This window comes from Lissotriton vulgaris, chromosome 3_1 (assembly GCF_964263255.1).
Source record: "Lissotriton vulgaris chromosome 3_1, aLisVul1.2, whole genome shotgun sequence".
Taxonomy (NCBI): Eukaryota; Metazoa; Chordata; class Amphibia; order Caudata; family Salamandridae; genus Lissotriton; species Lissotriton vulgaris.
This window is the reverse complement of record NC_141689.1, coordinates 1463831603-1463975781: the sequence shown is the minus strand read 5'-3', so window position 1 is coordinate 1463975781 and position 144179 is coordinate 1463831603.

Sequence of the window (144179 nt, the reverse complement as noted above, 5' to 3'; positions counted from 1 at the left end):
CTGCAGCCAATGGGAACCGCGATCGCAGTAGTGCAATCCAATTTTAAAACCAGCGGTATACGTGCTCCGCTAATGCGGGCCCGGTCGTTGGATAGAATTGAAAGATGCAGGATAGCAGTACTGATCGCCTGGCCCCCACTGTGTGCCACCGCCTATGCCAATGCCATTGCAGCCAATGGGAACCGCAAACACTGTAGGGCAATACATTTGGAACTTGTAGTAGGTGTGCTCCCTACCGCGTTCCTTGTTATTGGATACAATTGAAAAATGATAACCAGACAGACCAATTGCAGCAGCAGAGTACCACTGAAACAACCCCAGGGGCCTATAAATGTCTGGGAGAGAGCCACACATTTTACTTGCATTCAGACACTGCTGCCTGCCATTCTTCACCAACAACTGCTGCTGTTCCTGTATTCTGGACCCAGTGATGGCGAGACCTGAGAACACCAGGGCCCGTCCCTTCACCACAGAGGAAATGGAGGTCCCAGTGGATGAGGTCCTTTGACAGTATGGGAGGCTATATGGTGCACCAGCTGTACTGGTTTGTATCTGAGTAAAAGTTTGAGAGTGCTCAGAATGCTCACATAATGTTGCTCTGCAGTAGTATGTGCCTCTTAGTGCAAGTCAATATGCATGCATCTATATTTTGCCTATAGCATGCTCCATACATGGCCTAGTAAGAATTGCATTTGAGCATGTGGGGAGGATGGCAACATGGACACTTCTACAGCTCTTCTTAAGCAAAAATAAACACACGTTGGTCTGAGACAGGGTAATGTAAATGTGTGATATATTGCCTAGCATGCTGACTTCATGTCAATGGGGTGTGTAGCCTTATTTCCACAGATCCATGACTGCATTGAAGGATGGGAGTGACAGGCAGTAGTTTTGCAGCCATACTGTTACACTACTAATTTGAGACAGTGAAAGTCTGAACAAATATTGCCTGTGCTAGGTGATGTCATAGTCCATTAAGTCTTCACATGCTCATTTGTGGCATTACAAATATATTTTGTCCAGAGGGTACTGAATGATGTGGGTTCATGTTTCAAATTGCTCCTATGGTGATGTGTACATTATGCACAAGGGTACAATGCCTGAGTATAACACTCTTGGTGGTAATTCACCTATGATACATCAGATAAATGCGAGTTTGAGATGTCATCCTTCTATTGATTCCAGAATGTGTTCAGTCTTGCATGTGCAGGCACTGTTTACCCTCTCATATTGCACATGTATGTCATTTTCCTGATGGCCGACTTTTAACCTCAGTGTGAGTCCCTCTGGCCTGCACAGAAACTGCCAAATGTTACAATGACTAATCACTAGATGGGCTGAGTGAAACATATGCGTTGTCCACCACCCTATTTCTCAATGAGCTATCTTAGGCCTGAAGATTGCACAAGACAGGACTACACCTTGTGAGAAGTGTGTGAGAATGTATGATCATTGCCCTAAATGTGACCACCATGACACATGTAGTCATGCACTGGTCAAGGACATTGAGGGGTGTGTAGTATTGGACACAGTGAGTCTGCCATGAAACATCATTTCCAATGTATTGTATGCCATGCTCACTCACATACTGCATAACAGATGAGGGCCATTTTCACATTGGTTGCTGTGCTGGCACTCTGCATGTGTTTGAGATGGCCATGTACTGTGTCCATCATCATACATGTATATATTTCTATGAGATTATCAACGTGTACTAAGTGTCATGCTGTTTGGCCTCTGCTCAACATTTATGTATTAGTGTGCTATGTATGTTCATGCTCCTGTACTGACTCAGTGGTACACAACACAGTGTCACTGAAACTTTCGCTTTTTGTCTCCCATGCCTACAGTATAAGGTACATCAGCTTCAGGCAAAATGGAGGGCCATTGCACGCAAGGTGCGGGCTCTGGGTGTCTACAACAGACGGCATACAAACCGTCACAAGAGGTGGGATGGCATCTGCTGGCTGAGCAAAAACATAGCAGAGATGACGCTGGGGGAGCTCCCTCGGAGTGACAGGTTGGTGCATAGGAGCATGGCACCACTGATGGCCTGCATCATGGCAGTGACATAGCCATAGCTGGATGGATGCTTGAGAGCACATCAGCAGCAAGTTGGGGGTGAGTATTGTGCAAAGTATGACTTTGGGTGTGAGTGACTGCGTGAATCCCAACTGCGAGCCAGTGTAAAGCTCTGAGAAGTCTCTAGTTTGATGCAATGGCTTCTAAGTGGCCTCAGTGTGCAGCTGTCCTGCATTTATACAAGATGTGGTTTATCATGAGTTTAAAACCATGACCCTTGTCATTGACAGATAAGATGTGGCCTTGTGACATATGCTGCAGTATGAATGTCATAGACATCACCTGGCAGTGAACAGAAGTGAACATCATGTTAGCGTGCATTCATAGATTTGTGCTGTGCACAACAAATAAATTGTGACATCTTCACAGCTGACACCTTCGTAGCACAACATGGTGGATATCAGGAGCTCGTAGCCATTGCAAAAGGACATTTTGGTGTTTGTTTCACAATTAGTTATTTGATATTTTCTTCTACTTGATTGCAGTCATGGTTTCTCATGTAAATGTTTATGTTTGAGCTGCACAGTCCTCTATTCAAGTTGTATGCATCTGGGTTTTCCTGAGTTGTGCAGCTGTGGGTGATGGCTAAGCTGTATCTCTGTTTGCTGAGGTACTGCTACCCTTTCTGAGTGTGATGTGGTCTGTGGCCTGTGATGATTTGTGGTGTGGAAGTTCATGGTGGAGCACTCAGATATGTGTAATACTGGTTTCGCTGGTGTTTACAAACTGCTTACTCTGCATGCACTGCTGTCAGTATGTGTTGCCTTGTACTTGCCTGGTGTGCATCCCCCTGATGTCCAGCTGAGATGGCTATGTGATGAATTGGTATGTGCATATGTTGTGTTTTTGTTGTTTATGGAAGCAGTGTTTGGCCTGTGTTGGCTCTTTCTACTGACAGGTGTATGTGTATGTGATGTTCAATTTGCATGACATTGTGTTCGAGTAGTTTGTTCATTGTAATACATTCTGTTGTGTGTTGAATTTGTAGTGTGCATTTCTTGTGTGAATGTCACATGTAGCAATGTTGATTCTTGTTCATGAGCTTCTTTTGTGTGCACATTTATGCTCTGTCCACCTATATTTGACAAGTCACTTGTCAGGAATGTGAATGCTTTTGCTACACATTGTCGCCTTGCTCACTTGATGTGGTGTCTATGCCTGTGTTGGCTGATTTGTCCTATTGATAACAGTTAGTGTTCATGATTGCCATTTGATAATGTCAGTTTTTTATTTGGGTTGAGGTATGGTGTCTGTGCATTTGTCCAGAGTCAAAATGTTGTCTATTCCTGTTCTGTCTAAGCTCACATTGCCTATCCACTGTTTGCCTACAGATCGCCGAGCTTGTTGGTCTTCTTTGGATGTTGTTTGTGTGATTTATGTTTGGCAATTGGTTTTTGATCAGCATTGGTCCAGACATCCCTGAGTGGGATTCTGACATTTGTAGATACACACCAGGGTGTATCATTGGTTGTCAGGAAATTCACAGGACCTGATTTGCACTTTTATATGTGCTTCTCACAGGTGTTGAGTGTTGCAGGTTTGAGATGGGTAGACGAGGAGTATGTGTGAAGGTCCTACTTGTGTTGGGGTGTGTGACAATGAGCCATGTGTGTTGTGCTGGTGGCATACAGATGCCAAGGCAGTTGACATTGATGTGGGGCTGGTCACTGTATGGCTTCTTTAACTTCCGGTCATTCCCGTGCCTATGCAAAGCTTGCATTGCTGTATCCCAGAGATATTACACAGATGTCACTTTAGTAAAATTTCAATCACTGTTTCACCCATGTCTGAATTGATGGCCTAAAGGTAGTGTGATATGTCATGTACAAATGCTATGGGGCCTGCTCCATGTTTTTCAAGCACTGCGCACTACACTTTCGGCTAGTCAATTTATTGTAATGCATTGCTGCTGTCCTAAGGTATGTGGTAAAGTTTCAGTATGGGATCTGTCGGAGGGACTTGACATGCATTGTGAACAGTTCGGTTGTTGTCAATATGCAGAGTGACTCTTCATTACTTAATTTACTCAGTTTGATTCACATGAGTGCAAGGCAGTTGTGAGGAGTAGGGTTGTCCAGCCATATTCAACCCCACCTTCCCAGTCAATCTACCTTGCCCTTTGAAGAGTGAGGTGTGAGGTGTGGGTATGGTGAAGGTGGGGCCCTGGGCAGCTGCCCACACTGCCCATGCCTGGCGCCGGTCCTGCCTACTAAATTGTTTGCAGGTTTTCCCGCGTCTTCGCCGCTGCAGTGACATGACCGGGACATTGCAATGATATCTATGGTGATGGGTGACCCTGATGCGGAGGTTTCAATTTCTAGCAAGCAGGACACATGTGAGTACACTGGGGTATATATGCATGGCTCTACCAAAGTGTCTGATGTAGACTGGAACCATATTTCAGCACAACAGTTGTGTGTTGTGCTTGCATGCGGAGATGTGTTATTTTCGTACCTACGATGTTGACCGCGGCGACGTCTTATATGCTGGTAGTGCATCAGGTACATCAGCGGAAGGGCTTGAAGAGCTGGATCCTTAGCGGTCAGGAACGTGTGGGAGTAGCCAGGATTCGAGTTTCGCTCTCCGCAGTAGTGCTTCCGCCATCTCCCAGTGGCTGGTTTCTAGGCTGTGTTCTGATAGGCTGTGTGAGGCATCCTGATTTATCTGACTGTTGTAACGTTCATTTCGCACGGTTGTCTTTCTCTATTGGCTACTGTTTCAGAAGGAAATTTCTGGCCGGTCCTGAAACTCGGCAGCGGATGGGAAATTGGCTATTTTTGTCCATTGTAATAAGGCAGACGGGAGGACCGCCACAGGATTGTGGAAAAGGACATTTTCCACCATCGCCAACACCGCAGATATGCCAGACACTGCCATCCTAATGAGACCCTAAGTCTCCAAAGCACAAAACGATAAGTAAAAGTAGCATGTAAAAATGTGTTCCCAGGGCTTCTCAATATTTGTGTAATATCCTGTTAGCGTAATGATGCTTTGCATCAAACTGAGTGATTTTGCGCGCACAATGTCACACAATCAGTAGATGTATGACAATGTGTCGGTAAAAGTGATGCATCATCATGCAAACAAGTCAAAAAGAATGCAAAGTTTGTAAACAACATCTTAAATGGTAATACATCACAATATGTGAACATTTTTCAACAAAAGATGTTCTATATGTCTAAACAAATTATATGAAATCAGAAATAATGTACAATAATTAAATATATTATAAAATATTTTGACGTATAATACTTAAAAACAAAACGTACATTTTTGTTAGATGTTTTCTAAAGTTAAAAAAATAAATTAGCAAACAAAAAGTATTTTTGGTAAGTAAAGAACGTTAATTTGAAAATCAAATGAAATTAATTTTTACATTTAGAAATTAATCAAAAGTTAAAGAAAAAAGAAAATAATTTTAATTTTCAATATATTAAAAATTAAAATGCATATATCTAACGTTTTACAGACAATACCATTTGATATGATGTAGCATTGATGCAAGTGTGTCAATATTATGTGTACAAAATATGTATTTGCTTACATGTGTGAAAACCATGAAATACATATATGTAAACTGTGAAAAGTAATAAAATAAAACAATGCAATTTTGAAACAAACATATTACATTTAACAAAATGTTTTTTAAACAACATTATGAAAATCTATGAATGTATTATAGGTAGGTGGAACTGTATAATTTCTATTTATATATATAAACATAATACTCCAATGTGTGTTTATGACTACTTTAAAATAATTTTTTTGAAGTTGTGCTTGACAGTATTAATACATTATATATGCACAGTAATTGTCTATGGTATACATTTAAAAGAAAAACATTTAAAAGTAAAAACAGTGAGCTACGAGGGCAGATGCTGTCCACAGGCACAACAAAACACTGTGCTAAAACTCACAGAAAGAGCTACAGCAACTATTGTTTGAACATCAATGCACCGTTGTTGGACTCATTATGCAGGCAGCTGTTAATCCTCCATCCATTTTTGAAGCTCACATTATTTAAATACTAATATTTGTTGATATGTTATGATTATTTTACTTTAAGGCCAGAGAGCGGTTATGGGCCTTGTGACCAAAACTTTCCTAAACCATCAATTAAGCAGACTGCTGTACCAGGGTCAAAGCACAGTGGAGTACTAAAGAGGTCATCGTGAAATTATTAGTTATGAATATTTTAATTGTGTTAAGCACAGTAGCTAGATTGGAAGGTACTATTGTTACTTCATTAGACAAAGGGACACAGATACAATGGCTAATCATACATTTTCTTCAGAGATGCCATAAATCTTGAATATTGCGTTCCATGTTATTGCAAAGTTCCTTAACTGTTGTTTTTAGTGTATTGTCAGTAACAGAATTATGTACACAAACAGCCTGTGTGTGTGTTGAAGGTCTGAACACACCATAAGCAATGTGAAGAGATTTTGATTGGGTCAACAGACACTCTAATCCTGTTGTTCCTGTGTGCTATGCTTAAACAATCATGCAGAATCCTGCACAAACAAATCCAACAATCTGCAAACATTGTGTTATCTTTTTAGACCTACTGTACACATATAAATTATTGTACAGCAGATTAACTAAACAATTTTTGAATGTGGAACATGTAATCAAGCAGTAAAAGGTGCATATTCAGCCAATGGGTGTAACGCCGCGGAATCTCACAGAGCTTTTATCTAGCTCTGTCTGATTCTTTGGTGTGAAATTCTGAGTGTTTTTCCCAGTCCAAGTCATTTCCCAGTCACACTGTGAATGGTCAGAGCCAAATGGACACAGTCTCAGGCATTATTAAATCCTAGGTATGACAGTGTAACATTGTAGGAATCTTGTTTCAGTATAGGAATTTAGTAAGGTTTTTCATGCATTCATCCATCCTGACAGGGGAGAAGCAACACCTACTCACAAGGACAACACTTTGAAACTGTTCTGTGATTAGTAATTGTCAGCAAGAGGCTTTATTTGTGAATAATTCAGGTTTACATTTAAATGATATAATTTATAAATATAGAAACATTTAATATATGAAATAAATACATAAGGGCCAGATGTGTAAGAGTCAGATAAGGATTTTGGAATACATACAAATAACAATGGAACATTATCGTACATAATGAAGATATTACATCCATTATTTTAGACATATTGACATGTTTACTAAGAAAAAAGTACATGTAGGAAATGGAAATCCATAAAAAACTGCATGAAGAACAATAAAATGTATTTAGGCCTGACTAAAAATGTTTTAAAAATTATGTTTGTAACTGTCACATGAGCAGAATCACACTGTTACAAACATGGTGACAAAAATAGCAATGACTCCTACTGTGGTAGGGAATGATATATGTTTTAGGTTCACCTCATGTGGCTTCCACAAACTCTATTACTGAATAATGCAGATAGTTAATTTATATGTCCAACCAAACAATTGACAAATATATGTTTGATGTTCAGATCCTTCACCAATATCAATCATTCATTTATTACTGTGCAAATTATTAAAAGTGTAGCACAAGATTTTACTGATTAGCATTAATAAACTATATTCAAAATATGTTAAATCATAATGAGAGGTTCAATAGGATTCATAATATGTAATTCAGAATCAAAGCGATTTTTAAATTAGATATTTGCTATATTAGAAACTTCAGCACATGTGTGTATATGTGAAAATATTATTGTTGTAATGTGTATGTAATTAATGAATATTAATGTGCCTTAACCAAATAAAGTTATTGTACTTTTTGGAGAATCATTGACACATTACCCTACATGCCTTTTAGCAATAAAGATTTGCTTCACATTTGTGAATGTTGTTCCCACAAAAGAAGTAGGTTTATAAATCTATTAAGGACTGCCCTAAACACACCCCTGGAACTTTGTCAGCCAGGAGAACATATTGGTTAGATATAAAGACACAGAAATACTATGGCCCGAATTAGGATGTCAGTCTGTAAACCTCCGAACGTTTGGGGGTGGCTTACCGACCGACATCCTTGGTTTGGTTTCCTACCGGCATTTTATGATTACGGCGGTCGGATATCCAAACCAGCCCGTCAATCCAGCTGGCTTCTGATGGGCTCAAAGAGCCCATTGGTCAGTCAGAAACTGAACATATTCCCTTACGGACGGTGTTTCAGGATTATGATGTAGGTTTCCGTCAGGCTTTGCATGGTGTGCTTTCCGGTATGAAAAGCATGTCGGAAAGTGACTTTGGGGTCCCCCAGCAGGGCCCCCTTCTCTCCGCAGCCTATGGGTGTGGGTCGGGTGGCTTTTATGGACCTCCCTGTAAATCCCTGCACCGTGTGGCAGGCTTCGTGAGGTGGCTGCCACATGGTGCAGGGCTTTACAGAAACTCCCATTTCTCTATGGGAGCTTGTGCTGCAGCCGGTTTCCGACACCCTCACAAGCTAGCTTCCTTAGGGTAATGGGAGCTTGGAACTGCAACATGTGCGGTTACATCATAATTGCGGTTTTGGATCGCCAACCCTAGGTCAGTCGATTTCGAAATTGCAGGGATGTCGGTCGGAGGCAACTGTATCCATCTGTACTAGTCTTCTACCATCATGGATCCCATCGGACAAGTCCTGCCGCTGCTTTACCTGCTGAACAACATTCAAAACCTGCTCCTTCATGGACAAAATCTGCAGTAAGTAATACAACTACCACTTTCCATTTACTCCTCTACAAAATGATGATGTCCCTAACCATGGACCAAGCAAGGGAGTTTGGGTCCCTAAGTAAGTTGCAGGTATACAGGGACCCTCTCTGGGATTGTTTCATAACAATAGTCAAAAATACATCTGTAGGATGCCCTCCTAGGCCAATACTCTGTTACTACACAGGCACACTGTACCCAAATGGCCATGTGTTGGGAAAGATGTGTGCATTATTTTGTGTTGCAAAACAACACTTCCTCATCAATATCACATCTATTAATGACTGTCACACACTTCTGTTGCCCTTTCTCACTTATCTGCCATGTAACTACTTATCTTCACTGTTGTTGCAGCTTACCATTTCTCAAGCGTTGCAAAATTGAGATTGAAGTAACTACAAGTGCCATGAGGCCTTCACACTCCAACTCTAACCAAGATGTTAGACTCTTTTTGCCCCATAACACTTTTCTGCCATGTTACTAGCCTTGTTACTATTGAGCTTCACACATCATGCAGCTTACCATTTCTAAAGTGTTGGTAAACTGAGATTGAAGAGAATACATCTACCAGGATGCCACCTCCCTCCAACTTTTGCCAAGATGCTAGACTCCTTTTGCCTCTTCTCACTTGTCTGTCAAGTTACTACTGATCTTCACACATCATGCAGTTTACCATTTCACAAGTGTGTGTAAAGTGAGATTGAAGTGACTACAACTACCCTGATGCCCCCTCACTCCAACTCTAACAAAGATGCTATACTGAAAGTGACACACTCACATTGCACACACCTCAGGTCCTGTTTTGATGTCAAAGAAACATTTGTATGGATGTGTCATTAAAGTGAAACATGCCTTCTCTGCTACAACTCTGTTTTGGACTCTCACACATCACCCACATGAAAAGGCAATGTCAGTCAATGGGAATACATAGAATCAGTGTGATAAGCATTCAAAGGGCACAATGGAGACACTCCCTGCAGGATAACTATGACTCTATCAGGGGGAACCCTGAAATTCTGGGGCCTGGGGAACTGTACATTATGCCCATGTCTGACAAACTCCATGAGCACTGGACCTGGGAACTGAAGTATATCAGGGGCAACCAATAGCATAGCCAAGTGCCATGCATGTGTAGGTAATGTGTAAATGCAACTTATGAAAGCAAACACAATACTACCAGCATGTGCCACACATCTGGATGAAGTAGCTGTAAGGTGAACACTTGTGAACAAAACTTCCCTAAACCAACAATGAAGCGTTGAGACTCTAAAACTACCAGATTTGTTATGACGTATGTAGTAAGGGAGATCATTTGGTTCTAGTTGCCGGCCATTAAGGACAATTATAAAATTGGTGCAAAAATACGTGCACATTTGTGACCATTTTTTGCGTCGGAGTGAGAAGCCCTGACTACTTGTCACAGTAAGGAGGGGTTGGGATTTCGTTTTTATAAATGAGCGACTTACAGCAGATTTATCTTCTATCCTTTTTCAAATATGTTTATAATGTACATGAAGGGGGCTTAATGTAGACTTAAGATTAAATTATTTCCATCATCTTGTGTTAAACATCGGCTCGGGTTTTAGACATTGTATGGCACAAATTCAGCCAATGGGTTTAAGTTTTTGCTTAGTGTTACTAGGTAATGGGAATTGATATTCCTTCTGAAAAAAGTTTACTGTGCAGCCGATCATTGTGGTTTAACTACTTAAGCCTCAATTTTTTTTAATTTGGTCGCGGTGATGACAACAAGTATTACCATACCAGCGCATTGGTTATCCTTCTTCTAATTTAAGGATTATTGTAGAATAAGTACCCAAGTGGTGGGTGATTTATGCAACTACTATGTGGTGGACATATAATTATTCATTTTGTGTCTTACCTTTTTTTGAACACTTAGAAGATTGGAATTTCTGTATTAAACTGTATGAAATGCCTTGTCATTTTTGGCACTTTCTACGTAGGATCTTTTCTGATATCAATTAACTACCCCATCTTAATATTTATTATTCACTGTGCATCTTACGCACTTAGGTGGTCGCATCCTTTGATATTGGAAAACAACCCTAAACCTTTGGGACAAGTTCAAAACATTGATTAACTGTATACTTATCTGGCTTTGTACTGCTAAAGGCGGGATGTGGTTGTACCTGCCCTAAAAAAATGAATTGGAGTTTAATATAAACAGTGAGACTTTGTTTGTTACAATATTGACAACCCAAAAAACTGTTTTTGTTTGTTTGTTTTGTTTTTCTGCCTTTTCTGTGGTTTTGAGCATTGATATAGCTGAAGTCCAGGTTAATTTCATTTGTGAACGGCTAGTAACATTATTATCTAAGCTCTACCAAATTGGTTGAAAAAATTATCAGTTAGGTGAAAATTACCGGCATTTCTAACTGTTATCACATATTACCGTTATTTATTATCTTATTAGTGTTTATCTCATTAGTATTACTTTTTCTGCTCAGGACTGTTTTTAAACAATGTCTGGAGACAAATTTTGAACTTTGTTAATCACTGAGTGAAATTGATTTTTTCTCTAATTTCTAATTGAGGTGAGGAATTACTCTTGATGGGCTACTATTTGTATGTGTTGGGCACAGAGGTTTTCAACAAAATGTGTGCAATTACTCTCTTTTCTTCACATATTATAGTTGGTGTATAGGCTTTGCTTTGAGTCTCCATGATCGTCCTTTTTCTAATGCGCTTTAACTTAGTGTTTTCCTCTCTAACGCAGATTATCTTAACTTTTCTAAAATAGAATCTTTGTTATGACTTAAAAATAGTATAATTTTTTTATTCATATAAATATCAATATATGTATATATATGTTATGTGTTGACCTGTATTGTTTATTTAATTGTTTTAATGTAAGTGTTACCTGTGTGTTACACCTGTTTTGTATATTGTTGTTCTTCTTGTGTTGTAAACAGATGGATCTTCTTTTTTAGGCTTTTTAACAATGTTTGTAATATTGATTTGAGCTGAGTCCATCATTTTGTACTGTCTTATATATGTTTTTCTATGTGACTTACAGCCCTGATGAAGTTCCAAGAAATGTAGTGTTTCAATGAACTAAACCAGTTGGCTGTCTTTATGCATCATTATTGATTCTGCAATAAATGACAAACAGAAAAGAAAACTATTTGGACTTTTTTCATTAAGTTTGGTGCACCTCCATTTGTTTAAACCATTTTAAGAATCTGTAACCAGAGGCACCAAAAGGTGACAGGTGCCAGAGAATTGTGCACAACAAGCCAGATAAGGCAGCAGTGTGAAAGTGAAGTGCAAACCGATTTGTACGTCACCTTGTAACTATTTTGTTTATAACTATACAATAACATCAAATAGTCAGAAAAGTAATAGCAGGATCAACGTCTTCAAAAGTTATGTAAATGTATTTGAGCTTATATAGCGCACAGCTACCCGCAGTGGGTTTCCCGGCGCTTGCTTAGGGAACCCGTCCTGGTATTCCCCTGTGAGATAACCCCGGCAGGGTATCCACAAGGTGACAGCCAGGCATCCCGCCGCGAGGGGCAGTTGTAGGAAAGGTTTCATTGAATGGATGAAAAGCATCCTTTAAAACAAAGGCCAATGGTCAGACCATATAAGCACTGCACACTGGGCCACAGCACAAGGCTGTTACACCAAACTTGCCCTTACTGACACAGGCAGGCAACGTCTTCACAAAGGGGCATCTTTTGGGCATAGCAGGCACTTCAAAGATGGTTTTATTTTGGTAGGGGTCTTCTCAGGTTTGGGGGATTTTGGGCTAGTTTTAGGGGGCTGGGGATGCTTTCATTCAACGGTGGAGTGGGAAGTCGAAGGGAAGAGTGTGTGTGTGGGTGTGAGGGATGTTTTTGAGACTTAACGAGGAGGGTCAGGGTTCCGAGGGTAAGGGCAAACATGGCATCCTCACAGGGAAAATAGGTAGGGTGTTTGGGATGGAGTTTGGGTTGGGAGGAAGAGGAAGTGAGTGGGTCTGCTATCTACAATGTGGTATTGGTGTTTGTTGGGGGGGTGACTGAGTATTTGTGTTCTTTTTTGTGAGTATGATGTGAATGTGTTGGGTACTGTGTAGGGGTCAGTGTGTGTTCTTGTGGTGCCTGGGTGTCTGCTGGGGTGGAGGGAGTAGTGAGGAAGGGGAGTGCCTGCTGTGTGCAGGTATGTTTGAGTTTTTTTGATGTCTTCTGTTTGTGTGTGGTGCTTATGTTTGATGAAGTGTGTGCATGCTTAGGAGTGCATGTGCTTGGAATAGGAATGGGAATAGGGAACTTGGATGGGGAATGGGTAGGAGGGGGCTGGAAGGTTAGGATGGGCGGAGGACAACTGTAAGAGAGGAGACCAAAACCTGAAAATATCTCTGTAGGCCAGACATGGCATTGTAAATGACTCCTAGGTAGGCAACCATCTGGGTCAGCTGACTGCTTTGCCCCTGGCTTGCATCCAGGACTGCAGTCTGACCCACATAGTTGGTCCTCAGCAGGTCAATAGCCTTATCACTCGGGGCATTGGGGCTAACAGGGCCCCTGGCTGAGGTAGCTGGAGTGAAGGAGATAGCTCCCCTCTTAGGGGAGTGGGAACATCCAACCTTTCGAGGCAACAGGGAGGTTAGTGATGAACTGGGATTGGGGGACAAGGATGAATGTCGAACTAATGCTTTTTGGTTCATGACCACTCCGGAGCATCCACTGGAGGAGGACTCATATAATAACAAACTTGATCTGCTGTCCTCTAGGGAACTCCCAACACCCTCCTGGTCTCTGGGTCCCTCTGTATCTCACACCGGGAACCACAGTGGGTTTATTGCAACTGCTTTTCCATACCTAACCATCACAAATCAACAGAAAACATTGGAGAAGTCAACATATCACCCCACCTTCATGGTTCCTTCCATAGGCTTCAAATTAAGGAGGAGCACATGCATGCATGCTACATAACCTGCAAACAGTTGGGTCCACTCATGTCATAACCCCAGACAAGACCAAATGCATTGATGGGATTGTGTGCACTCCATCCTTATGTCCATTCTAGGATAGTCAATCACCTTGCATACTTTGGCACTTTTTATATACCATCGCAAAAAGATGTAACCAAATAGGATGGATCCAAGTGTGAGATTTACACAATGCTCGCACAAGACCCAGAGTCAAACACATCTAAATATTACTCAGAACACATCATGATTCAGAGTCAAACACATCTAAATATTACTCAGAACACATCATGATTTCTGTTTACAGCGCCGTGATATCCCTGGGATGAGTGTCACGCTTTATAAATACCAGAAATAAAAATAAATAAATGAAGGTCAAGTTGAACACCAATGTGCCATCAATTAGTGTTGTACAACATGTGTCCACTACCTGAAAATTCAAAGGAAAGTTGTACTCATGTTGTTAAGCTATGTATCACATTTAGATGATAACGTTACCCGAAAAGATTGCGGTCCCAGTATTTGGGAGATAGATACTCTGAATTTGGACAGTACAACATTCCATCTAGCCATATGAACATCCCCAGTTCTGCTTGGTACAGGTGATTACTCCAGTCATAGATTGTATATCCACAAGTCAATATACCTTTAAAGGTTTTGGGTGTCTCTGAAAATCTATGACATGAAAATATGGGGTCACTCGAGTCTCAATGGGCAGGCACATCACACCACTCTTTGATATTGCATACTCAGATTGCCTTGTAAGGATTAGTGTTGACACTCACATATGATCCGCACATTTCTCTATCTCACTCCCTCATGCATGTCACCAGTCAGTGAATGAGTGTTTTTAAACTCTATTGCATATGAAACATTAATTAGCAAATGCACACTGGCCAACACGCAGGCACTACTTCAGATGGCACAAGTGATGTTTGCACTCTCATTTCACTGTATGACCAGTACGTATCAATGGGAATTGTTTTACAATCGCCACATGTGCTATGCTCTCTATGTCATGTCACATGCAATAGGGCCACCGTCACATGAGAGACAGTAGTGAGGGAACATCACCCCTACTTCTGTAGGTTTTGAACCCTAGCTCTGCCAGAACCTAGGTAAACCTAGCAAACCTATATATTGTTAAAACCTAGACAGTCAGGGGAATCCAGGATGGGGTCACCCAGAATCCCTTGCAAACCTCAAAATCTGAAAAAGAAAAAAACACATTTTCCTAACATTTCTGAGGTGGAAAGTTCTGTAATCTGCGTGGATCCACAAATTCCCATGCACTCTTCATTCCCCAAAGTCTTCCGAGAAAAATGGTACCTCACTTGTGTGTGTAGGCCTAGTGCCCGCAACAGGAAACGGCCCAAAACGCAACGTGAACACACCACAGTTTCACAGTGAAAGCGGATCCCTTTTTTCGCAAAGTACCTAGTTATAGATTTTGAGCCCTAGCTCTGCCAGCATCAAGGGAAACCTAGCACACCTATACATGTTTGAAAACTAGATTCCCAGTGGAATCCATGATAGGGTGACTTTGCTGGCTCTCTCCAGGTTCTGTTACCCAGAATCCCTTGCAAACCTCAAAATTTGAAAAATGGAAAAAAAAATCCTCATATTTCTGTGCTGGAAAGTTCTGGAATCTGTGTGTATCCACAAAATTCCAACCACCCGGCATTCCCCAATTTCTTCCAAGAAAAATGGTACCTCACTGTGACGGTAGCCTAGTGTCCACGATAAAAATGGCCCAAAACGCAATGTAGACACACCACATTTTCACAGTGAAAACAGATTTTTTTTTTAAAAGTGCCTTGTTGTAGATTTTGAACCCTAGCTCTGCCGGCACCTAGGGAAACCTAGCAAATCTATACATTTGTTAAAACTAGACACCCAGTGTAATCCAGAATGTTAAGATTTGTCTGGCTATTGCCAGGTTCTGTTACCCAGAATCACTTGCAAACCTCAACATTTGTTAAAAGAAAACACATTTTCCTCATATTTCTGTGGCGGAAAGTTCTGGGATCCTCGTGGATCCACAATATTCTACCCACCTCACATTCCCCAAAGTCTTCTGAGAAAAAATGTACCTTACTTGTGTGGGTAGGCCTAGTGCCCACGACAGGCAACAACCCAAAACGCAACATGGAAACAAAACATTTTCACAGTGAAAACTGACCCTTTTTTTACAAAGTACCAATCTGTAGATTTTGAACCGTAGCTCTGCCAGCACCTAGTGAACCCCAGCAAACCTATACATTTTTGAAAACTAGACACCAGGGAATTCCAGGATGGAGTGACTTGTCTGGCTCTCACCAGGTTCAGTTACCTAGAATCTCTTGAAAACCTCAGAATTTGTAAAAAGAAAACATATATTCCTCACATTTCTGTGGTGGGAAGTTCTGGAATCTGCTTGGATCCACAAAATTACAACCACCCCCATTCCCCAAAGTCTTCAGAGAAAAATGGTACCTCACTTGTGTGGGTAGGCCTAGTATCCATGACAGGAAACAGCCCAAAACGCAACATGGACACACCACATTTTCACAGTGAAAACAGACCATTTTCTTGCAAAGTGCCTAGCTGTGGATTTTGAACTCTAGCTCTGCCGGCATCTCGGAAAACCTAGCAAACCCATACATTTATGAAAACTAGATACCATGGGTAATCCAGGATGGGGTGACTTGTCTGGCTCCCACCAGGATCTGTTACCCAGAATCCCTTGCAAACCTCAAAATGTGTCAAAAAAACATGTTCCTCACATTTCTGTGGTGGAAAGTTCTAGAATCTGCGTGGATCCACAAAATTCTACACTCCCCGCATTCCCCAAAGTCTTCTGAGAAAAATGGTACCTCACTTGTGGGGGTAAGGTAAGACTTTATTTGCATAGTTATTTAAAACCATTGCAATAGATACAAAAAATAAAGCCATATTTAAAATGTGTGTGCTCCTTCATGAGCGTCACAGCGTGAACAACTAAAAACACTTTTGTGTCAATACAGTTATAACGTCCAGAATGATTGTGTCTTTGCAACCTATAAAAAAAATGCGATCCACTGTGACAATTAGTCATCCATTTAGTAAAATTACCCCCGTAATCCGATACCCTGCAGATTAAGAGTCAGTTTGGTATTTTTGCCTGAGCTGCTTCAAGGAATCTAACTAGCCTTGTGTTCAATTGTGGCGATGAGGGATCAAAGCATGCCAAAACTGCTTGTCTCCTTGTCCTGATCCCTCTTTGATTAAAGGGAGTTTCTAGCAGCTGCCTCCTTTCTTGATGCATCTCTGTGCAAGTACAGATGATATGTGTAATGTCGCCCTGATCGTTTTTTGCACAGGCTGCATAGAGTGAAAGCCTGCACCCTTTTCCAGGGAGGGACCTGCTGCGTGGTTGGTAACACTCCCAGCCGGAACTTAGAGAATTTTAATTTCAGTACTTTTGAGTATCCCAAGTTAAAATAATGTTGTGGGGCTAGGGTCTTATATGTGAACAGAGTCATCCAGGTGTGCACTTTAACAGAAAAGGTTGCCTTGTCCTCTAGCAATGAGTCTATCTTCAGCTTCTTCCACACCGTCTTTTTTAAACGCTGAATGGAGTTAGTGTGTGTCCCATAAGGGGGAAAGGCCTGTGGTTGTCCGTGCCTCCTGAAGATATTGACCTGCTCGTGAGTTCTGCCTCTGTTGGATCTCTTGCCAGAGGAGGTGGTTTAATGTGTTAGAGTTTGCTGACCTGATCTTGCACCAGCAATTGATGAAAGCTCCGTAGCTGGCCCAGGTTTGCTTTATCAGACCACACTCCAGTCGGATTTGTGCCTGTGAGGTGTAGATCGGGAGGCTAAACATTGTTCTATATGCTTTGACAAGTGTTTTATCCAGGAGGTTGCTAACTCTTAAAAACAGTGCCTCAGTACCGTAAGTAATAGAAAGTAGTATTTTAGCCCGGGCTACCATCAAGAGTGGACACAGAGTGGGGCCAAGCAGTTTAGCTGATAATCCTTTTGGGGGGTAGGCCTCATGCCTGCGACAGTAAAAAGACCAAAACGCAACGTGGACACGCCACATTTTCACATCGAAACCAGACCCATTATTTACAAAGTGCCTAGCTGTCCACTACCTGGAAATTCAAAAGAAAGCTGTACTCATGTTGTCAAGCTATGTATCACATTTAGCAGATAAAGTTCCTTGAAAAGATTGCGGTCCCAGTATTTGGGAGATAGATACTCTGAATTCGCACAGCACAACATTCCATCTAGCCATATGAACATCCCCAGTTCTACGTGGCACAGGTGATGACTCCATTCATATATTGTATATCCACAAGCCAATACACCTTTGAATGTTTTGGGTGTCTATGAACATCTATGACAGGAAATATGGGGTCATTACAGTCCCAATGAGCAGGCACATCACACCACTCTTTGATATTGCATACTCAGATTGCCTTGTAAGGATCAGTGTGGACACTCACATATGATCTGCACATTTCTCTATCTCACTCCCTCATGTATGTCACCAGTCAGTAAATGAGTGTTTTGAAACTCTATTGCATATGAAACATTAACTAGCAAATGCACACTGGCCAACATGCAGGCACTAATTCAGATGGCACAAGTGATGTTTGCACTCTCATTTCACTGTATGACCTGTACTTACCAATGGGAACTGTTGTACAGTCACCACATGTGCTATGCTCTCTTTGTCATGCCACATGCAAAAGGGCCACCGTCACATGAGAGACAGTAGTGAGGGAACATCACTCCTACTTCTGTAGATTTTGAACCCTAGCTCTGCCAGATCCTTGGGAAACCTAGCAAATCTATATATTTTTGAAAACTAGACACCCAGGGAAATACAGGATTGGATGACTTGTCTGACTCTCCAGGTTTTGGGACCCAGAATCCCTTGCGAACCTCAACATTTGTAAAAGATAAAAACAGATTTTCCTCACATTTCTGTGGTGGAAAGTTCTGTAATCCACAAAATTCCACCCGCCCTTTATTCCCCAAAGCCTTCTGAGAAAAAATGTACCTCACTTGTGTGGGTAGGCCTAGTGCTCGCAACAGGAAACAGCCTTTTTTGCAAAGGGCCTAGCTGTAAATTTTCAGCCCTAGCTCCGCCGGCACCAAGGGAAACCTAGCAAACCTATACATTTTTGAAAACTAGACACCCGGAAAAATCAAGGATTGGGTGACTTGTCTGGCTCCCACCAGGTTTTGTGACCCAGAATCTCTTGCAAAATTAAAATTTGTCCAAAAAACAAATTTTCATTACATTTCTGTGGTGGAAAGTTCTGTAATCTGCGTGGATCCACAAAAATCCAGAAAACTGCATTTCCCAAAGTCTTCTGAGAAAAATGGTACCTCACTTCTGTTGGTAGGCCTAGTTCACATAACAGGAATCACCCAAAACGCAACGTGGACACACCCATTTTCACAGTGAAAACTGACCCTTTTTTTGCAAAGTGCCTAGCTGTAGATAAGACACCCAGGGAAATACCGGATGGGGTGACTTGTCTGACTCTCACCAGTTTCTGTTACCCAGAATCCCTTGCAAACTTAGTAAAATAAAAAACACATTTTCCTCACAATTTTGTGCTGGAAAGTTCTTGAACCTGCGTGGGTCCATAAATATCCACCCACTCCGCATTTCCCCAAGTCTTCTGAGAAAAATGGTACCTCACTTATGTTGGTAGACTAAGTGCCCGCAACAGGAAATGGCCCAAAACGCAACGTGGACACACCATATTTTCACAGTGAAAACTGACCCTTGCTACAGATTCTGAACCCTAGTTCTGCCGGCACCTAGGGAGACCTAGCAAACCTATTCATTTTTTAAAACTAGACTCGCAGGGAAATCCATGATGGGGTGACTTGTCTGGCAACCACAAGGTTCTGTTACCCAGAATCCCTTGCAAACCTCAAACTTTGTTAAAAAAACAACACATTTTCCTCACATTTCTGTGGTGGAAAAAATCTGGAATCTGCATGGATCCACAAATTCCCCTGGGAGTGTTGCCCGATATGCCCCCAAGGGGGGCAGAAGACTGTGGCTATCTTTTTTGGCATTGGTATGCCCATTCTGGGCAGCCCCCAGGCATGAAAAAGCCGGCGTAATCGCTGGGACCTAGTGGGCTTTCTGCGGGCCGGGGGCAGATAAGTGGCCTCTGCCCCATCTGGCCCCCGGGGGGCAGAAAGACTGGCATTTTTTGTTGAGGTGTGGGGATTGCATGCCCATTCTGGCCTGACCTCAACCCTGAATTAACAAAAATATTGTTCCTGAGTCCTAGTGGGCTTTCTGCTCCCTGGGTGGCAGATAAGGGGCTATTGCCCTAATATGCCTCGGGGGGCAGAAAGACGCTGGTAATTGTTTTTGGGGTGGTGGCATTATCATGCTCATGCAGGGCAGCCCCTACCCCTACATCATAAAAAATCCCTCCTGGTGCCTATTGGGCTTTCTGTTCCCCCAGGGGCAGATCAGGGGCTGCTGCCCCCATCTGCCCCGAGGGGGGGGGGGGCAGAAAGACTATAGCATTTTTTGGGGAGGTGTGGGCATTGACATGCCCATTCTGGGCTGACCTCACCCCTGAATTAAATCAATTGTATTTCCTGAGTCATTGTAGGCTTTCTGCCCCCCCCCCCGGGAACAGATAAGGAGCTATTGCCCCCTATGTGCCTCTGGGGGGCATAAAGACTGTGGTAATTGTTTTTGGTGTTGGGGCATTATCATGCCCATTCTGGGCAGCCCCCTCCCTTACATCATAAGAAAATGAAGTCCCTGGTGCCGAGTGGGCTTTCTGTTCCCTGGGGGCAGATCAGGGGCTATTATCCCATCTGTTCCCCAGGGGGGAGAAAGACTGACATTTCACTGGGGGTGGGGGCATTGTCATGCCCATTTTGGGCAGCCCCCACTCCAACATCAATAAAAAAATATGGTTTCTAGTGGGCTTTCTGCCTCCCCTGGGGACAGATTGGGGGCTACTGCCCCATAAGTCTACGGGGGCAGAAAGACTGGAATTGCACTGAGGTGGGAACATTTTCATTCATATTTGGGTCAGCCCCCACCTGAACATCAATCAAAAAGAAAATCCCTGTTATGCCCAGTAAAATATGGGGGGAGCAAAGGCCCTTGCCCAAGGGGCTGCTCCCCCCTCCCTGGCGCTAGTGGGTGGATCCCTGCTTGGGGATCACTCTCCTTGGTTGAAACCCAAGCAGGGATACACTAGAGAAGGGTTCCATTGGAAAGCTGGAGATACTCCCTTTTCCAACGATGCCCCTCCCATCTGTTTCAGTGCGGAGATAGCCCCACAAGCACCGAAACGGAGAAACTGAAACTAAGTTTCAGTTTCGTTTTCATTGCAATGACGATTGTGCACCATGACCGTGATCGTCATTGCAAGGAATTACAAAAATAGGCCTGGGGAGGTTAGGAAAATTCTTCCCCACCTCCCCAGTCAAAAAAAGGGGAAATCCCTCTGCAGTCTACAGCAGACGGAATTTCTGAGCATGTGCTCATGAAGGAATGGTTCCGTCATAAGCACAAGAGCACTGGTGCTCATGACGGAACCATTCTGTAATGAGCACCCAAAGGGTTAAGGATATCTCTATGGGTAATCAACAGTTTCTTTACACTTAGCACAAACATACATCGAGTCAACACAATACGTGTGTCTATGTCACATGCAAAGCACAACTAAAGCATGGAGATACACTTTTGTGGCCATCTGATGACTAACTTCAACGTTGTGACCTACACTGACCGAGGCAGCCCACTAACATCATGTAGTCCACAGCCAAGCTACATGGAATGTGATGTGAGGTACATGACACACAGCACATTATTTGGGCTTTCTGAAGAGTAAAATACCTGTGAATGACTGTCCAGATACCTTTACTGCCAGGCCCATTGCATTGATGCATATGGTACACAGAGGCAAGTACCATAGTATACACAACATCCTAAGGCTAAGGTCACAAGGTAAGGACTGCTATTTGTGACACTCAGAGCTACCTCTCAGGGGGTTGTGTGGACATGTGGGCTACTTATATGAATAGCCTAATACGTCATAATGAGTTTGTGTTGTTTGTACTGCCATCTCAGGATACCTCTTTTGCCATGTGTGGGAGTGTAACAGAAATGACAGTCAACATGCCATGGTATGTGTAGTGTGATAGGGAATATTGTAGCCAAGCAGTTAACTAACATTTTCACATCTATTCCAAAGCAATCCAGTATCTACACTGTTCTTGTCTCAGATGTGCAATAAGCCTGTACAGTGGAAGTAATACTATTAGAAAAGTGTCAACAGACCTGTGGGAGTAAGGGGACAGTCACTAGTGACAAACACATATTGACACCGTAAGCCAATGGAAAGAAGTACAAGATCAGCGGATCACCTCAGTCACCATGTCTCGTTTTGTCAAAGTAACAGCTATCAGGGCTACTAGTGATACAGATAACACTTCCTAGGAAAATTCATGAATCAGCAGGCCTACAGGGACATTACTCTGTGCTTCAGTTCTCCTGCCACAGTAAGACCTTGCTCTCTGCAAGCTGAGGCTACTTATCCCACATGAACCTCACATTTCCACCAATTCAGTAGAGAAAAGTGAAACGTCTGCCCATTTCATATGTGAACGTATGGTTGTGTGGCGCTCTGCAGGGGTCTGTGAGGTATAGCTACCTCCTAGACAACGTTTTACAAAGTCTGATGTGGGCTGATTAATCAGTGGAATGGTACACTTGGCTAACATCATCCTCAAATGCTTATAACAGTATACAGATATGGTTCATGGTGCGAAGCCTATACAAAACAATGCACATATACCAAGATGTGTTTTGAGAACTAATTGTAGCTACTATTAACTTGAACCCTACATAGAGCTACACATGTAACACAAGTAGAAATCACCCTTATAACACATTCCAATGGTAGCCTTCTCTCCACAAATTTCAAGGACCCATAATCCATTACTTGCATGCCCTATGTATGGGCTATACAAAGCATGCAATCAATATAATGCTTACACTCTGACACCCAGAGACACATTGTAACCTATGGGATTAGGAAACAAGGCTGCCCTCAGGACCTTCAGGCCTACTCCTTAAAAAACGTTGGAGCCCCAAACTTATATAAAAAGACCTCACCACCTCCACCTCCCTCAGCTCTCACCATTTCTCCCAACAAACTTCCCCAGGCGAACTCCTCTGGTTTCACAAGTAGCATCCGAATAATTTTAAACTAAAATGCTACTGCATACCAACTAATATCGGGAAGGGCCAACCCCCCTTTATTGAGTCTACATCTGAGTTTCTCCCATGCCATCCGGACCCCCTTGTCCCCCCATATAAATCTCCCAATCTTGCTCTGCACCTTGCTAATACTCTTGTTTCGAAAGGTTAGAGGTATAGTGGTAAATAGGTAGAAAAGCTTAGGGAGAATGACCATCTTTACTAGGTTAACTTTCCCATAGATGGTTAAAGGGATATTCCTCCATCTACTAAAGAGGCGATCTATTTCTTTATTAACTCTGTTAAGAAAAATCTGGGGGATTTTTTCCAGATCTTTAACAATGTAAATCCCTAAGTATCTAAACTCTGTGCTGGCTGTTCCCGTGTATTGATCCAGATTCCAGCACATTACCTCTGTCTTTGGTTTGTTGATAGAGTAACCTGACAGCGACCCGAATCCGACCAAAAGCGCCTCTACACGGGGGATGACCACCTCGGGGTCACTCGTATATAGTATTAGGTCATCCGCGTATAGAGCTATTTTACAACTATAATGTTCAGACCTAAAGGGGTAGATTGATACATCTAACCTAATAGATTGTGCCAGAGGCTCGATGTAGATGTTGAATAAAAGGGGCAAGATTGGGCATCCCTGCCTGGTTCCTCTCTGAATGTTACAACTTGAAGTTAATAAACCATTTAGAATAATCAGAGCAGAGGCTCCCTGTTAACAATTCCTCAGGGGTTGAATAAAAATGGGGCTGAATCCCATTGCCTCTAATACTTCCCAAAGGTTCGCCCAGTAGACTCTGTCAAATGCCTTGGCCACGTCCAAGGCAAATATGGCGAAAGGATCGGGTCTCTCAAAGGCCAGGTCGATGTTACCTGTTTACCAGGTGTGTCTGTTCCTGAATGTTCCTTCCTGCTACAAAGCCCTTCTGATCAGTGTGGACCATCTTGCGGATCAGTTTTTCCATTCTCCCTGCTAATATGCCCATAAAGATATTATATTCGGCATTCAGCAGGGAGATTGGACGATATGAGCCAGCTTTTAGGGGGTCCTTGCTTGGTTTCAAAATCAGGACAATTGTGGCCTCCTTCCAAGACTCAGGGACCTTTCCAGCAAGACAGTAAACTGAGTTAAAAGTAGTACCCAGAACAGAAATCAACTCCTCAGCAAGAAGTTTACACACTTCGTTCGGAAGTGAATCCGAGCCTGCAGCTTTTGTATTCTTCGATTTTTTGATTTGCTCGGTTATTTCCTCCAAAGTGAAGGGGGCGTCTAAGTTATTCCTACTCTCCTCCGACAGGGAGGGCAGTAATTTGTTGCTCAACCATGATTGTATGGAACTCGAGGATGGAGCCAGATCTTCTTTATAGAGGTCTGAGAAGAGAGAAAGAAGACAGGTTTGCATATCTTCAATGCTACTTGATAAATCCCCGTTGGTGTTTACTATCAGTTCATTGATGTTATTCCTTGTGCGATCAACTCTAGCTTTCCAGGCCAATAAGGCTGCTGCTTTCTCCCCATATCCAAAGTTTTGCATATTCCTAGAGTGCCATTGTGCTCTACACTTTGCATCTAATTTCCCTCTATACTTCTGTCTTGCTTTGTCTAAGTCCTTCAAGACTTGTATAGACGCTCCTCATCCCCATTATTTAGTCTATTCCTTTCATTCTCCAACTGACTTATTTTTCCCTCAATTATTTTTAGTGCCCAGGCCTCAGCTCTATTCGTGGAACAAATAATGCCATGGAGCCTCCCCCTCAGGTTTGCCTTATAGGCGTCCCAAATAAAGTCCATGGTTGTGGAGCCCATGTTTAGAGAAAAAAATTCTAAAGAGGAACACTTCACAGCCTCAATAACTTCTGGATTGAGAAGCTTTGCACTGTTGAGCGTCCATCTTGACTGCAACGGCAGCCCTTTGCTTTGATGTGAAAATTGTTCTTGAGCGTGATCTGAAAGGTGGCTTGGCTTAACAGAGATCCCCTCCAGGCCGTTCAGAGTTGATCTATCTGTAAATATATAATCGATCCTGGAGGAGTGACTATATTTTTTGCTGTAGAACGTGAATCCCTGTTGAACTCCCTTCTTAGCCCTCCATGCATCAACCAAATCCAGATCTTTTATCATGTTTAGCAATGCACAACATATCTTTGGGGTACCCACTTAATAACTCAGATTAGACTTGTCTTTTGATGGATGTAGGACATTAAAATCCTCACTAATAATAAAGTGGGGGGTTTCCAGAGTCAGTATTAATTGCGGTTTACTACTGTAGGTCAGATCGTCTACATTTGGGACATAGAACGTGGCACACACTAGATCTACGTTTTCTAATTTCAAATGAGCTACTAGACACCTCCCAGTTGAGTCTGATTGCAATTTTTTCATTGAACAAAGGACGCTATGTTTAACCAGGATTGCCACACCTCTACTATGAGAAGTCTGATGTGACACACTATAACATTTTATTCAAGGAACCCTGGAAAATATTAAACAGCTTTTTGTAAAGCTCAGATGTGTCTCCAGTAATATGTAGACTTGGGCTGAGGAAAGATCCAAGTATTTCAAGATCAGCCTTTGCCTTCGGGGACACCTTAGCCCGTTCACGTTCCAAGAAATAAAGATGGTCTTTCTATCCCTTAAGCTGTGGTTTCCTGCCTTTTACCTGCAAGGCTGTTGCCCCTACTTGGCAAGATATCCTGATAACTAAGGTGAGATGATGTTGATTTTGTTTCCTTTTTACCCGCTGCTCCCCACCCGTGTGACTCCACCCTCCCTGAACCCCCGGTGCCCCCTCTTCCCACGAGTAACCCGCCCTTCCAATAGGCAATCCTATTAGGCCCCCCTCTCACCCTCGGGATGAAACAAATTACTATAATACTGAGTTCTTGCTAGGATCATACTTTCAAGTAAAATCAAAAGCATCTCCCTTTACTCACTGGCCCCACTACTTCCCCCGAAGTTTTTTTGAGTTTTTAAATACATAAGAGAGGTAGAAGCCATAAAGAACATATACATTATAATAAAATAAAACAATCAGGCAACAAAAAAAACATGTGGTAAAAGAACAACCTTATAAGAAAAGAAGAAAAAAAACAGAAGAGAGTAGAGAGAAAAGGAAAGAAAGAGAAAGGGAAGAAGAGAGACAGAAAAAGGAAAAGAAAAGGAAGGGTACAAAAGGAATGAAGAAAACATTATAGAGAGAAAAAAGAGTTAATGTACAGAAGAGTGAGAGGAAAGATATGTAGTAAAATGGAGACAAAGAAGGTCAGATTTAATTTTTTGAGAAAGAGAAGAGGAGGAAACAGTAGAAATCCTATGTTCATCACAGATAAAATTCCACCAAGTTAGTGAAGATATTTTAGAATTATCTTTCCAAGATGATAAACTAACTTTAAAAGCTAATGCAATAAAAAGGTCAGATAATCTGGAAACAGAAGATGCAACATTCACATCAGGTGACAAAGAATCTAGAAAAACATTCTGTAATGGTAAAGTAACATTACATTTAAAAATAGACATGCAAGTATTCCAAACAGATTTCCAAAAGGATAAAATATTAGAACAATCAAAAAGTTGATGTTTTAACGTACCCGTTTAATTAGAACATGACAAGCACAATGGAGAAGAACCTGGTGAAAATTTACAATACTAACTGGGGTGATAAGAGCTCTATGGTAAATAAAATACAGTGATTGGGTTATATGGGCAGCAGCAGAGACTTTGAATAATTTTGACCACACTTTATCCCAGGTTATAATAGGAAAGGAGGCAGACAAATCAGTGTCCCCATGCGTTCTCAATGTGGGATTTAGGTCTTTCAATAACATCAGATAACAGTAACTTATATATAAGAGCAGCTTTAGGTCTGTGAAATGAAAATATTGGGTATAGAGGAGTAGTTGGTGTTATAGACGGTGTGTGAGGAGGAAGGGAAAAAGTGGCTAGGTGAGATTGTATGGCATTAACAATAATATTATATTCAGGGAGAAAAGAGTCAGGCAGCTGATAACTCGTTTGCAAGGTATGGAAAGGAACAATGGGGTAATTGTGAAGCAGCTGATGTACAAAAATAATGCCCCTTTCTTTCCAATACTTGTAGTAAAAAGATTTGCCTTAATATTTGAGAAATTTATTATATCATACAGTAGAGGACAAAAACACTGAAGTAGGGTAAAATCCTTAAAACATGTATTGTATAATAAAGTTTGGGAGTATTTTAAAATAGGATTAGAGGATAAAAGGGTACAGTTTGACATAAAGATTACATGCTGAAAATATTTTAAGAAGGAATGTTCAAAAAGAATCTATCTTGGAATGGGAGTATAGGCTAGTGCAAAAGATTGTCTAAGCAACAAAGCTGAATGATAACCTTTAAAGTTTGGGAAGTGCACACCACCTTCTTCTTTAGGTCGAATGAGTTTGTTCAAGGCAATTCTTGGGTGTTTAATATTCCACAAAAATGTTGTACAAATAGAATTAATTCGAAAAAAATATACATTTGTAATTCTGACAGGAAGCATAGACAGTGTATATAAAACATGTGGCACAATCATCATTTTAATGGTTTCTAACCTGCCCCACCAAGAAAGATACAGGGGTGACCAAGTAAGGAGTAGTGATTGGATTTTGTCGAATAATGCATGAAACGTGAACCTAATTGTATCGTTTAAGGATGATGAAAACCAAATACCAAGGTATTTAATTTGTAAAGGGCAGCAAGGAAAATTAGAGTCACTAAACATAAATTGATAGCATATAGAATTTAAAGGTAAGACCTCTGTTTTTGAGAGGTTAAGTTTGTAACCAGAGATACTAGATAATAATCGGACTTCATTCATAAAATGTGGGAGAGATTCAAAAGGATTAGACATATAGACCAATATATTATCTGCATAAGCAGATAGTTTAGTTTCTACAGAATTATGCTTAAAACCAGCAATTTGAGAGTTAGTACGAATACGCTCTAAAAAAGGTTCAAGAAATAGTGTAAATAATAAAGGGGAAAGAGGACAGCCTTGTCTTGTACCTCTGGATAAAGAAAAAAAAATGGAAAAACGATTATTAACAAAAATACTGGCTCGGGGACAAGAGTTTAAAAGCTTAATATACAAAATAAAAGAGGGCCAAAAAACAAACCATTGGAGGGTATGGAACATGAACTGACAAATAATACGGTCAAATGCTTTTTCAACATCTAAAGACAGGGCTGCAAGGGGAGATTTGTATTTTTTTTCCAAATGAATGATGTTAGCAAACATCCAAGCATTATCATATGCTAGTCTACCCTTTACAAACCGAACTTGATCAGTTTTGATCAAAAGAGGAGTGATAGTTTTGAGTCTGGAAGCAAGAATTTTGGCAAAAATTTTACAATCAATATTGATTAATGATATAGGCCGATAATTTTTACGGTAAGAATGATCTTTATCAGGTTTGGGTATTATAACAATTAAGGCATCCATAAAAGATCCGGATGCCTTAGCTTCTGTAATAAAGGAATTAAAAAGTGAGAGGAGTTTGGGGACAAAAATGGAATTAAAGGTATTATAAAATTCTACAGATAGACCATCGGGTCCTGGGGCTTTAGATTTTTTTAAAGATTTAATAGCATTAGTTACCTCTTGGAGAGTGATGTCTTTTTCTAATACGACAAATTCATCAGGAAGAGATGGTGGGGAAGGGAGACCTGAAAATTTGAAGAGGAGGGAAAGTATCCTCAGAGTAAATAGATTTATATTATTCATGACCTCGGCAATGTCCTCATCAGATGCGACAAATTTTTTAGTAGATTCATTAAGGTCAGGGCCAATATTTTTACGTTCGTTTTAATTTTTAAATACTTAACTAACATCCTACCCGCTTTATTCTGACCTCCATGGTATTTAGAATTAATTTTGAGCAAGATATTACATGCTTCAGATGTTGCTAATTTATTTAGTTCATATTTTGCTTTGATCAAATCATGAAGGGTAGCGGGTGATCAAGAGGTAAAATAAACATGTTCCAAGTCTTTAAGTGCATGTAGCTGCTCTTCGTATTTCTTCTTGGAGGATTTCTTCTTTTTCGTGACATAGGCCATAGTGAAGGCACAAAATGCAGCTTTAAAAGCATCCCAATTCTTAGAGGTATCCAATGGGTTATTGATAAGAAAAAATTCATTAATGAAAGAGGTAGCTTCCTTGAGAAAAATCGTATCTGATAATAAAAAAGTATTACGTTTCCATCGGCTAAATTGAGAGGAAGTAAGTGAAAAGTCCAAAATAGTATGAACAGGGGCATGATCCGAAATAAAAATTGACCCAATTTCAGAGTGTTGGAGTGAAGGAAGTAAGGATTTACTAACCAAAATATAATCAATCCTAGAACGGGTGTGATGTACATTTGAAAAGAAAGTAAATTCACGTAAATCAGGATTACAAGTCTTCCAAACATCATATAAGGAGCTAGAGGTAATGGCAGATTGAAAAGCTTTATAAAGTTTTGTGAGGTTGAAATTTACAGTTTGATAACCTATCAGAAAAAGGATCCAACCATTGATTGAAGTCACCAGCAACAACGATATCAGGGCAATCAATTGAAGAGAGAATCATTTTAATATCATTCCAAAATTTAGGATCAGGTTTAACAGGACCATAAATATTCAATAGGACTATTGTTTTGTTTTGTATCACAATCTTTGCCATCACCCATCCTCATCATTTTGTGTAGCTAAAATTTGTACTTGCAAAGCTTTATGAAATAATATTGCAACACCCCGTTTTTTGTTAGAAGCAGGTGAAAAAACAACTTGACCCACCCATTGCCGTTTCAACTTAAGAGATTCCACATCTGTACAATAAGTTTCCTGTAGAAAGGAAATCTGTGAATTGAGTTTAGATAAATAAGACAGTACCTTTTGCCTTTTGACTGGATTTCAGAGACCACAGACATTCCACGTAACAAGGTTACACATAATGGAGGAATGGGAGGGTATAAAACAGTTGGAGTCAATACACTTCAAGGGTATAACTATAAGAAAAAACACACCACAGATAAAAATGACATATAGGACATATTACAAAGATTCCCACAATGACATATTACAAAGATTCCCACAATACCAGGGTACATTAAGAAGAAAAAAAAGAGAAAAGAGAATGTTGAGCATGTAAAGATAAAATTAATAGAAAAACATGAAAAAAGGGATAGATCAGAAGATGAGAAAAGGGAAAGAAAAAGAGAAAGAGTTCAGAGAAGAAAGTGAACAAACATATCAGGGCAAAACAGCCAGACCTGTAAAAAAAAGAAAAAACAATGAGAGGAGAGCATGGTGACGCAGGGCGAAGCAGATCTCACAAGGATGAATAAAAATATAGAAAAACGAGAGCCTCAACAAGAGGCAAATCATGTTTAACAGATAAGAGAGAAAAAAGAAAAAGAAGAGAAGAGGAATGAAACAGAAATGAAGGTAGTACATGACAAATATACTGGAAAAAGGAAAACATATGAATTTAAAAAGATAGAGCTAATAAGCTACTTATATAAAGATAAAGAGAGAGGAGCAGAAAAGGAAAGTCAGATATTAGTATCCATTCCAGAAGAAGAAAAGGAGTGAAGAAAAAGTTTTAATTTCTCAGGATCATCGAAGGACCGTGAGTGCCCATCATAAGTAATCTTGCAGAGACATGGATGAAGAATTCCATATTGAATATTAAGATGTCTCATCTGAGGGTGCAGGGCTAGAAACTCCTTTAGACGTGCGTTGGTTGCATTGGAGATGTCTTGCCAGATGAATATGTTGTGACCAGACCAAATAATTGAGTTTAACAGCCCTCAGGACAAACATCAATTCAGTAAACTCCAGGAATAGCATAGTGATTCCACGTAGTTTCGCGGGGTTAGAGGTAGGACGACCCAATCGATTTGCTCTTTGGATGTTGAGGGGAGTATTTGAAGACAGAAGATTAAGAATCTCTGGAATACATTTTTGAAGAAAGAGTACCATGTTGGAGCCTTCAACATTTTCCGGTAGACCATAAAGGCGTAGGTTGTTACGACGATTACGATTTTCCAAAACCTCTGTGTGGATTTTCAATTTATGTAATACCGCTCTAATATTGGAATCTTTGTGGAGCTATCCTGTAGGACTCCAGCACGTTGTTCTAAGTCCAGCACTTTACTCTCCATAACAATCCACTCTCTCTTCTATTTGTTTCAGTTTTTCATTTGTTGCCGACATAAAAGGCTGGAGACCCCACACTTCCTCCAGGAGAGAGTCTAGGACAGGGTTCTGAGAGGAATGAATAGGAGACAGAGGATCTTTTTTTGTAGTTTTGGTTTTGTACCAGTGACAGAGGACCTGGAATAATGTGAGTCGTAGCCATAATAGTAGAGATAGCAATATGGCTCTATGAAGAATCCAGCAGACTGATGCAGCGAAATTGGAAATTTAAATGAGTGCAAACGTGAAGAAAAAACTCATAGAGTGCACAAATAAAATTCCTCAAGAAATACCAGTATAAGTCCGTGTGGTACTGAAGAAGGTGTGAGCAGCAACTGGTAAATAGCGGCGGCACAAACCACAACAGTAGAGGAGATGCCAGTGGAGGCAAAGTTATACTGTATTAAAAAAAATTCAATTTCACTCCATGCAAAACCAACCCGTTGGAAGAGAGCAGGAAATCAAGTGATTAACATCAGCAGTATTAATGAGCTCCCTTATCTGTGGAATTAATGATGAAATCTGAAGATTACTGACATCACAAAATGCTCTTGAAGCGGAAATATGTAAATAAGATGATACTAGAGAAATTCCTCAAAAATAGAACAGGAAAAAGATAGTACCAAAAATAGTATGCGCAGCAAGTCAAAACAACAGCCAACCACATCTATCTTGAGGAGAGGAGCTATTTAGGATCCACAATGCTGAGGAGATGCAAAACATTCACCACAAAAAATATTTCCGGAAGTCATAGGGATAAATATGCAGTGAAAACCATGTGGCATTGATAGAGGCCATGAGAAACATAAGGTCTGTTGAAATTACCGCCGTGTGAAGAGATGAAAGTGCGGCGTCTGAAAATGGCAGCCGCCTGCATCGCAATGTGGAGAACTCAGCAACAAGTAGCAAACTCAGGCGCCCAGCACAGAAAGACGCAGAGGACACCACCAACATGAGCGCTGCATCTTCCGACGACAAAGCCCACTACCTCGGAAGACGAAGGCAGCGTGGAAACAGCTCGTATAAAGAGATGTCTGCGGGAAAGTGGAGCTCACGCAGGATCCGCCATTTCACTGTAGCATCCAAGACACACCCCCAGTTTTAATTTTCATTATAGGGGCATCTGCTTCCTCACCAGATTTTATCTGACACATATGAATATTTCACATCACACGAAGTTGTGCTGGGAACTTCAACTGCGCCTTGGCCCCAATACTATTCAGCTCTTCCCACGTTTTTCCCCAACTCCCACTGTCTAGTTGCAGTTGTGTGAGAAATGTCTGATCCTATTTGAAAAGAGATGGGGTTGGAGCTGTTGAAGGATGTAGAGCCTTCTTTTAGAGCACAAGACAGAATCTGTTCCTTAACTAAATCAGTTAACAAATTGACCAGTATCTTTCTAGGTTTTTGTTTGGCGAGGTTCCTCCTAAAGTGATCACAAAGTACCCTTTGTATTTCATGCACAAGGTCAACTTCTGGTGCATCTTTTAATACTGTCCCCTTTAATATAGATATCACAAACCCTTGATGTCAGGGCCCTCCAAATCTTCTGGAACATTTAAAAGCCTTAAGTTATTCCACCGGGAATGATTCTCTAGGCGTTCACGGTCTTCTTGCAGTTATGTATTCTGGGCAGATAATTTAACTAGCTCCACTGTGGTAGAACGCAAAGTGTCCTTGATTTTGGGGCTTTCCAGCTCAATTCCCTCAGTTCTTTGTGTAACCTCATCTAATCTTTTACTTAATACTTCGCAGGAGGCTTGGAATGCTGCCTGGTTAGTCTAGGAGATTAGGAATCTATCACTCATCTCTGCTTGATTAGTTTCAGACACCGTGAACCTGCTAGCGACTTCATCTTTCATCGCTAGAAGTATATCAGCCAAGGAGTGTGATGTTGTATCAGAATTGCCTGCTATGTCTACACCATTTGTTGTTTCGTTGTCGTCTATAATGTTAAGGGGTAATAAGTTGGGAGCCTTTGATAGTTCTGTACACAGAGTTTCAGGTACCTTAATTGCCAATGCTGAATACCTATTTGACAAACTTACTGCCGGATGCGTCATGACCGGGGCTGTATATGATAGCATATTAGCAGAACTCTCCTTTGAAGGGCTCAAGGTACCGAGAACCTCTGAGGACTTGCCCTGGCTCGTGTTCTTCAAAATCACCTACAGAGGCTGCCTGGGAGGAAGATGTGGTAGTGGACATAACTTTATAGAAAGTTTTGAGCGATGGGGTGACTTTTACTTTTGAGGGGACCCCTTCTTACCCCTACATTTTCTCTTGCCAATGTCACTCCTTTTGTCCTTAGACTCAGTACCTTCATCTGTGCTGCTCCCCCTAGGTCTACCCTGTCTTGTGAGGGCCCTCACTTTATAAATTAGAGGAGAAACACAGGGAAGGTAAACAGATTTTTCCATGTTTGAGTCATAAACTGCCCTTGCATGGAGGGTATATCAATTAATTTTAGGTGCTTGAGTGTCTTTTATCACTACTGATGTACCGTCAAGACTGCTAAGACTGTGCACCCCTGCTGTATCCATACACTTGCCCAGTACCTTAACATTTGCCACCCCATGCAAAGTTGTCCAGCCGGGCTCAAAATGAAGCACAGAAGAAGCCCCCAGGGCGGAGTAGTACTTCTTCCTACCTTTATCACCCCTCCCAAGAATGGAGTCCTCAGAGGGGGAACAGGACAAAGGTCGTCGACTCCCTCCCTGGAAGTTGGCGTTCACCCAACGGGTGCCACAACCACTCGCGGCCAAAGCTGAACAAACGCTGCTACTGGCTCTTCCTCCCGCGACCCAGAACAGGAAAAGAGATGAGTTGTGTCTCCGCCGGGTCCGAGCAGCCTCCTCCCAGCGCCGGCACCAGCCGCAAGTCGTGCTGCCGGCTCCACCTGCTCCGCTCCCCTCGCCGTTTGCACGTGAATGTCCCGGAGGTCCAGAGCTGAAGGGAACCTGGTCCAGAAGCATATACTCGGTTAAAGAAAAGGGGGGGGGGGGCAAATCAAAAAAATATGCAGACAATGCTTTGTTTTAGATATCCCTAACAAAAACCCATGATACTAAAAAACAAAAATCCCAAGGGGAAGCCAAGCAGCAGCCATTTAACTGCCCATTTTCCTATTCGAGACCCTTTTTGAGCCCTTATTGAAGGTATTATACAAGTATATCAAACCCGGCAGTTTAAAAAAGAACCATTTCTTCGTTTTTAACAGGCTTTACTACACCCCAGCAAAGATAACCAAGTTCGCTTCAACTCCATCTCCAAAGTGCCCAAGATGCACAACACCTTTAGCCAATGACCTACACATCTTTTTTGAGTGTCCGGAACTGAAAATCTTCTGGAAGGAGGTTGGCGACTCTCTCCGAGATATTTTTAAGACCAATATTGATGTCAATCTGCCACTAGTCTTTTTCGGTGATGATGGTATATTCTGTAAGATGGCACCACAGTCACATAGAGGGCTACTATTATACCTGGTACTATTAGCATGGAGAGAGGTCTGTAAGAAATGGAAAGACCCTCTATCACGAAGGGAGGACTGGCTTAAAGCCACGTTTGCTATGGCCGCTTGGGATATGAAGGTACAGAGGATAAGCCATTAAACACCTGGCATCTTCTCATGAGTTGGGGACATAATTTAAGATTAATATAGCTGGTCCTATGATTACACCAATCTCCCTCACAAAAGCAACTAGTCGGGTGACCTAAGCAAGTGCGGTAAGCCGGGAGGCCCACAGATCGTAACTTTGGCTTCATAAGACCTGCAGAGGCTTAAAAGGTGAGATGAGGACCAAAAAAAAAGAAAAATTGTGCACAGAGCACTGTGAACTACAGTTGGCGGTATTTCACATGAAATGTTATGCTACCCTCACTATAGTGGCAATTTACAATTTCAGATTTTTTTTGCTGTGCACTGTTCTGTTATAGACCGGTCAAGCCACCTTGGAAATGACTGGTGGTTGTTCAAGATTTGACAATGATGATGCAAAATGTGTACTGCTTTGTGAAGCATTGATGGTAAGAAACATTAGTTTTGTCTTATTCTTTACATATGTTACTCTGCACACATAGGTTCCCTGGAAGAGCGACATGTCATCCAGACGTTCCGCTTGCATCTGCAAACGATCCTGGATTTATCTCATCAGTTGGAGCCTGACCTCCTACATCACTTCAATAATCCTACATCAATCCCACCATTAGTTAAACTCATGTCTGTTTTGCATTTTTGGCCACAGGCGCATTTCAATTCACTGTTGCTCTTTCAGGTGGAATGTCACAAAGTATATTTAATTGGGTACTCAAAGAGGTGCCAGCAGCAGTTTTGAGACATGTGACCAGCCACATCCAGTTCACCAGACATGATAATTCAGCCACTGTGAAGGTGGATTTCTATGGATTGGTCACATCTCACATGTAATTGATGTCACCCATTGAACCTTAGTTCCAGCACAAGCCAGGGAGCAAGTGTTCTGGAACATGAAGCACTTCCATTCTATCAACATGCAAGTTTTCTGCTTACCAGATGTGTACATCTGTTAAAGCATGTTTTTTTTTAAAGTTTTTGTTTTAAAGGGTAAGTAAGATGGACACACACAAAGGCTTCAAGAGTGGCTCTTTACTGCCAATGAACTGCAGTTGAGACAATTTGCTAGTAGGACTGCAAAGAGATCTGCTGTACAGAAAGGAAACCTGTCATTATATACATTTTTCAGAACCTGGATACATTAATCATTAACATCAACATCATGGTGTGAGTATTTTACAAATATGTCCACGTGTACATTTGCTTTATAAATGACGCACATGACCATGCTAATATTAGCCAATATCTTACGCTACTGCCTCCTGACCTAGAGCTTAAGTCTTTTATCTTGTTTTTGTCAAATATGCACTGTTTGATGTAGTCAGAAGATGCTCGTGGTCTCTGCTTTCTACGCGCAATTTAAACACACAACATTTGTCTTAAGCAAACACTTTACCCAAGCAGGGGCAGAGCAGATTGACACGTCCCAGTTCAGAGAGTCAGTTCTAGGAATTAACTTTCTGAACCGGCTCCTGTGCACAGATGAAGGCCAGTGAACCATTACACATGTTTGAGTTACAACAGAAGGGACACATACTCTTTTGTTTGCAATCCATTTGGTTTTAGCTGAATTTCAGACAATGTAATTTAACCATGTGTGTATCATGGAGCTGCCTTTCATTATGATTAGTGGGCTCATTTTATTTGCCAGCAGGTGAAAGACAGAAATTAATTTTTCATCTTTTACAAACGACCCTTTGGACCTTAGTTTAAAATAATTTCATCATGAAGCATATCAATATTCAATAATTATATTGTCCACCCTTATCAATTTCAGAAATGTCTATGTGCATCAGTTCAGTAGCTACTGTTTGCATCAGTATTCGATCCTTATACTTTGATATCCTCGCTGGGCATTTTGTCAGCTGTCTTAATAATTGACTGAACATTGGCAGGCAATCAATTAATAGACAACAGCCTATTATTAATAGGAAAATTGTTATGAACTCCATTACTATCTTCCAACCCCATGCACTCAACCAACTCCAAAGTGAACCTCCTATATCCCATGTGCCGGAATCCCTATGTGCTTCTACACCTATATGATGCAGTCTTTTTATTGCTTCCCTGACAGTAACAGAGGAATCAGGGACATAGGTGCGCAGGACGCCACTATAATTGCACAGACTCCTCCCCTCTCTGCTAGCATCATGTCAAGAACAATTCTATTTTGTAACAAAAGTAATCCCACAGCCTGAAGTTCTACTGTAATGTTTTCAAGTATACTTGTTGTTTAATTTATTGTTGCTTCTAGTAATCTGGACAATCTACGTATATCCCCGGAGTTGATAGATGGACCAATCCATGGTATCACCCCTTTAAATGTATCACCTGCTATCTCTGATGCTGTATCTCTTTGATCCACACTTCTCCTGCCTCGCCCTGGTGCATGTCTTTGCATGTCCCTTCGTACTTCTTTTGTGTCTTTTATCGCTATAGCAGGTAGTACAAAACCTAGGTGACAACAACCACTCCAATTTGTTGGAAGCCATGTTAAAGCCTTTTCTCCACAAATAAAATAAATTGAGTCACCTACGCAAAGTGGAATGCTATTATTTCGGGCCGTCATTTTGAATGTCATGTTACAATTTGTACTATGGCCCACCTGATAGGTCCTATTACTTTTAATACAAATAATCCCTATTGCGTTGTGTTTTCTTAATTTTAGCTTCAAAAATGGTATATTCTTATTTGCCTCTTTTAATGGGCCTGCTATCCCAGTGCTTGCATTCTGAGTTGAAAAGAGTGGAGTAAAGATGTCAGGCAGGGGGAATGTTGCATTCTGTTCTACTACTTCTGTGCAGTTCCCCAGTGTCAGAATATCGGCCATAATTTTGTTATATAATGTTCCTGCAGGCGGAGCCATAGTTGTCCCTGCACCAGAAGTACTTTTCTTTAAATTCTGCAAAACAGCTATAATCTCTATTTTTAATATTGTTATGTAAATGGCATAACAGGATGCTGCAAAAGGCAATGGAACTTTAACCAGGGGCAAACTTTGGTCTACAGAAGCTGGGAATTGCAAACATATCCAGCATTTTCCCCTTGTTAATATCTTATTGGTATGATGCAATAAAGTCACAAAGGAATTGTGGTGCATGTCTTCTCTGTGGGCTATTTCTTCAGGTGACAAAGTGTATGAAGGTATGGTAGCGGGGGTGTTGGTGTTGGGACCAACTGTTTCATGGGATAGAACACGTCCAATAGATACACAGTAATTAATGCTAGCAATAACAGACAGAATATTACCCCAGGTATACACATTTTAGACTTGTACCATTTTTTCTCCATTTTTAGAGCTTTATATTCCCTATCCATACCTATCTATTCTTATGCTTTCTTTAATTAGATGTAGTGCTATTAATGAAACTATGTTGTGAATTATCACTGTGAATCTTTACTATAATATAGGCTAAACATACTAAAAGCATGAACACATATAAAGGTGAGGCTGTAGTACACAATATATTGTGAACAGTTTTTCATTAATATTTCAGATGGCCTTTGAGAATTTCTTGGTACTTCCCGCCTCCCAAAGATATGCATGCAATTCTTTTAATGCACAACCCTTTGGTCATGTATATCAATTGTTAGTTCAGTCACACTTAATTTTACAGGAGTGTCCACTGTACATCACCCCAAAGGTAGCTTTCTAAAGCTGGCTGTCTTGACGACCTGGAAAAGTTCTTTGCTGGTTGCTGAAGCAGCACGGGTGCTCGCTGTGACAGAAGGACTCGCAAATACCTCCTGGATTAGTTAATCTACTAATTGCTGCAGTGGCACGGGCACTTTGCAGTGGCAGGAGGACTCGCAAATACCTCCTGGATCAGTTCACCTATTCAATGCTGCAATGGCACACTCTTTGCTACTCAGCTTTCTTTCTAGACTAATCATTCACTGATAAATTGTTGTAGACTCTTCTTGTTATGCAAACCGGCATAATTGATATTCTAGCTGATCAAATACTTCCTGAAGGTAAATGAGTGCGTCTTTGTTCTTTTCTTCACCACTATTTTCAAAGTCAAATATTGTTGTCAAAATATCTGTTAGGATAATGTCTAGCAGCAGTACTTCGTCTATTTCCTGTAGAAGATCAGTTTCCTAAATTACTAACATTTCATCTCCTTCTTCTTTATCAACCTCAAATTGTACCTTTTTTCCTCTTTGATCAGTTCTGGTGTTGGCAGGTGCTTCTGACCTGGGTCTTGGCTGGATGTAGTCTCAGGGGCTGCCCTCCTGATATGATTGGCGTGGATCCAGGATTTGTTGTTGGTGCACTTTACTGCTGTTTTTGTGGCGAGCAGGACTTGCTGTGGACCCTTCCAGCGAGCTTGGAGACAGTTAGACCTCTGGAATGATTTGATGAGTATCCAGTCTCCGGGCTTAAACTTGTGACCTTCAACTTGCAGTAGCTCTGGAAGGGCCCCCTTCACTTGCTGGTTGATAGAAGCAAGAGTGTGTGTAAGTGATATGCAGTAATCATTCAACAAGTCATTAGTCATCATAGGCAGAGCATTTTTGTCTGGAACTCCCCAAGCTACCATTGGCAACCCAGTGACTATTTCATTTTCACTGAGTTTTGTTTTGGCATCCGGTGTGCTCCTCATGCTCATTAGGGGAATTGGTAAGGCATCCATCCAGGTCAATTTTGTGTCAGCACATACCTTTGCTATCTTGTTCTTTAATACGCCATTTTTTCTTTATACTGCACCAGCAGCCTCTGTATGATAGGCACAGTGCAGTTTCTGCTGTATTCCCAGAGGCTTGCATGTTAATTGTATTATTTCAATACAGAATTGGCTGCCATTGTCTGAAAATATTATTTTTGGGACCACAAAAAGTGGGATCAACTCTTTTATCAGGCACTTGGCTGTTGATATGGCATTGTTTCGTTTTACTGGATATGCCTCTATCCATTTTGAGTACATACACACTACCACCAAGATATACCTATACTTATTTGTAGGTGGCATCTCCCTATAGTCAATTTGCAGGGCTTCAAATGGCATTGTTGGTTTTTCAAAGTGGCCTTTAGGTATTGGAGCAGTCTTACCCACATTGTACTGTGCACATATCATATATGTTTGACATATCTCCTGTGATGTTTTTCTTATGTTCTTGTTCACCCAGAATTTGTCCATACAATTTACAATGCCATCACTGCATATGTGGGCCGGGCCATGCATGGCCAAACACATGGAGTAGACCATTCTATCTGGTAACATGTACTTCTCCTTGGTCTCTTTCATCCAGCATCCTTGTACGAATGACCCATTATTTGACCAACTCATCTGTTCTTCTGCTGTTGCTCCTTGTTGCATTATTCTCACACCTTCAGTTGTTAGGTCTAGTGACTTCACTTCTTGGGGTAATTCTTGGGCTGTTAGTACTAGTGCTGAATGACTTTGTGCTGTCTGTTTTGCTGTTGTATCAGCAAATGCATTTCCCTGGCCTACTTTGTCCGTAACCTTTTTGTGAGCACTGCATTTAACTATGGCCAATTTCTTTGGAAGTACCAAGGAGTTAAGTAATTTGGTGATAAGTACTCCATGCTGTATCTTTGTGCCTTGTGAGGTAATAAAACCTCTTTCCTTCCAGAGTCTTCCAAAAGAATGTGCCACATTAAAGGCATATTGACTGTCTGTGAATATGTTAACACACCTCCCTACAGATAATTCACAAGCTCGTGTGAGTGCCACAAGTTCTGCTGCTTGTGTGGACAACTCAGGTATCTTACAGGATTCAACTACAGTTTTATTTGTTACAACTGCATAGGCTGCTGATGTATTGCCTTCCTCTGTGCTTAGGCAGGACCCATCCTCCCACAATTCTCCTTCTGCATCTGCATAGGGTGTATCAGTCATACCTATTCTACCCTTTGTTTGTTCCTCAGTTAACAGAATACAATCATGATCTGAGTCCACTAAATCATCAGTGGGAACAGGTAACAAAGTGGCAGGGTTTAGAACATTACACTTGTGAAGTGTTACATGTGCTGCAAACAAACAGATCTCATACTGCGTGAGCCAGGCATTTGTGAGGTCCTGAGTACGTGTCTTATTCAGTATCAGCTCCACGGCATGTGGAACATAGACATCAACTTTGTGTCCCATTATTATGCCTTCTGCACGTTGTAATGATAGAGCAGTTGCTGCAACCGAACATATGCAGGAAGGTAAAGCCTTGGCTAGAGTATCCAAGGTGGCAGATAAATATGCGCATGGTCTTTTGTGGTCACCGAACTGCTGGCAGAGTACACAAAGCGCACACCCATCAGACTCATGAACATCGAGTTGGAAAGACTTAGAATAGTCTGGTAGGCTTAAAGCAGGAGCAGAACAAAGAGCTTGCCGAATGGCAAGAAAGCTTTGTTCATGTTCTGGTAACCACTGAAGGGGTTTGGGCGTGTCCTTGTGGGTCAGGGCCAATAAAGGTTTTGAAAGCAAGGAAAAGTTAGCAATCCAATGTTGACAATAACTGGCCATGCCTAAGAAGGCTCGCACCTGTTTTTGGGTGCGTGGCACTGGTGTCTGTAGAATCAATTTAGTGCGCTTATCATCCAATCTTCTCTGCCCTTTCAACAGGATGTGTCCTAAATAGGACACCTCCTGTCGAACAAATTGTATTTTCTCTGGGGAAACCTTGTGACCACGTTCAGCTAAAAAATGTCAACAAATTAACGGTGTCAGTTGTACATTGTGTCTCAGAGGTGCTGCCAATCAGCAGGTCATCTATGTACTGTATTAGCACAGAATTGGGTGATACATTGAATGTATCTAGTTCTTTTTTCAAGGCCTGATTGTAAATACTTGGGCTCTCTGTGAACCCCTGTGGGATACATTGGAAACAGTACGTTCTTCCATTTACAGAGAATGAAAAGAGGTACATGCTACCCTCATCTACTGGAATTGAGAAGAAGGCCTTTTTTAAATCGACTACTGAAAAATATGCCATTTCTGGTGACAGTGTTGACAATATTGAAACTACATTTGGGACAACCGGGAACTGTGGCACCACAATCTAATTTATTTCTCTGAGATCAACTATAAATCTGTAATTCTTTTCACCAGTATTTCCATCCCCTTTTTTTAGGACCGGTAGAATTGGGCTGTTGCATGGACTGCCTGTTATTTCTTTTACAATCCCTTCTTTTATTAAATCAGCTACTATATCCTGCAACCACTTTAGACCTTCTGGAGCGATTTTGTACTGTGGTATCCTTGGTAATTTCACGTTCTGTTTGAGTGTAATTGTTACAGGTGTGATGTTCATTCTCCCAGTGTCATTCTTATGTTTTGCCCAAATTCTCGAATCAATCTGGTCCATTATTTGTGCTGTAATATTCTTTATTCCTATTGACAGAAAACAGTTGTCCATTTCCTCTGTCATTGGTCCATCCACTTCCAGGAAAACTCCGTCTGCAGTACACTTAATTGTTGCATTCATCTTTTTTAGCAAGTCCAATTCCAACAAATTAAATGCACATTTGTCCGATATGAGAAATGAATGGGTGTCCTGTATTGGGCCTATACTGTATTTCAAGGGTGCCGAAATAGGGCTTGTTACCGGTATGTTGGTGAATCCCACTGACTTATTTGTTTTTCCCGAGAGAGGGACATCTGGAAACTTTTTCTTTGTCAAGAAGGAATTGGTGGCCCCTGTATCTATTAACAATTCCACAGGTGTACCTTCAATCTTGCCCATTACATATAGTCGGGTGGGATCTACAGGGATTACCATACTCTGTATTACCTCTCCCGGGACTCCCTATCGAGCATAGTAGTCCCATTCCCGTTGGGGCCCTTCTTGAGAGATCCCATCATAGGGGTGATGTACCTGCATTTTTGGTATTTCTGCATTATCAAAGAAATTTGTGTGGGGGGATACTGTGTTGGGCCAGGTTGTGAGTCACGTCCTTGTTGTTGATATCCAGCTCTTCCCATGCTCTTTCCCTGGCCTCTTGATCTCCCCATCCCACCCCCTCTTTGTGACTGTTTGACGGGGTGTGGGTATTGAGCTCTCCAATGATCATGTTCCCCCCAATTAAAGCATCCCTGTGTGTGTGTTTGCTCATTTGTGGTGGTATGTTGTCCTGGGAGAGCCTGTAAATGACCTTTGTGGGCCCCCACGGCCTCTTCCTCTCCCCATGCCTCTTTGCCCTCGGCCGCTATACTGGTTTGCCTGCTGAATCAAAACTTTTGTTTTTAACTCCTTTATTTTTACTTTCCAAATCCTTTTTCCCTAGCATCTTGTAATACTGTGCTAATTGCAAAATCTCTGTCAGAGGTTTGCATGACCTAGTAGGGTTGTACTCTAGAATCCCTTTCTTGATTGTAGGTTTTAAATTATTTACAAAACCGGAGACAAGTGTGCTTTGTGTTGCCTCTTTTTCACTGTCTAAACCACTGGAAGCTATGAACACTTTCTGCATTCTGGCGAAAAACGCAGACACTGTTTCTTCAGTATCTTGAATACATCCATTTAGATTTGACCAGTCAATTTGTTTTCTTGGTACCAGTGTATTTACTTTAGCCATTATTTTTGCGGGTAATTCTTTAATATCATCTGAAATATCCTCTCCTTGTTCCCTTTTTACTGTAGTTATGTTCTACCATTTTATCTTTACTCATTCATCATCCTCTCTCCTTATTTTTCCCCAAATGTCTGGTGGCAATATTATAGAAAACATGTCATCCAGGGTAAGAGTGCCAACTCTTAGTATTATTTCTGTCTGTCTATACCATTCTTCTCTGTCTTGTCTAATATCTGGAAACTGAAGGGCAAATCTGTGTAATTCAACGTTCGACCATGGTGTGTGAACTTTAATAGTGGCCTTCCCCAGCTGACTTCCTGGTACTTCTCTCAAAGGCATGGTGTGATCAGGAGAAAGAACACAAGTATTTGTTGGTGTATTTGCTTCCTCCTCTTTACTTTTTTTAAGTTTTGTACATTTGTGTTCTAGTAATAGTAGCGTATCTAGCCATTCAGCTAATATCTGGACAGCATCTAATATTTCTGTGCTTGATGCCCCTACATCATCTAGTACTGCTAATATTTTGTTAACATGAGCACGGGGCAAATTGTCTGCTTGAGAAGGCCAATATTTCTCCCAATTTTTAAACCAGAAAAACGTTTTGTTATCTAAAATGTCCAAAGTGCTGCGCTGAAGTGCAGACTCAGTTGGGAAGCGGCATTTTGCATTTTGCCATAGAGAAGTACAATTTTTCATGACATCTGCTACCCACTCGTGTACCGCTTTTTTCTCTTTTTCTGATATTTTTATGCGCAAGTCCCTTTTACCTGTGTGATAACCAGGTGTAACTTGTTGTTGAAAAAGTGTCGTCTTATCAGTTTGTGGTGTAACTTGTTGTGTGTGTACTGCTGACTGAGCTTGCATTGTTTGTGGACTGTATGGTGGTGGAGTTGTTAATAATGCCTCTATTACAGGATCTTCTGTATCTTCCTGTTCTAAGGGAGCATTAGGTAGAATGGGGTAAACATCTGGTATTGGTTTGTGAACTGTGAAGCATTTGTCTATTTCCATTTCTTTGTCCGTACAATTGGTTACACATTGTTCTTGTGACTTCTCCCTATCATGTACCATAGCTTTTCCCATCATTGTCTTAGGTTCTCCTGACCATCTCCCAGCTACATATGATCGTCTTTCAGAGCTGAATGCATAGGCATGCTCTCTTTCGAGGCAACCACCCACAGTCCCTCCTGAGGCAACCACACACGGCTCCTCATCTGTCTTTGGGATCCTCACGATCTTTCACAGACTGGACAGCCCTCTTCAGGCACGTATCTTAAAGGCGCCCTCAGACCTCCCCTAGGGACCCCTAATGAATCCCAGTGTGTACCCTTTGAGGTATCAGAAAAACAACATACAATTTATAAAATTGAGTTTAGTGCATTACGCACTGCCTACCTGATCATCTGACCAGTAATGCCGTTGTATGTGTCCTTCTTGCTGTGGCAAAAATATCCTGATGGCTCGAAGGGAGCTACTGGTGTCTGATGTCGCAGGCTTATCAACGGAGGCCTTCTCGTCTGGGCTTTGCAGGAAACCAGGTCCAATCAGCAGCTGCGCAGCATACACAGAGACTGGAAGGCCCCCGAAGAGTCCTGAGACCGCAGTACATTAACCCCTGCAGAGACCAACAGTCCCCAGCGAGTCCACAGCACCATCTGTTAAAGCACGTTTTTTTTTAAGGGTAAGTAAGATGGACACACACAAAGGCTTCAAGAGTGGCTCTTTATTGCCAATGAACTGCAGTTGAGACAATTTGCTGGTAGGACTGCAAAGATATCTGCTGTACAGAAAGGAAACCTGTCCTTATATACATTTTTCAGAACCTGGACACATTAATCATTTACATCAACATCATGATGTGAGTATTTTACAAATATGTCCACGTGTACATTTGCTTTATACATGACACACATGACCATGCTAATATTAGCCAATATCTTACGCTACTGCCTCCTGACCTAGAGCTTAAGTCTGTTATCTTGTTTTTGTCAAACATGCACTGTTTGATGTAGTCAGCAGAGGCTTGTGGTCTCTGCTTTCTACGCACAATTTAAACACACAACATTTGTCCTAAGCAAACACTTTACCCAAGCAGGGGCAGAGCAGATTGGCACGTCCCAGTTCAGAGAGTCAGTTCTAGGAATTAACTTTCTGAACCAGCTCCTGTAGACAGATGAAGGCCAGTGAACCATTACACATGTTTGAGTTACAACAGAAGGGACACGTACTCTTTCATTTGCAATCCATTTGGTTTTAATTGAATTTCAGACAATTTAATTTAACTATTTGTGTATCATGGAGCTGCCTTTCATTATTATTAGTGGGCTCATTTTATTTGCAAGTAGGTGAAAGACAGAAATTAATGTAAAACTACAGTTCACTTTAATGTATCCTTTATACAAAGGGCTAATTAATTTTTCATCTTTTACACATCACAAACGTCTGTGCCAGGTTCCCAGGATCTGCAAATGATTCCTTCATACTGCAGAACAGCATTATACATCAGCTGATGCGACAACTACTACTGGAGAACCTGACTTGTAGGTAAGTGTGACCTTTCCTAAATTTGTGTGGGTAATGTCAGGTAGCATGATCTGAGAGTGTATAATTAAATGTTGCACTTCTGTCTATCTTCCATCTAGGAGACACAGCCATGGTTGATGGCACTGGCTCTGGAAGTCAGTTTCAATATGTCCCATGGAACAACACGGCGGCCAGTGGAGTGGGCTTTTGGGATCCTGATAGCCCAATTCAGATGTCTGGACAAGACTGGGGGAGCCCTCCTCTACTCAATCAGGAAGGTGTGTAAGATCACTGTAGTCTGCTGCACACTCCATAACATTGCCCAGCTACGGAACATGCCTTACATCACAGAGGATGCAGGCCATGAAAAGCCATCAAGTGGAGATGCTAAAATGGCAAATTAAGAAGATGATAGTGGTGAAGAGGAGGAAGGAGCTGACTTGGATCAAGATCTCAACCAAAACTACTTCTACTAAGTGTAAGGATGGTGTGAGATGTGATGACTTTAACTATTCTTGTATCTCTTGTAGTGACGTTGTGAGGAAGATGTTAGTATTACATACAAATAATTTATGGGTCTGGAAATACCTTGGAAAATGTGTTTGTTTTGTAAGTGTAGCTTTGTACAGCTGAAAATGTTGGCTTGGACTGTGCTCTCTAGAAGTTGACAATGTGTTGTGTCATATGTATGTTTTTGTAGCTAATCTCTCTGTGTTGCTCTGTTTTAGGAACCTTAAACATATCATCTTCATTTGGGCATTTCAGAGTTGTGACATTAGCAGGTAAACAATGCTGTTCAGATGTACGAAGAGGGCATGGATTGTTTCTGGGAATGTCTGTCACAGAGTTTGGGTACACACAGCCGGTACCAAGACAGATTGCACAGCGAAACAATGGAAGCTACCTGGCTTCCATTGGACTTGTTCCTTGTAGTGTGTTGTTCCTAATGCAATATGTGTGCTATCAAATGATCCAACACAATGTTGTGTTGGACCCAATTCATGCTATCCACCTTCATATTGGAGAATTCCTCATTATGTATGAACTAGATGTAGCTACTGATATGTCTCCTCATTGTAGGTCAATGTGCGTGTGGCACATCACTAACAATTGTTTGTGACATTCCACCAGATGCAAGCAATACTGGATTGAAATGATGTTGTCATCAGAAACTGTTTTACTGACATGTGTCTGTTTATTTGTTTATTTGATACAGGATTACGTTTTTGAGGTAGGCTCCAATTGATGATGTAGACCTAATTTAATACTGCCTGTTGTGTAGCATGTTATCAGATGTATTCCCTCCTTCCAGTTGCCAGCAACTGATTATGTGATCACTGACACAGAATAACTGAGTCACGTCTTATTTGCCATTTGAACAATGGAATGAAGATGTTCTCAGACCAGCCACTTGTATGTATGTGTTGTTGTGAAATGGTAGTCATTCTGAGTTGGACATTGTTTATATACAACATATCCATGATTCAATATGTTCCTAGCTTTGACATTGGAAAGTTAAGAGGGTAGTACATACACATTATTGTATGTGAGAATTACATCAGGAGAACATGATTTGGTGATGTCTGTTTTTAATTAACTGAACAAGAATAAGATCAGAAAATAAACTCACAATTACATAGTGCAAACAAAAAGTTAAGTCTTCAGTCATGATGGATGAAACCATTGAAGTAGACTCCAAATTGTCAGGAGATAGCTTGACTCCAGTGGCGTGGAGAGCACGGGACTCACGTCTGAGCATACCGGTCCCACTCGGGGTGACAAATGCAAAAACAACAGTTGATAGACAGAATGCAGAACAATGTCATACATTCACCCCTGTACAGAGATCTAAGAAAAGCCTAAAAGAAACCATTGGACGGGTTGAATCGGCAACGAAATTCTAAGATGGCTACCTCTTCTGAAGACAAAGCGACAGTCTAGTCTATTTCTCACAGGTGTCTAGAAGCTAGGTGAAGTGCGCGCTCTATGACAAGCGCGCACTTCACTGAAGTAAATTCCGAGTACGCACTTAAGGATTAGAGCTCCAGAGAAAGTCAAGTTTAGTAGGTTGTTCTACGTCGGGTTTTGTCTGGTTTCCGCCCTTGCTTCTGTCAGGAGCAGGTTTAGGGCTAACGTTCATCTCAGGGCTTGTTAAAGTAACAAGTGATTTTCCAAATTAGAAGAAGAAGTGATAGAGTTGCTCCTCACCGTCAAGCAGTCTTCTCCTCCTGACAACTGCTTCCTCTCGGGGTTAAAACGCTACCTCAGCGCTACCTAAGGGCCGGAAATAAGAAGACAAAAGGTAAGTGACATCACTCTAGAGAAACGTCGAGTGAAAAGCAAGTTATGAATTAAGGAATGTGTATATAATTAAAGAATATATACAACTTACCTCTGTTATGTTAAAGGCTGAAACTGTAGAGATAAATAATAGGACAAAGGTTAATAAGAATGATATTATAGTGTATGAACTATAATTAGCAGTAATTAGAGTGTTGACAAAAGGCAATACTTACCAGAGAGCAGAAGCAGAAATATACCTGGCATAAAGAATAAGAACTCGAATAAGTATTTTAAAAGACAGCTTCTCAAACAAAATAGTTCAGAAGTAACAGTGTACAAGGAATAGTTTGAGTGAAAATAATACAGAGGACAGAAGCTCCCACAAAAAAAAGGAAGTGAAGAGAAGGGCTCTGTTTACTTAATATACTAATATACATCAATAAAAAGGTAGACTTGGCAGAAGATAGTGGCATTAAGATTTGTTTTATAGGTTAAGACATTGGGAGACAGTAACAAGAACAGAAGAGGATTAAGTATCTTCATTAGAAATACATACAGAGGAAAGGCACAGCACTTGAAACTTAGGGTAGGTAAGATAGTTAGAAATATAAGAGAGTGTAGAATAAAAGTAGAGTAGGTATTTTATATTTGTGTTCGTTGTTAAAGGATCTCAGAAGAATACAGTCTGCAGAATAGAAGACGAAGTAGACAATTGAAAGAGGAACAGAGTTTCAGGACCAGTCTTTTTTGGATTTGTTATTTTATCCACTCCCCCCTTCCCCCTTGAAGGTAGTTTTGGAGTCTAGGTACATTCTACTGGACCTCCGAATTGTCTTTAAGAGGGAGTGTGGAACTAGCATCTCTGTTCCTGTGCAAGTTCTTGGAAAGATAAGTACTTTGACTCTGACAACTACAATCCTTCTGGTAACTTCTGCAGCATTTATTTTGCCCACAATCACTTGCCATAAGCAATTGCAGACTTATCTGTATATTGTGAGATAAATAGGATTGCCTCTGAGGTGGCCATGGGAAAATTATAGGACGGACATTCTACAAAAGATACTGGCATCAGAGAGATGACAGAGAATGCAATTGAAACATGGTACATAATAAATTCCACAACACCTAACCTCAGCCATCAACAACAAACCAGAGATAGGCCAAAGACCCTCGCAGGCACCTCTGGCTCTCAGAGGAATACTAAGCAAGCCTGTACCATGAAATACTTTATTAAAGATACATACATTTACATGTACAGTTTAAAGGACACCATCACAAAAATAGGCAAAGGTAAAGATAAGGACTCTTCAGAAATAGCAATAATATATGAAACTGAAGCTCATTATGTTGCATAAATAGGCAATGATACTGCAAACGTGACAACTGATAGTTAGGCGTAAGGTCTGGGGATAAAAACCTTTAATACAAACTCATTAAAGCATATATCATTAGGAATCTGTTCACAGCATATGTACATATCAATAAATGTGTATGGAAATCTGATAAGAGTAAGAGTTTGGAACTATGCTAAGCTCAGAGGGTGCCAACCATACATTTTTTGCAGTTTTTGAGAGTTTGTCATAGGATGATAAATGCTGCTTTCACAATAAAAAGTAGATTCAGAGCAAAAGTGTTTGACTTTCTTTCTCCACAATGTGCTGAAGGGTAGAGTTGTACCCAGAAGGTCATCTTGACAGTTTGCAATGGAGGTCTGTGAAGTAGTTGAGATCCTGTAGCTCACACAGGAGGTCAATCCAAATGACCATTGGAGTCACTCTGGTTAGTCTGAAATAAAGGTCAAAAATCCTTCTAAGACAGCGAGTCAATCCTTCAGGAAGCAGGACAGCCCTCTGGCAGGAGGGTAGTCCTTCTTCTGTAAGTTGCAAAGGTCCAAGAATATTCTGAATAGTCGCTCAGGTGGTCCAATATTTATACCTGATGCCAGCCTTTTTGTGGAGGCTTTTCCTCTCCTACCACTGCATCTGGGTGAGGAAAGTTCTTTCTTTTCTCCTGTCAAGGTTTCAAATGATCTGGGGTGACAAAAGCCAGAGCAGGCCTAGTATTGGGTCCCTTTGTGTGTGCAGGAGGAAAATCTATTTGACGTGTAAGTAGGGCAAGATGCATTTCATGGAGTGTAAACAGCATATCTCTACTTGCTTCTAATCTAAGTTTAGCACTTATTAAATGTAAAAAAGGTTACCCAGTGTTAGTCAATGGAAGAGATAGGCCTTACAACAGTGAAAAATAACTATCAGAGTTTTGCACTGTCAGGACATGTAAAACCTAAGTGCACATGTCATACTTTTAATATACAATGTACCCATACCTGTGAGCTTTGATGGCCTACCTTAGGGGCCCCTTATAAGTCTTAAAAGGGAAAGTTTAGGCCTGCAAAAGGTTTTCTTTGCCAGGTCAAAATTGCAGTCTAAAACTGCACTAAATGCTACAGTGGCAGGTCTGAGACATGTTTTAAAAGGCTGCTTTAGAGGGTGACATAATGAGTGCTGCATGCCCACTAGCAACATTTAGAGACCCCAAGTACATGTAGTAACATTTACTAGGCACTTACATGTAAATTAAATGTGGCAATTATTTGTAGGATAATGTTACTATGTTTTAAGGAGAGCACACACACTCTAGCACAGGTTAGCAGTAGAAAAGTGAATAAAGTCATACAGCCAACAGAATCAAATTCAGGAAAATAAGAGGGGAGAGGCAACCAGTTTGGGTTATACCTCACCAAGGATGTCAGGTCTAGCACAGTTTTCCAGTTCTTTGTTATTTCTAAACGAAATTCTAAGGCTTTAAATTTGTGATCTCATTAATACCATGCAGCCCACTTTTGTTGCCTCTCGTGGTGTGGGATTAAGACACTGCTTGTGCAGCAGTTTTAATGATGCCCCTAATATTTTGATTCTTTTCAGTGTTATTCTATTGTGGACTTAGCTATCACTAGTTACTGCCTCAATATTCCGAATATGAGTACTTGTCTGCTGGTCTCTCATTGGCTCATTTTCCTATTTTATTAGATATGAAATTGGACAAAATGAATTTTAAAATCTTTAAAGAATGAGTTAAACTGAAGTATGTTCCATTTCCTGAAGAAGGATAGACAAAGATAATTTTAATATATTTTATTGTAATTATATTATGTACATATCTACTGTATATTATATGTGTCTTTATTGATACAAAGTATAGACTAAAAAGTCCTGCTGAGGTCTAATAATTCTACACTGGGAACAACAGGTTGTGTAGCTGCTCTTGCACTTCATTTTTTTATTTTGTAACCCATATTTCTTTTTATTAACATCAATTCAGTATACATAAATAAATAACCCATCCAAATGATGGGTCCGAACAGTCAAGACACTTGCATTTGACAACCATGTGTATATCTTATCACTTTTTACAACACCAATGTATATTATGTTTGTTAGGGACTAGGCCACTCTTGTTTTTTTATTTTTTTAATATTTTTATTTTATTTTCACCTGGTACACAATTACAAAGCATTTAAATATTATTTATGTTCATCAAGCTCATCAAGTAAATGCATAATCAAACAGAAACAATAAAATAATTGTATTTCACGTTATAAAATAACATTACTTAGCTAAAAAAAAAGAAATCAGAAAAAAAAGAAATAAATAAAAGGAAAAAAATAGAAAAAAAGAGTCAGATGCAAATGTCAATTCATTTCTAAGTTCCCCCAAATTCTCTCATATTTCTGCAGCGATCTGACACCCCTAAGTTCTGCTAACATATATTCCATAGTTTTGATTTCATTGACCAAATACCACCATTCCAGAGCGTTGGGTGGGTCAGGATTGATCCAGGCCCTAGCTAAAGTTAATTTGGCACAGGAAAATAGAATCGATAACAGTACTAGGTGTGATTGATTTGTCAGATGTGGACCTAATATTACCATAGGGGCTGTTATTGGTGAACTGAAAATATTTTTTACAGCTAAAATTTTCCCCACTTCTTCCCAAAAATCAATACTATTAGTAGACACAAATGCGCAAAGGGTGGAGGGGGAGGGGCCCTTGGTTCTTAGCCGCAAGCGCTGCCTTATCAACGGCAGCAGTAGGTAAGGGGGGGAGGGGAGGGAAGGCCTTCGCAGTTGGGGGAGGGAATGGGTGAGGTGGGTGGCAGGAGGGAGGGTTGGGAGAAAAGGGGAACAAAAATATTTTCAACCTGGTAAAAAGACTCGATGAGAGATTTATGTTTGTTAAATACTTCTTCTTTTATCTGGGCATGTACAAAATTATGTCGATAATAGACATCACTCAACACACTAAAGATGCAGAATATTAGATGTTTGGCATGGAATGTCTCAGGGTTAAACAATAAGCGTAAGAGGCACCTAGTCGCTGGAGAACTAAGTTTAAACAATCCTCACTTAGTAATCTTGACAGAAAGTCATATTATAGACAGAGATAAGAAGCTGTTGAATCAACTGGGCTTCGAGCTGATTATTAGTTCGGCAGCTGCTTCTCCTATAAGAGGGGTGGCTATATTAAAAAACAAAAGGTTCAAGACAGAAATAACTAAAACACAAGCTGATAAATGGGGGAGGTGGGCAATCACTCAACTCTGCTATAACAATGTGAAGTTCGTAGCATGTGTTGTATATGGGCCTAATAAAGAAGATCCTAGAGTATTTGAACAACTAAGTATAGCTTTACTAGACTGGGAGGGAGAAGTTATAATTATGGGGGATTTTAATTGTATTATGAATTGTCAAACGGATACAACACGCCCAGGCAATTATAAGCGAATGCCCAAAACTAGAACATCTATCTCAGACCTATGTAAGTTACATAATGTTAGAGATGTTTGGAGCTCGCTATATCCAAATACTCCAGGCTATACATATTTCTCTGCTCCTCACAAGTTATGCTCACGTTTAGACATGGCTTTTATGTCTGACTCGTTGATGAGATCCACAACAATGGTCATATACCCACGCATAACATCTGATCACAACCCCATTATGATTGAATTTTCCACCTCTCTGAATCGCAATCCTCCTAGAGCTTTTACATTTCCCAGGAACCTAATGTCAAATACGATTTTTATTTCACAACTGAAACAACATATTACAGAATTTCTGATCTTTAATAGAAACACTGCCTCATGCCCTATAGTATGGGATACATGTAAAGCCAGTATTAGAGGGTTTACACAAACTTTTGTCTTAAAACAGAATCAAGAAAGACAAAAACATAATTTAACCTTGACTTCTGATATTGCCGCTGAGGAGACAAAGCTTGTAAATGCTCTAAAAGATAATCCACCCACTCTGGTTATTAGTTCAAACCTTAGTCAGTTAAAATGTAAAACCAAAGAAATTCTATTAAAAAAAGGAGTGCACAGATTCACAAATATAAATTTTCACAATATGAGGGTGGTGACAAAATTGGGAACATTTTAGCATTTAAAGTCGCAGAAGATAGAGCAGAGTCTACGATTTCACAAATTTTGGGGGTCGATAATAAGAGATACAATCAGACAAAGGATATAATACAACAATTCGCCAAATATTATGAAATCTTGTATACACCGGAGAATACGCCTAGTGATAATATAATTGATAATTATCTAAAAGCAAACCCAACGAATAAAATAACAATCCATGAAGCAGAAGATCTGGCTTTAGAAATAACTAGTGAAGAACTTAAAGAAGCTATAAAATCACTGCCATTAGGAAAAGCCGCTGGGGAGGATACCATCCCTTTGGAAGTTTATAGAGCCTGCTTGGACGAGTTAACACCCTTTCTTCTAGAAGTAATCACTTATATTGGCAGAACAGGGTCCGCTCCCCACTCCTGGAACAAAGCGAAAATTGTTTTTTTTCACAAAAAGGGTAAACCTAAAGAGGAGATGGGTTCATATAGACCTATCTCCTTGATTAATGCCGACGCAAAGATTTTTGCAAAATGCTTAGCGAGAAGACTTGCACCACTAATGCCCAAAATTGTAAGCATGCAACAACACGGGTTTGTAATGGGGAGGGACACATCAGCCCATGTCAACACAGCAATAACAGCCTTTGACATAGCAGAGGTAGAGTCTACTCCCCTTGCTATGATAATGCTTGATGCCGAAAAGGCACTCGATCGGGTGGGGTGGGACTATCTATGGCACATAATGGGATCTATGGGGTTTGGTGGAAATGTTTTAAATGGGATTTGGGCACTATATGACAACCCATCTGCATACACTAGTTATGGTGGTCTCACGTCAAATTATTTTTCAATCAGGAGGGGCACACGTCAAGGGTGTCCCCTATCACCTTTATTATTTGCCCTTTCACTGGAACCGTTTTTAAAAGCTCTGGATAATCAGCCAGGAATAATACCCTTTAAAACCAGTTGGCAAAGTTTAAAAATTACCGCATATGACTCATTAAGAGCTATCAACTTAGAAGCATCCAAATTTGGCATTGTATCCGGCTACAAATTAAATGCTCATAAAACTCAAATAATAGCTAATTTTGTTCCCCCTCAACCAATGCCTGAAATCTGCAAGACTGCGACCTATCTTGGAGTAAAAATCACCTCAAACATTAAAGAACTCAATACTATCAATTATAATAATCTAATGAAAACTACCATCTCGAACTTAAAAAAATGGCATCGATTTCCATTAAATCTAATTGGAAGAATAAATTTGATAAAAATTAAAATTATGCCTAAATACTTATATTTATTTAGATCAATCCCTTTAGCACAGAATAGGCTTTTTTTTAAACAATTAGATAGGGTCTTCTGTAACTTTATTTGGGGATATAAGAAGAATTACCGCCCCATCTCGCTCCTCCCGTTCCCAGCCAAAGTCATCGAGAAGACCGTCAACAAGCAGCTGGCCGCCTTCCTCGAGACGAATGGATCCCTCGACCCCTCACAGTCGGGCTTCCGAGCCAACCACAGCACCGAGACCGCCCTCATCGCGGCCACCGATGACATCCGAGCCCTGATGGACAACGGAGAAACAGCGGCCCTCATCCTCCTAGACCTCTCCGCGGCATTCGACACTGTCTGCCACCGCACCCTAGTGCAGCGCCTCAGCAACGTCGGAATCCAGGAGAAGGCACTGGATTGGATCATCTCCTTCCTTGACGGAAGAACACAGAGAGTCTGTCTACCACCGTACAAGTCAGAGGCCACCAAAGTCATCTGCGGCGTCCCTCAAGGATCCTCGCTGAGCCCCACCCTCTTCAACGTCTACATGAGCCCCCTCGCGGCCATCGCACGCCAACACAACCTGAACATCATCTCCTACGCTGACGACACCCAGCTGATCCTCTCCCTGACCAACGACCTTGCCGCCGCCAGAGCCAACCTTCATGAAGGGATGAAAGAAGTAGCCGAGTGGATGACGACCAGCCGCCTGAAACTGAACTCAGACAAGACGGAGGTCCTCATCCTGGGCTCCTCACCCTCCTCCTGGGACGACTCCTGGTGGCCCCCCACCCTGGGCAGCGCACCCAAACCGACAGACCACGCACGCAACCTGGGCTTCATCTTGGACTCCTCCCTCACCATGACAGACAAGTCAACGCCGTCTCCTCGTCATGCTTCAACATCCTGCGCATGCTACGGAAGATCTTCCGGTGGATCCCCACCGAGACCAGGAAAACGGTCACCCAGGCCCTCGTCACCAGCCGACTGGACTACGGCAACGCCCTCTACGACGGAACCACCGCCAAGCTCCAGAAGAGACTCCAGCGGATCCAGAACGCCTCAGCCAGACTCATCCTCGACATCCCAACACAAAGCCACATCTCCGGACATCTGAGAGACCTGCATTGGCTCCCCGTCAACAAAAGAATCACCTTCCGCCTCCTCACCCACGCACACAAAGCCCTACATGATCAAGGCCCCAGCTACCTCAACAACCGCATCAACTTCTACGCTCCCAAACGACCTCTCCGATAAGCCAGCCACGCCCTCGCCGCCGTCCCTCGCATCCGAAGAATGACAACGGGAGGAAGGTCCTTCTCCTACCTGGCCGCCAAGACCTGGAACTCCCTACCGACCGACCTGCGCCTGACCCAAGACCACCTCTCCTTCAGGAAGAAGCTCAAGACCTGGCTATTCGAGCAGTAGCAGCACTCCCCCCCCCCTAGCACCTTGGGACCCTCCGGGTAAGTAGTGCACTATATAAATGCCTGTGAAGGCTAGGAGGTCACTAAAGATGTTAAAAAATCAAATAGAATCCGGCGGTCTTCATTTTCCCGACATGAAATGATATTTTTGGGCCTCTTTTGTAAGACGTATAAGATCGTTACTAGACACAGAGGACTTGCTTTTCTATCATCACTTATTATTAAAGGGAGATTCCAAACAATTTTTACTTCGTATTACAGATCCCAACTACTACAAAAGGGTTAAATTTAAGACCGCACGGGATATAGTAAAAATATGGAAGGATATACTTATCTACTGTAAAACCACCATATTTCATTCCCAATTAACTTTATGGGACAACCCTGGACTCCCTAGCATTTTTAGCGATGGGGAATTTCGAAGGTGGCAACTGAAAGGAATCACGGTACTGGGTGACTTATATAATTCACAAGGCATAATGGATTTTCGCACCTTAAAACAGCTACATGGATTGGCCGATACGCACAAGTTTAAATACATGCAAATATACGACTTCCTTGTGCGGAAGAATAGAATTAATACTTTGTCGAGCGGGGGTATTTGGGACATCTTAAACTCTAAGAAAGAGAAATCAATAATTAGCTTGGCATACAAATTGTTTATAGGTTTAAGAACTAACGATAACGAAATATTAGCTAATAAATGGAATTTAAAATTGGGAATTAACATATCAGGAAAACAAATAAGCAAATCTTACACTAATATTCATTATCATGTAAGATCGTCCAGCTTACGATTACAGCAATATAGAACTATATACATGTTATACTATACCCCAGAAAATTTTTCTAAATGGACCACAAATAACATCATGGGAGAGAAAACCAAATGCCCGAAATGTGACGAATACGAACAGATCTCGTTCACATGCTGTTTTCATGTCCAAAACTTGGGAAATTTTGGGAAGAAGTGGGGAAAATTTTAGCTGTAAAAAATGCACTTCATTTCAATACTAGTGTATTACTATTGTATATCATTTTCTCAATATGCTGTGAAAATGTATGGTTAAGAACACTGTTGTAGGGGTATGAACAATTTGAGATTTTTTCATTAAGTATACATATTGGGCCTCATTTATGAAAAGTGACGCATCGCTGCATGAAAACAGTGATGCGTCACTTTTCACTGCGCACTCCTTACAACATTCCTGATGCGTCATATTTAATGTATGACGCATCATGTCGCAAGGAGTTACAGATACGTCAGTATTTCTGACGTATCTGTAAGCGCAAAAGTGACGCATTGCTGGAGTGTGTCACAAAAGTGACGCAACTCCAGCAATGCGTCCTTTCACATGGGGAAAGCCCCATGTGAAAGGGCTTGCGTCAGTCTTACGCCTGCTGTGAGGCAGGTGCAAGATTTTGACGCAACAGCGTCCTAAAAGTGACGCAGTGAAATCTCATAGATTTCACTGCGTCACTATTACGAGGCTTTTTGCGGGGGAACGCCCCCTCTGCATACATTATACCTGACGCAGGTAAATTGTGGCGCAGGGGTTTAAAAAGTGACGCATCTACCTAGATGCGTCACTTTTTAAATATGGCGCAACGAGGCGCATTTTTTACACCGCTGGTGCGTCACAAAAAGTGACGCCCCGGCGGCGCAAAACTGACGCAAGGCCTTCATAAATAAGGCCCATTGTTTTTAAAGTTACGCCTTTGAAACAGAATCTATTTTATGTGTATCTTAACTAATTTTTATCACATAGGGCTTACCCTACAAAACAAAGTCACACAAGATATTGGCATCAATCTGATTTGAAGAGAAAAATGCCTTGTTCAATGAGAACATGTCTGTAGGTGTTACATTGTCTAATCGAAGCCAAATAAACTTTATTTCGCATTTAAAGATTAAATGCATAAAAATACATAGGATGAACTTCACTTCATGGATACATTAGGATAAAATGGTACTATCCAAGCACATTTTTAAAATGAATAAAATAATGAATTATTCAAAACTGCGTCATTTGTTTTAAATAAGTGATAGACATCTCTTCAGTCACCTAACACGTGTTCATAATAGGACCGAGTACCAATGCCACCTTGTATCAATCACCTTAAATAAAGATTTGTTTTCGTAAAATCAATCATGATAAAGAAATACTAAAAAACAAGGGGGCATATTATCAAGCCTGTGCGCTAAAATTATCGCCGCTTTATCGGCCGAAAACGGCCGATAAAGCGGCGATAATGGGCTTGATAATATGCTCTATGGAATTCCAATCGAAGCCCATGTTAGATGTGAAGACATCTAACATGGGCTTCGATTGGAATTCCACAGAGCATATTATCAAGCCCATTATCGCAGCTTTATCGGCCGTTTTCGGCCGATAAAGCGGCGATAATTTTAGCGCACAGGCTTGATAATATGCCCCAACAACATTATTTTACAGTAATTCATCATAAAAGAATAGCAGCAAAATCACAAACTCTTTAGACCAAAATGCTAAAAACATGGAAAATTGGGCACGATAAAATAGACATCTTATTTGATTTATACTGAATCTCACAGGTGTCATTTATATGGGGTATAATCTCTTCATGGTTTATTTTTGTACTAAAATAATCAAACTGAACCCCATTTTAGATTATTTGTGTGTTTAAGAGCCCACACATTTTTATTTCTGTTAATAAATAGGAGGCAATTCCAAAGCAAACAAAAGGAGTTTCAAGCTGCTGTAGTACAAATAGTGCTACCTTAGTCCGCCGCAAATTAAATCTACGCACAGATGCATTAATGCATTTCTTCCTTTCTGTGGCATAACAGTAGCAAAAAAATAATAAGTGCAGTGTAGACTGTTTTGACTTTCCATCACAAGGACAGGGGGAGAGAAAACTCAGTAAAAATACATTTGGAGGAAGGCCAGCATCAGTGGTATGTAGTTAAGACGGAACCATGTCAGAATAAAACGATGGCGGGAGTTTCCTACAAAGGAAAGGTATGAAAGGGAGACCTGTTGTACTATAAAAAAAACTACAGGTAGGTCAATACTGTACTTTTCCCTTTATATCGTTCTCATCTGCCCTTTATACTCTGTGGTCTGAATATTTCTTTCAGCTTGCTTTCATGGAAACTTTCGCACAGTGTTGGCTTAACGTACATGTCCTCCAAAGAAATGAAAGATTCTCTCACATATTATAATCACAGGATTTTGAGGGCGTGGTCTAGCCTCATAACATCTCCTATAATCATTTGGTTTGGAGGTACCGTTTTGCATTTCCAGATAGATAACCACAAGAAGAGCGGGCCATTTTAATTGTATCGGAAATAAAAGGAAAATCTAATTCTTTGTAAGATATAAAGTTTGAGCAAGGTCTTGGGACAGACACTACCCTTTTGACCAATTTGTCTTCCAACACTTGGAGTTCATCCACATCTACTGACCCCCAAATTCCTGCCCCTTATGTAGCTATTGTCTAACCTAATCAATCTCTCTGTGGTAAAATGATATGAATGTTAAGTTGTGTGAAATAATGAATTTTTTACGCATTTTGCCTTATACGAAATTTGGAAATTATGCAAGGAGTAGGCTCAATACATACTTGTAATGCAGATCTGGATCTTCTGCTGTCAAGGTAAGAGTGATTGTTTCAAACCATGGGCGGAGTTTGCGGAGTTGCTACGCGAAGTACAAAGATAACTCTGTCGCACTACACGGAGCTCCGCAAGCGGCAGAGTACGGTAGAAAAATGCAGTTCGTGGTGATTGCACAGTGCCGATGCTTATCCGCACTGTGCAATCATTGCAAACAGCACCATGCACAGCGCAAGCTTACCTTTTTTGCCACTCGAGTAGATTTTTATTCAAGCGGCAGCTTTCTCAATGAGAAAAGGCAGTTTCTAAATGCGAGTGGTCACGAGCAAAGCAGACCACTCACAATGAGAAACCTGACCCACCCCCATGTTGGGAAATCTCGCCGTGAGGTTTATTTTCCAAGTTCGCACCCGCCACTTGATGTTGGCGATCCCTAACAAGGTAATATTCACCTCCTGGAAGGTGGATTTTCCTCACTCGGGCTTGCCAGCTTGACATTGGTGAGCGAGGAAAAGAACTCTGATCCACTACATTAAGCTGAGTTTTGGGAACTTCGAAAGCTCCGCGTAACGGAGAGTGCAAAAAACTCCGCAAACTCCACGAGCGGAGCAGAGTTCACCACCCAGGGTTAATTGTTTCTGGAAGCCTCAATGTCACCACACACTGGATTATGTGGATGAGAAACATCACCTTCTCAGGAGGAAAAAGCCAAAACCATAAAAACCTCCTTGCTAAAAAGTCTTAACAGGGTTGGAGAAAACTACGGGGCTTATTTATGGGATTTTGGCATAGGGCAGCGTAGCAAGGCACCTTGCTGAAATGCCCTAGGCCAGAGTGAAAGGAATTAAAGCAATATGGTGTATTTCTGTCCATTCACCCTGCGCTGGTAAAATTTCAGTAGCCTAGCGCCAAAGTAGGTACACTTTCACCAATGTACAAGTGTGCCTCTGTTGCATGCAGGATTGTTTTTGTGCAGGAAGGGGCCCCTCCTTGAACAAAAACAATCCCATGATGCGCTTTCCTCTTGCAGCACACATTGAAAGAAGAAAAAATTAGGAGAAATAAACATTGTTCTCCTTGTTACGCCTCACCTTGGGAGGCTTCCATATTTGCGCTTCCCCAGGTCTACATGTTTTTGTAAATCTGGGGCAGCATCAAGTTCTATGGGTGCTGCGTGGTAAATCTCACCACAGTGCTAAGGGAATGCCTCCTGGGTGCAGAGTAAGGTGACGCAGCAATTTGCACTGTGTTGCCTTCCTAATGATTTATGAGGCCACTCAAAGCCATGCAGGACAGCTTTGAATGGCTTTTATAAATCATATTGAGAGCCCTGCATCATGCATGTGCCACTTTACGTGGTGCAAAATCCCCTAGGAATCAGGAATCTGGCCAAGAAAGTGCCAAGAGTAAAGAGTTGGGATTAGAAAGTGAGGGGAGTGAGGGAATAAGCAAAGGAGAGCAGCTTAGTTGTGATGCAACCATGCTGATCCCTATCAATATTAAAAGAAAAGAAAAAGGAGATGACATCAAACCTCACATGACAGAAAATATAATGGATTGATAAAGTCAAGAAGAAACCAAAAGAGGAGTTGCCATGATGGAAAGGGAAAACCTGAACTGGACTAGTTATGTCACTGTCTTAAAAGACAGCTGAAACACTCAGGTAGGTGATTGCCATTTTGAAGTTGAAGAGTGAATGAGCAGCAGCAAGGAACCTGAGAACATGAGAGGAAACATATCAAGGTAAAAGACTCCTCAAGCCACAGCTGTGGTCTTTTTACTGTGGCTTCTGGGTTCTCTGAATGAAATACAAGGTTATTCTGGCATTAACAAAATTGAACAGGCGTACACTAATATTGATCCTATGGGGCAAGTGCAAAATTGTCCCTCCTATAAAAGGAATACAACATATCCATTGGCTTGGAGGCAAGTTAATATTAACGTTCTAAATGGAATGGCATATTTATGCAATTCCTAAACTATTGACAAATACTTTTCTATGTGTTTTCCAGTGTAGGTTATTTGCTTGACAATATCTGACAGGGATACACTCAGTGCAGTCAGTACAGATTAAATTCAAGAAAGGTTAAGATTGAGAAAGACATTTTTTGTTTTCAAGTAGGGAGTAATAAATTTGAGGAAAAAGCAGAGTGTGTGCATGAGTCTAGCATGGGTTTTGTACTGGAAGGATTACCTTCCAGTATAAAATACTATGCCTAGATAACCTTTAAAAATGTTCCTGCTTTGTATGCGTGCTGTACAGTGCAGCATACATGCAAAGTCAGAAAAGAAAGGAGAAATGAAAACATTTCTCCTTTTAACACCTGTTTTCAAGTGTGTTCATTTTGTGTAAAAAAGCGTGAGTGGTTGCATAGGAACATTCATGTACCACCCATGTAACACAGAGCAAAATATTTGTAAATCAGGCCCAAAGGGGTACTTTCGTTGCATAGCGGTATGTTAGAACCACGGTTTATTGGTGATTGTCCAGGGTCACTTGTTAACTCCCCAAATTTAGGGCAATATTTACAAACATTTTATATCATAGTTGCACCACTTTTGTGGCATACTCATGATGCAAAATCCAGTAGATATTTAGAAAGCCATGCATGGCAATTTGCACTGGCCTTGCATGGCTTTACAAAAGAGACGTAACGCAATGCCGTGGCTTGCGCTGCATTGCATTACAATTCATTCTGGAAGGCATTTCATGGGTGGAACATGAGCATTCCCATGCATCCACCAATTGGTTTCATGCAATCCCAGATTTACAAAGGTTTGTAAAACTAGGATTGTTTGAAATCTCTACGGTTCCCAGAGGATAGTGCAACCAGGAGAAATATTGTTTTTTTCTCATTTTCATTTCATTCTTTTATGTGTGCTGCAATCTGCAACACACAGAGAAAAGGGAAAATGCCTCAAGAGATTGTTTACATGTAGGAAGGTATCCCTTCCTTCACAAAACAATTTTCTTGTAACACAGGCACCCTTGTGTCATGGTGCAAGTGTGCCTGCATTGCCGCTTGGCTGCCTGACGTGTGCCAGATCAAGGAGAGTGTAGAAATGCTCCTTATCTTTGCAAATATAGTGCATTTCTCCCCTCTCCCTTTCACGTCATGCAGTGCAGCTACTTTTCTTGCTGCCCTGCGGTGTGTGTTCATTTAGTATATATGCATCTTAGACCCTGATTGTGATGGGGTCAGCTTTACCAACGACCATCATCATATTGGGCAGGTAACCGCCGGACAGTGAGTCGGCAGTCCCACATGCCCTATTATGATAGGACTGCTGTGTAGGGAGTCATATAGTGCTCTTTTCTACTGTGGGTTGTTCTGTCAGGAAAAGGGCTGTAGCACCAGCCACAGTAGAAAAAGGGACGATGTGCACATCCTTTCACCGTGTGACAGGCACCATGTGGTGCCTGACACACAGTGCATGGATGTGTTTGGGAGCACTACAATGGCTCCAGGGCCGTTTAACTGTGGTCTATGGGGAATGTCCAATTTCCGTCTGCCTTTTCATGGCATTGGGACCATCATGAACAGACAGTTGGTGATATCCTAATGCACCGCCTCCAATGTAGGGTTAGGAATCTGACAGTCTTCTGGAGGCGGTGCTCCCACCCCGACCTCTGTGGTCTGACTGGCTGCATTGTAATGCAACTGTTGGACCAATGCCCTGGTTTGTGAGCGGACCAGCACTGACGGACTGTAGGAGGCGGTCCGCCCGCCATTATAATGAAAGCCTAGCGGTAAACGGGACAGTCCGCCTTAAGGTCGGGGGTCCCGGGGGTGGCATTAGGATGTGCCCGCCACAGTGACGGGCACATCCTGTAATTTTAGCATTGTGTGCCACAATGCTAAAAATGTATTGCAGCATTTGCATAATGAAAGTGGCAGGCACTGGGCGGTGCCTGCCGCTTTCATTATGCAAATGCAGAGGGGTACCATAGGTACCCCCTGTGTGCACACCCCTACTGTGCTTCACTCTGGGGTCCCGCAGGGGGTCCCTAGAGTGAAGTCCGCCTGCCTTTCCGTGGCAGCATTGCCGCCATGGAAAGGCATTGTAAAATGCCCATAATAATATGGCTGGCGGTGTCTGATAGACACCGCCACCATATTATTGCTTTTCCGCCCCAGCCGCAAGGCGACCGGTGCGGAAAAGTGGCGGGCGGTGTTTTGCTCCGCCATGGTCTTCCCCGCCATTCTAATATGGCGAGGGGGAATACAGGGAAGGATGGCGGGCGGATTGCCTCCACCAGGCTGGCGGTGGCAATCCGCCCGCCATCATAATGGACCCCTTAGTGTCGGAGGAATGCTATGTTTCTTATGGTTGAGCATCAGCTACCTCTGCCATTTAAACGAGCTGCAGGCAGATCCTCTGTCACAGGATGATAGCTGCTGAAAGTTAGTAGACCCATCTGTTTAGGGCAGTGCTTCCTTTATTCTGCATTTTCATGTACAAAACCACCATGACAGGCACGAAGGTCGCAAGCATGAAAATAAGAGTCTCTCGATGCTCCGCTAAGGGAGAACGCTTTCTGCACATTACAGCGATTGCTCTTTCTGATTTTCTGAAACAAACCCTCACTTTGGGGTTTGTTTCTGGAATACAAAGCAAATTGCCGAACAGCCATCATGATACTGTGGACAGATGGCATTGCAGTTTCAGTGAAATTGCCCCTGCTGTGTTGGACAAAGCACTATTGTTGAAATGATTCCTGCTGTGGAATCTCTTGTTAAAGCAAGCGGACTTGAAAATCTTATAAAGAATATCTAAAATCTCTCTATTTTAAAGGTCGGGAAAACATTTCACTTTCTAATATTAATGAAAAAAACGCTCTGCAGGCGCGACATACAGAAGTTTTTATCGTAAAGAGTCGGGGAACTAATTTTCAACAGGAAAATAAAGACTTGCAAACAGCAGGTATCAGACACAGTGGAGCGATCTAGGGTTTACTAGAAAGAGCGGATTGAATGTATATTTTAGCAGCAGACAGGGAAATAGTGCAAGTAAATTGGCTTGTTTGAATGTGCTAACTATTAACATCTCAGTATCTTAAAGTAAGAAACAGTGTCCATGGCGAAAAACTGGAAAGACTGTACAGCGGTAATAATAGCAAATCCCAGCATCTCTACAAATAAATGACAGGTTTCTATTTTATGTACGAATTTACAAGCTACTTATTGCTCTGAGAACTTAGAATAAATAGCGTGCCAAATGGCTCTACTTGGAAACACGAAAAATACAAGTGTTAGCACTAAGCTATCTGGAAAATGTTATTTTAAAAATAAAGGCAGGGAGCAATGTCTCTCATTCCGCTAAGGATTGGGTAGGGTTAAATAGTTTACTTTAGCTTGTTAAATAGCTCATGCTGCTTAGATATTAATGCACGGATCTGTGTGCTGAGTTTACATCCTTAGTGGTAAAATCTACCTGTCAGGCTTTGCAGGACAATAAAATATATGCAGTGGATTTAGCTACTGGCTGCACCTTTTATTTGGCTACAATTGTAAGATGCCAGCGCCATGTTGCATTGCGCTGTTAAAAACAAAACAAAAATCCCCCACACATATTAATTTTGGAGTTAGCAAGCCTGTCAGGGTTTCAGGAGAAAGCACTAGAAAAGCATTACTGCGTAGCAGTCGAAAGACCAGGGGCCTCATTTATGAGGCCCCTTGCGCCATCGGAACTTCACTTTTCATGAAGTTCCGTGGCGCAGAAGCCTGCGTGGTATTTAACAGGCAGCAGTACGCCAGTTTTTCTGGCGTACTGCTGCCTGATAAATATCAGTCCCTTTAACGCAGTGTTCTGCGTTAAAGGGGCGTGCAATGGGTGTTGCTGGGGGCGTTCCCAGCAACATCCATGGGGCCTCATTTATGAGGCCCCTTGCGCCATCGGAACTTCACTTTTCATGAAGTTCCGTGGCGCAGAAGCCTGCATGGTATTTATCAGGCAGCAGTACGCCAGTTTTTCTGGCGTACTGCTGCCTGATAAATATCAGTCCCTTTAACGCAGTGTTCTGCGTTAAAGGGGCGTGCAATGGGTGTTGCTGGGGGCGTTCCCAGCAACATCCATGGCCTTTTGACACTGCCCCAGATTTACGAGAAATCGTAACTCTGAAGCAGTGCCAAAAGCTTACGCCTCCCCAGGGGAGGCGTAAGGGAGGCGCAACAGGGAGAAATGTCTTTATTTCTCCTCGTATTTCCTTTTTCTATGTGTGCTGCATTCTACAGCACACATAGAAAGAGGAAAAGCCTCTTGTGATTATTTTTGTACAGAAAGGTTTCCCTTCCTGTACAAAAATAATCTTCCCCGCAACGGAGGCACCCTTGCACCATTGTGCAAGGGTGCCTGCGCTGGCGCAGGCAGCCCATTGTGCGCCGGCGGAGGGGAAAAGGACAGGAATGCGCCGTATCTTATAGATACGGTGCATTTCTGCCCTTTTCTTTTGCCGTAGGGAAGCGCAGCAGGAAGGCCTGCTGCGCTTCCCTACGGCAAAAAGTCATAAATGAGGCCCATGGCCTTTTGACACTGCCCCAGATTTACGAGAAATCGTAACTCTGAAGCAGTGCCAAAAGCTTACGCCTCCCCTGGGGAGGCGTAAGGGAGGCGCAACAGGGAGAAATGTCTTTATTTCTTATCGTATTTCCTTTTTCTATGTGTGCTGCATTCTACAGCACACATAGAAAGAGGAAAAGCCTCTTGTGATTATTTTTGTACAGAAAGGGTTCCCTTCCTGTACAAAAATAATCTTCCCCGCAACGGAGGCACCCTTGCACCATTGGGCAAGGGTGCCTGCGCTGGCGCAGGCAGCCCATTGAGCGCCGGCGGAGGGGAAAAGGACAGGAATGCGCCGTATCTTATAGATACGGCGCATTTCTGCCCTTTTCTTTTGCCGTAGGGAAGCGCAGCAGGAAGGCCTGCTGCGCTTCCCTACGGCAAAAAGTCATAAATGAGGCCCCAGAAGTTTGACTTGCACTGCGTTAGGACGGCATTTATCAGGAAAGGAAATTAAAAGATCAGTATGACAGATCCATTTTGAAAACCTATTGCTAAATTCTCCAAGCTATTTGGACCCTTACTTTGAACACAGGTGCTGAAATATCTTCTTCCAGTGTATAAAGTCAATATAAACACTGGCAAAATGTAAAATTATTTTAAAAAACAATTTACTCTCACATAATATTATACGTACTTTGTGTAATATTCAATGTTCCCAAAATAAAAAAAGGAAACAATTTGCGAACGATGTACCCAAAATGACCTTGGATTTTACTCATTGGTAAATATACTTCATGCACAATGCAGCATGTTTGAAATATGACATGAGCGATATAAAAATGATGTGCCTGATGCAGCTCACCATGTGTACTTCATCAATGCAATTGTGGATTCTAATTTAAGATTTAATCCATATCTAGGCATACATTTACAATTTAAAATGTTTATTTTATTTTAATTTTTTTGCCTGTGATTAGAGCCTCTAGTGTGTTGGGGAGTTGTACAGAATCTAACTACCTTGTTCTGAACCTAAAAACTCTTTGTACTTGAACAACTGAACTCTGATTTTTGAACTTGACTTTGGAGCAAGAAATATGAACATCTCTCAACTCCCTTTTGCTTTTCTTAAAAATAAATAGACACGGTTAACATCAGTGAGTTCCTTCGCTGGCATGAGTAGCCTGTTTCTGTAAGTATCGTTCTACTTTCAGAAAAGTGCATGGGAGAAATACAATTTCTCTTCAATAGCCTTGTTTACGCATGTAAGCTGGATTTAAGAAAACCCAGTTAGTCGTTCAATGTCTAAATTCCAATGCTTATAATGTAGCATATTCGAAGTACATAAAATAATCCATAACTTGTAAGGAAGTCCTTTGGAAATTACAAGATAGATATATGTGATTTGTATTGAAACTCAATACTTTGAAATATATGTGCAAGGTTATGGTGTTATTGTAATTTTATAAACGATTACAAATCCAAGTAGAATAGTGAATACACAAACATTAGTCTTTGGCTTATGTGACCTTACTGGCAACAAAATGTATCTTCCAAAAAGCTAACTAATCTTCTTAGGAAATCCTCCCCTCCACTACACCTTATATCTCTTGTTTTTGAGACTGCCCATCACGGACACCACATAATTATTAAATGGCTACAAACAAGCTTTTGTGACTAAGTGGACAGCAGGTATGCTGCCCCCACTCTCCAAGTTAAGAGGAGCTCCACTTCCTTTGCTCCGTCACACCGAAGTTGGTTTAAGGTTTTGCCTGCACTTGTAAGGTTTGATATAATTGAAGATTTCAATGGAATTTCTACGATTTCGCTTCTGAACTTAAATACTCATTTATGAGACACGTTTTCTTTTTATTGCCTTTCGATCCTATCTGTTAGACCTGTCACCCTTAGTCTGGTCTTCCCCAAACATTTTGCCTTCTTACTTCCAATTTTTGCTGATTCTTTTTTGCTGTCCTTATGGCTCTGAGCAGTTTTCCACTGCTGGCCAGCGTTAAAGTGCATGTGCTTCTCTCCTAAACATGGTAACAATAATATATACACAATTGGCATATTTAATGTACTTACAATTCCCCTATCAATTTGTATACCATATATGCCCAGGAACTGTACATTAAATGATACTAGTGGACCTGCAGCACTGATTGTGCCACCCACACATTTAGCTACTTAGCCTTTCAAACCTGCCACATAGGGCCTGTGTGTGCAGTTGACAGCCAATTCAACACGGCATTAAAACTATTTGCCAAGCATTAAACTCCCCTTTTATCTCACGTTGTCACCCCTAAGGTAGGCCCTAGGTATTTCATAGAGCAGGGTGCTGTGCAAGTAAAAGGTAGGACATGTACTTTTCAGTTTTGCATGTCCTGCTAATGCCAAATACCCACATTTGTTTTTCACTACTGTGAGGCCTACTCCTCTCATAGGTTAACATTGGGAATTTATTAAAACACATTTAAGTTGTAATTCCTGATCAGAAAGGAGTAGCTTTGTCAAGTTTCATATCTTTGGAATGGTAATGATAAATCCTCTTCACTGGTAAAGTTGGATTGAACATACATATTCTAGAAATGCCACTTTTAGATTGTGGGCATTTCTCTGCTCTCTGTCTGACTCCAATGCACACCTGGGGTGGGTAACAGCTTCACTTTGTGCATTCCCTTTAGAAGAGGTCAAACACAGGAAGGTTAGGTGTGTCTTAGCATTCACCAGTATTCTGATGGCCCTTTCTGGGCAGAAAGGAAGGGAGGAGCTGCCGCTTGCACCTGAATAGGTAGTATCCTGTCCCCACACAAAGAGTACAAGTACTGAGGCTCTGACACCCTCAAATTTGACACATCTGGACCTGTAACTGTACTCTTTCGGAAGAACTGCTGTGCTGTATCGAGGACTGACATCCTACTGGACCCCTGACCTGGAAGGCTTGCTTTTCTGCTGTGCAGCCCTGCTGCCTTCCGCTCTCTGACCCTGCCATGGGAGAGCAGGCGTCTGTCTTGCAACTGAAGTTATCTCCAAGGGCTTGTTGGCTTGCCTTCTGTTGCTTGAGATTCGGGGCTATCAACGTCTCTACCCCAGCTCCAGTGCCTGGTTCACTGGAAGTGAATGCAGATAATTGCAGCAGAGATATCAAATCCTCTCCAGTCTTCGTGTAGAAGATCTGGCGCATCAACCCTGTTGCAGGAGTAGACCAGTATTAGAAAACAACGGTCCGTGGACTATTTCTTATCAATGCCACAATTAATCAGTGCTTAGCTATCAAATAAACATTTTTTAGTATAAGAATCTACTCTAAATCAATGAATGCACCAATATAGACAAAGCTACAGCAAACAATTAATTCCAAGGCAATTTATTAATTCATCACTACTGATTAAGAATGTAAATGACTCACAATACATAAGAGTCATAAAGGTTGCCCAGAAGGGAGCGTGCACAAGTAGAAAAGGGTGAATTAAATAGTGTTGAGTGATGAAAAGAAGAAAAGAATTGTAGAAATTTGTGACATAAAAATTCATAGACACTTTATACAAGACAATACGGATCAGCAATCATCCATGCTGTACAACCTGGCCTTAAATAAATTGTTCAATAATGTTATTACACTTGAAGCACACATATGTGTCATAAATGATATTGCACATGAATATAAAGCGGAAACATATGGGTCCAGGTTCAATATCAAAAAGGCGTCGACGTTTCGAATCGACTTAGGGCCTAACGGTAAGTTATGCCTGGGCCATGCGAGTCTTCATCAGGACTATAAAACAACGGGCAACCATAAATTTATAGATGACCCTATAGGGAAAGAGAATAAATATATCTATATAAGCTGTTGCATTTAAGAACCAAGATTGAGCTTTTTTTTAAAATCCCGGGAAAAAGGGGCTGATTGCTTACCCTCACGAAGGAGGTGGTTCAAATAATTGTGTTTCCTATTCCAATTAATGGTGTATCCTCCTACAAAACAATAAAGTTTTATTGAAAACCTGATACTGAATTCACACTCCAGGTAACCTGAATTTTAATAATGAATTGGTAGTACCTTGCCTCCATCAAGGTGATAATGCCCATGGGAATTGATCGACTTGGAATCCTCTCTAGTGGATGATATTATCCATAAAAATAATCAACCTTTTATGTATTAACAAGTTTATCGTTCAACCGGGATATTAAATCCGGAGTAAGGACAATTACGTTACCTGTTTTATTAGTAGCGTAGATTTTAAGGGGCTTCTCTCATCCGAAGATGACGGCGTACGAGTGCAATAAAGCACCGTGCCTCGGTGGTCCCATCAATGTTGGGCTGCTATGGAGGAAGTTAAGGATCAATTGTTAGGAAATGTGGTGCCCTTTAGTGTGTGCGATAAGCCGGAACGCTGCGTGAGTTCTGGCAGCCGCAAAGCAGGCTTGCGTAGGAATGGGTGCAGTGATCTTGGACTTTGGAGATCGTTGCACCGATGCGTTGTGCAGCGATTTCTCGAGCCGCAGGTGGCGCTGCAACGGTTTCTTTGGCAATGCGCCAGAAACAGGTATGGATGCGTCATGCTTCTTCGATGTTGTAGCGATTTTCCAGCTCCCAGCGGAAAACAGTTCTCTGGGGGTCCAAAACAACAGCAGGGACCTCTTGCAGATCAGTACTTCCAGCAAGGAATTTCAGTGGAGATGGTGGTGAAGTCTTTGTATCCCTCAGACTTCAGAACAGGAGGCAAGCTCAGTTTCAAGCCCTTGGAGATCTTTTCCTCAAGCAGGTGACAAAGTAAACAGCAAAGTCCTTTCTTCTTTCCTTGGCAGCAAGTCGCCACTCCAGGCCCACCCCAGACAGCAAACAGCAAAGGGGCAGTATTCCTCCTCAGCTTCTCCAGCTCTTCTCCTTGGCAAAGGTTCCTCTTGATTTCCAGAAGTGATCTAGAAGTCTGGGGTCTGGGCCCCTCTTTCTATACACAAAAATCCTTTGTTCTCTGAAGGCAGAGAGTGTCTGTATCCAGCCAAAACCACCAGTTCTGTCCTCACTGATGCAGCTTCCAGGCAGGATGTGGAGAGAGCATAGTTGAAGGCAGACCAGGCCCATTCAGGTGAAAGGAAAATGCAGCCAAGGTCTATTCAGCCCAGCCTAACTCATCAGGCTCTCTGGAGCCACTGCTCCTCCCCAGCCCCTGTCATCCAAAATCCAGCCATACAATACACAACCCTAGCAGAGGCATATTGGATGGCTAAGCAAGAAAATACCTACTTTCTAAAACGTGGTATTTTCAAACACGGTGTCAGAGCGAACCAGTGCTGAGGTCCATGTGGCACCATGAACACGTAAATTTGCTTTGTGTGAGTGCGAGGGTTAAAGAAAAAACTACACTTCCCATCAGGCTTTTCGGTGCTTGTGTCTACACGCACGTCAACATCGCTATATGATGGAACGTTGGATGGAAGCCGGTGTTGTTTATCCTCCCTGTCCCAGAGTTCCTCGCACACAAAGGTTCAGTAAGAGTGCTTGCTCCACCAGCTGGTTATTGCGCACGTATTTTCTGGGTTTCGTTGAAGCTCTAGTTGCGTGCAAAGTTAACTCCAGTACTCGATGAGTTGCTGGGAATTAATTGTTTTGGACAATCTACACTCCTCAGCGTGTATTGACTTAAAATCTCTCCACCTTTTGGTCGATAATTAATAGACCTTGTTTCCAAGATGGAAATAGTCCTCAGTTAGCATTCAATGTGCTCCCTGAGCGGTGGGTGGAACACTTCAGTGGTCTTTACAACAGAGGGACCCCGGAGACTGGGGAGTACGAGGAAATCAATGAGAGTGGGTCAGAGGTGCCAGTACTCACATTAAAAGAGATTGTGTGGGGCATTAAGGGCCTCACTCGAAATAAAGACCCAGGCCCGGACGGGATTCCACCAGACTTCTTTCTAAGCAATGTGGAATTGTGGGGACCAGTGTTAACTAGAGTGATTAATGCGGCCATAGCTTCTGGCCTACCCCGCTCATGGTCAACGGCCACAATAGTGCCTATTTTTAAAAGGGGTATTAGGGATAGCCCCCAGTGTTACAGGCCTATTTCTCTGATAGATGAATCAGCTAAAGTAATGGGCAGGGTTATCCTGAATCGTCTTATGAGCTGGGACGAAGAACACCATGTCCTCACTGATGTCCAGTATGGTTTCCGGGCCGGCAGATCCACGACTGACCAATGTTTAAATCCATACCTATTAGTAACGAAATATACAGTAGCTTACAAGGAAAAGGTATAATTAGCTTTCATGGATCTGGCAGCAGCCTTTGATTGAATGAATAGGGAATAGCTGTGGGCCATAATGTCCAATCTAGGGGTTAATGTTGGTCTCATTAATATCTTGAGAGCCCTTCATCAGAATACAACTGCAAAAGTGAGGTGTAATCTGGAAGGAGGGCACATGGAGTCTTTCAAGTGTACCAGTGGGGTCAGGCAAGGATGCATTCTGGCTCCCTTCCTGTTCTCTATCTACATTAACGGCCTAGAAAACTTTTTAACTAATTTAAAAGTGGACTCACCAAGAATAGGAAGCAGATCAGTCCCTGTCTTGCTCTACGCAGACGATGCGGTCCTGTTGGCATGCACCCCATTGGGACTGCAACGTCTGATAGATAGGTTTGTAGAGTTTATGGACAGTTTAGATTTATCTGCTAACCTGACTAAATCATATGTCATGGAGGTGGGCCCCAAACATTTAGGGAAAATGTTTAACTATAAAATAGGTTCAACAAGCCTGGCAAAGGTATAGACCTTTTTATATTTGGGTATTTTATTTGATAGGGGTTTGAGTTTTAAACCATTGATCGAGGAGCACTGTAACAAGTTAGTATCAAGCTCAGGGGCTATAATGAACTTTGGTCACAGACTGGGACGATGGTCCACGGAGCAGATGCTGACTTTGTATAGCTCGATCACCTGTGCTAAAGTAGCATATGGGTCAGAACTATGGGGGATGGCGGAGGTACCCAAATTACAAATAGAGGAAAATAAATACCTGAGATGGCTCCTTAAAGTCCCCCAATGTGTATCATCCCATATTGTACATGAGGAATTGGGTAGTGAGTACCTAGAGGACAGGGTGAGGAGTAGGCCTCTTGCCGCTTGGTTAAAGATCTGGGTCAACCAAGAAGCCAGCCTGACTCAACAGATAATTACATACTGCCTGGGGAGGGAGAAAGGAATGTCCCTCCCCTGGTTTAAATATGTGAAGGATGACTTAGAGAGTATAGGGTGTGTAGATCTTTTTTTAACACCATCATGTATTACCAAAAGGGACCAAGCTAGAGTAAAGGAGATGCTCTTTAAATATAATGCCACAGCACGTTACGTGGAAGTGAGAAATAAACAGACAGTTCAGGCACATGCTGTGGTGAGGTCCTTTAGAGGTTTGGAGCCTTACCTCGCCCTTGTACATAATCCTCAGGACAGAGGTTTGCCGAAGCACTCTGGTAAGTAATTACGATTGTACAGTTACAATATAACAACACATTTGAGAACACCAAATTGACAGAAGTAACCAAAGTTCCACAAGATGAGTAAATCTTGGATTCTTTAATGGAGATTACAGCCAGCCGACACGTGTTTCATCGCCTTCGCGATTCCTCAGGGCTAGATGGCCGTATCGAAATCAGAAGGTCGCTTAGCTGGTGATAATTCCGACCCAGCCGGGCCTTCCAGTATGTGCACTGGTTCTAGTGCGTCCAAAAGCGGCGGAAGTCTTTATGTAAATATTTATCTGGTATATAAGTATAAATGGGGCTCGGAAATCACTCGATAATAAAATCCAGAAAGTCGGTCATGCCGATAATGACATCTCATGCGATAGTTTTTAGTAAGGCGGAAACCCAGTGCGGTTCCAAATGGTCCGTAAGTCAAAGCCGTGTGCGGCTTCCTCTCGCGTAGCAGGCGAGTGCACCTCTTCCGAGCCCGGTTCCGTGTTATCACACGGCTTTGACTTACGGACCATTTGGAACCGCACTGGGTTTCCGCCTTACTAAAAACTATCGCATGAGATGTCATTATCGGCATGACCGACTTTCTGGATTTTATTATCGAGTGATTTCCGAGCCCCATTTATACTTATATACCAGATAAATATTTACATAAAGACTTCCGCCGCTTTTGGACGCACTAGAACCAGTGCACATACTGGAAGGCCCGGCTGGGTCGGAATTATCACCAGCTAAGCGACCTTCTGATTTCGATACGGCCATCTAGTCCTGAGGAATCGCGAAGGCGATGAAACACGTGTCGGCTGGCTGTAATCTCCATTAAAGAATCCAAGATTTACTCATCTTGTGGAACTTTGGTTACTTCTGTCAATTTGGTGTTCTCAAATGTGTTGTTATATTGTAACTGTACAATCGTAATTACTTACCAGAGTGCTTCGGCAAACCTCTTACTTGTTAGCAGTAGTTTTTACTCACATGAGTGGTTTAGGTTTGTCCACTCGCCGAATAGCACCTGAAAATTTGTACCACCCTGTACTGTATGCGCATGAACAGGCAGTGCACCCATTTACTGTACCAAAAACCTTCTCTTTGTCACATAATCCTCAGGACAGATTTTTATTAACACGTTTTAGGCTCAACCTTTTTCATCATTTATTAGCTGAGTCTGCGGGTTTCACTACGTCAGTTGAGTCAAAGGGTCCCTGCGGCTGCGATCATCGATCTCCGCAGGATACCCTTCATTTTGTATTAACACCTTCGATGCTTGTGACAAGGTCAACTCGTCATGGGTTTTACCTGCCCTGTGCTTATGACGAGTTGACTTTGTCACATAACATGGGATTTTAAAAATTGCAACACACAGCGGAAATATACTCTAGCAGTGATGCGGTTAATATGCCCATTTTATCAAATGCCTAGGCGTCGGTTTTTAATAGATTTGTTTAAAAAGGCCAACCGTAGACTTGTGAAAGAAGCTCTCGTATTTTTACAAATGGCACGAGATCCCCTGACTATACTCTGTGTGATAAACTTTTTAAGAACCTCAGTTAAATTAAGGGCTACCATAGGAATTTGTGGAGCGACACCATAATTGTTTAGATTGTAGGGCGGATAGGAAAATTGTGTTTTTACATATGACTTGACAAATTGGTGGCAATGTATTTTAGTGGATGTTTCTTTTTAAAATGTCTGTATTCTTTATTATACTGTACTTTTATGGTGTTTTGAAATGCTGAATAAAGAATATATAGAGAAAGACTAAATATGTAACGCTCCTCTCCAAGAGTTTATTGGGGAAGAAACAATATTTCATTTGCACATCTGTTCTTTCTCCTCCCCTGTCACTCGTGTTGGAGAGCTAATTTGCCATTAGCTCATGCAGAGTGAAGGGGTTAGGAATACATCTCCGGAAAATACTTGTGCAGCTATTATCAATTGGATCATGGTGTATACAGCAGTCCGCTGTTTATTCTTCGTCATTCTTTGAGTTATGTGAATGGGTGATATTCATCATAAGACTGGTTAGTGGATTAGGGTTTGCATTCCTTGCTACAGTTGCATTGTTTTATGCTGGAAAAGTAACTGATTGAACGGGATACAGTCATTGCCAGTTGTTTTCACTCTTCTATGCTTTGTTTTCCTCAGCATGGGTTAGGATTGGAGAGAAGAAAGAGGCCATATCTCTCGTCGCTGTTATGCCTTCGTACTGCTGTTGTATAGCATTTTAGGACCCTAGTGTAATTTTCTTGATTCATGCCCTTATATAGGTGTAAAATATCATATCCTAATATAGGCATAGGAACCATAACCATATTAAGACATAATTCAAGTAGTCCTAATACGGCTTGGCTACTTCCCCTAGTTCTGAAAATCTACAGCGATTTCTTGGAAAAACCCGCCTTCAGCAGTCAGTGACCTCCCCCTTTATGAATATTAATTTATCCAAGAACTCATGGAGCTTTCAGAGAATCAAGTCTCTAATGACGTTATTAGGTCCAATCTTACGTCAAACTCAGCACATTCAAGGTATAAATATGCCCAAACTTGTTTGACTATCTACTTGCCCGATGCCCTGCTGCTGCAAGTGCGAGGAAGCCGACCCTCCAGCTGACGCACTGAGAGACTCTGTACTTTCTTCAGCCGAGAAATCCAGCTCCAGTGTTTCCAGGCTACCATTGCGGGTTGCTGGGAAATCGAGTCCTGAGAGAGAGATACAAGACCTCCTTCATTCTAAACCAAGGTATGGAGCTGTTTAGACCCTAAGAGAATTCTTGGAATAGATTCTTGGCAAAAGAATACTAAAGTTAAGCTACACCTCACTTACTTCTTTCCATGTACTAGACCTAGATTAGGTACACCGGGGTAGGTGTATTTTAGAAACAGCAGTTGAGCATTTTTAGTCATTATTTATTATTGTATGTATTTTATGCATCTTAGGTATTTAATGGCTTAGAAACCATATCATGCTTTTACAGTATTATTTTATAATACTGTTCGTACCGTACGCTTTGTACTTTACCACAAGTATTACGATTGCAGCAGTTCATTTCTTATGCTTGAGAAAGACTGTTCAATAAAAACCTTTCATTGGAAACGCCCGTCTCTCTATTTCTTTGCACCTCTGGTGAAACGAAGCATGCACAATTGACTGAGTGAAAAAACTATCTATTGTTTCCGCGTCTTGATTGATTTCTTATTCTTGGGATACAAAGTTGTTATGTTTAAAGCGGTTGTCAGAAACTAATCCCTTCTTGTTCATTCGAGAAAGTTTCTAGTGACCTTTGAGCTAGCTGGCACACCCACAATTAAGTCTAGTATATTCGGTAGAGACCTAGTCAACTTCAGTCCTACGTATAAACTATAGGATACACTATTCCATTGCGCAGAGCCTATTGGGAATATAGGAACTACACTACACTGCTGTAGAGGGTAGGTGCTATCCAAGGAGGTATACCTGTTTAATTACCTGTAGTCTCATTCATGTTCTTTATGTGCTTCTTCTTTTATGTCTGAGTAGATAAATACACATTCAGTGGATGAACCTCTCCTTACAGACAGCTCTTGGAGCATAAGGCAGCACATCTTTTTATTCTTTGCAGGTATAACGGAGGGATAAACATATTGAGATATAAAATAGTATATTGGACGCCGATGTGTTAGGTTGAAATGAATGTTGATTGCTTTTCTTCGTAATTCCTGGTCTCCCTCCCCGCTGTTCCTTTCCTTGCCTTACGCTGCTTGATCACTTTTATTGTCTGTTTATTTGTTATCAGACATTGGGGATATCAGGAGGTGAATGATATCAGCTTCAATACACCCCTAAGGATAAAGACTCTGACAAACAGAATGTAAAATTCACCCTCACTAGAAGATACATTTTAACATTCTGAGTTCAGGCATTCTAAACTTTATTTTCATACCTTTTCTCAGGGGCAGTTATGTTTATATGATGTTATAAGCAAATTCTCAATTCTGCCTTAAGGGAACAGGTAGCCTTGCAATAGTGAAAAACAAAATTGGCAGTAATTCACTATCATGACATGACACACACACACCAGGGCATGTCCCATCTTTCACATACACTGCACCCTGCCCACAGGGGTAACTTGAGCCTACCTTAGGGGTGACTGATATGTACGAAAAAGGAAGGTTAGGGCCTGGCAAGTGGGTGCACTTGCCAAGTCGAGATGGCACTTCAGACTGCACACAGGCTCTGCAATGGCAGGCCAGAGATAAATTTTACAGGCTGCTCCTGTGGGTGGCACAATCAGTGCTGCATCCCCCTAGCAGCATTTAATTTAAAGCCCCTGGGTACACACAGTGCACTGTACTACGGTCTGAGTAGTAAATAAAAAAAACAATCTTGGTATGACTAATCCATAACAACAATTTACAAAGGGAGCACTTGCACTTTGGCACTGAAAAGCAGTGGCAAAGTGGTCAAAGCATCTAGACCAGCAAAACAGAGTCCAACACAAGGCAAAAACACAGGAGGCAAAAGCAAAAAATGCAGGGGAGACCCACGCCAAGGGTGCCAGGTCTAACAGTGCTCTGCTCAATAGACCAGATGCATCCCGCCTCATCGTGAAGTAAATCACCTTGACTGTTAGCTCGACATCACTGCACTGCTCATCAGCAACCCACATCTCGCAGTTGCAAAAAGCACCACGTACTCATACTTGGGGGCAAACTACCCCTCCTGTTACCTCATGTAAGTACCACACAGTAGGATGTAATGTAATGTATTACTTGTAAAGCACACTGTTGCCAGCCGGCGTCCTGGCGCTGTATACCACTGGGGAACCCGTCCTGGCTTTCCCTGTGGGATGTTCCCTGCTGGGAGTCCCCAAGGTGGAGCCAGGCATCCCTGGCGTTGATGGGGCGGTTGTGGAGATTAGGCAAGCTAATGCCCAGAGTTGCCGAGTGGGACCCCTGGTTAGAGTAGGCACCGAGGCGAGAATTATCGAGTCCGCTGACCTTGGTCCACGACCCCGCCGCGTCGGGAATTGAACCCTGGTCCCGGGCCAACTTCTGCTTCCGGGTCTGCGGCCTCTAACCAGTGAGCCACACCACTCCACTAGCATTGCTAAGACGTGGTTGTAGGCCACCCCCCCTTTCTCCACCACTGTGCAAACGAGCCGCATGGTGCACTAGTAGTAGGGGGATGAAGTCCCCTTAGCTCTTGAAGGTCCTTGGGCTCCTACTAGCCCTCCTGTTACCTCCAGTAAGAGTCACACAGCTGGATTGCTGAGAGGTTTTCAGAGGCCATGCCCCCTTTCTCCACCGCTCTTGAAACACATCTACTGGTGCACTGCAACTTAGGGAAAGAAGTCCACTTTAGTCCTGAGGCCCTCAGGAGGCAATGGGACCTCATCCACCCACCTGAAGTGCATCGAGAGCCCAGGAGAGTTCATCCTTCAACCATCAGCGCACAAGCAGGTGGCTTTCCAGAGTAGTGGAGAAAGGGGGTGGGACCTCCGGCAAATTGCCAGCTTGTTTAAAATCTATTTTTTAGGAAGGAGCACCGCTGACCTCCTCCCGGGCAGAATTCGGCCACGGGGACCCCATCCCCGGGGCCTGGCCTTTCTTTTAAAAAATTACTTTTTCATGTAATGGGAGGGTGGCTCCACAGCATCCCTCCCATTTCGGCTCAGGCCCTGACCTGTAGTGTGTGTGCCATGATCCCAACCAGGGAACCCACATTTAAAATGTTGAGAACCACATGGGGAGCCTGAATGCCACTGTGGTCCCTGCTGGCTCCCCGCATCCTGCGGGAGCTGGCATTGCTTTGAGACCCAAAGAGCTGCTAACATGCAGCTCCCTGGATCACAAAGCAAACTCTGTTTCCCTGTTTGTTTCACAGCAGGAAGGGGAAAAAAACATGCTCTGCTTTCAGCAAGCAAGAGCATTTTCTGCTCTCACTTGCTGAAACCAGAGCACTTGTTTACTATGGCTTGGTGGGAGCAGTGTTCCTGTTAAGCCATTGAAAACTGCAATGTCCTGTGGTGGGCACCCTGGGACATTGCTGGAGACATGTGGGTGGGTGGTGGTCCCCACGGTCATGTAGGGCTTCTGGAGGTAGGTCGTGCAGCCTCCCTCCTTTGTGGATTAAGCCCCAGTGAGGTGGGGTCCCTGGGGCATGCAACAGACACTGATAATCATTGTTTCCTGGGAGGTGGCTTCCCCTGGCCAGTGGGGGATCTGTAAGGCCTCTCCTGCTTTTTTTTTAAATGTCTTTGTGCACCAGGGAGATGGCAGTCCCTTAGGCAGCAGGGAAGGCCTTAGGACCTCCCGCATATTTGGTTTAAATAAATCATTATTTACATCACCCGGGGGCCTATATTAAAAAAAGCGCTGGTGGCACATTGTTTTAAAAAACCTCTGATGGGAATTCTGGATCCTACGTGACTTCTGATGATTTTTTTAAAAAAAAGGCTTTTTGGGCCCTGGAGGGTCCCTGTGGGACCTCCCCCACCCCCAAGAGGCCTAGGGGATCAAGGTGCTTGATCAACTGAGTCATCAGATGGCTGTCATCACTTCCTGATTTGAAGTGATTTGAATTGTTGGCAGCCAATCAGATCTGTGGCCCGGACCACGAGGGGTTGTGGATCATCCAAGTCCCCTGGTATACAATTTAACATTTCTGAAAGGATTTAACCCATTTAACAAAAAGAGCGCTTTCTGGACAAAGAGCTACCTTTCTGTCAAATTTGGTGCAATTCCGTTCAGCAGTTTGGGCTGTAACTGTGTCTAAAGTTTCCTATGTGTTTTGGACCCTCCCGTTTTCTTGGCCCTACTTTATAAATCGCCACAAAGGTTTTAAGACAGCAGCTGAAGTTACTGGTAAAATAGTTTGAGAATTTCCTAAGATTCATCATCAGTGATGTCATTTGAGATGTCATGAGTGATGTTTTATGAAATTAAATTAAATGAAAAGACCATTTGTTAAGCGCGATAGCTACCCTTAGGCGTCCTAGCGCTGCAGACAATACATGCAGGGATACAGTTAAGAGCTTTGCAAGTTTATTAAAGAGGAGAGTTTTCAAAAGCTTATGGAATGGGAACAGGTTGGGCTCAGAGCGCAGGTGGGGGGGAAGAGAGTTCCTGAGTTTAGCCAAGTTATAGGCAAAGGAGCGGCCACCACATCTGGTTCTTTTTATCCTGGGTACTATGGCGAGGAGAGAGGATGCTGATCTAAGCTGTCAATTCGGAGGGTAGGGGGTAATCAGTGATTGGTTGATAGCAGGGCCTGTATTCCAGAAGGCCCTGTGCGCAATGCATAGTGCCTTAAATTCAATCATCTCCTGAACCGGGAGCCAGTTTATTTTTTTCAAGCCTACCTTTATAGGTAGTCGACAGGTAATCCAGAGGAATGTTCGAGCTGCGCAGTTTTGGATGACCTGGAGCTAGCGCAGAGCGGACCGTGGGGGCCAGATAGATAGAGGGAGTGAGTGACAGAATGGGACCCTGGACCATAATCTGTATCGCCTGGATTGGAAGTAGGGGTAGAATTTTCTGAAGTAGCCTCAGAAGGCCATAGCAGGTTACTGCAAGTTAGGCTGCTTGGTGGTTGAAATGTAGGGCGTTATCCAGCCAGATGCCCAAGCTTTTGATTGTGTCCTGTGGTGTCGGGGCAGGACAAAGGCAGGTGGGCCAAAGTGAGTCCAAAATAAGGGTGGGGGTGTTTGCCAAGAGCATAAGCTCCGTTTTGTCCCTGTTCAGCTTTAAACAGGAAAGTGTCATCCATTTGACTACGTTCTCCAGGCATCCACTCAGGTTGTTAGTGGCGGTGTTAGACTGGTTGAGGACCACTACTAGCTGAGTATCGTCGGCATAAGTGATGATTTTTATGGTGAAAGGACGGACAATCTCAGCTACAGGGCTCACATAGATGTTAAATAATGTGGGCCTCAGGGAGGAGCCCTGAGGCACACTGCAAATGAGTGGCATGCTGGGGGAAGTGGTGTCACCCTCGAAAACCTGGAAGGAACGATCCGCCAGGAATGATTTAAACCATTTGATGAAATTTCCTGAGACTCCTAGGTTGATAAGTCGGTGTATTATTATGTCATGATTTACAGTGTAGAATGCTGAACTAAGGTCTGGGAGAATGACTGCTGCTGGGTCTCCTTGATCCAGGATCTTCCTGGTCTCTTCAGTTACCGCAAAAAGGGCGGTTTCAGTCCCATGCATGGGACGGAAACCTGTCTGGGAGAGATTGAGTAAATGATTGTTCTCCAAGAACTCTGCCAGTACTGAGTTGACATATTTCTCCAGGACCTTGCTCAGCCATGGCAGCTGGGAGATAGGCCGGTTATTACTGGGGTTGTCCTGGTCTAAATTTTGTTTCTTCAAGAGGGTCTTAACCATGGCGCGTTTCCAGGGAGGAGGGATTATGGCGGAGGAAAGGGAGGCATTGAGCAAGTCGAGTGTGATGGGAAGACTGCCGCCAAGTGCTGGCAGGAAAGCACGTGGGGGTGCCGGGTCTTTGGGGGGAACCAGATTTCACCTGGAGCATAATGGGCTTTAATGTGGAGGTATTGTGATGTGGGAGGGTGTCCAAGGTGGTTGAAGGTCGGAGTTCTCCATTCGAGGGGTTGGTGGGGATTAAGTTAGACCAGGTGGGTGAAAAGTAAGTGTAAATTGCTAGTATTTTTTTGCTACAGTGGGATCAGGGTTATTGGGTAGCCTAGAAGTTTTGAGGGCCACCAGCCAGTGGTCCAGGGGAAGTTTAGACCAATTCCGTTCCCTGTGCATAGTTGTGTAAATGGGAAAGTGGAAATCAGGTGTGACCCAGCAAAGAGGGATCAAGAAGTGATCCGAATACGGGGGCAGGGAAGGAGTGCCCGTTGTGAGATTCGCACAGTTACTAAAAACAGGATCAAGTAAGTGGCCTTTGGAGTGGGTGTGGTGGACCAATAGTTGTTTAAGTTGTAGTGTGGCGAGACTCATGGTCATTTCTGTGGCGATGTGGTCAGAGGCGTTGCTAAAGTGGATTTTGAGAACCCCTAATAATGTAAAGTTAGATGGCCTACATGCCAAATCGGCTGTGATGGAGGGGAGGATGTTTAGAAATTGTCCCATGGCCCCAGGTTGACAGTATATATATATATAAGTAGGTGAGAGAGGGTAGTTGCAGGGGAGAAGTCGATAGCAAAGGAGAGACTTTTGCAATCTGGTATCAAGTTCAGAGAGCTGCGACACCTATAGCAATCCTTAAAGATGACGGCTAGTCCTTCCCCTCTGCCTTCTGTACGATCTACTCGCTGTATGTGGTATCCCTGAGGGAGGATCTGGACAAGATTCGGTTCTGACTCTGCATGGAGCCAGGTCTCTGTCAGAAAAAAACCATCTGGGTTAAGTACTTCCAGGATGATGACGATTTCTGAGGAGTGTTTGGGGAGTGACCTGCAATTTAGGAGGTACATATTATGCTGAGTGTTTTTAGTATGAATGACAGGTTGGAAATGAAATCCGCAATATGTGCAGGTGGTGGATTTGTCTGCCACGTTCCATGAATGTTGGCAGCTAGCGAGGCTAGTTCCTCTTAGATTATAGAGGGTACTAGGGCTGTAGCTCCTAAGATGCGGTGAGCAACGGGCAGGGGTTCTAGCCGGGGGCAGATGGGCGCAGATGGGCTTGCCTTTGGCACGCCTACGGCCCGCCTGCTGCGCTCTCACATTTCCAAGTGGCCCCAGCTTGACTGCCTACCATCATCAAGATGGCGGCCATCCCAGCAAGTGTCCCCGAGCAGTCTAGATTCCTAACATCCTTTCCGCACAAACGGAAATCCGCGGCGGACTGGAGGGAGCAACTAAGCAGGTAGGAGAGTTTATTTATTAATAAAAACACAGGTTAAAATAATGAGGAGCTAGGCAAAGTTAAAATAAACAGAGCGTAAGCGGCGATGAGCTTAGGTCAGGTAAATTGTTCGAGCATCCAATATGTGAAATCATAAGCAGTACATTGTGGGGGCGTGAGTTATAGCTACCTCACTTACTATAACAGGCTGAATTTCTCTGCTTTTGTATGAGTGAAATGTCAGCCTAACTGTAATGTACTTGTAACTTTTGTTTTTTTCCAGTGAATTTCTAAGGTTTTTATAATTCTATTTCCTAACTATAAAGTTCCTCTCATTTTTGTTTTATTCAGTGAATGTCAAGTTCTTTTAAATTCTATTTTTGTAACTATAATGTCCCTGTATTTTTCTTCTATAATTAGATATTCTACTTTTCATCTGCACCCTGTACCACTTATTGTTGCATTTGTCATCTATTTATTTAAAAAAGTACATTCATCATTTTATTTCAGAACATTTTTGGTTTTTGGGATGATGTCATGATCACCGAGGACACAATGCAAATACTGCTTGTTTTGACAAAGTGTAAAGCACATATATAGACATATTTCCCATCAAGTTTCAGTCTAGTGTTTAGTAAGATATTCATTTAATGTTCCCCTTATTATTCATTTGTCGAAAAAAATGCATTTTCCTTGTTAACCGCAACCCCAGAATTCGTGACCTTGTTGGTAGTCGTGAATACTTTGAGTTTTTGACAAAGTGTTAAACACATAGACATGTTCTACAAAAAGTTTGAGTCTAGCTGTTTAGTAAGATATTAATTAAACTTTCCCCTTTGTATTCATTTTCTGAAACATCTACATCTAAAATGCATTTTTCTTGTTTCTAGTGACACTAGAAGTCAAAAGGACGTTGATAGTCGTGAATAATGCGTTGTTTTTGACAAAGTGTAAAACACATGTACAGACATGTTTTGCATAAAGTTTGACTCCACCTATTTGGTAAAGTTTTGGGTTAAGTTTATTTTCTCTACATATTTGTCAAAAAGAGCAGTTCCCCAAAATAACATTCAGTTTTTGTGTTGACGCCGAAACTCATGACGACATCAGTACTAGCGAATAGTACATGACTACCAAATGAAAAAATGTCATTGGTTTACACAGTTTCCTTTATGAAAGGAAGTACACACCGATTTCTCCCTTCTTGAACTTTCCAGGTACTGGTTAGTTTATTATTGGAGCTGTCCCAAACTGACTTTCAAGATTGTGCTGCTTTTTTGGTGGCCATTTTTGAAAACTTAAAATGGCATCATTAGAACCAGAGGAAGGCCTACAAGGGGGTTGATGTTGTTGAAAAGCAGTAGGACTCATCTGCACATGAACTGTCCTCTGATTAAGAAACACCAATTAAGAAACAAAGCTTTTTTTTTTTTAACCATTTTTATTGATTGCAATAGAGAATATTTACAATACTGAAATCGCATTAATTATGCATACATATATGAAAAAAAAGAAACTGTACATATAGTATTCATTGTATATAAGAGTAAACAGAAAAAGAGAAGAATAAAAAGAAATAGTAAATTACAATAAGTACATAAAGAAAACAAGCGTGCCGGTAACGCAATACAATCATACATTTAGTTTATAAATGATCCCCATATTTTTTCCCTTCGTTCTAGTGCTTTTGGGCCTCTTAGTTTAGCCAGTGATAGCTCCATTGTATAGATTTCATGAATTAGATACCACCAATCCATAACGGTTGGGGGTTCTTTTGATATCCAGGTTCGCGCGATGGCCAATCTCGCACAGGAAAAAATGATTGTTATTAAATCCTTAAAATTACTATTATTATCATGTATATCAAGTAAGATTAAGTGGGCAGATATGGCCGGAAAAGTTATTTGTTTTTTATTAAGAACCTCAGTTATTCCTGCCCAAAAAGTTGAAAGTTTCGGACATTGATAAAGCATATGTTCAATAGCAGCGGCTTCTTTATTACATTTTGGACATTTGGTACGTTCATTAGAAGTATTCCCAGATGTCCAGTTTGAGATTCTCTGTGGTGTATAGTATAGTTGGGTGATTGTCCTATAGAATTGTAGCCTTAAATTTGAAGAGTGGACAACTCGATTTATTTGTTTAAGCGAGCTCGTAATCTGGTTGGAGTTGATATTAATTCCCAGCCTATTAGTCCATTTGTCTGCTATCTTCCCACAATCGCCAACATGGCCTTTATTCAACAGAGTATAACTTTTACTAATGAGAGATTTGGTGAGATTCGAATAAATACATTGAAGAATGTCTGATTGTTCGACGCTCACAATTTTGTTTTTGTTAATCAAAAAATCTTGTAGCTGTATGTATTTAAAATACATGGGATCTTTAATCTTATATAGTATTTTTAATGTCTTAAAGCTTAGAAGACCTTCTGAACCATAAAAATCTCCTAAAGATTTAATACCATGATCTAGCCATTGAGCACTGGCGCCATCAGAGAAGATGTTTGGTAACCCCGGGTTCCCCCATATTGGTAGTTCAGCGTTGAAAAAGGGAATTTTATTGGTGTCTATAATTTGATCCCAGATTCTTTTGATGGCTCTAACAGTCTTGAATGTAACTCTTTTGTAGTAGTTTGGGTCATGGACCCGAAATAAGAATTGGTTGCTTTGTGGCCCTAGCATGAATTGGTGATAAAACAGAGGAGTTTCTTTGGACAAGAGGCTGCGTATACGTGAAATAAAAGTAGCAAAAAAGTAGATTTTTAGTTCTGGGAAGTTTAATCCTCTTTTTTCAATAGATAGTTTCAGTGCCGTCATTGACCTGCGGGCTTTTTTGTATCCCCATATATAGTTGCTACAGATACTTTCTATCCTCTTAATGTAAGATTTATTCAGTTGTAACGGGATAGATCTAAACAGGTAAAGTATTTTTGGTACTATTTTCATTTTAATTGTATTGATGCGTCCGATCAAACTAAGTGGTATTTTATGCCAATTTTTGAGAGTGGATGTAATATCCTTTAGTAGGGGCTCATAGTTTAATGAAATGATTTTATCAATGTTCGAGGTAAGTTTCACCCCTAGATATGTAGCGTCAGGGCATAAGCCTATTATCAGTTGAAGTGGTTTATAATTCGCTATCACTTGAGTTTTATTAACATTTAAACGATAACCCGATATATCGCCGAAATCACTAGCTTCCTTAATTATATTAGGTATAGCTTGTACCAGTTCGGTGGTAAAGATGGCAATGTCATCAGAGAAAGCTGTAATTTTTAAGGTATTGCCTTCATGTTCTATTGGAATAATACGGTCTTGGATCGTAAGAGCATTTAGGAATGGTTCTAAGGCTAAGGCAAAGAGCAGGGGTGAAAGAGGACACCCCTGTCTAGTACCCCTTTTTATCAAGAAACTATCTGAGTTTTTTCCTAGATAGCTTACTATAGCTGTTGGTGTTTCGTATAGGGATTGTATCCATCTCAAGTATTGTCCCTGTATACCAAATGATCTTAATGTTGCCCATAAGTACTCCCACCCCACTCGGTCGAATGCTTTCTCAGCATCTAGCAAAACCATTCCGAGTGGGGTGTGAGTAACAAAGCAAAGCTTGAGATATTTTCACTATTCCATCTGGTGAATCGAAGACCACACTAAATTGGTAAAGTGCAGCATATGTGAGAAGACATTATATCGAGGCACAGCAAAAAATATTCATGTGTTACCACAAGTATGTTGTACCACTTGAAAACATACCACAAGACGCAACTTAAAATTGCAGAGAGAGAGAGATGATAAGGGATCATCAGCATCCAGACCTCCATCTCCTTCTTTTGGTGACAAAGTTCCAGCTGAAGTGAAGAGAAGACGCATGAAATGCCACCAAAACTAAACTGGTTTGCTACATTCTGCAAAGATGTAACATCATTGATCCGGGGAGCAATATGTGGATGTAAATATGCAGAATGTTTAAAAACCATACTTGTTCATTTTAAATTAAAGTCAATGCTCACAATTATGTTTTTGTTGCCATTTAAGTTTTTTTACAAAAAGAAAAATCAATTCTGAAAACAGAAAAAAATGTTTTTTTTAGAATCGCCTTTTTGGTTAATGTTGAATGAATAAATGAGTGTATGAGCAATTTATGGCTGTTAGAATGACTACATGAGTGGTGCGTGGATGATTGAATGAGTGCATGCGTGGTGTTTAGATATCAGAATGAGTGCAAGGGTGATGCCTGGGTGATTCCATGAGTACATCGGGAGTGCCTGATGAGCGCATGAGTAGTATATGAGTGATTGGATGAGTGCATGCATAGTGCCTGGGTGATTGCATGAGTGTATGGATAGTGCCTGGGAGATTGCATGAGTGTATGGGTAGTGCCAGGGTGATTGGATGAGTGCTTGAGTAGTACTTGGGTGATTGGATGTGTGCATGGGAAGTGTCTAGGTAACTGTGTGACTGCATGGATAGTGCCTGGGTGATTGGATTTGTGCATGGGTAGTGCCTGAGTGATTTATTAGGGCATGAGTAGTGACTGGGAAAATGTATGACTGCATGAAATGTACCTGGATGATTGTATTAGTGCATAGGTACTGCCTGTTTAATGCATAGTGTCTGGGTGATTTCATGAGTGCATGTGCAGTGCCCGGGTAATTGCATGTGTGCATGGGTTGTACCAGGTTGATTGGATGACTGAATGGGTAGTGCCAGGGTGATTGGATGAGCGCCTTATTAGCACCAAGGTGTTTGGATGTGTGCCTGGGTAGTGCCTGGGTAATTGTATGACTACATGGGTAGTGCCTGCTTGATGGTGTGACTGCATTATTAGTGCCTGGGTGATTGGATGTGTACACGGGTACTGCCTGACTGATTCTATGTGTAGTGCCTGGGTTATTGTATGACTGCATGAGTTGTATATGGATGATTGGACTAGTGTGTAGGAACTGACTGGGTAATTAGATGAGTGCATAGTTAGTATTTGAGTTATTTCATGAGTGCATGTGTAGTGCCTGGGTAATATATAAATGCATGGATAATGCCTCGGTGACTAGATGAGTGAATGAATAGTGCCAGGGGGATTGGATGAGTGCCTTATTAGCACCTGGGGGATTGGATGTGTGCCTGGGTAATTGTATGACTACATGGGTAGTGCTTACCTGATTGGATGTGTGTATGGGTAGTGCCTGGGTGATTGCATGAGTGTATGGGTAGTGACTGGGTGATTGAATGAGTGCATGAGTATACTTCAATATTTTTTTGTTTCTTTTTAATTTCCTGGCAAAGTTAGTTGTTTTATTATCATGCAAATTGAGGATACGCGGTGGAATTCACCTCGGCCAGGTAGCCCATTCCCCGGCAGCTCCGGGTAACGTGCAGACTCGCCTCCTCCAAGCCGCAGCAGCAGAGTTTGAGCCTCATGCTCGACTCTGCAGACAGATTCAGGTCGTAATCTCACACTCTCGCGCTCCAGGCAACTGCGCTGTGAGTTAGTCTAAACTGGTTGTGTTCTTGTATTTTTCTGTACTTTGCCTTTTTCCTCACAGGTTCGCCCACATTTCTTTAAAGCGCCGTAGCCCCTTGCTGGACAGCAAGCCCCGCCCCCCTCCATACTCCCGCCCGCTTCTTCCCTGAGCCCACCCACCTCCCCTTTATCACGGCGACCGCTGTGGGGGAGCGCATGTGCTCACCTGACCTCGGCCAGGCAGCACGTTCCCCGGCAGCTCCACCTGATCAGACTCGCCTCCTCCAAGCCGCAGCAGCAGATTTCGAGCCTCGCGCTCGACTCTGCAGAACGATTCAGGTTGTGATCTCAAACTCTTGCGCTCCTGGCATCTGCGCTGTGAGTTAGTGTATACTGGTTGTGTTCTTGTGTTTCTGTGAACTTTGCCTTTTTCCTCACAGGTTCACCTGCATTTCTTTAAAGCTCCGTAGCACCTTGCAGGACAGCAAGCCCTGCCCCCCTCCATACTCTTGCCCGCTTCTTCTCTGAACCCGTCCACTTCCCCTTTATCACGACGACCGCTGCGGGGGAGCGCATGTGCTGACCTGACCTCCGCCCGGCAGCACGTTCCCCGGCAGCTCCGCCTGATCAGAATTGCCTCCTCCAAGCCGCAGCAGCAGAGTTCGAGCCTCGCGCTCGACTCTGCAGACAGATTCAGGTCATAATCTCACACTCTCGCGCTCCTGGCATCTGCGCTGTGAGTTAGTGTATACTGGTTGTGTTCTTGTGTTTCTGTGAACTTTGCCTTTTTCTTCACAGCTTCGCCCGCATTTCTTTAAAGTGCCGTAGCGCCTTGCAGAACAGCAAGCCCGCCCCCCTCCATACTCCCGCCCGCTTCTTCCCTGAGCTGGCCCACCTCCCCTTAATCACGGTGACCGCTGCGGGGGAGCGCATGTGCTGACCTGACCTCGGCCAGGCAGCATGTTCCCCGGCAGCTCCGCCTGATCATACTCGCCTCCTCCAAGCCGCAGCAGCAGAGTTCGAGCCTCGTGCTCGACTCTGCAGACAGATTCAGGTCATAATCTCACACTCTCGCACTCCTGGCATCTGCGCTGTGAGTTAGTGTATACTTGTTGTGTTCTTGTGTTTTTGTGTACTTTGCCTTTTTACTCACAGGTTCTCCCACATTTCTTTAAAGCGCTGTAGCGCCTTGCTGGACAGCAAGTTCCGCCCCTCCATACTCCCGCCGCTTCTTTCCCGAGCCCGCCCACCTCCACTTTATCATGGCGACAGCTGCGCGGTCACGCAGCGGATGCGAGCAGTGGGCGTGCCGCTGGCGTGCCTAAGGCAAGCCCGTCTGCACCCGTCCGTGCCAGGACCGCGACCAGTGGCAGGACCCTTGGTCCTCCAGACCCCTGCCACTACACTGCCGCCGCCCTCTTCGCTCTCAAACCCAGCCTCAAAGAGCCCTGCATACAAGCTGCACCTCACTACACCAAAGGAGCTTTCTCATGCGCTCACTGCCACTCCAACTTCTCCCTTACCACCGCTACCACAGCCACAAACTCCACTATTCAGGCTGCCTTCCCCAAAAACCCCATCCACAGCATCCTCCTCAACGTCAGATCCCTCCACAGGCACGCCATTAAGATATGGACCTACTGAACATGCCAACACCCGATGTCGTCTTTCTCAATGAAACCTGGACTAACGCAAGCTCCGGCCCGGACATCGCAACTGCAATACCGGATGGCTACAAACTCAAGAGATTGGACGGCTCGAACCGCCCTGTAGGCGGCATTGCCATCACTCACAAAACCTCCCTCAAACTCTCCACACCTAACACCAACGTCTCTAGTCCCAATGTGGAACCCCAGGACTATGCTCCAAGGCATACTCATCTACAGACCTCCGGGGCCACGCACGCAGCCCACTGCCGCCATCACGGAACTAACCTCCGCCCACACCATTGCCACAACTGACTACATACTGCTAGTAGATCTTAATTTTCACCTCGAGAACACCCAGGACCCCGACTCCATCACGCCTCTGGAGAACCTCTCCATCCTGGGACTCAAGCAACTGGCAGACACCCCCACCCACAAGGCTGGGCACACTCTGGACCCTATCTTCACCGCCGGGTCCAACATCCGGGTCACCCACACCTCGGAGCTCCTCTGGGTGGACCACTGCTGCATCCATTTCACTTTTACGTCCAGCGCCGCTCCCAAACAAGCCCATCGTCCCCGACGAGGCAACTGGAACAAGATCACCGCGGACCTTCTCAACTCCATCCTCCTTCAAGACCCCCCCGCAGCCGCCACTGACACAGAACATGCCGCCATGGTACTGCACAGCTGGATTACCAGATGCACAGACAAACTTGCTCCCCTAGGGCACGCCACCACCAGACGCCCCCCTAAAGCAGCCTGGTTCACTACCGAGCTCCTTGAGGCCAGACGCACCAGCAGACGACTCGAGAAGGTCTGGAGAAACCAGAAGACCCCATCATCACTCTACGACCACAGAAGCGCAATGAGAGTCTACCACCAACTGATAAAGGACACCAAAAGAACTTTCATCAATGAAAAGATAGGCGCCACCGCCGCCAACAGCAGTGAGCTTTTCAACATCATTAAATGTCTCACTAAACCCCCCTGTGAAGAAACGGACATAACACCCTCCCTAGACCTCTGCAACAAGCTGGGCACGTTCTTCCACCAGAAGATCATGACCCTCTACCACAATTTCAACGAACCAACGAACGCCCTCTCCCTCACCACCACTACCTCCACCATCCCTACCATCCGTCGACCTCATCACCGCCACCATGAAGAAGACTCACTCCGGGGCCCCCATGAACCCCTGCCCTCCTCACATCCTCCACAGGGCCTCTGATGCCATCGCTCCAGAACTAACCCGCACCATCAACTCCTCCCTGGCCTCGGGCACCTGCCCCCTGGAATGGAAACGTGCAGAAGTAAAACCCCTCCTGAAAAAGCCTTCAGCCGATCCAACGGATTTAAAGAACTACCGACCCATCTCTCTCCTGCCCTTTGCGGCCAAAGTCTCAGAAAGAATCGTCAAATCCCAGCTGACCACGTTGATTGAAGAAAACTGCATCCGGGACCCGTCCAAATCTGGCTTCTGGAGCAACCACAGCACCGAGACCACCCTGATCACTGCCACTGATGACATCCTCATGCTACTAGATCAGGGACACACCGCAGCCCTCATCCTCCTGGACCTTTCCGCAGCTTTCGACACCGTTTCACACCACACACTAACCACCAGACTCCACACAGCCGGGATCCAGGGAAACGCCCTCAAATGTATCCGCTCCTTCCTCTCCGGAAGAACTCAGAAAATCAGACTCCCTCTATCTCTCCGAACCGACAGACATCATCTGCGGAGTTCCCCAGGGTTCCTCGCTGAGCCCCACCCTCTTCAACATCTACATGGCACCCCTCGTCAACATCGTCAGGAAACAAGGACTTAACATCATATCCTACGCCGACGACACTCAACTCATCCTCTCCCTCACCAGGAACTCAGAAGACACCAGGCTCAGTTTCCAGGAGGGAATGAAGGACGTTGCATTGTGGATGAAGGACAGCTGCCTTAAACTCAACTCTGACAAAACCGAAGTCCCCATCTTTGGCAGCCACCCCTCCGCCTGGAACATTGCATGGTGGCCATCAGCCCTCAGCCCATCCCCCACCCCAACGGACCACGCATGAAACCTTGGCATAATCCTGGACTCCTCCCTCTCCATGAATCGCCAAATCAACACCGTCTCCTCCACAAGTTTCAATTGCCTCTGGATCCTGCGTAGGACTTTCAAATGGATCCCCCCCCAACTGCAGAAAGACGGTCACCCACGCCCTCATCGCTAGCAGGCTCGACTACAGAAACGCCCTCTACACAGGAATCAACAATTCCCTGCTATGCAGACTCCTAAACCATCCAGAACGCTGCCGCAATGCTCATCCACGGAATACCACGCCACGAGCACATGACCCTGCACCTGCGCAAACTCCAGGCTCCCTGTCGAGAAGAGAGTCACTTACAAATGACTCTGACACGACTATGATGAAGCTAACTTTTAAAATTTATTACGCTGAATTGAACTTCCATAATTAAATAATATTATTAATGAGTTTTGCATGATTTTGTATTAATTCAACCTAGAATAATCTGCACTTACATGAACACACGGGTCTAACATTATGTGCTCTTGTTGCATTTGCCAGTACGTTTAAATAATATATTAACTTTGTCTTTTCGTTTTGTCAACATTATTTGTGGCTGATTAAATAATAGCATGTGCTTATTTTTAAATGTGCTCATGTCTATGTTGTGTCTTTTATGTGGCAAAAGTTTGTGCATTCTTGTGCTCAAAGCTAGGTAACATAAATTAACTAGTTAATAATTAGCAAGGGGTGGGTAACAGAATGGGTCTCATTTCTCTAATTAATTACTGTCTTGTGTTTGTTTAAATATTAGTTTTCCAAGTGGGCCTTAGAAAATGGGTGCCTGGCAGAGCTGAAAAGAAGCCTTCACTCATGCGCTGTGATAAAGAAAGAATTTCCTGCGAAAACAAAGGAATAATGTGCAGAACAGTTGATGGTCGAGTCGTACGTGTTCTTGGAGAGAGTGCCAAGGACAGTGAGCCTGTATTGCCTGCCAAGATAAGGAAGTGGAAGTTCACTTGCTTGGTTAAATGTTGCATTTTTAAGGAAGCTAGAAGGATGGAATCTAAGAACAATAAGGGCTTATGATGTGCCCCGGACTTGGTCAGGAACGAGTGACACGCTGGTGGACTGACATGGCTCAGCCAATAGTAAAGGAGGATTTTTGGTGACTTTTAGAATTTAGTTACTTAGTTAGTTAGAAAGGTATAAAATCTGGTTCCTTTGGACAGCCCTGCTGGTTGTTTCCCGTTACCTGATGACGTGCTGTTGTACTTTGGCGCACGTAAGATGATCTGTCTTTATTAATAATTTCCTTTTCAGGTTGAGAGTGAGTTAGACAGGGAAATAGTTTTAAATGGAAAAACGATTTGCAAATAATTCATTGTTTCTGACTTGCATTAATAACGTCAGTTCATTAAATTTGTGCCTTAATAAAATGATGCTTTAATTTGCTATTAAAAAGATTTCAAGTTTAATGCTCTTATTTTGAAGATAAAATTAATAAAATAGATTTTGAAATGACAAGCTGGTTTTGTTTATTTCGAGTCTAGTTACCATTAGTTAATCCATTGCCTAAGTGGCTTAATTAGAGTTCTTTTATAAAAATGACAATGTTAATCAGTAGATGTATATAAATATAAATAGTTTGTGAAAAGTTCTGATTAATTAGGTCACATGATTCAGTTGGTCAATTATTGTCTCAGTCATTTATGGGCCCTGTGATGAATTTATGAATAATGGTGAGTATTGTGGTGAAGAGTAGTGCTTATGAGACAGAATTTCTTTAGGCCCGCTGGATCACCTACAAATCACTCAACAACATCGGGCCCAAGTACCTCAACGAGAGATTGAGTTTCCACTCACCAGTTAGGAACCTTAGCTCGGCCGACCTCACCCTGAAGGAAGTCCCAAGCATCCGCTGAAGCAGATCCGGAGGCAGGGCCTTCTCCTAAACTGCGGCCACAGCCTGGAACTCTCTCCCTTTGGAAATACGACGTACACCTACCCTGCCAGCATTCAGGAGTGCACTCAAGAATTGGCTTTTCAACTGACCTGAGCTGCCCTACCCCCCACCCCTCAAAACCTTGAGACCCTCATGGGTGAGCAGTGCGATTTACCAACCCCTGATTGATTGACTGATTGATTGAATTCATAGAGTCGCTCGATAATAAAAACCAAAGCTTTGCGTTATTAGTTCATCTTCAACCCTACCCAAATTTGGGGAAAACCACACTCAAAACAGTCACTTTCATCCTGGCTGTTGGTGTAGAAAGGTGGAAAGCTCATTGGTACCTTACATTATGGCAGAAGTAAATGTACCAGCTCCTTTAGCAGCACGAGAGGAAGAATGAGTTCTAGAGCAAGAAGTTAGTTCTACCTGAAAGGAGAGTGAGGTGTGGAACTTGTTTATTGTACCGTCTGGAAAGAAGAAAGGCACTGCAAGATATGGTCCATGCAGGCTGTGTGGGACACAGCTTTCCAGAGGTACTATGAAGAAGTTGTTAGTTACGGCACATCATCAATGTGGAAGCACATCACGAGCAACCATGGGCGAGCATATTTAAGAATGCTGAAGGAGAAAGCAACATCTTCTACTGACGCAGGAGGATCATCATCTATGCTACACCAATCTTCTGCAAATATCAACATTCCACTAACTTGTGCAGAGTTTACAGAAATGTTTTTTTATTGTTCTAATTGCCGACAACTTGTTTTGAAACAGAATGATGAGATTATTATTATATTGGAGAAGGTCAAGTGACACTGTTGTTAATTTCTTTTAATTTGTTTTTCAACATCTTCATTCTAAAAGCGTTTCAATATGTGCTGATGTTTTTCTTGTAAAGGAGACTGGAAGTTTGTCAAGTAACAGACAATCAGGAAAATGTACCCTCAGCCAACCATCTGTGAAGATTAACACTTAATCTGCCAGCTTTAAAGCTAAAATAGGGGTTGTCCCAAGATGCTGTCATTTGAAAATATGAGGATATTATAATGTTGTTGGACAAACAGAAGAGTCTCTTTTGTTAATTTTTTTCTTTTTTCTTACTGTTTTAAAACAGTAGATCTTTTTACATTACAACAGTTTTGTGTAGTATTATTTGCACTCTTACAGTTCTAAATTATAAAAAAGAGCATAAAAATCAACACATTTTCCGCAAAGAGCTGTCAATGTACTTATTATTGTATGCCTTTATGAGTGTCTTTATAAATGTGTCTAAGAGCGTGTTAGTGTATGTGTTAGTGTGTGTCTTGGTGTGTTAGTGTATGAATAAATGTCTGTGTCAGTGTATGTGTTACTGTGTGCATGCATGTGTAAGCATATCTGTCAGTTTATGCTTTGGTGTGTCACTGTATGAATAAGTGTATTCCTGGGTGCATCAGCGTATGCGTGTGTTTGTGACTGGGTATGTCCGTACTTAAATAAGTGTGTGTCTTGACGTGTCAGTGTATGTCTTACTGTGTGTCTGGATATGTCACTGGAGAAACTAGTGTGTATATATTAGTGTAGGGAAACAACACTTACAACGCAACTTTTACAACGCACTACCTTTACAACGAAACTTTTACAACGCAACATCCATTACAACGCATGCCATTACAACGCAACCATTACAACGCATGTCACTACAACGCATACCACTACAACACATGTCATTACAACGCAGTCATTACAACGCATACCATTACAACGCATACATACACTATCCAACACTTACCCTACTGTTGCACCCCCTGGAGTTAGAATAGTAATTTTTACCCCTACACTATCCAATACTTACCCTACTGTTGCACCCCCTGGAGTTAGAATATTAATTTTTACCCCTACACTATCCAACACTTACCCTACTGTTGCACCCCCTGGAGTTAGAATAGTAATTTTTACCCCTACACTATCCAATACTTACCATACATGCAATGTAATGGTATGCGTTGTAATGGTATGCGTTGTAAATGTAGTATGCGTTGTAGTGGTATGCGTTATAAAGGTAGTTTCAAAGAATTTGTTGTAATGGCATGCGTTGTAATGGAATGCGTTGTAATGGATATTGCCGTGTAAAAAATGCGTTGTAAAGGTATGCGTTGTAAAAGTATGCGTTGTAACGACATCCATCCATTAGTGTATGCCTCAGTGTGTCAGTGTATGCATCAGTATGTTCATGGGTGTTCAGTTTATGCCATAGTGTGTGTCTAGGTGTGTTGGTGTATACATCAATGTATGTTTTGCCATTTTCATACACATTTATTTATATGTACAATCCTCTTAAGCAGCTGTACAATGTTATCCATATGATCTTACTATGTTCCATATAGTGTATATAACAAGGACCCCCTGAAGCATAAATTCTTTAAATTCCTAAGTCAGGGACAAAACAATATATGAAAAATAACAACCTAGGCAATTCATAATAACTTTGTCTGTACAATGACATAAAAGAGAGGTAACACATTAACAACTAAGGTTATGCTTTTTATTGACATAGTTATATATAAAATACATGTAGCATTAAAAGATTTGTGTCAAAAGACGATTTAGACCAAATCACATTAATATATATATAGCGCCTTCTTCAGGAATAGCAACGCATTGTCTGGAAAGAATATACAATGAATACTGTTTAATAAAAACTTTACATAAAACTTATTTAATGTGTCACATATAAATAAAATTACAGGTAACATAATTTTTAACTAGTAACATATAGCAAAGCCTATAGTTGAATAATATTTAATATGATTAGAACCTCTCATTTAATAGCAGACAAGAAAAGACATGTAGCAAATGCAGTCTATTTTGAACGTTTATTTCAATCCTCATTTCTGATCAAAAAAGGAACTAGAAATGTAAAGACAGGTAGTGCCCGTAGATACAGGACCAGTCTATTTTTAACGTTTATTTCGAAGATCAGAAATGAGCTTCAAAATAAACGTTAAAAATAGACTGTATTGCTGCATGTCTTTTCCTGTCATGGCTCCAATTCTGAGGAGAGAAATAAACTGTACTTCATGTTCCCACCAATAGAACTGGTCCTATATCTAAAGGACCAATTATGTTAACTGTAATTGTATGTATATGTGACACATTAAATAAGTTTTATGTAAAGTTTTATTAAACAGTATTCATTCTATATTCTTTCCAGACAATACGTGTCAATTACTGAAGAAGGCGCTGGTTCGCCGAAACGCGCGTTGATTGTATTGTTATGCCACTTTTTGGATTTGCTTTATAAATTTGCGATATTGTTTTTTATATATATTAATGTGATTTGTTTTAAATGGTCTTTTGACACAAATCTTTTAATTCTATATGTATTTTATATATAACTATGTCAATAAAAAGCATAACCTTAGTTGTTAATGTGGTACCTCTCTTTTATGTCATTGTACAGACAAAGTTAATATGAATTGCCTAGGTTGTTATTTTTCATATCTTACTATGTTCCATTACACACTCAAGAAGCAAGATATCCCCAAAGCTTCACACTAAGACTATCACAACACATCCGGACACCCTCACAAGAGTCCTAGTACCTTTCACAGACCCAAAAGCTCAGCCAAATGGCCCTCATAAGGCAACACTCCAGATCTCCTCAAAACCCTGGCACTCAAAATGTATCAAATACACTATTACCACTTCCCTGGACACCACCAGTGCTCCCTAGACACCCTCATAGTGTGCCCCGACAATCTTCTGATACCACTCTGGAACTCACAATGTGCCTGTACATCATCAAAGCGGTACAAAAGGGGGTGGTGATGGACGGAGCATCTGAACCAATCTAACACTCACACCCAGTCAACAGATCGGGGTTTTAATCCATCACCGCTCTTTAGCCCACTCTGCCATCCCAGTTCAGACATGGCCATATGTAAATCAGTCTGACCCTGTGCCTGTTGGGAACAGTCCAGGCCGAACTGCCAAGCCATGCCTTGCCAGGACCGGAAGCAAGCTTCCGAGGACCAGTTTCCGACATTTCAGCCGTCTTCAGCCGGCTTGCTTGAATCCAGTGGCAAAGTGAGCAAAGGACTCACGTCTGAGCATACCCTGTCAACTTATGGCGAACAAAGCGGTACAAAAGAGGGTGGTGATGAACGGAGCATCTGAACCAATCAAATACTCACACCCAGTCCCCGAACTGCCAAGCCATGCCTTCCCTGGACCGGAAACAAGCTTCAGAGGACCGGTTTCTGGCATTTCAGCCGTCTTCAGCCCGGCTTGCTTGAATCCAGTGGCAAAGTGAGCAAGGGACTCACGTCTGAGCATACCCTGCCAACTTATGGTGAACAAAGGGGTACAAAAGGGGTTGGTGATGGGCGGAGCATCTGAACCAATCAAACACTCACACCAGTCAACAGATCTGGATTTTAATCCATCACCGTTCTTTAGCCCACTCTGCCACCCCAGTTCAGACATGGCCATATGTAAATCAGTCTGACCATGTGCCTCATGGGAACAGTCCAGCCCGAACTGCCAAGCCATGCCTTGCCGTGACTGGAAGCAAGCTTCTGAGGACCGGTTTCCGGCATTTCAGCCATCTTCAGCCAGCTTGCTTGAATCCAGTGGCAAAGTGAGCAAAGGACTCACGTCTGAGCATAACCTGCCAACTTATGGCGAACAAAGCGGTACAAAAGGGGGTGGTGATGGACGGAGCATCTGAACCAATCAAATACTCACACCCAGTCCCCGAACTGCCAAGCCATGCCTTCCCTGGACCGGAAACAAGCTTCCGAGGACCGGTTTCTGGCATTTCAGCCGTCTTCAGCCCGGCTTGCTTGAATCCAGTGGCAAAGTGAGCAAGGGACTCACGTCTGAGCATACCCTGCCAACTTATGGTGAACAAAGGGGTACAAAAGGGGTTGGTGATGGACGGAGCATCTGAACCAATCAAACACTCACACCAGTCAACAGATCTGGATTTTAATCCATCACTGTTCTTTAGGCTACACTGCCACCCCAGTTCAGACATGGCCATATGCAAATCAGTCTGACCCTGTGCCTCATGGGAAAAGTCCAGCCCGAACTGCCAAGCCAGGCCTTCCCTGGACCGGAAACAAGCTTCCGAGGACCGGTTTCTGGCATTTCCGCCGTCTTCAGCCCAGCTTGCTTGAATCCAGTGGCAAAGTGAGCAAGGGACTCACGTCTGAGCATACCCTGCCATCTTATGGTGAACAAAGGGGTACAAAAGGGGTTGGTGATGACGGAGCATCCGAACCAATCAAACACTCACACCCAGTCAACAGATTTGGGTTTTAATCCATCACCGTTCTTTAGCCCACTCGGCCACCCCAGTTCAGACATGGCCATATGCAAATCATTCTGACCCTGTGCCTCATGGGAACAGTCCAGCCCGAACTGCCAAGCCATGCCTTCCCTGGACTGGAAACAAGCTTCCGAGGACCGGTTTCTGGTATTTCAGCCGTCTTCAGCCGGGCTTGCTTGAATCCTTCAGGGAAGCCGGGCTGAAGACTCCTAAATGCCTTCTGTGAATACCGAAAGTCTTAAAATTTGAATTTTCTCAACTTTACTACTACTAAACTGAGAAAAATCCTAATTTTAAGACTTTCGGTATTCACAGAAGGCATTTAGGAGTCCTAAAATTAGGAATCCTAACTTTACTAATACTAAATTGAGAAAAATCCTAATTTTATTACTTTGGGTATTCACAGAAGGCATTTAGGAGTCCTGAAGTTAGGAGTCCTAATTTACTACTCCTAAACTGAGAAAAATCCTAACTTTAGGACTTTCGGTATTCACAAAAGGCATTTAGGAGTCCTAAAGTTAGGACTCCTAACTTCTGTGAATACTGAAATGAGTAAGTGTCCTCTGTGAATACCAAAATGAGTAAGTGCCTTCTGTGAATACGAAAATGGTAGTAAGTTTAGGATTTTGTCTTAAGTTAGTTCTGTGAATCGGGCCCAGAGTCACAATTTCGAATAGCACAGGAAACACAGCTGGCTTTCAAGACCTCGAGCATCAGTGAAAGTTACTTGGAGATGAAGTGCAGGCATGGAGTTTAGGGGGCATCACCAGGCTCCATACTGCAAGGATGGAAGATCTTTCATTCCCCTTCTGTCGCCATAGCTGCCAAGATTTCTGGGTCTATGTGTGCTTCCAAGTCCACGCTTTTTGGCTACTAATAGGGGACTTGCAGTCTTGTTTTATTTTGAAACAAACAAGACTACAAATCCCAGAATTAAAAAATCAAAACCTAGACTGGAGCAGCACATTATGCACGCACCTGCAAAAATTAGCAAAGCTGCTGTTCTCTTGTGGGTTTTTTGGAAGATAGGCAAGCAGGGCCTGGGGACAACAGTCTGTCAGAATGCACACAATGAATAATAGCTCAGTTTGAGACAAATGTCGTTTTTGGGATTGATCTGCGTACTGGAGGGGCACCAATTACAGCATGCATTCGGTAAACATAAACTTATCATTAATTTAATTATTTAAATAACAGTCTTCAAAAAATAGATTTTGTTTGTACTAACATGCTCCAGAATTAGCCTTCACCCTTTCCCCAGCAGCATATGTCTCTAGTTGTTTCTAGATCCACTGAAAATTTCATTCTGTTTAGAAAAAAAAGATAGCCCTATTTCAAATATTTATTTAAACTTAATTTGCAGTTCTTTGGTAAATTGTATGCTGCCAAGTAGTGTCCGTGTTCCCAGTTTTTTGTGTATGAAAGTTCCAAAGACCTAGCAGAACCCATTCTCAACTTTTTAAGCCCTGCAGAGTTTTGCAACTCTCAATAGAGAATAATGCTGCAAATTGCATTTAGAAAATATTAACCATAATTTACTACATTTGAGCTTGAAGAACTGCTTTAGGGGCAGATCATCTAGTACTAGCCCCACAAATCTAACAATGTATTAGAACAGTAGTGAGATGTGCCTGCTGTTTTCAACATGACCCAACCCTAAAAGTAACACCTAACATTCTTATAATTCACTCAGACACATTCAAAACTTTCTTAGACATCACACATTCCTACACATAGTCATGCAGTGCCACCCATGCACTCTCACAATGCACTCTCATAACTTCAATGTCTCAGATAGCCTCTGTGCCACCATACATGCCCTTACAACTGGATGACAACAAGAAAACCTCAAACCTCCAGAGAACTCCGTGTAACACACTGTTAGAACTGGCAAAGCTTGGCTTAATTACCCCTGACTTTTTGCCTTTGCCTCCTGTGAAGTTAGATGCTGTAGGTACTTGCCACTGCTAATCAGTGTACAAGTACAGATGTTCTCTGTATAAATTGTAGTGGTGTTTGGTTATCTCTGATTGGTATGTATGCCTTACTAGCAAGCTCCCTAAGTGATGTGCACTGTGTCTGCCAGAGCTAGTACTAAAGAAATGCACAAAGAGGGAACACAGGTCTTCAGTGTAGGGCCTGCGTGCATTATGCTAAATTAGCATGTTGTCCTGACAAGTGAACCCCTTGTCAGGCCTGACTTTCCCTTTTGCATACACATGGGCACCCCTGTAGGACGTCCTGGGTAACCCCTAGGGAGGGTGTTGTGTAGGTAAACGGCAGGACCTGTGCCAGTGTGGGTGCTAGGCCCTGACAGGGGAAAATACTCCATTTTATTTTCCCTGGTGAAAGACCATCCTGCCTATAGGACAGAATGGGGGGTGCTGGGTGTAGTATTGTTAGCCTAGTTTCCCAAGAATTGTAAATGGAACAGTAAAGTTTGGTATGTCTGAACTCACAGCGTCATAACGCATCTTTTTGGGTAGATGTTTTTGTCGCTGTGTGTACAGAAACCGCTGTTTGAGGAAATTACTGAGTTTTTGCTTTAGCCCTAATAGTGTGTCTCAGCAGAATGTGAATTGCCTGCCTGGATCTGGGAGAGGTGAGAAAGGCTGAGGGAGATTATGCCCCAGGGGAGGGGTGGAGACAGTGCCAGGCTGCCCTGCACCTGGAGCGGAGAGAAGGAGAGGCTTTGCTAGGTGAATAGGTCTGGTTCAGAGCCATAAAACAATAGACCCATCTCCCTCTGAGTGATTAAAGATCCAGGCACCCAGTATCAAAGAGAGGATGGTGACACTAGGGGGAGATACGCAAGACTGATTTAGGGAGGGGTCGGGGACCCATGAGCACAAGGAAACTTCAAAGACAATGAGGGGTATAACTGGAATAACTGTAACCCCAAGACTTTGGTTATGTTGATGACGTCATCGAGACCGGTCTCGGTATCGTTCAGAGAAGTGCTGGGAGAGCTTTAAAGACGTTGTGGACTGTTCGCGTCTCTGGAGGCTTTTACCTGTCCCCTATCGGTAAGAAAACCTCTGCCTCAGGAAGAGTTGCTGAATAGGCTGTGGGAGACATTTGACCCTTGCTTCGTGATCTGGGGTTTGTGGGCAGATAGTAGCTCTTCACCGAGGAGAGACTGAAGGGGCGCTGCAGTGGGTCGTGTCCCCCCTTCTTCCTGAGCAGGACTTTGTTGTCTGCTGTGTCCTGTACCCCAAGGGCCCGAGGTGAGCTGGCTCCCTATTCGGAAACACAGGAACATAAAAGTTTCCAGAAAGTCTCAAGTGGCATGGTGGTGGGACCGTGTTGTGGCAGCCTGAGACCTCAGAAGGGGTGCCTAAGGTGATCATGGGCACTCGCAGCAAATCAAGACTCTGACGCGCAGGGTGTGTGTCTTGGTGCAGCTACAGGTGTTGGAGCACCTGTGGATTGTGGGCATCGTGGAAGAGAGCCGAGATTCGGGACGCGCATGGGGTGCGTGTCACAGTGCAGTCCAGGCACTACTGAAGAGTGAGCACTAAGACGGAGTGAGTCTACGACACGCAGGTAGGCGTGTGGTGGTGCAGCAAGGGCTTTAGTGGAGAGCGCCTGGTACCTCGTGTGCACCAGGAGGAGAGTTGAGACTCAGACACGCAGTGTGCTTGTCGTGGTGCGAACCTGGCATTAGTGGAGAGCTCCTGAAGACCGTGAGCACCAGGAGACGGAGTGAGTCTCGGACACACCGGGGGTGCATGTCGAAGGAGCCACTGGAGGTGCTGGTGAGGAGTACCGGGGAGCGGTGAGCACCAGGGAGCGACGAAGTCCTTTGAGCACTAGAGAGGAGGGCCAAGTGATCGGGCCCTTGAAGGCAACGTTAGGTAGCATCAGTATCGTGTGGAAGGCTTTGTGGAAGGAGTTTCTGCTGAACGTTGGCGGCTCGGACCAGCAGCCCCCCAGGAGCTGGACTACCGGCCCGAGCGTGCCTCGCCTGTTTGGACAAGGTTCTGGAGTGAGGCCAAGCCACTGCTGCAGTGGAGGAGAGTGGGGTTGTGCCCCCCCAGGTAAAGTGGGTCATCGCCTGGGGCGGGGTGCGGGCCCAGAGGGACACTCTCTCGCCTCTCGCTGCTGGCAGCTTTTGCTTCGGCCCAGATCTCGGTCCGTGCTGGTCCTGGACGGGAAAGTACTGGGGCCAGGCCTGGAGTGGAACTTGGGTGTCATTGTTGATCCGCGTTGGGGGCAATCGGTTGCACAACTTCTAAAAACAGTTGTATAACACTTTACATATTTGCTACTAACGAACTATCGAACTATTGGACAATGCCTGACACTAGAGGTGCTTAACAAATTCAGGGGTTAGTGCGCCACTCACTACGTTATGTTTCTCTTGCAGGATACAGGATCACAGCGCACTGCATTGGTTGTTTACTGCACTGTACTGAATTGCACTGTGAAGCAATACCTTATTCCTTCCTTGCACAGGGCATGCTGGTGGTGATACGCATTGCATTGTTTTCCTATTGGACTGTACGTAATTGGAGCGTGATGCATTTCGGAATTCCTTCCTTGAGCAGGGCATGCGGGTAGCGAACCGAATTGCATGATGTTGACATGTACATGATGTTGACGCTACGCATTGCATCGTTTCACTGTGGCACTGTACAGGAACCCATCGTTAAGTAGTGCAGTATTCCTTGTTTTTTGCAACATGTGTGAATCTAGTGATACGACGTATCTAACCTGTTGAGTCAGCGTAACTGTTGGTTAGAAGCGGTGGTATGGGATTAGGACCGCCTAACCCACCGGAAACAATATTACCCAGCGTATATATGTGTGAGTTGTATTGTGTGCTCATTTCATATATCTTTTTATATAAAGTATACTCGTTTTATACAAACTTGTCTAGAGTCCATTTGTGGTGACATCATTGGGATTGTTGTGGGCGTGGTTGTACATACTGAACCCTCGGGCCTTGGAGATAACCCTGGCTGCTCGTGTCAAGATACTAAGGGGGTGAGCAGGGCTGTCTCGGATGGTGTCCTTTCTTGGTCTAACGTGGGAGCAGGGAGGTCCGGGTCGCGCACTTGACAACAATGGTGCGCGCGTGAACGCCAGCTTCTGACACACACATACTTTGAAAATCCCACTTTCAAAGACCCTATTATAAACACACCCAAAACCACCTCACAACTCTTTAAAGCTCCTTCACAACACAACCAAGGAACTCTCAACATACACCTAGACACTTTCAAATTCACCTTCAGGTGGCATAAACGCGTACTTTATCCTTCTTGCTAGGGGTTAGATGCTGGTGATGAAAAATATTATTAATAAGAACAAGGGAACCCACTCGGTAAGCAAGGACCAAGGGTATTGGTAATATCGGTCAACAAAGGTCCTTGACAAGAAACAGAATGCACAGACTTAAAATAATTATAGGACACAATCTGCACTATAATAATTAAGGTGTCCAGCCGGACCCTGAATTTAATCAATGGCAAGAATAGAAAACATTTAAAAACGACATATATGTAGTGGGACACAATCCTGTATCCACAAAAAACATCAAGGCTAGGCAAACAGTATACAAGGGTAAGAGGTTTAACAGGAAATTTTACATTTTGTGAGAAGCTAGTGCAAGAATAGAAAGAATCAATCTAGCTTTACTCTTGTCTTTTAATTTGATAGATAGGACTGCTGCTTCCCTAAAGTAATCCTCTTTTGTGAAGCAATTCCGTCTAATGTGGAGGAATTGTGAATATAGTAGGGAGTCCCTCAGCGCTCTAGGGTGATTGCTATTATAGCTCAAAAGTGTGTTCCTTTTAGTAGGTTTACGGTATAATTTAGTGTGTAGTGAGCCTTCAGAATGATAAATGGTAGGGCCTAGAAAGGGAATAGACTCTGCATCAACTGTGCTAGTGAATGACGGGCGCACAGCCACGTGGCATTGAGTTGAGCTGCACAGTTAGTGGCACCTGGAGTACTTGCTGTGTTTGCACCCTGCGATGATAGGTGTCCCGGTGAGCCGCACTGGGAGCAATGTCTTGCCTTGATAAGGCCACATGGAGATGACTTATGGTGCAGTGAATTAGTAGCACCACATCCTGCGATGATGCATGGTCCCGGTGGGTCGCACTGGGAGCAATTTGTCTTGTGTACTGTACTGCGTCATCTACAATCACCACTGCATCTGAATTGTGAGCCCTGCTGTTCGCAGTTTAGATCGAAGGCAGTAGTTAGCATAGACATCGAGGAACGCTTTTTGTCACTTCTTCTTGACAAAATCCGAGGACATAGAGTACAATTCTCTGTGCAATTAATAATTCATGGCTGAATTCAATTTGTGAGCCTTGCTGTCCACAGGGTAGATCAAAGGCAGTACCTGGTACAGACATAAGTCTGCGGTGCTGTGCTGCTGGGTTCGCAGGAGGCCTTTGTGGAGCAGGCCTGTGGTCATGGCGGCAGCTATGTGCCAGGGTGAGGGCCGCCGCTCTGCAGGCTCGTTGGTCTTCCCACAAGTGAACCACGCCCAGGGCCTGGCCTACTTATTCATACTCCTACGCTGGAGTGGCGTACCTTGGACCCGCCCACTTTGCTTCTGCTTCCAGGGGGGGACAACACAGCTACATGACTGAGATCTTCCCCACTGCCTGAGTTAGCATGGTTGCGTCCATTGTGCACTACACTACAAGTATCAATAGTATATCTCCACATGGAGAGGTTTGTGCTTTGCATAGTGAGGTCTGTGCAGCACATCAGTGTTACACTTGGCATTGTGTGCATTGTTATTGATGGGTGACTTGCCTTCTTCATATATAGTTGGTTGCTATATCTCCCAACATTCAGCTTTCGTGCGGCTGAGGGGACATGGTATTTTGGGAAGGTACGTTGTCCTGTTTTGCGCTGCCTGGGTGGTAGTAGCGGTGGGTGGTCCGGGGGGGAGGTTCTGGTGGTGGTGGCGGGTGTTTTGCTTTGTTGGGTGTCAGAGCTGCATTATCGTTAGCTCTATCACGTGTTGGTCTTTAGATGTGGCTATGAGTTGGGTTTAATTCACGCAGTAGATAGTCGACCTCCTTACACCAGTTAAAGGTTGATGTTAATTTGTTACTGGTAAGTTGGCTAATCATCTGCTTCTTGGATCGCATTGCAGATTTGGCTGGTTGTTGAAAATATGGGAAAGTGGTGTTTTTGTGTTTTTTTGCACGGGAACGTCTACTTTGCAAATTATTAGAATTAGTTGTGGCTCTTGTTTGTGGCGATTTTGTTGGCGGAAGGTATCGATGGAAGAGTGGTGAGATTTGCCGTTTTCACCAGGTTGAGAATGGGATGATAATTAAAAAACACAGAAAAAAGATATGTTTAATGAACATTATAATTAGAAATTAGCATTTAAAAAACCTTTGAAATTCACTGAAAAAATCATAGGTTTTACAGACGTTATAGTTAGGAATTAGCATTTAAAAAACCTTAGAAATGCACGGAAAAAGCCATAGGTTTTAGGGGCGTTATAGTTAGTTGGCCATTTTTACTCATACAAAGTGATAGAAATTCGGCTGTTATAATTAGTTGAGATAACTATAACTAACAACCCTGCAATGCACTGCTGATGATGTCACATATTACATTATTCATGACATGGTCAGTGACATCACTGATGTCATCACTGATGATATCTCAAATGACATCACTGATGACGTAATCCGTGTGAAAATCTGATGCACCTCATCAGACCCTAATATACACCCACTCTAAAATACAGACTATATTTTTCGAACCCATGAACATACCAACACCAGTTAAATTCATATCCACTCACTAATTCCTAGGTCTACACACAAATCCATTCATTGACCCAAACAGTCACTCATATATATATAGTTAGCCATCAATACAGCATTATCATATCCACTCACATATCTATACAGACACTGCCTCTCATTCATAGAGTTATTCAAACACCTAGTCAGTAATGGGAATAATCAATCACACTTTCATTTACTCACCTGTACAGTAATATACATACCACCTCACTTATTTAAGCATATACTAAGACATACTTACACTCTAATACAATAACTAATACAAGCACACACTGACACATACAGGCACTCTCACAATCAGTCACTCTCACATATAGTCATTTATACAGTCCAACACTCACATATACTGCCTTTCACATATGCAATTACTCACACATGTACCACTGAGGCATCCATTTACCTACCAACACACCCATACACACCATCTCCCAGCCATACAGCCCTTCACAGATACAGACTTGAACACATATACCCAGTGAATTATCCACTTACACATCTATGTACAGAGTCACATCCCCGACCCACACACACACTCAGGCACCCATACAGATACTCAGACACTCAATCAATAGCCCATATAGATCCTCATCTAAATCTAAATTTGCCAACCGCAGGTGGGAGCGTATTTACAAGAAATTTGCACCATGAAGAACGCTTTCCATTTAAAAAGGGTAAAATAGCATAATAGACACTCAAATGCCTTATAAATATGACCCAAAACAACCTATGAAGCTCTAGCAGTACATATCCAGAAATGTAATTTATTTCAAATAATGACTTACTTCATTGGTAGGCCTTCACATGTATTTTCTCCTTTGTTTTCTTCAGTGAAAATCTTATCTGCAACCATGTGTTGGCCTCACCTCAAATAAATAAAACAGGTGATGGACCGAATGTGGATCAATGACACACATTCACCCCAGTCCAAAGATCTGGGCTTAAACAAACCTTTAGATAGGCCACACCTTATCGTCATCCTGAATTAATCATTTAAAATATTAGGGAGTGATTTATGATTGTTGTATGCCTGTTTTGTACCATTGTGTGTCATTATTGTGATGCAGTGCTGGTGCAAAAGATTTGCTATGTTAAATAATAAGTAGGGCATTAAGTTTTAGATGATTGTTATTCATTTACTGTTTGGTAATAGTGGTTAATAACATTTTTTATTATATTTTTCCACAGATTCAACTGCAGATCTTTTTTTAATTTGAAAAATGCCAACAAAAAATCGTATTAGAAAGGCTATAAAACGTCAAAGACAGCAGGATGATGTTTTATTGCAGCAGTCCTCTTCCCCAAATACTTTTCAAAACACCAAGAAAGCTCCGGGTAAGAGCACAAAATCATTCTTAAGAAATATTTTTAGAAAAAAAAGTATTTATCCTAAAAATGTTTCAGTTCAGAAAAAGAAAAGTAATTTAAATGGAAAGGAAAGATTCATCAAAAATGTTACTGGTAGAGGAAGAGATAACTCTGTGCATGATAGTAGAAGGAAACAACAGTTTAGGGACATTCAAAATCGAATGTTCCGTAACAGGATAATAGTTAATTTATTAAAAAATATTAAGAAAGGCCAACAGAAAGCGGCATTTTATAAGAAGAAGAAAAATGTAGAGAAAATTATTGATCATGCTTTTGAAATTAAGCGAAAGTTGTTTATTTTGGTAATCAATAGAATTAGGAAACTAAGCAAGGTAATTTCTGATTTCAAAACAAAAAGTAGATGGAAGAGAGTAGTAAATCGTACTAACTTTTGTGAAGTTTTTTCCGGAGAATGGATGCATAGTTTAAGTTGTGAGGCATTTTTTAATGAGGAGATTTATTTTCAGGATAATGATTTGCTGTTTGCAGTTGACACCAGTGGTCGAGCTTATGAAGTGAAGGATGGTTGTCCAGTTGAAAAAGAACAACTTGTGACAACAGAGACAGAAGAGGCGCTAAGTGATGAGGTTTTAGGAAGACGTCCTAAGGGTCCTGTGTACATTTGGAAGTGTAGTTCTATTTGCAGTGTGCGACAGGTTTCCATCAATTTGCTTTGTGATTTTATACGGACATTTAATAAGAAAAGTTTGAAGCAGAAAATGAAGTTGTTGCAAGATTTAGATCCTTGCAGAGTGAGACAAATGACAGGTTTGCGTGGTCATTCACTGGCTTGTCTTTCCAGGAGAGTATGCCAGAGTGTTTTTCATCATTTCAGGATGCTAGCAGTGCATCATAATAAAGTGAGAAAATTAGTGAGAATGTTGTATTATGCTAAGAGTCCAGCAATTATGCTTAAACAATTATGTGCTGCTCTTTTGCATGGTTCTGAAATAGATGTGAAGAATATTTGTGAAGAAATTGAGTTTTGTTACTTTGGTAGTAGAGATGAGAATGTTCAAATTGACCCAGAAGTAGAGGGTTATGTTGAAGATAATATACAGGTTTCTAGTACAGATAATTTTCAGAAGGAAATTGCCACATTTCAGATGAAATCAAGTGAGAGGCCTAATTTCACTTGTGTATGTTGTCGACGCACTTATTATAAGAATCAGACTAAGTTAGTGGATTTATATGCAAAAACTGAAAGGGAAAATAATAGTGAATGGAAGGATTTTGCCACATACTTGATGGTAGAAAATTGTTTTGATTTGGGAGTGGACCAACGTGTGTGTACTTATTGTTATAATAAATTAAACCAAAACCAGATGCCTGCTAGGGCAGTTCATAATAATCTGGAATTGGTTGAGATTCCTTCAGAATTGAAGGATTTAAATACTTATGAATCTATTTTGATTCAAAGTGTCCATCCCTTCCAGGCTATTGTAAGAATGGAACCAAAGACAGGGAAGTTGCCTCCCACAGATTTACAGAGAGGATTAAAGGGAAGAGTTGTTTATTTGCCTCTAGATTTGAACAAAAACATTAACACAATTGGAGTAGAAAAAGTGGAAGAGGAACCTCTGGTTATCTTGGTTAATGGGGTTCCGACAAAGAATAAGAAAATATGGCAAGATTTAGTGGATGTTAGGAAAGTCAAAAATGCAACTTTGTATTTGAAGAAAAATAATAAGTACTATAAGAATGTATATGTTGCAGAAGAGGAAGTAAGTGATGAAGAGGATAGCGTTTTGTGTGCTGGCCAAATTGAGAAAGTAGAGGCGTCTAATAGTGAAGAAATATATGAACATTATAGTGTTCATCCTTTGCATTCCAAGGAAGTCATGGGGAATGCTATTGAGTTGTTTCAAATGAAACAAGCCAAAGGGAGTCCCATTAGTGTTTGGGAGGAAAGTTTGGAAGCTCGGTGTTTCCCACAGCTATTTCCCACAGGTCGAGGAGGAAGATATGATGAGCGACCTCATCAAATTCCTGCGTCTGAATACCGGACTTTACGATTGTATGCAGAAGATCCTAGGTTTCGTCAATGCATTCCCTATTTGTTTCATCTCCTGTTTGAAAGCGATCTGTCTGGACTGTCATATGCAGTGAACCACATCTTAAAAAGTGGTATACAGATGCAAAACATCTCGGCAAGTGATTTTATGCATAAAGTCAATGTCCAAGACAGTATTTTGGATTCTCACTTAATTAATCTCATGGCGTGTCAGCGTGGTACTAATGAGTACTGGTACCGTCGTCATGGTGATTTAAAATGTATGTTGAGGAACTTAGGAACTCCAACATGGTTCCTTACTCTGAGCTGTGCCGAGTATGGCTGGGAAGACTTACTTGAATTTCTACGAGAGGCAAATGGAAATATTGAAAACATTGATTTCAAGACACCTGGAGAACTGTGTTCTTCGGATCCAGTGAATGTATGCAGGTACTTCAATCATAGATTTGAAGCTATGATGTCTTTCATCACAAATAAGAAGAATCCACCCCTTGGAGAGGTGTTGGATTTCTTCTGGAGAAAGGAGTACCAAGCAAGAGGTGCTCCTCATATACATATGTTGTTGTGGATCAAGGATGCACCTAAATTTGGAACAGATCCGGATGACTTAGTGATGAATTTCATAGAACAGTATTCTACGTGTGCTGTTCCAAACGCAACGGAGAAGAAAAGCCTAAGAGAACAAGTTTTACGTTTCCAAAGCCATCGTTGTGGAAAGTACTGTCGTCGTAAATTCAGAAACAAGGACAAGTTCTACACCAAATGTCGTTTCAACTTTCCACGACCGGTGATTTCTAAAGGAAGAGTGAACAGTTTGATGTCTTCACTGCGACATAATGTGACGAGGAAATCACCCAAAAATACATACAATTTGAAAAGGAACGAAGAGTCCAAGTACATCAATGACTACAACCCAGTGATTTTGTCCATGTGGAATGCTAACATGGATATACAGTTTGTGGCTGACAACTGTATGGCTGTGGCTCGGTATGTGACATCTTACATCACCAAAAAAGAAAAGACAGAACTGAAGGAAATGTGGGAGGACATTTCCCATGAAAAGAGCCTCAGCAAGAAGTTGTACAGTTTCAGTCTGAAGATGTTGTCGCATCGAGAAATCGGAGCTTACGAATGTTCTGATCGATTGTCTTCAGCAAGTCTCTATGCCAAATCCAGGAGTATCGTTTGGGCGAGTCTTGGTCTTGCTGCAACGCGAAATCGAGTTCTAAAACCTGTCCGGGAAATTGAGTATTTGGCAGAAAAGGAACCAAACAGTACCGACATTTTGAAGACCAACATGTTGGATACATATTATCCAAATCGAAGCAGTCACCTTGAGAATGTTTGTCTATATGAGGTTCTACAAAATTATATATTCAAGAGGAACATCAAAGAAGATATTGAGAAAGGAGTGTATGCTGTAATTGGAAGTGAGGGATGCCTGGTCAAGCAAAGAAAATGCCAATTAGTAAACCATCGAAAATTGAGTGGCGAATCTCCAGAAAAAAAGGAGTTTTTGTATTTAGCACTTTTGCAACTTTTCAAGCCTTGGCGTGCAGAAGAGGAACTGCTTGGAGATTTCCTCTGTTACGAAGACTCTTTCACTGCTGCTAAGGAGACCATAGAATGTCCTGCTTTTCCCAAATATCAAGAAATGCTAACTTTGGAAATTGAGCAGGAAGCAACGATTGCAGCCGAGATTGCCAGAGACAGTTCTCAGGACAGTCAGAGTTCTGTTTCATTGAGTCAAGATCCACTTGGAGGACCTATTATCGAAAATGATGCTGCCACTGCTATGAATGAAGTGGAAAGAGCCATGGCACATGCTCAGGAGGATTCAGTTAACTTAGAAGACTTGGAAAAACAACTCAACGTTGAGCAGAGGAAAATATATGATGAAGTTACCAAGCAAATTGAGCACGGATTAAGTCATGAGAAGAAAGAGTGCTCATGTACATCGTTGAAGCCTGTCCGACTGTACGTGAGTGGAGAAGCGGGAACTGGAAAAAGTTTCCTTATTAAAGCAATTTCTTGTTATTTGCAGGAAAGGACTGAGTCATCGCTGTCTTGTGTTGTCACCGCTCCTACTGGACTGGCAGCACATAACATTAAAGGTATTACTTTGCATCGTCTACTGATGCTGCCAGTGGAGCATGACAACAAATTACAATACCACAAGTTATCTGGGGATGCTTGCTGTGAAGTTTCAAGAGTCTTGAGGAAAATGAAACTACTTATCATTGACGAAGTAAGCATGGTTTCCAATGTCATGCTTGCCTTTGTGCATTTGAGAATGCAAGAAGTACTTAAAACTGAATATGATGTGTTATTTGGTGGCAAACACATCATTGTTTTCGGAGATCTTCTGCAGCTGACACCAGTAAAAGGTCAACCTGTGTTCAAAATACTCACGCATGAAGATACCAGGAAGTGCCTAGGGAGCATTGGCAACGTCAATATATGGTTAAACTTCAATTATGCTGAACTGCATGAAAATATGCGTCAGGCAAAGGATGAAGATTACAAGAATATTCTACAAGATATTAGAATTGGAAAAGTGACCGAGCATGGGAAAGAAGCTTTAAATGCACAATTACTGTCAAATTTATATCCCGAACAAGAGATTGTGCCTGAGAATATTTTTCAGAAAATTACTGAGAAGAAATCCGGAATATGTTTGATGCCAACTCTTGCAGAATGTGCCATCTTCAACAACAAAATGTTGAATTTAGAAAAGCAAGAGATTGTGAAACTTGAAGCTATTGACAAAATAGAGCATATGGGATCAACAATTATTTTGTCAGAGAATTTGAAATCAAAATTGGATTCATTAGAGAAGACTATATCTAAGACAGCGGGTTTTGAAAAGACTCTGAATGTGTGTTTAAATTGCCGAATCATTTTGAGACGGAATTTACATGTAGAAAGAGGTCTGGTAAATGGATCAATGGGTAATGTTGTTGATTTTGAGAAATACAGAAATAGAGATGGAATAGAATTTTTAAAAATTAAATTTGATGGCATTGAGGAAGTACAGCTAATTGGTCGTTGTTCTGCTAGATTTTTGCTTGTTAAAGACTTATATGTTCGCCGTAAACAGTTTCCTGTTTGCTTGGCATATGCGGTGACAATCCATAAATCGCAAGGTTTAAGTGTAGACAGTGCATTGGTGAATATTGGCAGTTCTGTGTTCAAGGAGGGTATGGCATATGTGGCATTGTCACGAGTTAGAACTTTATCGGGATTGTACTTGATTGACTGTGATGTCACAAACATTTGTGCGGATCTAGATTGTGTTAAGGAATACAATAGGTTAAGAAGAGAGTATGCGCCACATTTGCCTCAATATCCTTTGTTTGAGAAACGTGTGGTAGGCCGGAAACGTAGAAATATCAGTAATAGTAGGGAGGTTGTAGCAAAAAGACCAAAAGTCGATGAACCGAAAATTGTTAGCAGAAAGAAAGTGGATTGTGTTGAAGATGTTGTCGGTTTTCAATTTGAAAACAGTTCTGGTGTCAACTGCTATGCAAATGTAGTGGTTAATGTTCTCTTTTCACTAGAGAGTTTAAAAGAACAGATTCTCTTGAATTCAGAACAAATTTTATGCTGTTTGTTGAATTCTGTTTTCGAGAAATGTAGCACTGATCGAACAAAAGTAGAAAGTGTGTCTGAAGTTCGTTATCTGTTAGATGAATGTTCAGGTCAAACAGACTTCTCTGAAAATAATCAGCAAGATTGTCAGGAGTTTTTAATGTATATGCTTGATGTATTGCAAGATGAGGGTGTAGATGTAGATCACCTGTTTGGGCTTTCTTATCAATGGCAGCATGACTGCGAGAACTGTATGGTATCAAGTACTACTAGTGTAGACTCAGAAAGATTTATATATTTAACTTTGCCAGACAGTAAATCAGTCTCCTTTAATAAGCTAGTAAATGCAGCGTATCACAACATGGAGTGTAGCCAATGTAAATCTGAAATGATGTCAACATTATTTATACGTAGATATGGCCAGTATGTCATTTTAATGATCCAACGATGTAGGCCTGATGGATCAAAATTGTCAACTTTAATAAAAAATTTTGTGGCTTCTCAGCTGTCAATTTCAGGAAGGACTTTTGTAACTGTAGCAATTATCTATCACGATGGTCCTTCAACAACATCAGGACATTATACAGCTTATTTAAAGTCTCGAAACGGCTGGTCATTCTGCAATGATTCTGTTGTAACTTTCAAAAAAAAATTGCCATTTGACCTTAAAAATTCTTACCTGGTGTTTTTAAAACCAAAATTTTAAAGAAAGAATCTTGGGATTTCCTGTGAGGAATTGCAAAAGGTTCATCAAGTAGAGGGAATGTAAGTCTGCAATGCTGTCTAGATTATTGGTCCAAAACTTTTAGTTATAATGTCAATTTAAAAATTCAACTATATAAACCTGATGCAAGTAAGTCTGCTTCATAGTAAACAGTATCAATGTCATAGGAAAAGGAGAACATGAGTGACAAAGAAGGGTAAGATATTAGTAGTCCAGGATTGTGAAAATAATCTCAAATGTTTTCTTTTTGAAAGTTGCGAAAATAGAAAATGACGGGCTTTGATTGGAAGAATTAGAAGACTTGTGAATCGCTGCAACATGATTTGGCCAAGTGGAAACATGTGGTAGAATGTGAGAAGTCTTTTCTTGTATGTAACATATTTTTCAAAACGATGGAGGTTTTCTTTCAGAAAGTGGCGGGCTGAAAATATTTATAGCACAATAGAGTGGACGCTCTTCATAGGACATCCTTCGACGTCATTGAAAGTAAGTTAATTTTAAGGAGTTTTGAAATCAGATTTCTTAGGTTGTATGGGTTTTTTAAACACAATCATTTTGATTGTGTTTTTTTTTCCCCGCTGTTACATGATGAATATCTTCAAGTCACTGATTTAAGTGAAATTTGATACATTCTGAGAACAGCAAAAATAAACCATTTAACATGTATAATTAATGTTTTCCTTTTTGTACTTATGATATACATTAGAAATGTGAGGTAGATATGGAGAAACTGAATCTTCAGTAAGTGTCAATTTTAATGCTTACAGTGCAGTACTTCTAGGTACTGTTTTTTTTTTAAAACTGAATACACTTCACATTAAAGAAACCTCTTGAAAGGACACATCTTATTTGCATCCTGAAACAATCATTTACAATGTTACACACAATTTTATGATGGCTTTACATCTCTTTTGCGCTGCTATTGCATCACTATTGTGAGACATCAGCAATGCAAAAGAAGCACCATGTTCCAAAATAGGCCTCACTTCATCAGCATGAAGATACTGTTTGTTTAAAATAAATATCTTTAGGATTGTGTAGGGGTCGTAGAGAAGCAGAGGCTTCTGTAAGTGTCAAAGTTGTTGAAAAACTGTTTCTTCTTGAACCTTTTCCCTTCTTTTTTCTAATTTTTAAATACATGTTTTAATATTTTTGGAAATGTTTGTTCTCTCTTTTACAGATTGAAAGTATGAAAAATTTTCTTTAAAAGTTAACAAGAATTATAAGGTAAATGTTTTCTACTTTTTTAACCCGCCTTCCACTGCTGATGATGTCACTGACTATGTCATGAATGATGTAATAAGTGGGCATGTTTTACTACAATGGTAGGTCTTTACATGTATTATCTCCTCTGTATTCTTCAACAAGCATAAATTTGATATGCAACCCTGAGTACGCCTCACCTTAAACAAACTTTTAGAGAGGACACACCTTATCGTCACCCTCAATCAATCATTTACTCTATCACATTTAACATCTATTAGTTCTACTGCTTCATTTCTTTAATTCTTACTTTCCTGTGTTTGCTACTTCTCTCATTCCTTTCTCTATTACTTAATTATTCTACTCCTTCCAATATTTTTCACAGTCCCTCTCTTCTCATACTTCTTCATTCTTATTCACTCATTCTGTCTCTATTAATGTTATTGTTTCTGAATGATCTTAAAAATTTTTTAAAACAAGAACAGTAAGTATAAGGATAGGAAACAGACATTTATATTTCAAGAAAGACAGCTATAGGAAGTCAACAAAAGTTACTGTTACTCGCAATCCACTGCTGATGATGTCACTGACCATGTCAAAAATGATGTAATATATGACATGATCAGAAGTGAATTGCGGGTAACAGTATCTTTTCTTTACTTCCTATAGCTGTCTTTCTTGTAACATAACTGTCTGTTTCCTTTCCTTATACTTATTGTTTTTAAAAAAAAAAAAAAATGTTTTGGTTCGCTCCTGGTTCGCGTACCGGAGTGCGAACTGGGAGCGAACTAAAAAAAATAGAGCTTGACAGAGTTCCAAAAATTCTACTAATTTTTTTTTATAATGGGGAGGTAGTTCTGAAAAGAACTTTTTTTTTGGTTTTTGTTGTTTTAAATTTTTTTTATTATTTTTCTGAACATTTTTTATATTTTTTTGTTTTTTCTGAACATTTTGTAATTTTTTTTATTTTTTGGGGGGAGGGGGGAAACAAAAATGATTCATAGAAGAGGGCTCAACAGGAGCAACAAAAAAAAGAAGAATTTATTTTTGGGGGCGTTTTGGACAAACATGATTTTTGATTGCTCTTATTATAAGAGTTATGCTACTTTCACGGTAGCATAATATTTGATTGCACCTCACGCACATTTGTTTCACTTCTCCCATGTCCATTTGAATATTCGGGATCATCTCCCTTGCTTCTGGTCCCGAAACTTCTGGCACGACCGATCTTCTGGCTATTGCTGGGGGATTTTGTTGTTCGTCCCGAAGCTGAGCAGCACTATAATTATTTGGGTGCCACCTACTCATGTGCCTGTGCATTGTAAAATTCCCAAAACTATATTTTTTGTCCGTCCCCCTTGAAAGGCGTTCATCACAGATACGGCAAAAGACATATCTTGCGTTGACTTTCTTTTGCCCTGGTGGAAATTAAAAAAATTGCCAGATGAAATGTTCCTTTCTGTTGTACCTCCTGGGCTCCTCAGGCAAATACTCAGGCACTTCCTCCTCTTCCTGATCTTCCTCTTCTTCAAAGATTGGTTGAGTAGGTGGTCCTTTCTTTCCATGAGGAGGTGGAGGTGGTGGTGGGGGAACACTACCAGAAGCAACAACTGAAGCCATTTCTCTGGAATGTAAAAGGGTCTTTCTCTCACCAAGATGAAAGTCAGAGTGAGGAAAGAAGGAGGGGTTTTCATCATTTGGGAAAAGCAAAAGTTCTAAACCAATGAAAAGTGTTAATTTTAGATCACATGACCTAGTATTACATCATTAGGAAACCAAAAGTGAAATGAACCAATGAAAAGTGTTATTACCGAGTCACATGACCTACTGTGTTTACATTTCGCGCTTTGCGCCGCTTTCCGGTCCGCTTCCGGGTCCGCTAACTTGGCGCGTCCGATGACGTATTACGCGACAACGCAAAACGTCATTCTAACGTAACATGTACGCTAAAAGAACGTTTACCGGTTCGCGGACTGGGAGCGGAACAAAAAAATATTTTTTAAAAAAATGTATTAAAAACATGTAAAATATATTTTAAGATTTAAAGAAGAATACATTTTACAGTTACAGATATTAGCTTTCAAAAAACCATTGAAATTCAATGAAAAAACCATAGGTTATAAAGAATATATAGTTAGGAATTAGCATTTACAAAACCTTAAAAATTCACTGAAAAAACCATAGGTTATAAACCATATATAGTTAGGAATCAGCATTTACAAAACCTTAAAAATTCACTGAAAAAACCATAGGTTATAAACCATATATAGTTAGGAATCAGCATTAACAAAACCTTATTTTACTCGCATAAAACCATTGAAATTCCATACATAGTTAGTTGCACTAACTATATATCGCGCACCCGCAATCCACTGCTGATGATGTCACATATTACATCATTCATGACATGGTCAGTGACATCACTGATGACATCACTGATGACATCTCAAATGACATCACTGATGACATCACTGATGACAACATCCAGTGACTGTATGTTTCTGTAAAGTTAAAATATGTCTTACATATTGAAGAATGAGTGGATGTATAAGAGTCTGGATGAAGGATTTAGTAGGTGCATGACTGACTGTATGAGTGAGTGATTAAATGTGTCTCACTGAGTGCATGGGTTAGTGACTAAACTGTCTTAATTTGTGCATCATTATGTCTGTTGTTCTGTAAACTGTTGCATGTGTTGATCAGTAGCTATATGAGTAACTATATGGGTTATTGATTGGTTGCCCAAGTATTTGTATGGGAGACTGAGTGTGTGTGTGGGTGGCTGGGAGGTGTATGACTCTGTGCATTGATGTGTGAGCAGTTGATTCACTAGATGTATGGGTTCAAAAGTGCATGTGGAAACAGCTGTATGAGCGGTTGACTGTGTGCATGAGTGTATTGGTGAGTGAATGGATATCTCAGTGCTACATGTCAAAGTAAGTACATATGTAAAACACAGTACATGTGAGAGTTGACATATATAAATAACTGTGCATAAGAGCCAGTGAGTGGCTGTATGGATCATTGTGAACTTGTATCAGGGATTGTATAAGAGAGTAAATATGTGTTAGTATATGTTTGAATAAGTAAGGTGTGTATAACTGTATAGTTGAGGAAATGGAGGTGTGATTGATTCTTTGCATGACTGACTAGGTGTGTGAGTAACTCCATGGATGAGTGACAGTCTGTGAGTGTCTGTTTACACTGATTGTATCTAAGGTTATATTAGATTCTGAAGAGGTTCATCGTATTATCACATGAATGATATCATCAGTGATGTGATCAGTAATGTCACATGAGATGTCATCAGTGATGTCATTTGAGATGTCATCAGTGATGTCATCAGTGATGTCACTGACCATGTCATGAATGATGTAATATGTGACATCATCAGCAGTGGATTGCGGGTGCGCGATATATAGTTAGTGCAACTAACTATATATGGAATTTCAATGGTTTTATGCGAGTAAAATAAGGTTTTGTAAATGCTGATTCCTAACTATATATGGTTTATAACCTATGGTTTTTTCAGTGAATTTTTAAGGTTTTGTAAATGCTGATTCCTAACTATATATGGTTTATAACCTATGGTTTTTTCAGTGAATATATATATATATATATATATATATATATATATATATATATATATATATATATATATATATTCAAACAATGTGGTCTTCTCACAGGATCGCTCCACAGCGGGTGCTGGCGTTGGGCCAGACCAATGGCCAAAAGACAATTTTTTGAACAAAGGACGCCGCACACAGCAACTTCTTTTTCACTGATTTATTTCAGTTCCCAGTCTAACACCAACGCGTTTCAGCCTGACGGCCTTGCTCACGGGAAGTGTAACTACTTTCTTGCAACTGTTTATACTCTTTTTTTGATTTCTACTATTCCCATAGACTTCTGGGATATGTAGTCCATGTTAACATACAAGAATACACTTTCTGTTAGACATAGTTCTCAATTCATTTCATGGGATATTCTTATCGCAATGCATTTCATAAAACACCCTGTGTGCATTAGGTCAGACATTTTTGGCATGCATTTCAAAAAAACCATTAGTATTTAAATGTTATTGGAAACATGTAACATTGTTATGTTTACAAAATTTCAAAACATTTTTTTATATATATATATATGTGCATATGAGAGCCACTCATTACACCTTATGTCTTTGTTGGTAAAAAAAAATATATATATATATATATATATATATATATCTCACCAATTGCCCAAAAGCTCTCGGAATCCTACTAAGGAAATACGTGCTTCTACTATTACAAGTGAGTTGGAACCTACTGAAGGAAAATAATGAGGTGTTCCTCTGGACTATAACTACCAACATGCAAATTCTTTGTGACGAACTATGCGCAACTTCTGGTAGGCGTAAACATCTAATGAGGATGGAGCATGAACGTGAATAAATTAAAAGGAACAAACACTTAACCATAGATTCACTCCTAAAACCACTCACTCATACTGCCACCCACACACCCACTAATTCACACATACAGCAACTAATGCACTAACTTCCTCACCAATGCAGCCATTCACATATTTTGTCATGCAGATGTACAGACACTTACATACCCACTCACATACCCACTCTCTGGCTTGCTTCATAAAAGAGGGCAAAACTTTCCTAATGAGCAAATTCCTCCCCTAACGCTGACATTCCATGCACCTCAGTGCCCTGTTCCTCCCTCTATTACGGCATTATCCATGGTCTTTCTGTATGATACCGACCCACACTGAGACTGTTGCTCTGAATGGGTTTTCCTGTTTTTTCCCACAGGTATCCTGAGATTGAAACCGTATGCTTCTGTATAATGTATCTCCCCTTTTTTCCTTTTTTCCATCCCAACTGTTTCTTCCCCCCTAAGCCCTGTGTTTACCCCTTATCATTCCTGTAAAGTGCTCTGATACCCTCAAAGGTCTGGTTTGTACTCCTTAACCCCTTAAGTGCTGCTGACGGCCAATGGTCGTCAGCAGCGCTACCTCCCCAGTGCTGCGCACGACCATTGAACGTCCATTCAGCACTAGTTCTAATGGACAGCGCAGCACTGGGGAGGAATGTGTAATAGCAGCTATGAGGTTAAAACTCTAAATAAATACATAAAAATAAATAAATATACCATTACAGCCAGTTGCACACCCACTCAATTACACATACAGAAACTCACACAGCCACCCAGTCATCCATAAATGTACTCACACAACCAGATACTTATCTCTATAGCCACTGACATAGCCACTCACTCACCCATACAAAACACTTGCACACCCACATAACCACTTACATACCCATTCAAACATTCATACAACCAGTCACACACCCACTCACTCACACTTACAGCCATCCACACAGACATTTACTCTCCAAAACAACTACTCACACCAAATCACCTATACACACACTCCAACAGATGCTCACTCACCCATAATACAACTTAAACACTCCCTCCCTCACCTATACAGCCACTCACATGGCTAATCAGTCACCCAGAGAGCCACTTACACATCCACTCATATGCCTATTCAGCCACTCACACAGACACAAACTCTCCCATACAGCAACTCACATGCTCACTCACTCTCCAAAGGAGCCACTCACACAGCCACTCGCTCACCCATACAGCTATTCACATACCAACTAACACATTTATACAACCACTCACACACTGATACAGAGAGACAGGCAGACACTCAGATGAGATATGTTAGAAATAGTATGAGTAATTTATGGTACAGAAAGAATAGTACTTTAAGTATGCTACAGCTTAGTATAAATCAGTAAGTCTTAGAAACATGTGTTACAGCAAGAAGGTATCAGAGCTTAACATGAGCACCAGTTGTGTTACAGATGGGCACATTCATTTGGTTTGTTAGGTACCGGGAGATTGAGTGATTTGCCTGGAAACACAGGATGTTAAGTGTCCTCATCTTCAAGATCCACAGCTCTAGCCACTATGCCACATCTTGTTACCACCGCTCTGGCCATTAGGCCACATCTTGTTACCATGTGATCTGCATACAAGAAACCTTAGAGACTGAATCATGTTATTCAGATGGGCTTCAAACAAATTCGTTCTTCAGCTGCTCCTCCTAGTGCTGGTGGTGCCAAGGGCGGTTTTATCACACTGATAGCAAACACTTTTTTAGGATAAAAGGTCATGTTTTACAATGAGTCACCTTCTTTCCACTGCCTTGTGTGCAACGATGCCAGGGATTGAGATTTGTTAAGTGTTAATTAATCTAACAACTGCTTTAATGGAAATGCTCCTCAGGCGGTGAGAACCCTTGAGACAGCTTTGCGGTCTTTTATAAACCACAATTCTAGGGCCCTGAAGATTCTCTGGGTTGGTGACTTAAATGCTCATCACTGCCTGAAGGTTGGGTAGTCAGTGTGTGAGTTAACAGATCATGAGGAGGATACACTGGTACTCTCTGAACACAATGAGTATGGTGATACCCTTAGCACTCTTTTAGTGAACTTTAACCTTCTAATGATGAATGAGGTGCTGGATCTATCAGTGTTTCTTGCCCCTACTTTTAGGGGGGTTAATACCGAATCTACAATGGACTACATTATCGTATCTGAGGCGCTAGGTAGTTGGAAGGATGACATTTAGGAGGCATTCACTGGTTTCAGTAGTCATGCCACACGGTCTTGTAGTTTGAAGCTAGAAGGGGGCAATTAAATCCCAACCTAGGGTGGGATTCATACCGGTCCTAGCTAGGAAAAATGTTTTTTTCCATAAGATGGGATACAGTGGATAATATGAGCTTCCTTCCCGGTATTGTTATTCGGATTCAGTCTGAGGTATTTGTATGGCTGGATTTGGAAGCATCCCCTTTTCAGGTCAACCCGGCCTTTCTTGCTATGATGATTAATGTAGAGCAATCCCTGGCCCTAAATACCCATCCCAAAAAGCTGCACTCCCTGGTGGGGTTTGACTCATTGTGTACAAAAGCCCTGGTTGGCTTACATCGGGCAATGCACACTGACTCTAAAGATAGAGAACATATTAGATGATCACGCTCGTTTTATAAGGAGTCTTGAACTCTAAGGGGTAAGGAGCGTAAGTAGAGGGCATAGAATATCCTTCAGTCAGATTGCATGGCTAATGATGGCTCTGGTTTCTGGAAAGTATTAAACACCCCCTATTTTAAGGAATCTCCTGGCCCTTCTACAGAGGTATATATGCAGGAATATTGGTGGATCTAACATTTATAGAAGATATACACAAGTGACTCTGGGTCATTTGTAGCTGGTGATAGTAATGATCATGGTGTGGTTGCTACCCCATTGCTTTTTGATTTATCAGAGGGCCTTGGGTGAATGTAGAAGTGGTAAGGCCCCTGGCCCAGATGGGGTGCCAGCTGATGTTTTTAGTGGATTTTCAGACCTTATGGGCTCCACTGCTTGTGAAAGTGTTCAATATTATTGCAAGGGTTGGTCTTCTGGACTCATGGCAAAAATCATCAATAACCAATCTACAAAAAGGGGATACGTCACTCGCAAAGAACAGCAGCAAGATAAGGGGTAACATACGTTGCATAGACTGGAGCATTGGGCTGAGGCTAGCAACACTCTGCTGGACACATAGTACGGCTTTAAGAAGGGGCTTGGCACTTCTGATCAATGTCTCAATTTGAGTATGCTAATTGGCAAATTTGCTGTCACCAAGAAAGATTCTATCTTCCATGTATTTATGGAAATAACAGCTGTGTTTGATTTTGTTTCACACTCAAAGCTCTGGGCACATATGTCTGAGATGGGAATAGATGATGCAATTCTTATTTTCATCAGACAGATGTACTCGGTGGTCAGTGCCTGTGTGAGCTATGGCCTGGACAGAGAGTGAAAAAATGTATTTAAGATCAAACGGGTGTTGTGGAAATTGTGTGTTCTTGCCCCCTTCCATTTCTCCCTGTATACTAACAGAGTTGAAACAGCTCTGGGGGGGAACTAGAGATGGCATTTCTATTGGCACACAGCCCCTTCTGTACTCCTTTATGTGCTCAAGGCAAGGATGGGACAAGCACTGCAAAGTCTAATGGATGACTATATTATTTTCATTAAGGAGGTAGACTTACACGTCAATGAAAGCAAAAACTTTCATCTGCGGCTGCAGATCATAGACGCGTCTGGTCTTCTGCAACAACAAGCATAGGGTGGGTAAGGCTATGAGCTTTTCATATCTGGGTGGGCTTTATGAAGTCAAGTAATCCTGGAAGCTGATGGCATCTAATACAGCAGCTATGCTAGAGAAGAAAATATTGGCTTTGTTAAGTTTTGGTAAAAAATTGGGCATGAAACCACTGCATGAGCTGTTGACAATCGATGCTGCAAAATCAGTGGTGATAGCCACATATAAGGCAGCAATCTGGGGCATGGTGGATACTCATGAGCTTCAGTGTGCTGGGGATGTTTTCATAAGAAAATTGCTAGCAGTCCCACATAGCTGATTTAATGTGGTGTGCCATGATGAGCTAGAAAATACCTTTATTACAGACAGAATCAAGCTAGCCCCATTGATGCTATGGTATTCAATTTGGTCAAGGGAAACCACTCTGTTAAATAAGCGAGCGATCAAGGATTGTTTAAAACTACATTCTGCTCTTGATATACCCTGAATGGTATATATTAAAACTTCTCTGGAGGAAATAAGAGTCTGTGAGCTATTTGTTTCACCAAACTTGTGCTTGTCATGCAGCAAGATACGGCTGAAGCAATGTATCTAAGGTTGCGGATAGAAGATCAGAGTCCAATAAAACAAAGGTGAAGATGTATCTTACAGCTCAATTCCCTCTTATGCAGGCTTTCAACCTTACATGTTTGATATTCAGAACCAGCAGCATCCTTTTGTGTTAACAAGGTTTCACGTTAACTATTTACCATTACTGTCGGGTGGGATGAGGGCCGCGGTCAAGTAGCATGGCAAGGGGGGAGGTCCCAGTGCTGTGGTTGCTGTGGAATCCAGACTGGGAGGTGTCAAGGATGGTGTTCTCTACAATGAAGGTGGTCAGCGGGGCGTTGACAAATTTTTCGAGGACTATGGCTGCGAAGGGAAGGAGAGAGATGGGCCGGTAGTTTTTCAGGTCCATCGGGTCTGCCATGGGTTTCTTGAGGAGGGGCTTGACCTCAGCACGTTTACAGTTTTTGGGAGAAAATGCCGGATTCAAAGGTGGCATTGATGGTGCAGCATAGTTCAGTCACAATGGGGAAGGTGGCTCAAGTGAAACATATGGTGTGGGCACAGGTCTGTGGGGGCTCCTGGGTGGGTGCTTTTCATGGTTGTGGTGGTGTCTTTGTTGATGATCGTTTTCCAGGTGGTGATGTTTGGCTGGCTCTCATTGCTGGAGGGGAGTGTGGTTTCTGGAGTCTGTTCGCTGAAGTTGTTGTAGAACGCCTTGATTTTCAGGTGGAGGTAGCAGCCGAGCTTGTTGCAGAGGTCCTGGTATAGTGTGATGTCAGTGGCTTCGCTGGGGGGTGAACTGCTGAATGATGTTGATGAGTTCCTTTGAGTTGCTGGCCTTGGTGATGATATTGTTCCATAATGAAGGTCATCTTGGTGGCTCTTATGAGTTGGTGGTATTCTGTCATGGCATGCTCTTAGATGGTCTGGTCTTTGGTGGTTTTGCTGTTTCTCCATTGTTTCTCCAGACATCTGCAGGAGCATCTGTCTTCTTGGAGGTCGGTGTTGAACCAGACGGCCTTCAGGGGGCATTGTCTGTTGGGTGGCGGAGGGGGGCTGGTGATCCAGTGGTGTAGTTCCATGGCTGCAGAGTTGGCCTCGGTCGTGGAGGAAGGGGTCATGAATGAGGGTAGAGTTGAGGAGCTCCTCTGTGACCTTGCTCCAATTCCTTTGTGGTGGCGCAGGCGGGCTTGTGTGCGGTGGTGGTGCTGAAAGAGAAGTGTATGCCGTGGTGGTCTGTCCAGAGGGGCTACAAGATGTGGTCAAAGTGGATGTTTGTCCCTCCTGCAAAAATGGGGTCAAGGATGTGTCTGGCCTTGTGGGTGGAGGTGGTGACAAGCTGCTTCATTCCGAGATTAGTGAGGTTGTCCAGGAGGGTGGTGGAATCAGGGTTGCTGTGGTTGTCGAGGTGGAATTTCAGGTCTCTGATGAGTATGTAGTCAATGGAGGTGATGGCATGGGGTGCGATGAGGTCAGCCATGGTGGTGGTGAAAAGAGTGCAAGGCCCAGGGGTTCTGTAGGTGAAGGTGCTGTGCAGTGTTGTTCTGGTGCTGGTCTGGATCTGGAAGTGGAGATGCTTTGTGTTGGAGAAGGAGTCGGTCGTGCTGAAGGTGGAGAGTCAGAGGGAGCTCCTGTGTGTGATGGAGAGTCCTCATACTGGGTGGGGGTCCTTTCTCTGGATCTTATAGTCATCAGGAATGGCCGTGGCGATGTCGCATGCCGAGGCAGCGTTTGTCCAGGTTTCCATGAAAAAAGAGACTTCTGGCGAGAGGGTGTCGAGGAGGTCCCATCTCTACAGCGTTTCTATGGAGGGAACGCACATTGAGGAGGATGCATTTCAGTGCTTTTTTGGGGCTGCGTCCAGCATGGGTATGGAGGTGGTAGGGGTGCTGTGAAATATGAAGAATTGTATGCAGTGTTGGCAAGAGAAATGGCTGTGGGTGTTGTTCAGCATTGACCACTGGCAGTTGTTGTAACTTCTGGGGTTGAGGGCAAGGACAACTGAGATGCAGCGGTGGGTGTTTGGAGATCCAGGGGTCCTTGCGCTGGACGGGCGCAGACAGGCCAATGCTGTGCGCATCTGTCAGACGAAGTCTTCCTCAGGATCTGATGTGATGCTATAAGGGCCCACCTCTCGATACCTCCAATTCTGATTGTAATAATTACACAGAATATTGAAGTGATCAAGGGGGGGAAAGGGGATTAGGAAGGGAACAGCTGGGAAGGAGATCTGAAAAGGAAAGGTTATTGTTGCGAGTTTTCTATTGCTTCACTCAACCCAAGAAATAATAATAATACTATCTTTACACTCGAAAGACCAAGCCAGCTTAAAGATGATATCTACTTAAGTTTTCAGTAGAAAAAAGACTGTTGTCACATTTAAGCATATTCACTAGCAAATTACTTCCTTTCTTGTTATGTATTTCTTTTTAACAAGATTTCTTTTAACTGAGCTATACTCCAAAAGGAAAGAAACACTGAAGTTTGTGACTGAATAATATTTGTAAATAGCCTCTTTACATTCTTCACAAACACAAGAAGTTGTATCTTTATTGTATCAGCAAATAACTTCTGCTGAGTGGGGCGAGCCCTAGACCGCAAGCCACCCTAGTCCTGACAGTATTCCCCCCTCCCTGGAGCGTTCTAGGGCCCGGCTTCGAAGGGTGAAGGAGGTGGAATCGTCGCACCAAGCGAGAGGCATGAATGTTTTCAGCCGGTTCCCAAGAGTCATTCTCGGATCCACAGCCTTTCCAAGACACAAGATACCACAGTTTTGTACCTCTACGTTTAGAATCCAATATGTTCCGTACTTCGTATTCCCAATTGCCATGGACTAGGACCGGAGCCGGTCTGGGCGCCATGTCTTGTCTAGCTGGTTTCAACAAGGAAGTATGAAACACAGGATGAATTCGCAAGGTTTTGGGAAGCTGTAATTTGTATGTCACTGGATTGACTTGACGAAGTACTGGATATGGGCCGATAAATTTGGGATGGAACATGTTTCTGTGTTTAAAATGCAAATTCTTCATAGACAACCATACTTTATCTCCAGAAACATACATTGGTCCTGATCGATGACGTTTATCATAATGTTTCTTGTATTTTTCTTTGCTTTGCAATAAACGTTTGTGGATTTGTTGGTGAACAGTTTGCATAAGTTGTACAGTGTCTTGCACAGCAGGTGCATCACTCTCAGTTTTGGGCAAAGTTAAAGGAATAGTATTAGGCAAGTAACCATAGAGAGCTTCAAAAGGAGAAGATCCTGTAGATGAATGAGGTGATGTATTATAAGCTATCTCAGCAATCCAAAGCAAATCTAACCAGGATCTTTTGGAATCCGCAACATAACATCTCAAATACTGCTTCAATGTCTGGTTTAATCGTTCGGTTTGACCATCCGTTTGTGGATGATAACTAGTAGACATATTTGAAGTAATTTGCAAGCTATGACACCATTGTTGCCAAACTTTGGATGAAAATTGAGAACCACGATCTGTTAGTAGCACTGAAGGCAATCCGTGTAGACGTACTATATTTTTCAGAAATATTTGTGCTAATTGTCCAACTGTTGGCAACCTTTTACATGCAATGAAATGAGCATATTTTGTTAGACTATCTACAACAACTAAAAGCACTGAATGTAGATTGATCTGTGGTAAGTTTGTAATGAAATCCAAAGAGATATGCTCCCAGGGTCTAGTTGGTGTTGGTAAAACTTGTAACAAACCTTTTAGTTTACTATGATCAGTTTTGAATCTTGCACAGGTTTCACAATCTTGAACCATAGTAAAAACATATTTTTGTAGAGTTGGCCACCAAAATTTTTTTTGTACTTTTTCTACAGTTTTTTTTTGGGCCAGGATGTCCTGCCATAGGATGAGAATGTAACCAATTGAACACCGTTTCTTGTCGTTTTTTGGTAGGAAGATAAACCTGTTTTCCATGAAAAGGTATTCCTTTTTTGAAAGATAGATTTTTCTCTTTATTCAACCATTGTTTCCATTGAGATGGAGGAAAGTTTTCATGAATATTATCTAGAAATTGGTCTGCAGTCAATAAATAGATTACTTTGTCTGGATCGATTATGGCTTGTGGAGCCCCTTCAAATCTGTGCAATGAAGAGTCTTTTCTGGAAAGTGCATCAGCTTTTTTGTTATCTTGTCCCGGACGGTAAGTTACTACGAAATCATATTCTGCAAAGAACATCATCCATCTTAACTGTCGAGGAGTTAACATTCTAGCGGAACTCATAAACTGTAAATTTCTATGATCCGTAGATACAGTCACAGTAAACTTTGCTCCCAATATATAGTGTCTCCATTCTTTGAAGGCTTCATGTATAGCAAGTAATTATTTTTCAGCGATTATATAATTTTGTTCTGCTGAGTTAAATTTTCGAGACATATACGCAACTGGATGCATTTGACCTGTGTTGTGATGTCTTTGAGATAAGATGGCTGCTATAGCAACATCAGATGCATCAGCATCAATTATGAAAGGTTCATTTACATCAGGATGCATTAAAATCGGAGCTGCTGTAAAAGCTTTCTTCAAATTTTGAAATGCGTCATTGGCTTCTGAAGTCCATTCAAATTTCACATTTTTTCTTAACAGACGAGTGATTGGAGCTACCACTGCTGAGAAATGGTCAATAAAGTGACGATAAAAGTTTGCAAAGCCTAAAAAACATTGTACATCTCAAACTGAATTTGGAATTGGCCATTCTGCTACTGCCTGAATCTTTCTATCAGTCATTTTCATGCCAGTTGGTGTGAGTAAGACTCCTAGAAGTTCAACTTCAAAAACATGGAAATCACATTTAGATAGTTTGCAATACAAATTATGTGATTGTAGGGTGCTTAGGACTTGTTTAACATGTCCCTCATGTTTTGCTACGGCATCTGAATAGATCAAAATATCATCTATGTAGACGATACCCAAAAGATCCAAAAATTCTCTTAAAACGCCGTTTAAAAAAAACTGAAAAGCCGCTGGTGCGTTACATAGACCAAATGGCATTATTAAATACTCAAATAGTCCATATCGGGTTTTGAATGCAGTTTTCCATTCATCTCCATGTCTAATGCGCACCAAATGATACGCTCCTCTAAGAGCAAGTTTTGTGTAGATTACTGCAGTTTTTACTTGATCCAAAAGAACTGGGATCAGCGGCAATGGATATTTATTTTTTATTGTAATTTTATTCAACGCCCTGTAATCGATACATGGTCTTAATTCCCCATTTGCTTTTGGAATAAAAAATAAAGGGGAGGCGGCTGGCGACTTGGAAGGGCGGATAAAACCATTCTCCAAATACTGATCCAGATATTGTCTCAGATGTTGATTTTCTTTTTCGGACAAGGCATATATTCTGCAATTTGGTATGCATGAACCTGGTATGAGATCAATTTGGCAATCATAACTACGATGAGGAGGGAGAACTGCTGCTTTTATTTCACTGAACACCTCTTGGTACATTTTGTAAGATGTTGGTAAGACTGTTTCTTTTTCCTCTGCAGTTGCTATCTGACTCACTGTTGATTTGAAAGACTTCAAACAGGATGAATGGCAAAAATCAGAGAGAAAAACAAGTTCCCTTTTCTGCCAATCAATTGAAGGATTATGCAAGCAAAGCCATGGCATTCCTAGAATAAAACCATATTGGGGTGCTTGGATTACATCAAACTGAACTTCCTCCTTATGTCGCTGTTGTTTTGAATCTTCACAAAACATAGTCATTTTAGTAGTTTGCATGGTTACCGGGCCTCCAGATAATATTTTTCCATCTACAGCTTGTACTATTTCAGGAGTTTTTTTTTTTCTTTCTTTTTTTTAAAAAAACTTTTTATTTATTTTTTATTTTTTTGTCCTCATCTGCCTTCCCCTCTGACGGAAGATACCAACCACCTTGCACGACCTTACTGGCGTGATATGTGTTAATGGCGGGAGATATGTGTCGAGAAAAAAAAAGCCAGTTAGGGGAGCGTTCTTTTGACTCCATCTAGGTATGTTTCAACCTGCCGGACCTTGTTCAAAACTGTCCTAGCCCTTGGTCCAAAAGAGTAAAGATGGCATAATCATCGGACCCGGGGGAAAAAAAAAAAAAAAAAAAAAAACCCGGATCATCTTCAGTTGGTCAGGAGATCCCAAAATGCTAGCTTTCTCTTATTTACAGATCTCATTAGGTCTCTTTTGGATATCTCATATAATGAAGTAAGCCATGAACAGTGTAGAGGAGGTGTCTTCTCTACCCATTGAATGCAAATCTGTCTTCTCGCCATCAAAATTGCATAGAAGAGAAATGATTTTTCCTTGCCTGTGATATTGTCTTCTGTTCCAAAGATGACAAGTGGGAGAGTTATTGACAAGGAAGTGTTTAGTATGGAATTTAAAGTGTTTTTCACGTCTTCCCAGAATTTTGTTATATTAGGGCATTCTAGGAACATATGTATGTCACATGCATCTGCTAAGTTGCATTTATTACATTTTTTGTCTGTTTGATATTTAGAGAGTTTCCGCGGTGTTAAATATGCCCTATGTACAGAGAAAATGTGGTTTCGTACAAGCCAAGAGGGCTTTACGATGTTGCGTAAAATCTCAAAAGAGTTTATCCACCTCTCCTCGCATGGAATCCCAATTTCTGTCCCCCATAACTCATCTGGGAGTTTAAACTCCCCTTCGCTTTCTTCCAACAGAAGCCAGTACCATCTAGCTACTTCTTTTCCTCCAGTTGGACGTTCTACCAATTGTTGTTCCGTTTCGCTTATTTTTCCAATGTTACTGTCTTTACGGATTTCAGATATTGCCCAACTATCCATTTGAATATATTTGAATCTGGAAAGCCCTGGGCCAACTTGCTCATATAACTCATCCCAAGTTATAAGTTTTTTATCTTTAAATAGGTGGCCCCATTTACAGATGCCTGCTTGTTCAATTATATTGGACAAGTTATCTTTCAGGCATAGTGGTAACCCGGGAGAGTCCCAAATTGGTGCATAGTTTGAATAGTAAGATAGTCTCAGTTTTTTCCTGATGTTAAACCAATTTTTGGCCCATGAGTGTAGTATTTTCAGTTTTATATTTTTGAAGAATGTTTGACTGCCAAATTTAAACATAAAGCCATCTGCTGCAAGATTTGTCTCCTTTAGCATGGCTCCATACATGGATGTATTAGGTAGATTAGATGGCATTTTGAGAAGCATTCTAGAATAGGACATCTGAAAGGCCCATGAATAGAACATTAGGTCCGGTAGTGCAAGGCCCCCTTTTTCTCTTCTTCTTCTGAGCTTCTTCCATGATATTCTTGTAGTCTTGTAGTTCCATATAAATGAATTGATTTCTCTTTGACATTTTTCCAACATTTTGGTGTTCATAGTTATTGGGATAGTGTTAAAAATAAAGGTGAATTTTGGGAGAATACACATTTTGACTAAGTTAACCCTTCCTGTTATAGAGAGAGGCAGGTGTGTCCAAGATTTCATAAGTCTTTTGCTTTCACTGTGTATTCTTTCCAAATTAGTTTGTGCAAGGGTGCCGACATCTTGAGTTATTTTGATTCCCAAATACCGCATTAAGGATGAGATATTAATCCCGAGATCTAAATTGGGTAGGTTCCATGCCATGATCTCACTCTTGCTCGAATTTATGTCGTAACCTGAGACATGGCCAAATTCTACAGCACGTTGTATAACCACTGGGTATGCCTTGACTGGATCAGCTGTAAACACTAATATGTCGTCTGCATATAGTGCTACCCGTCTTTCCCAGTCTCCGAAACAGAAGGGTGAAATGTCCACCTCTTCCCTTAACACCTGGGCAAAAGGCTCGATGTATAAGTCGAATAGGAGAGGGGAAAGCGGGCACCCTGCCTTGTACCTCTTGTAATATTAAATGCTTCAGTCAAGGACCCATTAACCAGCAACCTAGCTGACGGTGAGTTATATAGCTGTTTAATCATTCTGCAGAACACTTCGCCACAGTTAAATTTTTTTAGGACCTCATTTAGATAGAGCCAGTTAACTCTGTCAAACGCCTTAGTTGCGTCTAGAGTCAGGGTAGCCAAAGGGAGAGAAAAAGCGGTGGCAATATCTATAGCCCCTATTAGCTCACGGGTTAGCTCAGCTAATTGTCGCCCCTTAATAAATCCTTTCTGATCTTTATGGATTACAGTACCAATAACGCTAGCCAGTCTTGTGGCGATTATAGTTGTAAAAATGTTATAGTCGTTGTTAAGTAACGATATTGGTCTGTATGACCCACACTCTAATGGGGATTTCCCTGGTTTGGGGATGAGGACAATTGTGGCCTCGCCCCAGGATTTAGTCATAGGCTGTTCTTCCAATAGAATGCCATTAAAGAGTTCAATTAATATTGGTATAATGGCGTTCTCAAGTGTTTTGTAGATCTCTCCCGGCAACCCATCCGGGCCTGCCGCTTTGCCTTTCTTGATTTGACTGATAGCTTTTTTCACCTCCTCTTGTGTGATGACTGATTCTAATGATTTGCTCTGGGTCGTTGAGAAATTTGGTAATGTAATGGCTTCCAACCAGCTATCTCTTGCGTTTGAATCATTGGGGAGATCCTCTTTGTAGATGACCTGAAAAAATTCAAGAAATGCTCTTCCTATCTCAGGACTGGTAGTTCTGGTCTCAGGCTCACCTTCTATCTTAATTTCCCTGATGTAGTTTAGGGCTTTATCAGATCTGATTTTCCAAGCCAGAATTTTTCCAGCACTTTCTCCAAACTCAAATTGGGAAGATTTACTCGCTTCCCACCTTCTATTTATTCTCTCCTGCAGTATATGTTCTAACTCTGCTTTCAACTCAGCCATTTGTTCTTATTCTTCAGCTGTACTTGATGGTGAGGATGTTTTTGACTCTAAGGTTTTCATGCCTTTTTCTATTCTATTTATCTTGTCAAAGTATCGCTTTCGTCTATAGGAAGCTCTGTTGGTAATTTGTCCTCTTATAAACGCTTTGAATGACTCCCAGATGATTGTTGGGGTGGCTGAGTTTCTATTTAAATCGAAGAAGGTTATAGACTCCTTAATTAGGAAGTTGATTTCCTCTTCTTCAAGTAGGAGTGTCCTATCAAAGGACCATGAAGGGTGTTTGGTAGAGGTTTCAGCCTTAAGAGTAAACTCTAATGCCGAATGATCTGACAGATGAGATGGAAGGTATTCTATTGATTCTAGAGTATCTTTTAGACAATAACTGAAAAAGGCATAGTCTATTCTGGATTTGTGTTTAAACCTGCTGTTCTTATAGGACACCCCAATCTTCTTACCCGCTTTTTCTCTCCAAAGATCAGCCAGACCCATGTGTGCCATAACTGCTTTTAGTGTTTCCCTAGATTTGATCGAGCCAATATTTTTCGATCTTATTGATTTATCTAGTTTGGGATCGAGCACAATATTAAAATCACCCGTCCAGATTATTGGGTCTTGCACTGTTAGTAATTGAATCCTTATTGCATCTAGATGTGATGGGTCGTCCGAGTTTGGACCATAGTAACCCACCAAAACTCTAGTATGACCATCAAGCGAAACTCTTATCATTAGCCATCTCCCTGTTTGGTCTTCCCTGCTCTCTAATATTTCTGCCTTTGCAGATTTTTTAAAGATAAACACTACCCCTCTTACGTTAGCGTTATGGTCTGTGGAGCAAAATTTATCGATCCATCTATGTTTTTTTAATATAATATTTGCTTCTGTTTTGAGAAGGTGTGTTTCCTGCAACACTATGACCTGCGCCGGTGAGTCTCTCAGATATTGTAGTATTCGCTCACATCTACCTCTCACGCGCAGGCCATTTACGTTCCAGGACAAGAATTTAGTGCATGTCATAGTTTGCATCTTCTCCTGACACCCTTCGTTTTTTTGTATTTATATAGAATTTCCTTAGACCTAGCATGAAAATAACCTGTTTTAGTAAAAAGTCGTAATATTGAATATTTAAGCGAACAGTTGAGGAGCACAAATGAGGATTTTTTTTTCCCCTTCTACCACCCCCCCACCCTCCCCTTGCCCCGGGAAACCCCCCCCATACTTACTCTGGCTTGGTCTTTAGCCAGATTAACGCCCGTCTGCAGCCCATCCATGGACTACTACTGCTACCTATTATTACAGGAGTATGTTAGTCTGTGAGCAAGTAGGGAAAAAAAAAAAAATCTCTTCTTTTTTTCCTCTCCTCTCTCTCTCTCTCTTCCCTCCCTTCCTTCCCTTCCTCTACGTCATTAAAGTAATCGTAAGCGTGAATTAAGTGGGAGTTTCAAGTGCTGTTTGCATATATACATACATATACGTATACACGTGTATACGTGCACACCTACATAAACACACATACACAAACATATCTAATTATTCATTCATTCCTACCTATCCCTGTGCATAGTTTCCCGTGATTATATACATTCATATATATACATCTACATATATATACATTTATTGTGGGTATTTTATATTTTTTTTTCTTTCTTTTTTCCCCCCTTTTGTTCCCCTTTCCTCACTTTTCCCTTTCCTTCCCTACTTCCCCCTTCTTCCCATTTTTTTTTCTCGTTTTCCCTGCTTTTTTTTCCCTTTTCCCCCTCTTTTTCCTTCATTTCTTTCCCCCTTTTTTTTTTTTTCCCAACGGTGTTTTTTTTTTTCTTTTTTCCGTCTCCCTATTTGAAAATTCCTGTTTTTTTTTTCTTTTTCTTTATCTGTATATAAATCGCTTTCTAAGCCTTATGAGAGTGAGCCTGGTCGTGGGCTTGGGCTTGGGCATGATCTCGGATGGATTCTAGCAGCTCATCTGCGTCTTGAGTAGTGCGAACGTTATGCATTTTGTTATTATACATGATGCGCAAAAATGCAGGAAATCTCATCTGCACCGTAGCCCCATAGGATCTAAATTTATCCATGCGCTGCCCCAATTCCCACTGTCTGTCCAGTGTAGTTTTTGAAAGATCAGAGCGAATTTCAAAGGAAAAATCCGGGCCTTTTATTGTACCGGCTTTCAAAGCTAGGTTTAGTATTTTCTCCTTAAGAGTGTACGTCAGGAAATTAATTAAGACTTTTCTAGGTTTGGTCCTTGCCGGATTCAAACGAAAAGGATCTCTATGTATCCGTTGGATGTCTTTGCCAAGTTCTTCTTCCGTTTCCTCCAAGTTGAGTGCCTCTTTTATTAGTTTTATTATGTATCCCTTGAGATCTCCACTTACCTTCCCTTCCGGGATCTTCAAAAGTCGGATATTGGTGCGTCTAGAAAAGTTTTCCAACACTTCTATTCGCTCTTTCATGCTTTCTCCCTCTTTTTGAAGATTGTATATTTTTGACCTGGCACATTCAAGATTGTTTGTTAGTAGACCCACAGAGCTTTCTAGAGTCTCGGTCCTCTCATAAAGGCCATCAACTTTATGACCTAACTCCTCACAGGTTGCTCTTATTTCATTTTGATTAACCTTGGAGACTACAAATTCCTGTTTAATCTCTTCTCTCATTGTCGCAATGGAGGAGACTATACCCTCGAGCGATTTAGCAAGGTTCAGAGCTATGTTTTGTTCAGCTTCACTTCCAACTAATACATCCAGGGACACCCCCTCTTTTGCTATTATGCTATGAGCTTCCTTCTCTGTAGGTAATTTTGGGACCAAAGGTGTGGGTGGAGTAGCCGAAGCTTCGGCCCCTTGCCCCTCATCTTGTTGCGCCACAGTTACACCCCCTGTTGATAGTGAGTCGGGGTTGCTCTGCATTTGCTTGCTGTTTTCTAATGCAGCTGCTGCCATATCTAGGGTGATCTGCAGAACTTGGGGTAGGACTCTAAAATATGAGCGCAGTGATGGTGTAATATCCCCTGGGGCTTTCAAGCTCTTATTCTTGAGTTTATTCTTAGTTCTTTGTTGTTTTTTACTGTCTAGAACTGATTCAGATTTTTTTTTTAAGTCCTGTGCTTTCTTGTGAACCTCCCCCCAAGTGCACTCTGGGCCCTGTAGTTCTTTTTCTGAAGTTTTAGCCTTGCTCCTTGTTACTCTCCCTTGAGATTCCTTAGTCTGATCCTCACTACAGCCTCTTATGCATTCGCTACTTATGGTCCCCCTTACATTAGTTAACCCCACCTTACTTGGGCAAGTGTTGGTTATAGCTTGATCCTCCAGTTCGGCCGGTTCTCTTTGCACTTCTCCCGTTTTCCCGTTTTTTCTGGCTATCTCAGCATCTGCTGCAACTACTGCCTTGCGGTGCCTTTCCCTGCTCCCATGATCATTCTCTGCCACTGTGTGGAGTCTCCGTGCAGCAGCCACCCGGCTGCGCCTTATCTCCGCTGCCGCCCGCCACCAACACAGTCGAGGAGCAGAGACCGGCAGAGATAACACTGCCGGTGGGCACATCCACAAATCCAAAGCACACCGGCTGACACTGCAACCGAGAGTCAAAAATTGAAAAGTCTGCAGTGAAAATTGCAACCCGACGGGTTCCACCTCCCTCCTCTCGGCGCTCTGGAACTGCCAAAGAAACACCGGTCACTACGGCGGGGGAGTCGAATGCCTGGAGACCCGAGGGTACCGCCTTTTCCTCACCAAGCTTCACTCTTGAGCCTGTGCTTGGGAGAGAGAAAACGTCGTAGAGCAAAAACAAAATCTCCGGTCAGCGTGTAAATTTCAAACGGGTCCGATTTTTCCTCCCGCTTTCTCTCGCATTACTGCATCCTGGTGTTAGCGGTACCGCCTTTTCCTCACCACGCTTCACTATTGAGCCTGTGCTTGGAAGAGAGAAAACGCCGTAGAGCAAAAACAAAATCTCCGATCAGCGTGTAACTTTCAAACGGGTCCGATTTTTCCTCCCGCTTTCTCTCGCATTACTGCATCCTGGTGTTAGCGGTAGCAGTGTAAACTTGGATCAGCTGCCCCCCTGGGCGTGCGCGCCGCTCTAGCCTGCGGCCGCCATGTTTCCCCCTTGGATCCAGCTACTTCCTTTCTTGTTATGTATTTCTTTTTAACAAGATTTCTTTTAACTGAGCTAGACTCCAAAAGGAAAGAAACACTGAAGTTTGTGACTGAATATTATTTGTAAATAGCCTCTTTACATTCTTCACAAACACAAGAAGTTGTATCTTTATTGTATCAGCAAATAACTTCTGCTGAGTGGGGCGAGCCCTAGACCGCAAGCAACCCTAGTCCTGACAGCATCCACTCATAAGATGCCATTAAATAAGAAAGGGGGAGGGAAGAGCAGATGGGAGGAAGAAGCGTGAAGCAGCAAGGCAGAGGGGCCGTGGGGGCAACATTGGCTGGAAATGAAACATTGGGCAGAAAACAGATAGAGACAAGGCAACAAAGAATAAAAACACAGGAACAACGGGTACAATAATAAAGACAGAAAAAAGAGCAAAAGACAGAAAAATGACAGCAAAACCAGCACATTACTGCACAGACAGAAGTGGAACCAGTGGAAGAGCAAGGCTCTCCCACTGGACCACCAGGGATGAGGCTCAGGCAGGAGCCTTCGGGTTTCAGGGTTACCAATGCACTCTTACCGGAGGCCTTACCCCTAAAGTGCTTGCTAGTGTTTCGCAGAGACGCTATGGGCCAAACTCCCAGGAACCCTAACCTACAATTAGTGCTTTATATTACTACACTAAGGGTTGGTGATGGTAATCAGGAAGGAGGGCCGGATTCAGACGCTAATGAAGTTCCTGTCGTCGACCTGCGAGGCAACAAGAAGCACCCCTAGAAAATAATTCTATGAATTGTTTTTAACTCCTTATTCCTATCCTAAAAATTATACTCTGAAGATTAGTAATGCCATAAATGTCCTACCTGCGAACTACAGGGTTGGGCATCGCGTCCTGGGTGTCGTCCTGAGATGAGTCAGGGAGTAAGATGTTGTCTCTTGTGGATGTGGTCAGTGTAGTGGAGTTGTTGTTGCGATTTTTTCAATTTAGTCTTATTTTCTGTGCTGAAACAATACAAGCTGGATTAGTGTTTATACTTTTCTTAGTTTAGAGTCACTTTAAAAATATACAGTACACCTGAATTACCACGTTTCTTATATTCACTTACTTCACTTGTACCCATACGTCGAGATCGAAACTGAAGATTCTGGAGGCTTTAAAGGAATTAGGTAAGCACATACCAAAAGAGTTGCTACCGCGATGAAAGCCGGAAGTCTAAGCGCCTTCTAGAACTTGGGACGTCTGTTGAACCAACCGCATCACCACGCTCTCAGGCTGTGTTCCTGGAATCAATACAGCAGGGGAGAGCGAGTGAATGCGAACATCTTCAAAGACGCTCGTTCTTCACTCTAAAGTCTGCTTCCAGGAAATAACGGTCAAAGTACACTCAGTCATTGCACAAAATCTGCACCTCGACTCCATAGCTGACCCTCAGGCTCTTAATTTCCATCAGACCCTGGAAATTGTTAACCTTCATCAAATGATTAAACAGCCCACACATCAAGCTGGACACATACTAGATGGGGTATGTACGAACTTTCCCCTCCTAGAAACCAAATCTCCTGTCCCTCTTATCTGGACTGATCATCGTTTGATCCGGTTTTGTATCAAAGCCCCATGCCCCCAGATCTCAATCAAATCCAATCCACCTTCTGATAACTACGTTAACTGGAAAATGGTAGAGGAAAATTTCAAGCTTAAACCTATCATCCAGACTCAGACCCCTAGTCTGACGGGCAACGTAGAACACGACTCAGATCTCTTCCAAAGCTGGATACAACACGAGATTAAAGTACATGCACCACCCAAACGCTCCCGAAGAAGGGAGGAAAGATGCAAGAAAAATGCCCCCTGGTTTACCCCAGATTTAGCTAAAACCCATCTATTATGCAAAAAAGGCGAACGCAATTGGCGTGAAACTTACAACACGGCAGATAGAAACTCCTACATCCAGCGGAGGAAGATATATCATACCAACATTAAAACAGCCAAGAAAGATTTCTATAACAATGCCATCAAAGAATCCAAACAAAAACAAAAAACTTTGCTTTGAATAGTTAAGACCTTTACCCATCCCAGAGCGTTACAGCCCGAAATACCTCCATCCCAAGAATTCTGCAATCAAATAGCGGACTTCTTTGAGGAGAAAATTGACTCAATACAGAAAAACTTCCCCATACATCAAGTCTCTCATGCTGCCACCCTCTCTAATCAGGGAGAAAATACCATTGGAAGTCTGAAAACTTTCACTCCGGTCAGTCTATCCAAAACTCGTGAAGTAATCCTAGCCTGTAAATCAGGAGCACCCTCAGACCCCTGCCCCCCAAGAATCCTACATCAGCTAATTGATGTGGTGAATCCAATCATAAATAAGATCGTAAACTCCTCCCTCAATACAGGCATTGTTCCACAAGAATGGAAACAAGGAATTGTAAAACCTCTGATAAAAAAACATAATAAATCACCCTCAGACCTCTCCAACCTGCGCCCAATATCACTCCTCCCAGTTTTGGGAAAAATCACGGAACAACTGGTCTACAGAGAACTAAAAAGCCACATAGAAACATACAACATCCTTCACCCCCAACAATCAGGGTTTCGCCCTCACCATTCCACAGAAACAGCACTAATTGAACTGACAGACTCCATAAAGCTGCATCAGGATCAAAGAAAGAACACCGTGCTGATTCTACTGGACCTCACAGCGGCGTTCGATACCATCTCGCACTCTATATTGTTGGGCAGATTAAAAGACATTGGTATTTCAGACGTTGCTCTCGCGTGGATAACATCCTTCCTAACAGACAGATCCCAAACCATTGCCTTGGGCCCTTTCCTTTCCAAAGAGAAGAAAGTTCGCTCTGGAGTCCCTCAGGGATCCATTTTGAGTCCTCTACTTTTTAATGTCTACCTAATCCCACTCATCTCTCTGATTGAATCATTCGGCATACTCGTAACTTCGTATGCCGATGACACTCAACTCATCGTGCCATTAGAGGAAAACTCTACTAATGCCGAACTAAATCTTAAAAATTGTCTGAAGGAAGTTTTCCACTGGATGGAAGTAAATCACCTTAAATGTAACGCCAGCAAGACTGAAATCCTCCCAATGGGAAAAAATGTCAATTTCTGTCCCAGTCTTTGGTGGCCAGAGGGCTCCACCGCTCCTCCCCAGACCGTAACGACAGCAAGAAATCTCGGAGTCCTGTTCGACACTGAGCTATCCTTTGACCAACACGTCAGGAAGGTTGCTGGATGCTGCTTCGGCATCATTAAATCTCTTAAAAAATTCTTCGACTTCTTGCCCACTGACTCAAGAAAGACGGTAGCAGTGGCTCTAATCCTCGCCCCACTAGACTACTGCAATAGTCTGATGGCAGGAGTTAAAAAATCTACACTAAAAAAACTTCAAAGTGTACAATACTCAGCAGCCAGATTAGTTCTAAAACTGCCCAGGAAATCCTCAGCATCTGCTGCCTTAAACACTCTTCATTGGCTGCCTCTGCATAAAAGAATACTCTTTAAAATTCTAATCATCGCATTTCGGGCATTCCACTGCACAGGCCCTAAATATCTCACCAGGCGCTATCCCCACTACAACCCTCCCAGGACTCTACGATCCTCTAACGACAATCAAATAAAGATAGCCAGGTTCAACCTCAAAACTAAAGGGGGCAAAACCCTGACTTATCTGTCCTCCAGAGCCTGGAACTCCATGCCTAAAATCCTCAGGTCCCAAACTCAAGAATCCCAGTTCAGGAAGCAACTGAAAACCTGGATTTTTAATCTTCCAGACAATTATGTCATGGCCGCCATCTAATTCTGCTTACGTAACTGACTGCTTACCATCAGAACAGCGCCAGGATGCTACTTCCGGAGCCACCGTTGCGCTCTACAAATACAATCACAAATCACAAAAAAACACCAGTCACATTCATGATTCTAAATAGCGCGCAACAACTATCATTGGAAATTTCTATCATTCAGACAATAAACATTGGTAATTCCAACAGCCAAAAGAATACATTTCACAACCCAAGTGTTTCCATGTACAATCATATAGTAATACATATTATCACATATTAATACAAAACACACTTGGAGTGCAGGATGCACGGGACAGGGGTGGGTTTTAATTGAGAAAAAATATGAATCATGAGGGACAAGAAACCTCATGGGGAAAAGGGAACCTTGTATTTTACTGACCCTACGTCCGTGTTGTTTTTGATAAAGGTGGGATCATGTACCCCCCTCGTAGAATCCCCCCTAAAACCATAGGAATAGGCTTGGGATTATCAGGTAACCTAGCATGGAAGAGTTTCAAAATTTTTGGAGCATTTTGTAAGTTGGCCAGTGGTTCCCATGAACGTTCCTCAGGGCCATAACCCTTCCAATCCACCAAATAAACAATTTGCCCCTAATTCTTTTAGAATTGAGTACTGATTTTACTTCACTGGATGAAAATGATATTTTGAAGGAAGAGTTAACTTAATACTAACTTGATTAACCACTTTTCCTATGACAAAGGGACCTATGAATCGTGGAAAGAATGCTTTATGACTCTTGATTTTTAAATGTTTAGTAGATAACCAAACCTTCTCTCCAATAGAATATAGTTGTGGATTTAAACAATGCATATCTGCAAATTGTTTTTGTTTTCCTTTTGCCTGTGCCAAATGATACTGTGCCTGTTGTTGAACTGACACTAAATGTTTTACATAATCAGTGACAGCTGGGATTATATTTGACTGTGTGTCTAGTCCTATGATATCTTTGTGGTGTAAACCATGTGCACAAAAAAATAGACATTCCAGTAGAGGAATGATCCATGTTATTGTAAGCAAATTCCATAGCCAATAGACTTTCTGACCTTTCTTGTTCACAAGTGGCTAACATATATCGGACAAATTGTTCGATATTTTGATTTGTGCGTTCAGTTAATACATCCGTTTGAGGATGATACCTGGATGAAGTGTGCACTTCCATGTTTAATGATTTTCCCAAATGTTGCCAAAAATGAGAAATTAATTGGGAATCTCTTTCTGAAATTACTATTGATGGTATTCCAGGCAATTTCACGATTTGCTTTACAAAGATATGAGCCAAGTCTAATGCAGAGGGAAGTTTTTTCAATGTTATGAAATGGGCCTCTTGTGTAAAATGATCTATGACAGTTAAAATAGTAGTGAAACCTGTCTTTGTATGAGGTAATTCTACAATAAAATCAAGGGTGACAGTATGCCATGGGTGAGGTGGGATTGGTAGGGGTAAAAGCAAACCACTAGGAGCATGATGTACAGGTTTATTTGGAGCACATATTGTTCAAGTGTCTAGATAAAGTTGAAGATCTTTAAACATAGAAGGCCACCAAAACTTTATTTTAATTAACTGATACATTTTAGCAACTCCAGGATGAACTGTTAAAGTTGTATCATGATATGTTTGTAAACAGCGATTTTGAATTGGATTGGTGGGTACAAATATTTGGTCATTCATACATAATAAATCATCTTTACATTGTAATAATGGATATTCCTTGTTGCATTCATCGTTTGGTTTTGTCTTTAGTTCAGTTTTAATATCGAATAGTACATTAGTATCTATAAGTCCGACTTGAAAACATTCTGTAGGTATTATTGGTTGTATTTTTTCTTGTTTTCTATTCATATCATCACTCATGCCGATTTGGGATAAAGCTAAGCATGGGCGTAAGCATGGGCGTAAAATCCGTTCCGCTCGCGGATTTTGCGGATTTTCTGTAAATTCGCAATCCGCGAGATTCGCGAATTTCCCGCAAAATCCGCAAATTTGCATGCAGCGGATTTTTTTTTTCTTGGTGATACAATTTTGCGGCGCGCGGCGTTTACTTCCCGTCATTCATCGTTTGGCGAGTTA